Source organism: Populus trichocarpa, chromosome 1, assembly GCF_000002775.5.
Source record: "Populus trichocarpa isolate Nisqually-1 chromosome 1, P.trichocarpa_v4.1, whole genome shotgun sequence".
Taxonomy (NCBI): Eukaryota; Viridiplantae; Streptophyta; class Magnoliopsida; order Malpighiales; family Salicaceae; genus Populus; species Populus trichocarpa.
This window is the reverse complement of record NC_037285.2, coordinates 23,065,232-23,209,410: the sequence shown is the minus strand read 5'-3', so window position 1 is coordinate 23,209,410 and position 144,179 is coordinate 23,065,232. Positions and strand designations below refer to the sequence as shown.

The window sequence follows — 144,179 nt, the reverse complement described above, 5'->3', positions numbered from 1 at the left end:
CTTTGATGAGAAATGACCCCCACATGCCTCAGAATGACAAAATTTAATGACACTACTTACCTCATTGTCGGGAATGCATCTTCGAAATATTTGATCAGGACAATATTTGAACAAGTAAGGGTCATCCCAATAAAAGTTCTTCACTTCGTTCAAGAACTTTCTTTTGTCTTGGGTACTCCAATGAGCTGGCAAATGTCCTGAAACAAGAAAATTAACTATATTAGCAAACCAAGGCATCGGACTACGAGAAAGTAAGGATTGACCAGGAAAGTATTTCTCAATTAGTGTGATGTCAGATGTCGAATCTATTGTCAATTTTGACAAATGATCCGCGACAACATTTTCGGTGCCTTTTTCATCCTCGATTTCTTCTTGTTTGAAAGTTTCAAAAATTTCAGAATCGTGATTGACTTCTCTTTGCTTGGTCATGGCGTGAGGAAATGGAAGTACTGGTGGGGAATCAGTCTTTTCTTTGAAATATTCAGGTTTAACCCCTTCCTTACCCTCAGAGATTGACTCATCATCTTTCTCACAAGGTTCAAGAATTGGTTTTTCAATAACCTTACCACCGTGGAGAGTAATGACTGATTTGACTTGATCCATGTGTTGGCTTCCAGAACTACTTGCATTTGAATTGTATTGCCCTTTGGGATTTTGCTGTGGTTGAGATGAGAACTTACCTTTCTCATGAAAATTGAGAGCAGATGTGAATTTTGCAAGAGTATCTTTAAAATCTGTCATGCTTTGAGCAAGTTGAGTGTTGATTGTCTCTTGCTTTTCAATGAATGCATATAAAGTGTCCTCAAGATTTCTTCCAGGAGGGGGAACACAAGGAGATGCATACCCATGAGAACTTTGAAAATTATGATGTGCTTGAAATGGTGGTTGTGAAGTTTGTGCATTATTGTTACCACTCTTCCAATTGAAATTTGGGTGTTCTCTCCAACCAGGGTTGTACGTTTGTGAGTATGGATCATGATTTTGCCATTGAAAATTGTTTAAAGCATTGGCATGTTCATGGAAACATTCCTTAAAAGAAGGCAAAGTTGGACAATCATTGGTTGAGTGTTCATTAGTTTCACAAATTTGACACACAATTTCTTGAACAGATTTTATTTGACCACTCTTTTTTAATTCTAGTGCCTCAACTTTTCTAGCTAAAGATGCAAATTTGGCTTGGAGGTCATGATCTTCCCTAAGGTTGTACATGCCTCCATTAGATGTATGAGGTTGAGTTTTACCTGGTGCCTCACACGTACCTGTGGTGTCCCAATTTTGAGCATTTTCAGCTAGCAAGTCTAGGTACTCCATTGCTTCATCAGGGTCTTTATCTTCAAAAGTTCCATTGCACATCAATTCCACCATTTGTCTATCTTTAGGTGTTAACCCTTCATAAAATTGTGAGACCAATCTCCATGTTTCAAAACCATGATGAGGACAGGTATTAAGCAAGTCTTTATATCTATCCCAACACTTGTAAAATGTTTCTCCTGGTTTTTGAGTGAAAGTGGTGATTTGTCTTTTGAAAGAGTTTGTTCTGTGAGACGGAAAAAACTTCTTTAAAAATTGTTGTTGCATTTCATCCCAAGCACGAATGGATCCTGACCTAATATTTTGTAGCCATGTTTTAGCTTTATCTTTTAATGAAAAAGGAAAAAGCTTTAATCTGATGGTGTTCATGCTACAATTTAAGTCATTATAGGTGTTACAAACTTCTTCAAATTCTCTTAAATGCAAATATGGATTTTCTAATTCTAAGCCATGAAAAGTGGGTAAAAGTTGAATAATACCTGGCTTAAAATTAAAATGAGAAGCATCAGGAGGAAAAACTATACATGATGGTGCACTTGTTCTTGTTGGATTCATGTGATCTCTAAGTGTTCTCACATGATTATTCTCATTATTCTCATTATGAATTGACTGGTTATCTTCTTCGGCCATGTTTTGTAAAGAAAATGAGGATTTCCTAGAAAGTCTACCACTTAATGTACGTGTCCAAACTCTCATGCAAGTGCAAAAGAAAAGAAAAGAAAAATAAAAAGAAAAAGAAAAGGAACAAAATTAGAAAAACAAATAAAAGTAAAAAACAAAAGAAAATAAAAGAAATATAAAATTGATACAATACTTACCTCCCCGGCAACGGCGCCAAAAACTTGACACGACCAAAAGATTGATGTCTTCTCCCAAGTGCAGGAGTGTCGAAGTAATAAATAACCCGGCAAGACCGGGGTCGAACCACAGAGAGGTTAATTGTATAAATTATAAATAACAATGCAACAACAACAACAACAACAACAATAATAATAATAATAATAATAATAATAATAATAATACTCAGTACGTGGCGTTGTTATACCTGAGAATGATCTAAAAGATCGGGTCACAGGTTTCCAGCCTATATACTGATTTTATGAAAAGATCAAAGAGATATATTATATAATATAAACAGATTTCTGATGCGAATGAATAAGGCAAGACCAACAATGTCAGGATCCTTGATCAAACACAGAGCATACTTAACGTACATAACATATAACAAGAATGTAAATAATAATAATAATAATAATAATAATAATAATAGTAGTAGTAGTAGTAGTAGTAATAATAATAATAAAAAGAAGAAGAGGAAGAAATTAATGAGAACTTTGAGATGGAAGATTAATGTAAGGATTAAACAATGATAAAAACAAATGTCAAGGTTAGAGGATTCACTAATGGTATTTCAAATAAATATAATATAAACTCTTTTTATTACTCAACTAGAAACCACACACAAAGGAGGTTCTAATCGGATGATTTATCATTAATGGCTCATTATAAAGTATTAACATGATCATATTAATTATCTTGTCTAAGTAACACCATACTTATAAATATCATCAGGCATTCATGTTGCTAGCTTATGTTAACAACAAATCAAGTTCCTATCATAACAACGATGTCGGCCGAAAACTATGAAGGATCAAGCATTTGATGTACCAAGTGTTATACAACACAAATCTAGATTAACCATTTAACAAGCAAGGTATTAAGGATTATTAAGATAAAAAGATAAGACATGCTAATAACAATTTTTCTTGAATATAAACATTAAAGTCCATGTTGAGTTTATATTATACATATTCTAACACCATTAGTAAAACCTTTTCACCTTGACATAATTAACTTAGCTAAACATAATGAAGAAGAAAAACATAAATAAACAACATAAGAACATAAACATGATATAAGTTAACTAATTATAGGAAAGGAAATGGAAAAGCATAAACAAGAGATTAATATAACATGAAAGAAAACTTGAACATTACAAAGATATAAAGAAAGAAAGCAAGAACATGATCTTGATCTGAAAATCAAGATGACTAAATACATGGCAAATGTCTCCTTTTATAGGCTAAGATGTGGAACTATTGCTTGGTGGACTAAGGAAATAGTTGGTGGCCAACCATTGATTTGGTGGCTGGTTTTTGACATTATTGGCTGCTGGTTCTTGAAATTGTTGGCAGATTTTTGATATTGTTGGCTGGCCAAAACGTCATTGCTAACATCAGAATTTGAGCCCTTTGTTCCATGAAAGCTGTGGGCAATTGTCTCAGCTTTCCAACAAAAAAAACCAGAGCTCATTTGGACTTCTAGAACTCAAGATATGAGCTGAAAACCGAACAGTGTTTGAGCTGCAGGACAGGTTCCGACTTCTCCGTTGTTGCTAATATTTGAACTTGAAAATGGCAGAATTGAGTTTTGGACCCTTCATGAAAGTTTTAGGTCTATGTCTTATCTTTCCATCCATATAAAGTGGACCTAAATCCGAGTTCTACAACTCCAGTTATGATCAAATAACCGAATAGTGTTCCAGTTTGGAATTGAACCAGCATCTCTTCTCTTAGCCTAATCCTCTTTTTGTCTCTTCACTTTCAATTGTTAATCACAGCAATCAATCCTTTGAATTGTGAGATATACCTGCATTCAAAACAAGCATTTACCATAAATTAAAGATATATTATATTATTAGACTTGTTATTATAAAACATGCTTTAGTTAGGGAATTTAACGATACTTTAGTGCAATACGATGATATAAAGCCTTAATGAGAATGCACTTTTAAGTACTAATCACTCTCCTATGGCCAGCCACTTCCCTTGTTAATAACTTATAAATTGTAACAATTTAATTAATTTCATTCGTGTCCCTCAATAGTAAATTTTCATGTTTTTGGGATAAACTTCATAAGTACCGATACAGGTTAGACCACCTTTTTACCCGAGTTATTTTGATTTTCATTAATTTACATCCCAGTAGATTTATTTCATCATAATCCATTTCCATCCGGTCTTTATTCGCATTTCTGTATTTTCTATTTTTCAGCTATTTTCAAAAATATTTTTTTTATTCATTTATTTCCATTAAAGTAATCATTCAAGATAGCTCCTTATCTTAACATTTATTTTAGTGTCCTGTAAAATTTTGTTTTATCTTGTGCACAGCAGTGTTCACATCTTGTGCATCATGGGAATCAAGCTTCGGCCAACTCCTTTAGTGATGCTTCAACAACAAATTTTGTCACTTGGTTTCCTGACGTAGGTGTGAATCAGCATGTTACTCTAGACATTGTCGGTATGACACATGTAGAACCCTATCTCGATAATGATCAATTACGTGTTGGTGATGGTAAGGGACTTGTTATATCTAATACAACCTATAATATCTTACATACTCCAAAATGAGCCTTTACTTTGTCTAACATATTACATGTTCCGCAAATTAAAAAACGATTCCTATCTTTTCATCAATTTTATCGTGAAACTGTCTTTTTTAATTTCACTCCTCTATTTTCTATGTCAAGGATCTCATAACCAATGAAGTTCTTTTTTCCGATCAGAGTAGAGATGGTCTTTATGTCCTTTCAGAGTCTTCTACCATATTTATGCCCCGGGCTTTTCTATCTCCTAGCTTGCCTACTTCTGCTGATGTTTGGCATCGTCAACTCGATCACTCAAGCTCACGTGTTTTGAGTCTCTTAGCGTAAAATAAAAAATTTATTTGTACTTCTCGTCATTTAAACTTTCAGTGTCCAGCATGTCCGTTAGGAAAATCATATCGTCTGTCATTAGGGCCTACCCCTATGTCACAAAACATCTGCTCCTCTTGAACTTATTTTTAGTGATGTTTGGGGCCCTGCCCCTATGTTATCTTCTAATGGTTTTTGATATTTCATCATTTTTTTGGATGCATATACAAAATTTATTTGGTTTTATCCTACTGTCATCAAATCTGATGTATTCAATGTGTTTCATCAATTTCAAGTCTTTGTTGAACGACAATTCTCTCGAAAAATCAAATATGTTCAAACTAATTGGGGTGGTGAATATCACAAATTAAATTCATTTTTCAAAACCATTGGTATTCATCATCACTTAATATGCCCGTATATACATGAACAAAATGATATTGTTGAGCGTCATCACCGTCATATTGTCAAAACTAGTCTTACACTTCTTGGTCATTGTAAGACACCTCTAAAATTATGGAATTATGCGTTTGAAACCTCTATTTATCTCATTAATTGCATGTCGACACCTGTTTTGCGAAACAAATCTCCCTTTGAATGTTTGTTTCATCAACCACCTAATTACGCTTTCTTATGTGTTTTCGGATGTCTATGCTTTCCTTTTCTTCGACCTTATAATGTTCATAAGTTAGACTATCGCTCCACTCCATGCATGTTTCTAGGCTATAGTTCATCTCATCTAGGCTATCGTTATCTTGATTTGTCTTCTAATTGTATCTACATCTCCCATCATGTTCAATTTCATGAACAGTCTTTTCCTTTTCTTGACTCTGCCTATAATGTTGCATCCACTAGAACTACCTCTCTGGTTATCCTTTTCTCCCACCTCCCATCCCTCACTACCTTTCCAGCACCAAACTCATTAGCCCCACAAACTTTCCCCACTGACCCCTCTGTCCCCTTACCACCATTGGCATCTATGTCTCTTGATCATTTTGCAGATTCAGGTTCTACAGCACCGGACTTGTCTACGTCTGATTCCCCTTCTATTGTTGTCTCTCCAACCTCACCATCAGGGTCTACCTGTCCACCTCAGCTCTCTACTCTGTCTCCACCAAGCCTGGATCTATGTGTTGATCTCTTCAGCTATTCTTTTTCACAGCAAACCTGATGTGATCCAAGCACCAAAGGATCCATTGGAGGTTCCAGTTGGTCCAGTTACAAGGCTTAGAGTTAAGAGATTTAAAAAGGCTTTCAATAGACTTCTTCAAGACATGTGGGCTAAGGTGGACTTCAAAAGGATATTAAATAATGAGGAGCAAGCCATGATTAATCTTATTCATGTTCAAGAGGGGCTTGTTGGTGGAACCAAAACCATTACACAAGGATTGGGAGAAGAAGACTAGAATCAGATAGTTTGACCTTTCTTTACCTTTTTAGCGTAACTGGAGCTACAGGTTGAATTTTGAGGTGATTTCAGCTGGGTTGGAAACTATACTTCCATACCTTTCCAACGGTATATGGCACACCTTCTAATTCTTTAAGACGAGATAGAACCATTCGTTTGAAGTTGGGTTTTGTTGCTGCCAGACAAAATGCGGAAATAACCGAACTTGTCTTATTAAATTAGTTGGGCTATTAAAATTTCTTTATTTTGTGAGGAAACACTTGTTTGGGTTTCAGACTTGTTTATTTTATTTATTTTAATTAGTTTGAGCTAGTTTTAGCTTGGATTGATTTTTATTTAAATTGGATTTATATGTGACCTCTTAGGAAAATTAGAGTTTTTGGCTTGTGGTATAAATACTCATGAGAATAATTTTCAACACACTTTCTTTTGGCTAATAATATTCTGATTTTCTCAACTTTTGGTTGTCAATCTTGGTTATTGATTGAACTTTCAACTCTTCAAAGAATTGACCAATCTTTGTTGTGAATTTATACTCCTTTTGCTCGTCTCCAGGTGTAGGCGTTGTGATTGGGTTGGTTTATAGTCTTGTTGCCATGGAGCATGTCTTCTATTGTGATAAGCTCATCCTAATTTCAGAAAACTTGGATTAGATAGATCTTGGGTTCGTGAATTCCATTCAATTCCGCTAGAGTTCGCATCAGTTGGTATCAGAGCAAATCTAATCACAGGTTATATACTTTAATTTGTGTCTTTCGTTTCTTGATTTTTTTTCTTGATTAGTTCGGTCATATATATTAAAAAAATATTAGAGTTCTTGCATCCTCATGAATTGTTGAACAAAAAATCATAAGGTAGTTGATTAGTACTTAAAAGTGCATTTTTATCAAGGTTTTATATCATCATTTTGCACTTGAAGTATCAATAACTCCTTAACTAAAGCATTTTTTATAATACCATATCTAATAATATAAGATACCTTTAATTTATGGTAAATGTTCATCTTAAATGCAGGCCTATCATATAAATGAAAGAATTGATTGATGAGTTGAAGTACTGAAATTGAAAGGACAAAGAGATGGCCAAACTTAGAAAAGAGATGTTTGTGCAGTCCAAACTAGAACATTATTCGGTAATCGGGTCATATCTGGAGCTGTAGATCTTGGATTTAGGTATACTTTATATGGATGGAAAGGTAAGACATAGCCCTACAACTTTCATGAGGAGTCCAAGATTTAACAAGGCCGTTTTCAAGTCCAAATTGTAGCAACAACGAAGAAGTCTGAATCTATCCTGCAGCCCAAACACTATTCAGTGTTCAGCCATATCTCGAGTTCTAGAAGTCCAAATGATCTCAATTTGTTACCCTGGAAAGCTAAGACAATTTCCTAGAACTTTCATGATTTAAGTCTGTTCAAATTATGACGTTATCAATGACGTTTTTGGCAGACAAGAAAATAAGAATTGTCACCATTTCAAGATGTGGCCACTCACTCATCAATTAGTCAACAAATCAATAGTTCTGAATTTTGGCCTATAAAAGGAGGCATTTGCCATGTATTTAGGCATCTTGGTGTTCAGATCAAGATCATGCTCTTGCTCTCTCTTTATATTTTGTAATGCTTAAGTTTTGCTTATATTAAATTTTGAGATTTGCCAGCTCACTAGAGTACCGAAGACAAAGGAAAGTTTTTGAACGAAGTGAAGAACGTTTATTGGGATGACCCTAACTTATTCAAATGTTGTCCTGATCAAATATTTCAAAGATGCATTCCTGACAATGAGCTAAGTAGTGTCATTAAACTTTGTCATTCTGAAGCATGTGGGAATCATTTCTCGTCACAAAAGACAGTTGCGGAAATCTTTCAAAATGGATTTTATTGGCCCACCATGTTTAAAGACACGCATGCATTCTGCAAAACTTGTAGAAATTGTCAAAAAATTGATACTGGTCAAAAAGTTTTGCTTTATAATTCTCGACTCCATTTATTTCCTGGAAAGCTAAGATCAAGATGGAGCGGTCCATTTATTGAGAAACATGTGTATCCTTATGGGGCCTTTGATATTGGGAATCCAAAGAATGACAATGTTTCTAAGGTAAATGGACATCGTTTGAAAGCTTACTTTGATAATTTTCTTAGTGAAAATGAATCCATTGGTTTGAATGATCCTGTAGATAAAGGTTGATCATTTTGTTTTTCTCACATTGTTTTTGTGTTTCTTTTTGGTGTGATTCTTGTTTTGCTAGTCTCTCTCACCCCGGTCAAATGGCGGATAACGGTACTCCATGACTTAAATCGGTTCTTTCAGTTTCCCATAATAACTGATATCTGTATATATTTGTGCAATTCTTTGCTCTTTCTCCCTTCTTTGAATCTCTTCTCCAACTCTCATTTGAAAATGGACACCACTCTTGAAAAACTGAAAAAGTAATTTCCCGCTCTGCCTTAGAATGCAATTACAAAAATTTACCATGCTAAGTGTGCAAGATTGAGGTTGCTAATGAATCATGGAATTCCTGAAGATATTCGCTGACTGATTGAAGCAAAGGTCTGATTATCAGGTGAGTCCTCCAATTCTTTCATTTCATACATGCTTGGAACAGGTAAAAGCACTTTTGCAAAGAAACGTCGTGCAAAACGACTAAAAGTCTGTCATCGATGTGCCAGATGGATTTGTAATGCAACATGTTGTTCTTTAGGAATGGTATCTATAAACTGTGAAGATAAAATACAATTCATTAAGGATGGCCTGAGTAAGGGGTCTTTAGATAATCTTCTATTGACTCTTGAGACGCATCCTAGTGGAGATGTGCATCGTGCAATTCATGATTTATGACCCCATTTTCATAAAGAACATGATCGACTTGGTTTTGGGAATCTGACTAAAAAAGACCCTGTTTGCCAGTTTTTAAGAAAACTGGATGGGAAGCATATCCCCGACCCATAGAAGGCGTTTAAGCCATTCTTGGACGTAAAACCAAGGGAAGATGTGAGCCACAATCACAACTACGATTTGAGTCTTAGTTTGTAAAAATTTGTGTCTTTTGGTTTTATTAATAGCATAATATTTTTTCTGTTTTGTTATCTCTTATATTTGTTTAAGTGTGTTTCAGGATTGTCAGTGTTCGCTGCTTCAGGTGATGACTTCTATACTCTATCTTTCTACCTTAGGACATTTAGGACAATATCTCGTTCTGGTTGGGGGGAGAGGGTAGTAGTTGACATTAAAAAAAAACTAATTTACTAACTATTTTTGCTATTATTAAAACCATTTGACAAAACTGTTATTAGGATGACAGAGTAAGGAGGAATTTTATTGACTCTTGAGACGCATCTTAGTAAATAGTCTTATCAAGGTCTATCAGAATACTTCTTGAAATATTCAGGTTTACAAACTCTCGCATTGTTATCACTTGATTCTGCTCATATACTCATTTAACAAGTATTCTTAAACCTTCATTTTCACACACACACTTTAACGTATGATTATGGGTTGCGCATTGGATTATTACATTATTTATGTTCTTTTGTTAAAGGTAACAACTAAGGGAAAGGGATAGTATATAATTTTTAAAAAAATGATAATATTGATGATAATAAAAACATAGATAAGTTTGGTTTTATAGCCTCCCTAACCTAAGCAATTAAGCCCGAAGGGGTGTTTTAACACCTAATACCCTAAAGTCAACTAACTTGGGAGCTATTGGCACAAAGCTTGTTACATGGGTTAAGGAGAAAAGCTTAAGGGAATCAAACATTGCACTATCTACATATCAGTATCTGTAACTAAGCTCGTAGGGGTGTCTCAACACCTAATGCCCTAAGACCAACTGGTCTGGGAGTCATTAGCTGAAAGCTCGTTACATGGATTAAAGATGCATTGTGTTTTAAGTATATGTATATATATTGAAAAAAAAAGAGGATAATAATCCCAACCCAAGGAAGTTAACCTTAAACATTAGAACAGAATATTGTTTCTTCCAATAAAAGCCCCATCATCTATGTTTTCATACATTGACCACATAAAAAGGAAGGTTTATTAATATTTTGTTTAAGATGTATTGAACATATATATAAATTTAATGAGAGTTTGTTTATCTGGATAGATTAATGGAAGTTGAATGATGAATGCCTTGCTTTGTGGAATTTGCAAATTCTTTTTCTATTTTAACGCTTTGATTACTAGGGACTAGTAATAAGCTGGTTGGGGGTGTGATTAGTACTTAAAAGTGCATTTTTATCAAGGTTTTATATCATCATTTTGCACTTGAAGTATCAAAAACTCCCTAACTAAAGCATGTTTTATAATAACATATCTAATAATATAAGATACCTTTAATTTATGGTAAATGTTCATCTTAAATGCAGGCCTATCATATAAATGAAAGAATTGATTGATGAGTTGAAGTACTTTAATTGAAAGGACAAAGAGATGGCCAAACTTAGAAAAGAGATGTTTGTGCAGTCCAAACTAGAACATTATTCGGTAATCGGGTCAAATATGGAGTTGTAGATCTTGGATTTAAGTCTACTTTATATGGATGGAAAGGTAAGACATAGGCCTACAACTTTCATGTGGAGTCCAAGATTTAACAAGGCCGTTTTCAAGTCCAAATTGTAGCAACAATGAAGAAGTCTGAATCTATCCTGCAGCCCAGACACTGTTCAGTGTTCAGCCATATCTCGAGTTCTAGAAGTCCAAATGATCTCAATTTGTTACCCTGGAAAGCTGAGACAATTTCCTAGAACTTTCATGATTTAAGTCTGTTCAAATTATGACGTTATCAATGACGTTTTTGGCAGACAAGAAGATAAGAATTGTCACCAAGTCAAGATGTGGCCACTCACTCATCAATTAGTCAACAAATCAATAGTTCTGAATTTTGGCCTATAAAAGGAGGCATTTGCCATGTATTTAGGCATCTTGGTGTTCAGATCAAGATCATGCTCTTGCTCTTTTGTAATACTTAAGTTTTGTTTTTATTAATCTCTTGTTTATACCTTTCATTTCCTTTTCTTTACTTAGTTAACTTCTTTCTCATTTATGTTCTTATCTTGTTTATTTATGTTTCTTTCTTTCATTATGTTTAGCTAAGTTAATTATGTCAAGGTGAAAAGGGTACACTAATGGTGTAAGAATAAGTATAATATAAACTTAACATGGACCTTAATGTTGGATACTAACATGCTTTATATTTGTTATCTTGTTCACTTTTAATACTTTGCTTGTTAAATGGTTAATCTAGATTTATGTTGTATAACACTTGGTACAACAAATACTTGACACTTTCATAGGACATAATTGTGTGCTTGTCTGAACTCTATTTCAGACAAATATCTTCCCTTCACGGCATTTTTAGGTATGGGTCGTCTAGGATTGAAGAATATTGACAAGTTCCCACTTGAAGGCACTTCACCACCATCATCATGCCGTGGAACACGGTTGATCCTCATTCTCAAATGAGGTTCGAAATAGTATGAGATAAATGTTGAGATCTCCTCAACAATATATGCCTCACATATTGACGCCTCAACATGCGCCTTGTTCTTAACCTTTTTTTTAAGATTGAACAAGTACCTGCATATATAGAATTAATAAAAAATTATCAATTAAAAAAAATTAAGAAACGTTTAATTATGAATTACATAGCAACTATAATATCTAACCTCTCGAATGGATACATCCATCTGTACTGGACCAGTCCTCCAACTTTTACCTCAAACGGTAAATGTACGGGTAAATGCTCCATTGAGTCAAAAAATGATGGAGGAAATATCATCTCGAGTTTGCATATTGTCTCCACGATATTCGTTTCAAGCCTTTCAATGTGATCAACATTCAACTTGCTGGAGCATATATCTCTGAAGAAATGACTGATCTCCATAAGTGCATCCAATATCTCCTTTGGCAACAAATCATGAAAAGCTAATGGGATGAGTGTTTGCATAAACACATGGCAGTCATGACTCTTCATTCCAAATAATCTGCATTCATCCGTATTAACCAGCCTTGATATGTTCAAGGCATGTCCATTAGGGAAACACAGACTCTTAAGCCATTTGTAGACTAGTAGTTGTGCGTTTTTTCTCTAACACGAAGCTTACTCTTGGTTTTGTGACCCGTGACCCGTCACAAACCAACTCCATATTTTTACGGTTATAGAACAACGCTACATCCAATCTAGCCTTGATGTTGTCCTTTGTCTTCCCCTTCACATCCATGACGGTGTTGAAAATGTTCTCAAACACGTTCTTTTCAATGTGCATGACGTCAAGGTTATGGCGGAGAAGATTGGTCTTCCAATAAGGAAGCTCCTAAAAGATACTTCGCTTCACCCAATTATGGGTTAAACCAAAACCAGGAAACTTCTGCTTACCTGATTGGAGACTAAACACAATGTCACCGTACTCTGACACAACATCATGCAATTCTTCACCAGAAAGACGCGGGGGTGCAACATCCTTTTCAACTCTGGCAATAAAGAAATCCTTTCTGTTCTTTCTGTACCTGTGATTCGATGGCAAGAAACGACGGTGACAATAAAAAAAAAGCTTTACCCCCGTTTGTTAGTGTGAATGCCTTGTTGTTCTCCATACAGTATGGACATGCTAGTTTTCCATGTGTGCTCCAACCAGAAACCATTCCATAAGCTGGGAAATCATTGATAGTCCACATCAAAGCCGCTCTCATAACAAAATTATGTTTCCTTGAGATATCATAAGTCAAAGCTCTGGAGGACCACAACTGCGTCAACTCATCAATCAACGCTTAAAGACAAACATCTATATTCCGACCCAGACTGCTCGGACCTGGTATGACCATAGATAAAAACATGAACTCCAGCCTCATACACATCCCTGGTGGCAAGTTATAAACCGTCAGTATGACCGGCCAACAAGAATAAGGAGCAGCAAATGACCCGAATGGGTTGAATCCATCTGTACACAACCCAAGACGCACGTTCCTTGATTCAGCGGAAGAGTGAGGATGCACACTGTTAAAGTGTTTCCATGCTTCGCCGTCAGAAGGATGCACCATCACTCCATCAACTGCATGATGTGATTGGTGCCATGTCATGTGCTCAGCGGTCCTTGGTGACATGAATAACCTTTGCAGTCTAGGTGTGATTGGGAAGTATCTAAGTTTTTTATATGCCACGAGAGTCTTTCCTCTGCCAGTTTTGAGTTTGTAACGGGAATGCCCACATGTCATGAACTCGGCCAACTCAGCATTTTCAAGGTAGTATAACATGCAGAAGTTAGGGCACATGTCAATTTTTTGGTATCCTAAACCGAGGGGTTTCATCATGGACTTTGCAGTATAGAAGTTCTCTTTCAGCCTGTTCCCTTCAAGTAAAATGCTTCTCGCCCATTCGATAATCTTGTCATAACCGGCCTCACTCAACCCGTGATCTGACTTGATGGTGAACACATGTGCTACGGCCGATAATTTACTGTGGTTCGTGCAACCATCCCATGATGGTTCGTCAGAATCTTTCAATAAATCAAAAAACCTTGTTGCATCTGTATTAGGTTCTTCTTCTACGATTGGACATTCACTGACATTACCTTCACTCATTCTCATTGCATCCATAACCATATTCCTGTAAGGATTACTATTGTCATTTCCAACTTCATGCATGTTGCTAGCACTAGAAGTTGACCCAACCACCCTTTCTACCATGCTCTTATTAGGAACAAATAGCTCTCTGTGTGCATACCAACACAAGTAATCCTCCATGAACCCTTTGGTTAGAAGATGCATCGTTACAACATCTTGATGCAGAAACTTTTTATTTTTACACTTCCTGCATGGACACCTAATACCGTCATCAGTAAAATTCCTCGGGATAGATGTTGTGAAATTAATAAAACCCTAAACCCCGTTACAATAATCCATCCTCCGCAATCCTTGGGGTGAGTCCTGATACATCCATGAACGATCATCCATGACTTCTATCGAACCTCTATAAAATTATGACGACAACATGTATTAATTAACTACGTTACATAAATAAACATAACAAAAATATTGGTTTGCCCCGACATTATCCAACAAACTAAAAAAACACTTATGTTAAATATTCATTTTCAATTATCAACTATCAATGTCCATACAAATTTATACATTTATAAATTTACGGAAATCACAACTTCGCAATAGAATTGATAACAATTAAAACGGACCTGTTAAACAAGCTATTATTTATTTCATCACAACACATCTAATTCAGTGTAATTCAAACAAAGTTTCAACAATTTACAAACAAATATAATTTGACAAAATCTAAAACAAACTATACCAACTACAAAATTATACATTCATACTACAAGTTTCTTTGACAAATAACAATCAAACAAGTACATACGTTAACAAAATACATATACTAGAAAAACAATGAAATTCACATTTAAATGTTAAAACTAAAAAGGATAGATTTACTTACAAAAAATGATAAAATCCACAAAAACAGATGTTGTGACCACGTACAAAAGTATAAGAAACTTGAGTGCTTGTGTTGAGAAGAGGGGGAGAGTTGGGATGGGTGGTTGGTTGCAGTTTGGGAGGGGAGAGGTGGGATGGGGAAGAAGAAGGGGAAGAAGAAGGAGAAATAGAGGAAGAGAGTGTCGGCAGAGTGAGTATGTATTGACTTTTACCGATGGAATCATCGACGGAAAGTTTCCGTCGGTATACCCATTGGTGATGCTGTTGGTGAATATGCCACGTCACTGTACGGATATCCCGGTTTGAATTCCTCGGTCATTCCTTCGGTATAAGCGTCTGAAAAAAAATCCACATCATCACATCATTGCAACATTCTAAAAAAACTATATAATCCGCCGGTGATATGGTTGGTATATACCAACGAACGTATTCCGTTGGTATAGACCGACCGTATCACCGACGGATGGTTTCTGTCGGTATATACCGACAGATGTTGAGACAGAATTATTGTCGTCGATAATTTTTACCGACGAAAACATTTTGTCAGTAATTCTGTTAGTTTTCACTGATTTTCTGGTAGTGAAATAAATCTTGTGCAGCTTGCACCCATGCAGGAGCTCAATATGTAGATTTTCTCTTTACAAAAATTTGTTCATTCACAGTTAAATTTTCCGTATAATTTGATCTTTCTTGACAGTATTTGACATAAATAGTTTATCAGTCTATTTATTAATATTTAAATTACTAATTGAATTACCGATAGATTCATTGATCTGTAACAAGATATTTATTGACAACATATTCCATGAAAAAATCTATCGGTGATATTTACACTTAGAAAATACTAATTATGTCTGGTGTAAATCAATTTTCTTGTGAGTATGGCCCTCTTCCTGCATTCAATTGCTTTCATTTGATGTTAGAAGCAATTGGATGAGGCGGCGCGTGTGGCAGATTGTTGTTAGTCACTTGTGGTTTCTCATCACTTGAGATATCTAGTTAGTCTCTTGTGGTTCAAACAAGGGACCAGAGTTGCATTCGTTAGTCAATTGGATGAGGCGGCGCGTGTGGCAGATTGTTGTTTGGTTTGGTGCCGACAACTTTTTTTCTTCTTCTTCTCTCTTCTAATTGGCTGTTTACTACTCTGCTTTTCTTTTTCTTCTTCTTTCCTCTAATTGGCTGTTTACTACTCTGCTTTGGCTGTTTACTACTCTGCTTTTCGTTTTCTTCTTCTTTCTTCTAATTGGCTGTTTACTACTCTGCTTTTCTTTTTCTTCTTCTTTCCTCTAATTGGTTTCTCATAGAAAATTTAACACTATTTATATATTAAGCGGCACACACAATCTTTTTAAAATATAGAGTGTTTCTTGCTTACCTCAAATCTCTTAAAAGACACCGAAAAAGTCTTAAATCGACGCATCTCGGCAATGGGGAGTCGTATGCCCTTTGCTATAATTACCTTCACCCTCGTCATCTTCCTCTGTGGCAAGTACTTTTACAATATTACATATATTAGATTCTTGCATGCAAAACTCTATTTATTATGCATATTATTCACTTTGATTATTCTGCTTGCTCTTACATATATATTTTCTGTTTGCATATGCAATATTAATTACTTTTCATTATTCAATGGATTTCGTGAATCCAATAAACATATCCAGAAGGGAGTGGCCGGTTATGTTATCTTTTCAAAAGAAAAATAAGTGAATTAATGCAAGATTTTAAATATTGAACTATGTACGGACGTTTAGTCCCATAGAGAAAATGAAAGCCAAGTCTTAGATTCTAGTCCTATTCTTTTTATATGAAGAAAAAAAAAAAACAGATTCACGTAAATTAGCATGAAACAAGACTTTGATGTATTTGAAACTTGTTTATGTTTTTATTTGATAATAAAAATATTTTCGAATTAGTTTACTCGTGAACCATGACTGTTTAGAATTTTCTTTGAATCGAACAAGATTTATTTATTGATATCAACAAAAATAAATGTTGCGCAGCTTGCACGCATGCAGGAGCTCAATCTGTGACTTTCGTCGTCAAAAACAACTGTCCATACACAGTCTGGCCAGGAACTCTAACGGCTTCTGGCCGTCCGCCTATATCTTCAACTGGCTTCACATTGGCAACAGGTGCTTCATCTTCGCTAAGTGCCCCTGCAACATGGTCTGGTCGCTTGTGGGCCAGAACGCAATGCTCTGCAGATTCCTCAGGAAAGTTTGTTTGTGCTACTGCTGACTGTGCCTCTGGTGTCATAGAATGCAATGGAGCCGGTGCGATCCCACCAGCATCCTTGGCAGAATTCACTCTAAGAGGTGATGGTGGGAAAGATTTTTACGATATAAGCCTTGTTGATGGCTTTAACATCCCAATTTCGGTAGCCCCGCAAGGAGGTTCTACTGGCTGCCGTTCTACAAGCTGTGCATCTGACGTGAATGCTGTTTGTGATCCTAGTTTAGCAGTGAGAAGGCCAGATGGGACTGTGATTGCCTGCAAGAGTGCGTGTTTGGCATTTAACCAGCCGCAGTACTGCTGCTCAGGAGAGTATAATACACCTGACAAATGTCCTGCTAACCAATATTCGACGACTTTCAAGAAGCAGTGTCCTCAAGCTTATAGTTATGCTTATGATGATAAAACGAGCACGTTTACTTGTCCTAGTGGAGGCAACTATTTGATTACCTTTTGTCCATGATCAAATGTGGTGGTTCACAACTCTTTCTTTTTATGGAAAGAGTTGGAGGACAACACATTTAATAAATGTTTTTATGATAATTAATAAAGAAATGGAATAATATCCCTAAAGGATCGATTATCAATTTTTATGCTGTTGATACGGTAAAACTGTACTTGAAGGTGCTTTTTTTTTTTTTGCTATCAAGGATTTTTTATCCTCTTTGAATTTCGTTTTTACTCGTACCTGAGGTGTCAGGAATTAAAATTGTGCCCATATTGCATGGGAAAGTTTTAAGCTCTTCAAATTTTGAAGACAGATAAAACTTTTGGGTAACCGAATTATGGCCAGCAAAAACTTTAATTTTAGTGTCCATATATCTATTCTCAGGAGAGGGACTTGGTGGCGGTGGTTTTCATCTGTAAGGTTGCAGTAACTTTAAGGTTGCAGTAAAAAGTAGATCACAACTTGAAAAGTTTTTCTATTTAATTTGATTTTGAGGTTTTAGGTTAGTGATGATATCAGTGTGTTTTGTTGTTAGAAATGAGGATATAGAGGTTTGTGGGGTTTTTTTTCATGATTTTAAATAAAAAAAAAAAATAGGTTGAAATCTATATTCCTAAGATTCATGAACTTATACCTTGATTTTCTAATCATGAAAAACACCATTGATGATTGGAAAAGACGACAGGTGAGCGATGTGTCAATTGCTAATTTTTTTTTAAAAAAAAACAATTGATGTAGATGACATCCACCCCATTAAAAAAAACAAGTGTGTGGGCTTGGGTTTCCAAGCCCATTGTGCTCATATTTCATATAGATCAGACAGATAACATGTTACACGTGTTTCATGTAGGCTAGGGCCCTTCATATTCTTATCTCGTTGTTTTTTCTCTTTTCACATTTGTAATTGAATTATTTTAAAATAAATTAATTTAAATGATGCTTAAATAATTGATCAATTATGCCATTATTTTAAAATAATATTAGCATCTTTCATAGTAATATTAACAATTTCTTTCTTCATAGTTATTTATAAACTTAATATGCATAATTTTCTAAATATGGAAAAAATATTTATTTTTAAAAACTTTTATTGTGAGTTTTTAAATATTTTTTTCAAAATTATTATTGTTACATTATTTTTCTAATAAATTCGCGTCAAAATTATCAATTTATTATTTTATTATTTTATTTTATTAAAAATTTCTTTTAAGATTTTGATAAGAATTTAAATAAAACAAATAAAGCTTATGATAAGCAAATATTCTTTTAAACAAAAAGGAACTCCTTAATAAGAGAAAGAAGTTTTGATTAATGAGATACCTTTTAAAAACTTATTTCATATCATTAAAATTTTATATTGATTTTAATTGCTTATAATCTTTATGCAATTATTGTTATCCATTTTTGGGATCCCATATAAACAAAAAAAAGGTAAAGAGAATACGAAAAAAAATATAAGAAAATAAAAAAGATATATCAATGAAAAGAGTATACCAGAACGCCTAGGAAATTGTTGAAGATTGATTGAGGAAGATCAAATATACAAGATTAAAAAACAATTACAATGTATTTTCGATTGATGAAAACCCTATTAACAAAGAAAATTCAATTTAAGGAGGAAAATTCAAAATTGGATGTTTAAAGACTTAATTAAAAATTTTCAAGGTTTATTTGAATTTATTGAGGGCTTAATTGCAAGCAATAAAATTTTAGAAGTCAATTAAGGTTTTAATTGGAAGAAATTAAAGTTTGGGAGTTGAATTGCAATTTTTAGGAGTTAATTTGGTCTAATCAGGGGCTTAATTGCTTAAATATTAAAGTTTAATGGACAAATAGAGACTTGATTGAAAAAATCCAAAACCAAGAATCAAACTAGAAAAGTTGTGTCAATATAGAGCTGAAAGTGACCAAATTAGGGGCCAAATTGAATAAATTGAAAGTTTATTGGTCAATTGAGGGTCAAAATGCACAAATTAAGAACCAAGGATCAAAATAAAAAAGACGGCCAACTTAAAGGCTGATATTTTAGTTTGGTGGGGGTTAAATCGCATGCAATTAGAAGAACAAGGACAAAATTGAAACTTTGTCAAATCCCAAATTAAAAACCATAATTTCTAGGGTTTTAACCTAGACGACATGTTGTTCAGCCTTTGTTCATTTTCTTCCTTGAAAGTTCACGATGATCATATTGGCACCTTCCAAAAGCTCATTCTAGAGTTCTAGACCTCCAAATGGCATGAGATTTTTTGCAAATGAAAGAGGAACATCTCCTCTACAACCCTGTGACACGATCAAAAGATTGATTTCTTATCCCAAATGCAGGAGTGTCGAAGTAATAAATAACCCGGCAAGACCGGGGTCGAACCACAGGGAGGTGAACTATATAAAATTATAAACAACAAATGAAGAGTTGAAGAGAACTTTTGAGATGTGATATTGATGTGAGTATTAATCAAAGATAAAAGCAATTGTCAATATTAGAGAATCCACTAATAGTATTAGAAATAAGTATAGTATAAACTTTTTTTATTAATCAACTAGAAACCACACACAAAGGAGGTTCCAATAGGATGATTTATCCTTAATAGTTCATTATAAATTTTTAACATGATCATATTAATTATCTTATTTTAGTAACACCATACTTTTAAATATTGTCAGGAATTCATGATGTTAACTTATGTTAACAACAAATCAAGTTCCTTTCATAGCACAGGTGTCGGTTATACCATACAGTAGTAGGCTAAAATTCAGAACTATTGATTGGATGACTAATTATTGAGTGGGTGGCCACCTCTTGACTTGGTGACAACCATTATCTTCTTGTCTGAACCAAACGACATTGCTAACGTCAAAATTTGAATAGATAGTCTTCATGAAAGTTCTGGGAATTTGTCTCCGCTTTCCAATAAAACAAGAATGAGCTTATTTGGACTTCTAGAACTCGAGATATAGGCTGAACACTGAATAGTGTCTAGGCTGCAGGACAGATTTCGACTTCTCTTTTGTTGCTACAATTTGAACTTGAAAACGGCTGTTTTGAATCTTAGACTCTCATGAAAGTTTTAGGTCTATGTCTTAGCTTTCTATCCATATAAACCAGACCTAAATCCATGTTCTACAGTTCTAGTTATGATCCAATAACCAAATGATGTTCCAGTTTGAATTGAAAAAGCATCTCTTCTTTAAGCTTAGCCCTCTCTTTGTCTTTTCACTTTCAATTGTTAAACACATCAATCAATCCTTTAAATTGTGATATATGCCTGCATTCAAAATGAGCATTTACCATAAATTAAAGATATCTTATGTTATCAAACTTGTTATTATAAAACATGCTCAAGTTAGAGAATTTAATGATATTTTAAGTGCAATATGATGATATAAAACCTTGATAAAAATACACTTTTAAGTACTAATCACCCTATTTCCATGAAATTAGATGTTTTGCATCCCAATTTTTCCATGAAAGTCCCTAACATTTTGTCCACGATCAACCATCACTCAATTTTCAGATTTGAGGCTGATCAGGTTAGAACCTTTGAACGAATGAATGTGAAGTTATAAACCTCCAAATTAAGTAAGAATGAATCCAAATAAAAGGTGTGCACCCCCTCTACCAGATTCAGGTGATCTCAAGCGACGATGATGTCAAAATTACTCCAACGAAGCCTTGAAAGTGGGCAACTCAGCCAACCTTAACACATAACTATCTTACAAAAATGATTTGGTTTTCATGTGTTCACACAAAAAGACTTCTCAATGGGTCCTTATCAAGGGTTCACAACACTCCTCTCAAAATCAAGAGGTCAAGAATGGATTTAAGACTTCTTACAACCTTATATATACCCCCTCAAACATGCTTAAGGCTGAAAGAGAAAAGAGGGAAAGAAAAAAAAGGATAAGAAAAGATAAGAAAAAAGAGAGTAATAACAGTAAAAAAATATAAGGTTAGAGGTCCAAGAGTAAAAACCAAGTTTTTCTTAAGCTTTGTAAGCTTGTGAGAGGCAAAACTTTTCAAAGAAAAGCCAAGAGAGAATAGATTGTTCTAGGTATACATTGCAGACTTAAAAGTAGGTCTTTTGTGGCCTATTTTTGTTGTTTTTATTATTTATTTTGCTTATGTTTATGTGTAGAAGCATAAAAAGAGGTTTGAATGCTTAACAAGTAATGTTGCATTCACCTCATTGTTATTTTGATTTTTGTTTAATGTGGTTATTTTAAAGTTTTTTTTATGTTTTAATGTATTAAAGTTTCTGTTTAAGTTTTTCTTTTGATATGTAAATGTTGTTTTAAGCTTTGGTTTAGTTTAACTTATGCATATTAATGCAAGGGTGTTTATCCTTAGCTTGTGACTTGTTTCAATAAATAAAAAGGCATGTTTTAGAAGTCCAAAATGTTTAGGCTTGGTAGAGGCTAGCTTTGCTGGAAAATTTATGGACTTTCTAGGCATGTTTTTCATGTTCTTAGGAAGAACATTGTCTTAGCTTCTAGATTCGGACCATGTTTGGTGCATTTCTTAGCACATAATCTTTTTTTATGCATGAATAACCAATAATATAGTGTTTATTTGCACCAATAATATGTTTATAATGATTTTTAATCTTAGAGTTTTGGTTTTGAACTGAAACCTATTTTAACCAAATCGTGATGATTTAACGAAAATCGAAGTGAATGAACCATTAATTCTTGATCCTTGAATGATTTTCAACCTTTATATACTTTTGATTTCATGAAATCTAGTTTGAATTTGAGTTCACATTGCTAGGTTCATTCGGGTGTTCTTCATATTCTTCTTGTTCTTTATTTTTTATTTTTTATCTGTTTTGTTTAAAACATTTTGAGTTTTTGTGTTTATCTCTCTCTCTCTCTCTCTCTCTCTCTCACACACACACACACACACACACACACATATATATATAATATTTTTTCTTGCATATGGCTAAAAATCCTAAAGTTATTTAAGTATTTAAAAAAAACTAAAATACTTTGACATTTTTTTAAAGAAAAAATATTGCATGCACTTTACAACAAGTTTGTGAATTCTCAAAGGATTTGGCCTACATTTCAAAAATACCAAAATTATATTTTTGTTTCTTTTAATATACAGGATTATGAACTTATACGTAAGACATATTCCTAGCATTAAATGAAAAGATAGTTTATTTTTGTTGGCATTAGAATAGTTAGGTTTTTTTTAATTTGATAAGATAAGGATCTCGTTATTAAGAAAAACTTTTCTTAAACTTTAAACAAACCAATGGTTAGAAAACACATTTTTTTTCTTAGTTTATATGAGATAAATAACACATTTTTTTTCTTAGTTTATATGAGATAAATAAATAGTGCAGCTTACCTTAGGTAAGGCGTATTAGGGGTGTTAACACCTTTGCTTTACACAATTAATCCATTTTCCAAACTCTGAGACCAGTTAGGAAGGCACTTAATACGCCTAATAATTTCTTGTCCTTTCCTCCTACACCTTTCCTGGTTATCACGACCCAGAAGGATGATCGTCACGACACCGCACACGTGCAACAATAATAAACAATAGAGATAAATAAAGATATTATTTTTTTAATAAATACATTAATAAAATAAAAGGGGATTTATATAAATGATTACATTTTTTAAACAAAATTTTAATATTTATATTTGTGATGAAAATTTATTTTTATTTTCATATAATTAAATAAAAGAAAGATTTGAAAGTGTCACACATCACGAGATCAAATATTATTATATGCATCTATCTTTCAACTTTTTAGTTTAGCATTTAATTGTCATTAACAACTATTTTTACTAATTAATAGTTCATGTAATTTTTGCTTTATTTCATTAAACACACATTAATTTTTCAATTCTCAATTAAAATTTTTCATGATGCAAGAAAATACTTTCACAATACCAACACATTTTTTTATATTAAAAGATAACTTGGAATTAGGTAATTGGCTCTAAATATGTACACATTGGCCAAAATTCAAATTTCCATTCGTAAAGTTATCAAAAAAGAAGAAAATAAAAGAAAATCCTTGAGCAATGGTGTGTCGTTGCCAAACCTTTGAAGAGTATATGACAAGTTTGTAAAGAAAATAGAATAGAAATCTTCTCTCTATTATTTTGTATTACAGTAGGAGACATTTACTTTATATAAGGGAGTTGCTATAATTACACTATTTTATTCTAAGTAGTCTGAGTGTAAAAGGAAACTAAATACAATTACATTAAATGTGATATATTTTCTTTGAATGACTATATATTTCTTAACACTCCCTCTCAAGTTGGAGAGTGAAAGTCAAGAACGCCCAACTTGTATATCATAGTTGAGAATGCTTCATTTCCTAATAGTTTTGTAAATACATTTGCAAGCTGATCTACTAAATAAACATGTTGTATTTTAAATGAGCCATCTTGTATCTTGTCATGAGTAAAATAGCAGTTCATTTCTATATGTCTAGTTCTTTCATGAAAAATCATTTTGGTTTTATGTTTAAAGTTGTTGTGTGATCACAATACAATAATACTAGCTTCGGATGTAATATTCTCAAGTCCAACAGCAACGATCGTAGCCAAGATAATTCACAGCATGTACTTGTCATGGCTCTGTGTTTGGTTTCTACTAAAGAGAGGGACATAGTTTTCTACCCCTTTTCCGCCAAGAAATAAGGGTAGATCCCAAGAAAATACAATAGCCTGTAATGGATCTACATGATGTCAGACATCCACCCCAATTTGAATCAGAAAAAGCTCGCAAAGACAAGTTATTTTGAGTAGGAAAAAATAAACCTTGTCTTGGACTGCTTTACAAGTAACGCATCACACGCAAAAAAACTTTCATGTGTAGTTTGCATGGAGCATGCATGAATCTGCTTAATACATGAACCAAAAAGGTAATGTTTGGCAAGGTCATAGTCAAGTAAATTAGGCAACCAACAAGTCATTTATATTAAAAAGGATCTTTAAGTAGATCACTTGATTATAAGAGCTTCAAGTTTTGCTCCATTGAAAAATTTACCGGCTTGACACCTAGAAAACCACAATCCTTTAGAATTTCTAAAGTATATTTTTGTTGTGAAATGGAAATACCTGTTTTGGACCGAAACTTTGATGCCCAGAAAGTACCTCAAATTTCCCGAATCTTTAATCAGAAAATGAGTATTCAAAAACTATTTGAGAGCTAGTATAGCAGTAACATTGTTCTCGGTAATAAGGATATCATTAACGTATATCAATAATGTTGTAAATGTTTTGGCCTTGTGACATGTGAATAAAGAGTAGTTTGTCTTGGATTGAACAAAACCAGCTACTTAAATAGTTGTAGAGAATTTGGAAAACTATTATCATAAAGCTTGTTTTAAATCATACAACGACTTGTAAAGGGAACACACCAAGTTCTCCCCCTTTCGCTGAAGACCGGGAGGTAGGGATATATAAATTTCTTCATGGAGATCACCATGAAAAAAAGCGTTGTGAACATTAAGCTGATAAAGAGACCAATCTTGTGCAGCTGCTAAAGCTAGTAAACAATGAACAATAGTCATTTTAGCAATGGGAGAAAAAGTATCATGGTAATCAATATCTTCCAATTAAGTGTAGTCTTTTGCTACCAAACAATCTTTATAATGCTCAATAGTGCCATTGAAGTGTCGTTTTACTTTGTAAACCCAACGAAAACCAATAGGTTGCTTACCAGGTGAAAAAAAGTGAGGGAACAAATATTATTGGCCTCCAAAACAACCAATTTAGATTGCATTGCCTCCTGCCAATAGGGATGAGTGGCTGCTTCAGTATAAGATGTTGGCTCAACATCTTGATGGACCATAGTAGTGAAGGAGTAATGTTGTGGTGAGTAACGATGATAAGAGACAAAATTGTTAAGAGGAGAACTTGTACCATTTTGGGGACTGCATGATGTAGACGGTAAATAGTTGGGAGATGTAACTTAGTTGCAGATATAATCACATAAAGCAACTAGAAGGTCATAGTGACATTGTGAATGACGCAAAGGTGGTAGAGAAGTAGCATCAAAAATTAAATATGGATGTCTAGAATGTTGGTCTAGAGGTTATGGAACACTAGGGGTATGTTCGGTCAAAAAGGAGTAGTGACAACATAAGGGGGTACATGATTGTTATTTGTGGAAGTAGGTAGGTGGACTCATAAGGAAAAATGGTTTTATAGAAAACAACATCACGGATGGTGAATATTTTATGAGCACGAATGTCATAAAGCTTGTAAGCTTTCTAACCAGCCAGATAACCGAGAAAAACACAACATTTAACACGAGGAGCAAGTTTATGGGTAACATGCATATTGTCAAAAAACCATCTCAATCCAATAGTTTAAGCTGTTATGTGAGTTCCTAGGATATGATTTATATTATTCTCCAACACACCCCCTCAAGTGAAAGCCCTTTAGGCTTGAAACTTGCACAGGCCCACATTACTTTGTGCTTAATTTTTATCAAATAAATAGGGGATAGTGAGATTCAAACTCGTGACCTCTTAGTCATCAAGGCTACGATACCATATCTCGTGACCGCTTAGTCATCAAGGCTATGATGTCATGTCAAAGAACTATCTCAACCCAAAAACTTAAGCTGTTAGGTGAGGTCTTAGGATATGAATTGTTTTTTATATATATAATTATCCAGAGTATATTAAAAAGGTGTTAACATCCAAGATAAAATATAGAAACATAACAAAAAAAGGAACAAATTTAGGAAAAATAATAAAATTAATCTACTACAACAAAAACAAAAGGATTACCTAAGATTTATTATTACATCATAATTTGATGTCATCAGAAGATCTTAAAAGGTCATTTCCTGTATAAGTGAAGTTTGAATCCAGAGTATGCAACTAAATAGTAACCCAATAAAGGATAGTGGAGAAACAATCAAACAAGCTTATAGTTCCCTCTTCAAAAACAATTTTGTTCCTCAATAACCAAATACTCCAAGCAGTAAATACTACTGGAGATTAGTCTCCAAGCTAATCTTTGAAATTTGTTTGGCACCAATATTTCGGACCATTGTAGAAGCAGCAAGTCTAGTGTGTTCAGTAAACAACATTGGATACCCCATCAATTCAAAACTTTCATCCAAACACTTCTACAAAAGTTATAGTGTATATAAATATGTTATGAAGTTTTCAAATCTAAGCTGTAAAAAACACACGAAGCTTAGATGACAAACAAAACATTCCAATGATAGAAAAAAGCTTTGTACTAACTTTATCCTTCAAGTTTGTTCCTCCATGATGATGATGATGAGCAGCAGTATCAGCAAAAAAGGAAAGGAATATAAAAGCTAGGGTATTGTTCCGTGATACCATGTAAAGAAAATAGAATAGAAATCTTTTCTTTATTGAGTTGTATTGCAACAGGAGACATTTACTTTATACGAAGGAGTTGTTATAATTACACTATTCTATTTCAAGTAGTTGAAGTGTAAAAGAAAACTAAAAACAATAACATTAAATAAGATATATTCTCTTTGAAAGACCATATATTTCTTAACAAAGTTGACAACAAATAATTAAGCAGCACAACTTGGAGTTTTTTCAAAGAGAACGTTCCAAAACAGAAGTTTTAAAAACTAGCATATCCTTAAAATGTCTCAAAGAAATAACAAAATTTGATGGGTAGCGTTGTTCCCCAATGCAACCTATAAGATTATGCAGATGATAACAACACAATCTCTAGCTTGCACCAGTTAGGTGCTGCGCTCTTCATCACGAGTTAATGTTTTATATATATAAAAAATATTAAAAAAATCTAAAATTTAAAAGCGTTGAATCTGACTATAACGCTAGACCTAACAATAATATTTATAATATAAATAATAATATTTCACTTATTTGTCCAAATTCTTATTTTTTTAATCTTTTAAAAACAATTATGGTTTTTGTTCAATAGTAATAATAGTATTTTTTAAATTTATTAATAATAACAATAACAATAATAATTTTTAATTTTACCCTTCAAATCAAATCTATGGTTGTTTTTCAATATTGATAATAATTTTTTTCAAATTTATTAATTATTTTATTAATTATATTAATTATAATAAAAATAATAATATTTATAATACAAATAATAATATTTTTAATAATAATATTTATAAGACAAATAATAATATTTTTTATATTAATACTATTAATTATAATAAAAATAATAATATTTGTAACACAAATAATACTATTTTTAATATTAATAGTTTTAATTATAATGAAAATAATAATATTTTTTATATTAATACTTTTAATTATAATAAAAAATAACAATATTTATAATACAAATAATAATATTTAGAAACTTAAGACCCTAGAACATTGGGTCCTCATGTCGGACCCAACAGAATTGGGTCTTGACGCAGGACTCATGAGAATTGGGTCCTCTGCAGGACCCATTAGCCTTAGGTTCTGATGCAGGACCCATTACCCTTGGGTCCTGACACTGGACCTAAGAGAATTGGGACTCGACGCAGGACCCATTAGCGTTGGGTCCTGACGCCAGACCCAAGAGAATTCAATCTTTATGCCGGACCCAAGAGCATTGGGTGCTAATGCAAGACCCATTAGCCTTGGGTCCTGATGCCGGACCCAGGAGAATTGGGTCTTGACACAGGACCCGTGGGAATTAGGTCCTCCGCAGGACCCATTAGCCTTGGGTTCTGACGCAGGACCCAAGAGAATTGGGTCCTGAAGTATTTTTTAAAATTTATTAATGGTAATAATAACAATAACAATAAAAATAACAATAACAATAATAATAATAATTTTTAATTTTACCCTTCAAATCAAATCTATGGTTTCTTTCAATATTGATAATAATTTTTTTCAAATTTATTAATTATTTTATTAATAATATTAATTATAATAAAAATAATAATATTTGTAACACAAATAATACTATTTTTAATATTAATAGTTTTAATTATAATAAAAATAACAATATTTATAATACAAATAATAATATTTAGAAAACCGGACCTAAGAGAATTGGGTTCTGACGCAGGACCCATGAGAATCGGGTCCTCCGCAGGACCTATTATCCTTGGGTTCTGATGCGGGACCCAAGAGAATTGGGACTTGACATGGGACCCAAGAGAATTGGGTCCGGACACGGATACATTACCAATGGGTTCGGACCCAGGGGAGCTGGTCTGTGCCCTAAGCTAAAGACACCGAGTGTTGGGGCTGTCATGCCCTGGGTGTCAGGGCCAGACTGATTAGAACTTAAAAGTATATTTTTATCAAGGTTTTATATCATCATTTTGCACTTGAAGTATCAATAACTCCTTAACTAGAGCATGTTTTATAATAACAAGTATGATAATATAAGATACCTTCAATTTATGGTAAATGTTCATTTTAAATGCAGGCCTATCACATAAATCAAAGGATTGATTGATGAGTTTAACTACTAAAATTGAGAAGACAAAGAGAGGGCTAAGCTTAGAAAAGAGATGCTGGTTGAATTCAAACAAGAACACTATTCGGTTATTGGATCAGAACTGGAGCTGTAGAACTTGGATTTAAGTCTGGTTTATATGGATAGAAAGCTAAGACATAGGCCTAAAACTTTCAAGAGAGTCCAAGATTCAAAAGGACCATTTTCAAGTTCAAATTGTAGCAACAATAGAGAAGTCGGAATCTGTCCTGCAGCCTAGACATTGTTTAGTGTTCAACCCATATCTCGAGTTCTAGTTATCCAAATGACCTCATTCTTGTTTTGTTGGAAAGCTGAGACAATTCCCCAGAACTTTCATGAAGACTATCTGTTCAAAGTCTGATGTTAAAAATGATGTTTTCTCCAGACAAGAAGATAAGGATGGTTACCAAGTCAAGAGGTGGCCACCCACTCAACAATTAGTCATCAAATCAATAGTTCCGAATTTTGGCCTATAAAAGGAGACATTTGCCATGCATTTAGGCATCTTGGTTTTCAGATCAAAATCATGTTCTTGCTCTCTCTCTCTTTATATTTTTGCAATGCTTAAGTTTTGCTTTCATTAATCTCTTATTTATGCATTTCATTTCCTTTATTATACTTATATAATCATATTCTCCTCTTGTTTATTATCTATGTTTCTCTTATTCTTAATGTTCAGCTAAGTTTATTATGTCAAGGTGAAAAGGTTACACTAATGGTGTAAGAATAAGTATAGTATAAACTCAACATGAACTTTAATGTTTGATACTAACATGTTTTATATTTATTATCTTACTCACTCTTAATACCTCGCTTGTTAAATGGTTAATCTAGATTTGTGTTGAACAAACCTTGGTAAAATAAATACTTGGCACTTTCATAGCCCAACTGTATGGTATAACCGACACCTGTGCTATAAAAAGAACTTGAGTTGTTGTTAGCATAAGTTATCACCATGAATACCTGATAATATTTAAAAGTATTGGCATTACTCGAATAAGATAATTAATGTAATCATGTTAACAATTTATAATCCGAGTGGAACCTCCTTTGTGTGTGGTTTCCAGTCAAGTAATAAAAAGAGTTTATATTATACTTATTTGAAATACCATTAGTGGATCCTCTAACCTTGACAATTGTTTTATCTTTGTTTAAATCCTTACATCATTATCACATCTCAAAGCTCTCTTCAAATCTTTTCTTTTATTTATAATTTTATATAGTTCACCTTCTTGTAGTTCGACCCCGGTCTTGCCGGGTTATTTATTACTTCGACACTCCTGCACTTGGGATAAGACATCAACTCTTTAATCATGTCACAGACCCACGAGCTTGGGGTCTGCAGACTCGCGTGCTGGTCTGCACCCAGCCAGGCGCATGGTTCTGCAGATCCAGTGCGCGGGTCTGGCCCTAGCACCTAGGACATGGCAGCCCTAGCACCAAGTGTCTTCAGCTTGGGGCAAAACCACACCCACCCCCTACAGCCTTTAGAACTCTCTGTGGCAAGGCATGGCAGCCCCAACGTCAGGTGTCTATAGCCTGGGACTTACAGCCCCGCTTGCCTGAGTGTGCAGTCAGGCGCGCGGGTCTGGCCTTAGCACCTAGGGCATGGCAGCCCCAACGCCAAGTGTCTGCAGCCTGGGGTACAACCCCACCCCCTACATGAACTCTCTGTGGCAGGGCGTGGCAGCCCCAACGCCAGGTGTCTGCAGCCCCACCATGCCCCACTAAAATTTGCACTGACCGTTTTCTCTCAAACTATCTCTTCAATGCCAAATGCATCCCAATAAAAAGACAACCCCACCCTTCTCCTACAGTTTTTGCAACTCTCTGTGGCAAGGACAGCTCTGCCATTACACTGCTCCAATTTTACTAGCACTGCTCCAATCCACAGTGTAATGAGTCTTGATGAATAGGACTTTCCTCACATAATTTAGCTTTAAGTATAATAATTGTTCCCAACAATACAACCAAAAAAAGTTAAATATGCAAGTTTTGTTGTTGGCAACAGTGCAATCTCAAGAAATTACATAGGTTATGTTGTTCGCAACCTAAACATTTTAATAAAAAAAGATTTGAGTTATGTTAGTGGAAACACTACAACATTATCCAGTTTTACCGACGGACTCATTCCATTGGTGACAGCAATGAAATCCGTCGGTGAAAATCATACCGACGGACTCACCGACGGAACACGTTCGTCGGTATAACAGTCGTCGGTAAATCCCATTTCCGTCGCTAATTCTGTCGCAAATAAAAAAAATCACCCACCTACGGAAACACCGACGGTAATACAGACGGATACGCGCGCGCCAAAAAAAAGTTTCCCGCCGGAACATTACCGACGGAATAAATCCGTCGGTAATTTCAAGGCTAATTACCGACGGCATTGCCGACGGAAAATCCGTCGGTAATTATGGCATGGCTTGTAATTTTGTTGCAACTCTCTGTGTAATACCGACGTATATTATCCGTCGGTAATGCCGTCGGCATTTAATCACCAACGGATAATATTCGTCGGTGATGCCGTCGGTAAAGATGGCATGGATGGTAATTGTTCGGCAACTCTCTGTTAAATACCGACGGATACTATCCGTCGGTAGATATTTAAAATATATATAAAAAATAATTTATTAATTGTAAAAAACCTTAATAAACAAATAAAAATGCATTAAACATTAAAAATGTAAAAGTAATAATATTCATTACAAATTTAATGTGTTTAAAAAACAAAATTAAACTAGAATAGCAGCGGAGCTGGAGGAGGAGGCGGAGGAGGAGGAGGCTGGTTGTTCCCGGGACCATACGGCCAAAAAGAAGCTGCACAAGTATCGTCACCCATCTTTGATCTCATCTCCATGACTATTTGACGGAGCTCATCATAATTCGTCGAGAGTTGTTGATATTGTTGTTTCAACGCAATGAACTCCTCAGACTGGGTGTTCGATACTGATGGAGAGCTTCCAACAGTTGAGACACTACGAGTCGAATGCAAGTTTTCAGCCGTAGTGTTGGAGAGCCCGTAGACCCTATTTTTATCGGGTCCACCAGACGATCCCGCCTCCATCCACAAATCTGGATCGAAATCTGGATGGGTCGACAGATTGTCCCCATATCTCTCCCTCAACCGGCTATTATAGGTCTCCTGAAAATTCCATCGGTAAAAAAATCATCAAATGCAATTCAAGATGCAATTCAAGAAAATAATAACTTACAAAATAAAATGAATGAACGAACATACCACGAAGTGCTGAGCACGGTTGTCCACGAACTGCTGCACCCCCTTTTGGCGCTCTTGACTCCGCACATGCGTCTCTAGAAATAGCTCCATTGGACTCGGTTCACGTCCAAGAGACGCAGCCTGTAAGGAAAAAATAGGTTGAAAGTTAAATATATTATAAGGAACAACAAATTAATTAACGATATATTTCAATAAAATTAATCTTACCATCCGCTTTGCGTGTGCGCTGAATGGGACGGATCCGCCAGTGTGTGTGCTCACCGAACCATAAATTTGCCGGTTCCGGTTGTCGGCGCCAGACTGTGAGCGCCGTGAGAACCGCTCTGAGGTCACGTGCTCAATATATGCCGTCCATATTTCCCCCGAGATGAATGGCGGTTTGAATTCCTGCCAAACCGCCACCTCATTCCATCCTTCAAGACCGTTATCCCTCGCATGTCTTTTTGATTTTTTTTGGGTGTCATACCAAAAATCACGCAACCTACTTCCATAGTAACAAATTAGAATTTAAAACATAAAATTATAAAACAAGAATAAATATTATTTTCGATGTTACCTAGTTTCCGCGTGATTCTCCCATACCCTCCTCACAACATTGTTGTCCGCCCTATCCCACTCAAATTTGTTCTGTGTATATAAATAATTCATATAAAATAAAAATAGTACAAGATATAAAATTATAAAAATCATTTATTAAAAATAAGCTGGAAATTAAAAATTAACACCGACCTGAAATCGCTTAAACCATGCATCGATATTAGGTTTCCACTCAGGATGTTTGGAAACCTGACTCTATTGAAACAATGAAATCTCCATCGATGATTTAAACGCCAATGTTATAGTCCTTGCAGCCTCAATGTTTGTGAACCTGAAATTAAATAAAAGTGGTAATTAATATTAATTAGTTGTTCATAAATTATGTTATAAGTATATAAAAAAAAAACTAAAACCTAAACAAACTTACATTGAGAGGTCATCCTTCCATTGTGCCTGGTACCTGCGGGTGAATTGACCCCGCTGTGAAGGCACACCGCTTCTACGCTGTGAAACCGCGCTAGAAGAGGCAGCATCACAAGTTGGCGTAGATTCCTCGCCGTGATCAACACCTAAGGATACGTCCTCCTCGCTGCTAGAAGAACTAGTTGCAACCGTCTTCTGACGACGTGCTGTAGATTTCATTCTACACATCTACACAAAATGTATACGAATAATTACATAATTAACTTCGATTATTTAAAAAAAAATTCGACAGAGTCTCCCCTGTACTGGGGGGTCCCAAGTTGTCGACAAAATCATATTACACTTCCAATTTTATTTCACATCCCGATCCAATCATCCTGGATCTCAACCCAACTCATCATCATCAACACAACATTTTATTCAATAACATCATATAGAATTACAACTATGAACATTCATTGTTAAATTGATACTTAGAGTTACAAACATTAGATTAAAGTCATACATTCAAATTTACGGATTAATATTACATTTTTAACATAAATTCAACAATAACAATTATAGCAATACAAACAATAATATCCTAAATTAAGATAAACTAATTAAATGCAATTCTATATATATAAATTAACATTTTTAACATAAATCAACAATAACAATTATATTTATAAACTAACATTTTTAACATAAATTCAACAATAACAATTATAGCAATACAAACAATAATATCCTAAATTAAGATAAACTAATTAAATGCAATTCTATATATATAAATTAACATTTTTAAAATAAATCAACAATAACAATTATATTTATAAACTAACATTTTTAACATAAATTCAACAATAACAATTATAGCAATACAAACAATAATATCCTAAATTAAGATAAACTAATTAAATGCAATTCTATATATATAAATTAACATTTTTAAAATAAATCAACAATAACAATTATATTTATAAATTAACATTTTTAACATAAATTCAACAATAACAATTATAGCAATACAAACAATAATATCAAAACTAAAAAACTAAAATTAATAAATAAAATTAAAAAACTAAAAAACACTACACAACACACAACATAAACACAAAACAAACAATACTCAAAACTAAAAAACATTATATCAATTCAAAATAAATTTGGGAATAAAAAATGCTTACCTTAATAATGTGTTGAATTTAAGATTTTATCTACAAACAATATACAAAACAAAGAACACCAAAAAAATAATCATAATTAAAATAAAAAAAATACAAAGATAAAGAAAAAAAAATACATACCTTTTAAAACTACCACCAAAACAATAAAATCCTTCTAAAAGCTAAATATAAATGAGAGAAGAAGAGAAAGGGAGAAGAGGAGAGAAAGGGAGAAAGGGAGAAAGGGAGAAGAGGAGAAGAGGAGAAGAGAAAGGGAGAAGAGGAGAAGAGGAGAAGAGAAGAAAGTGCGGGGGGGGTGGCGGTATATAAAGCAATATTTCCGACGGAATTTCCGACGGAAATTAATTGCTGTCGGTGCAATTAATTTCCGTCGGTAATTCTGTCGGAAATTAATTGAAATGCGCACCAAAAAAGTTCGAAAATCCCGCCAAACTTTTCGATCCGTCGGCCATTCCGTCGGTAATGGTGCAGACGGACACGTGTCAAAAATGCGTGATCCGTCGGTAATTCCGTCGGTATATTACGTCGAAAATGCCGTCGGTATTCGTGCAGACAGACACGTGTCAGACATGCGTGGTCCGTCGGTAATGCCGTCGGTATTTGACGTCGGTAATTCCGTCGGTAATAGTGCAGACGGACACGTGTCAGACATGCGTGCGACAACCCGTCGGTATTAGCGTCGGAAACGCCGTCGGAAATCCGTCGGTGAATGTGGCAAAATCCCGTAATTTTTTTGCAACTCTCTGTGAAATACCGACGGGTTATATTCCGTCGGTATATCCGTCGGTGAAAAGGTAAATATTTCTTATTTTTTTATGTAACCCTTTCAAAAAATCTTAAATTGCAATCTTACAGCACACACAACACAATAACAAAGGCTGACCCTTAAAGAAGAATAAATATTTCATGTTTCAAATTATTACATTATAAAAATAAGGCTTTCTAACATGTTTAGTTAGTCGGAATTTTCATCTTCGTCCTCTATTGAATTGTTATCATCAGCTTCAACGTACTCTTCAATTTCGTTATCATCTTCTTCAACAACATTCTTTTTTCCACTAGTAGAGCTAAGAACAACATTCAACTCCTCTGCGTCAACATCAACAAGACTATCGTTGAAAACACGAAAATTCGAATTTTCTTCTAAGTCAATCGACGGAGCAACTCGGTATGGTTCAACCAACTCACTAGCTTGAAAGACTTCATCTATCACACTTGTGTCTTTATTCTCATCCTGAACAACCTCGACATGACCCTTGGGTTTTGTTTTTAAAACGGATAACCAATCAACTCTTGATCGGTCCTTTCTAAAGGAAGGGGTGTATGTGTAATAAACTTGTTGGCATTGCTTTGCGAAAACAAAGATGTCGTTTACGTTGCGGTGTCTAGCTTTTGAGTTGATTTCAACGAGACCATAGTGAGGATCTACTCTGATTCCTCTGTCAGTTGTGTCATACCAATAGCATTTGAATAAAAACACTCTATTTTGCTCGCTATGATATTGCAGTTCGATTACCTCTTCCAATCTACCGTAGTAGTCAACTTCAAACTCATTAGAAGTCGATCCCTTAATACAAACACCGCTGTTGTATGTCTTTCTTCCATGCCCGTATTCTTCAGTATGAAAGACATATCCATTGACAAAATATCCATTATAGCACTTGACTTTTCTTTCAGGGCCCAAACATAGTAAAGACAGTGAAATAGCAGCACTACCTCCCATTTGATAAACCTAGCTTGTAAATTAAATACAACAATAATCAATAAACGGATATTATGTAACATTGACTATAATTAATTACATTGCAAGAGATAATGAGTTTGTGATAGGACTTACATGTGTTCTAAACCATGTGGCAAATTGTTCATCTTGTAATTGAAAGATCTGGGATTCGGTCAGCTGTGAGTTATTAGACAGTAAGTATCGTCGATGTTGCCTGCAAGGTTGTTCCAAAGTATATGAGTGTATGGTATCACAAAACATAAATAGTACACTCTTGACAAAGTTTAAGTCGAACATCTACTTACTTAATAAAAGGTCTCAGCTCATCACAGTTAAATAGGACATAATTGTGTGCTTGTCTGAACTCTATTTCAGATAAATATCTTCCCCTCACGGTATTTTTAGGTGTGGGTCGTCCAGGATTGGAGAATATTGACAAGTTCCCACTTGAATGCACTTCACCACCATCATCATGCCGTGGAACACGGTTTATCCTCGTTCTCAAATGAGGTTCGAAATAGTATGAGATAAATGTTGAGATCTCCTCAACAATATACGCTTCACATATTGACGCCTCAACATGCGCCTTATTCTTAACCTTTTTTTTAAGATTGAACAAGTACCTGCATATATATATATATTAATAAAAAATTATCAATTAAAAACATTAAAATAAAAATAAAAACATTTAATTATAAATGTCATAGCAACTGTAATATCTAACCTCTCGAATGGATACATCCATCTGTACTGGACCGGTCCTCCAACTTTTACCTCAAATGGTAAATGTACGGGTAGATGCTCCATTGAGTCAAAAAATGATGGAGGGAATATCATCTCAAGTTTGCATATTGTTTCGACGATATTCTTTTCAAGCCTTTCAATGTGATCAACATTCAACTTGCTGGAGCATATGTCTCTGAAGAAATGACTAATCTCCGTTAGTGCATCCCATATCCCCTTTGGCAACAAATCACGAAAAGCTAATGGGATGAGTGTTTGCATAAACACATGGCAGTCATGACTCTTCATTCCATATAATCTGCATTCCTCCGTATTAACCAGCCTTGATATGTTCGAGGCATGTCCATCGGGGAAACGCAAACTCTTAAGCCATTTGTAAACTAGTAGTTGTGCGTTTTTCTCTAGCACGAAGCTTGCTCTTGGTTTTGCGACCCGTGACCCATCACAAACCAACTCCATATTTTTACGGTTATAGAACAGCGCTACATCTAATCTAGCCTTGATGTTGTCCTTTGTCTTCCCCTTCACATCCATGACGGTGTTGAAAATGTTCTCAAACACGTTCTTTTCAATGTGCATGACGTCAAGGTTATGGCGGAGAAGATTGGTCTTCCAATAAGGAAGCTCCCAAAATATATTTCGCTTCACCCAATTATGGGTCAAACCAAAACCAGGAAACTTCTGCTTACCTGATTGGAGACCAAACACAATTTCACCGTACTCTGACACAACATCAAACAATTCTTCACCGGAAAGACGCGGGGGTGCAACATCATTTTCAACTCTGCCAACAAAGAAATCCTTTCTGTTCTTTCTGTACCTGTGGTTATGAGGCAAGAAACGACGGTGACAGTAAAAAAAAGAAGCTTTACCCCCGTTTGTTAGCGTGAATGCCTTGTTGTTCTCCATACAATATGGACATGCTAGCTTTCCATGCGTGCTCCAACCAGAAACCATTCCATAAGCTGGGAAATCATTGATAGTCAACATCAAAGCCGCTCTCATAACAAAATTTTGTTTCCTCGAGATGTCATAAGTCAAAGCTCCAGAGGACCACAACTGCGTCAACTCATCAATCAACGGACGAAGACAAACATCTATATTCCGCCCCGGACTGCTCGGACCTGGTATGACCATAGATAAAAACATGAACTCCGGCCTCATACACATCCCCGGTGGCAAGTTATAAACCGTCAGTATGACCGGCCAACAAGAATAAGGAGCAACAAATGACCCGAATGGGTTGAATCCGTCTGTACACAACCCAAGACGCACGTTCCTTGATTCAGCTGAAAAGGGAGGATGCATACTGTTAAAGTGTTTCCAGGCTTCACCGTTAGAAGGATGAACCATCACTCCATCAACCGCATGGTGTGATTGGTGCCATGTCATGTGCTCAACAGTCCTTGGTGACATGAATAACCTCTGCAGTCTAGGTGTGATTGGGAAGTATCTAAGTTTTTTATATGCCATGAGAGTCTTCCCTCTACCAGTTCTGGGTTTGTAACGGGAATGCCCGCATGTCATGCACTCGGTCATCTCAGCATTTTCAAGGTAGTATAACATGCAGAAGTTAGGGCATATATCAATTTTCTGGTATCCTAAACCGAGGGGTTTCATCATGGACTTGGCAGCATAAAAGTTCTCTTTCAGCCTGTTCCCTTCAGGTAAAATGCTTCTCGCCCATTCAATAATCTTGTCATAACCGACCTCACTCAACCCGTGATCTGACTTGATGGTGAACACCTGTGCTACGGCTGATAATTTACTGTGGTTCGTGCAGCCATCCCATAATGGTTCGTCAGAATCTCTCAACAGATCAAAAAACCTTGCTGCATCTGCATTAGGTTTTTCTTCTACGATTGGACATTCCCTGACATTATCTTCACTCATTCTCATTGCATCCATAACCATATTCCTGTAAGGATTACTGTTCTCATTTCCAATTTCATGCATGTTACTAGCACTAGAAGTTGACCCAACCACCTGTTCTTCCATGCTCTCATCAGGAACAAATAGTTCTCCGTGAGCATACCAACACAGGTAATCTTCCATGAACCCTTTGGTTAGAAGATGCATCGTTAGAACATCTTGATGCAGAAACTTTAAATTTTTACACTTCCTGCATGGACACCTAATACCGCCATCAGTAAAATTCCTCGGAATAGATGTTGCGAAATTAATAAAACCCTGGACACCGTTACAATAATCCATCCTCCGCAATCCTTGGGGTGAGTCCCGATACATCCATGAACGATCATCCATGACTTCTATTGAACCTCTATAAAACATAACAAAAATATTGGTTTTCCCCGACATTATCCAACAAACTAAAACAACACTTATGTTAAATATTCATTATCAATTATCAACTATCAACTATCAACTATCAACGTTCATACATACAAATTTATACATATATAAATTTACAGAATTAATCACAACTTCGAAATATAATTGATAACAATTAAACAAGACACTTAAACAAGCTATTAATTATTTATTTCATCACAACGACACATTTAATTCGGTGTAATTCAAACAAAATTTCAACAATTTACAAACAAATATAATTTGACAAAATCTAAAACAAACTATAACAACTACAAAATTATACATTCATACTACAAGTTTCTTTGACAAATAACAATTAAACAAGTACAAACGTTAACAAAATACATATACTAAAACAATAAAATTCACAATTAAATATTAAAACTAAAAAGGATAGATTTACTTACAAAAAAATGATAAAATCTACAAGAAATGGATATTGTGACCACGTACAAGATATAAGAAACTTGAGTGCTCGTGTTGAGAATAGTGGAGAGTTTGGGATGGGTGTTTGGCTGTAGTTTGGGAGGGGGAGAGGTGGGATGGGAAAGAAGAAGAAGGAGAAACAGAGGAAGAGAGTGTCGGCAGATGGGTGCATATAATGGTTTTTTCCGACGGAATCACCGACGGATTACTTTCGTTGGTGATTCCGTCGGTGAAAGCGCCACATCACTGTACGGCTATCTCAGTTTGAATCCCTCGGTAATTTCCGTCGGTAAAATCGCCTGACGTCACCATGCCGTTGCGTATTTCCAGACGAACTGTATACTCCGTCGGCGAAACCGTTGGTATATACCGACGGAAATATTCCGTCGGTATATACCGACGGATTTATTCCGTCGGTATATACCGACAGATTTGGAGACGGAATTATTTCTGTCGGTATAAATTACCGACGGAAAGATTCCGTCGGTAATTCCGTTGCTTTTCTCTGGTTTTCTGGTAGTGAAATAACATAACTTTATTGATTTTTATTTTAAAAAAAGTTAGGGTTTAGATGGATCCCTTTTTTTTTTCCTTTTTTTTATTTTTTTTTCAATTTCACCTTCTTCTTTTTTTTATCTTTTTAATTTCACTTTCATCATTTTACTGTTTCTGAAATAGTTTGGTTGTAATTTTATTTTTATTCACTTTCTATAATGTTATTGCAATCTCAAACAAATATTTTAACATTTGATTGATGAGTTAAGTCGTGAAATCTATATTAAAAAATTGTTCATTCACTGTTAAATTTGCCGTATAATTTGATCTTTCTTGACAGAATTTGATATAAATATTTTATCAGTCTATTTATTGATATTTAAATTATTAATTGAATTCGATTTATTGATTTCTAACAAGATATTTATTGACAACATATTTCCATGAAAAAATCTATCGGTGATATTTACACTTAGAAAATATTAATTATGTCTGGTGTAAATCAATTTTCTTGTGAGTATGGCCCTCTTCCTGCATTCAATTGCTTTCAATTTTCATTTGATGTTAGATTTAATTGTGATATCAACAAAAATAAATCTTGCGCAGCTTGCACGCATGCAGGAGCTTAACTTTCGTCGTCAAAAACAACTGTCCATACACAGTCTGGCCAGGAACTCTAACGGCTGCTGGCCGTCCGACTATATCTTCAACTGGCTTCACATTGGCAACAGGTGCTTCACCTTCGCTAAGTGTCCCTGCAACATGGTCTGGCGCTTGTGGGCAAGAACACAATGCTCTACACATTCCTCAGGAAAGTTTGTTTGTGCTACTGCTGACTGTGCCTCTGGTGTCATAGAATGCAATGGAGCCGGTGCGATCCCACCAGCATCCTTGGCAGAATTCACTCTAAGAGGTGATGGTGGGCAAGATTATTACGATATAAGCCTTGTTGATGGCTTTAACATCCCAATTTTGGTAACCCCGCAAGGACGTTCTACTGGCTGCCGTTCTACAAGCTGTGCACCTGACGTGAATGCTGTTTGTGATCCTAGTTTAGCAGTGAGAAGGCCAGATGGGACTGTGATTGCCTGCAAGAGTGCGAATTTGGCATTTAACCAGCCGCAGTTCTGCTGCTCAGGAGAGTATAATACACCTGACATATAGAATAAAACAATGTTTTGAATTTTGCACACTTTATTCATTCTGCAGAACTTATTATATACAAAATACAGAGTGCTGAGTATGGAAAGCTTGTAAAGGAAAGGATACAAAAACAAATCCCTGATTCTAGCTGATCCTTGATTCTAGCTATAGTAATAAGGAAAATACAAGATACTGATCCTAGCTTTACAGTAACTAATCCTTGATTGTAGCTTGCAGTGATTTGCACTGTTATGAATCCTGCCGTTGCATGAGTTGATCATGCAATAATAATTCACGTGAGTTGGCAGTGTGATTTTCCTTGATACTGTCATGAATCCTGCAATTATAACTTACATGAGGTGGCAGTGTGGTTTTCCTTGGTATGACAAATGCCCTGCTAACCAATATTCGACGACTTTCAAGAAGCAGTGTCCTCAAGCTTATAGTTATGCTTATGATGATAAAACGAGCACGTTTACTTGTCCTAGTGGAGGCAACTATTTGATTGCCTTTTGTCCATGATCAAATGTGGTGGTTCACAACTGTTTCTCTTTATGGAAAGAGAGTTGGAGGACAACACATTTAATAAATGTTCTTATGATAATTAATAAAGAAATGGAATAATATCCCTAAAGGATCGATTATCAATTTTTACATAGGTACGTAGCAATCCTTCAACTTATATGTACTGAGTAGATGTAGTGTCGAATTCAATTTCAAAACATTGTTATTACCTTTCTTTTCGGGAGTTAACTTGTCATCAGGTGATAATCTTTTTATAGGGTTTTTCACTAGTTTTAAAAATAATTTGGGTTCTCTCAAAATGAGAGAATGGTGACTTGAAACTATTATTTGTTTAAGTCGTTGATAGAGCACACCTAGGAGCAATAGCCAGTATAAAGGGACAACATTGTGTTTAGAAGGAAAATTGATCCCTTCTATAAAAAAAGAATAGGAAAAGAGAGGAACATTTCCTAAAACAACATAATAGGGCAATTTGGTTTACAAAAAGGCAGCTTGATCCTTTCAACAAGTGACACCGTGTTTTTAGTAGTAGGACGAGGAGTAATGAATAATCCTCTCAAATTATCCAACGAGACAGAAAATATCTAGCAAGCAAGTGGGGCACGATGGGCACCATGAAGGCTGAGTTGTAACAAATCTGGGGAGAGACTCACATGGGCCAACTCGAGTGGGCTAGAAACCAAATGACAAAGATGACCCAAGTCAGAAATAGCAAGTTATCATCAATCATGTAACAAGAAGATTAAGAAGAAAGGGGACCTATGTTTCAAATCAAGTAAAGGTGCATACATATCATCTAGACTTTGAAACATTGAAGAATGTCTTATGCTAATTTCACAAGAGAAATCATGGGATCCCTCAAAAGGAAGGCCACCTCGAAAATGGCCAAAAACTAAAAATGCTTGTGAAAATTGCTCACTTTTGAGAAATATTTTGACCTAGGTAGACCGCCCACAAGAATTAGGCCACACGAAAAATCACTGTATTTTTCCACATGGGTGTCACTCGTTACAACGAGACCACTTCTAAAACAAAAATCTTTGTATTTTTTCACCTTTTCATTTTTTCACCTGGGTAGGTCATCTATCATAATGAGACCATCTATGAAAAATCCTTGTATTTTTCAAAAAAAAGAGAAGAAAAATCTCTCTTTGTATTTTTCACCATCGGAAAGGTCGCTTGGAACAATGAGACCAATTGCGAGATTCCTCGCATTTTATCATCGGGCAAGTCTCTTATGACAATGAGACCACTTGCGAGCTTCCTCGTATTTTATCATCAGGTAGGTCGCCTAGAACAATGAGACCACTCGTGAAATCCTTTTCGCGTATTATTCTTCCCATCGGACAGGTCACGAAGAACAATTAGGTCACTCATGAAATCCTTCACATTTTTTTCTTCATAGGGCAGGTCGCTTGGAACAATTAGACCACTCATTAAATCCTTTCCGTGTTTTATTCTTCATCGGACAGGTCGCCTATAACAATTAGACCACTTGCAAAATCCTTTTCGCGTTTTACTCTTCCTATTGGGCAGGTCGCCTGGAACAATGAGAGCACTCACGAAATCATTTTTGCATTTTACTCTTCATCGAGCAGGTCGCCTAGAACAATTAGACCACTCGTGAAAACCTTTTTGCATTTTATTCTTCCTATCGGGCAGGTCGCCTAGAACAATGAGACCACTCGTGAAATCCTTTACGCGTTTTATTCTTCATCAGGCAGGGCGCCTGGAACAATTAGACCACTCACAGAAAACCTTTGCATTTCTTCTTCCTATTAGGCATGTCGCTTGAAACAATGAGACCACTCGCGAAATCCTTTTCACGTTTTATTCTTCATTGGGCAGGTCGTCTGAAACAATTAGACCACTCGCAAAATCCTTCGCATTTCTTCTTCCTATCAAGCAGGTCACCTGGAACAATTAGACCACTCGTGAATCCTTTTCGCATTTTCTTCTTTCCATCGGGCAAGTCGCCTGAAACAATTAGACCACTTGCGAGTTTGCTATCATTTTATCATCGGGTAGGTCACCTGGAACAATTAGATCATTTTTTTCAAAAAAAACGGAAACAAAAAAAAAATCAATCAAAAGAAAAGAGGAAGGGTTTTCATGCTTATTTTTCTTTACAAAACTTACTATGTAAAGTCAAAAGAAAATGAATTTTTCGATGCCTTTGCACCGTAAGCATTGTAAAGAGGAGGTAATTGTTATAATCCAATTTTGGTCTGTTGACTTTTGATTTAATTTTACAGGGTTTAAAACGTAAAATTAAAAGATCAGAGATTTATTTTGATGAAAAATGTGATTTGTCAGCTTGCACGAAAACTAGGGACTATAATGTGCTTTTGTCATTTCATCCTTATCTTCAAGATAAGGATAGTTATCCATTTTTGAATTTGATTCTTAATCAAATTCAAACTTTAAAGAAGAGAATGAGTTTGATTGAAACTTTATTTCTTACACGCGATGAGACTCTTGCACTATAAATATACATCTTAGTGCATGCAAAAAAGGGGGATACAATTACAAGAAACCCTAGAGGGAGGCCATAATCAGAAACCCTATAAGAGAGAAACATAAAAAAATAAAAGAAGAGGGGGTGACAAACCCTATACTACCCCCCCTCAGCCCTTTCCTTTTCTTCTTCCCCGGCCTCCAGAAATGACTCTCAACTTATCCCTTTTCCCCCTCAGTTCATCCCCGTAACCTAGACTGAGCAGAACACAAAAAGAAAAGACCACCTTTCATCTCCCTCATCTCACAGATCTAGCAGAATAGAGGACCCCCTTCAACCTCCAAAAGCCACCATATAAGCTTTTGTTCGGTGTTACAGGAGAGGCCTTCATCTCCTCTTCCCCTCCAGTCCAGCACGAACTTCTTCTCTACGCCACAACAACAGCATCATCCCTGTTCCTCATGGTTGCCTCCCTTTTATGAGAAATACGGCAGCAAAGCTAGTTCATGTTGACAACAGTAGGACTCCATCCTCAGCCATCAATAGCGTTGCCTCCAATTGTGAGCTCCATCCCAAACGTTGGTTGCAGTCAAGATTAGCAGCAACGTCATCAACAACTCCAGCAACCGGGAGAAAATGCAAGCCAGCAGCAGTAGCAGAGGGGACCCTTGTTTTCTTTCCTCCCGGTTTGCAGGTCTTATTAGAGCTTCAAATAAGATCGGATTTATTTCCATAATACCTTCTTGAAAAGCTGGATATGTGTAGTTTAACCTTTATTAAGCCACGTTTCCATTCTATAACTCCAACTTGGTGAAAAACCTGTCAGAAAAACCAAGGTTCAAAACATTAAATGCAGAATTTCTTATCTTTTAGCAATTAATTCACCAAGTCTCTTAGGCATGCTAAACTCATAAAATTACTTTCAGTGAGCTCAAATAAGCTTAAAACACATTAAAAGCATAATGTAAAAGGAATAAAAACATATGAATATTCTATATTTATCATCATTTTATCATTGTAAAAGAAAAATAAATGTATTAATGCATTGATTTTATATATTGAAATTATGTATAGGGATCACAATGGATATCTACGGGATAGTATTTTTTATATTTATACCCTGCCAAGTATTCATCGAGTAAAAAATTCATATATTCATACTTTATTCATTGGATTTCGAGTATATCTATATTGGTATCCATTGTTCTACTGTTATTTAATATTCAACAAAAAAATAAAATAGTAATAGATATATTTGAAATATGTATACATGTATTAAATGATAAAATTAATACTATATATATATATATATATATATATATATATATATATATATGTTATGTGTGCGCGCGCGTGCGCGCTATATCAATATTGAGATATGTATATATTGTATTGGATTCAAAAAAATATAAATGTTAATTTTTTTTTTCTAAATCAATGAAATCTCCTATTTTTAAGGATTAATATCATATTTTTTAAAAATTGATGAAATTATCTATTTTAGGGACTGATGTCCAATTTTTCCTAAATCGATGAAAACACATATTTTTAAAGATTAATGCCAATTTTTTTTTCTAAATTGATGAAATATCCTGTTTTTAAAGATTAACGTCAAAATTTTTTAAACCAATGAAATCTCTAGTTTTAGAGATTAAAATTATTTTTTTTTCTAAATCGATAAAATTATCTATTTTTAGGGATTGACATCAAGATTTTTCTTTATCGACGAGTCTTCTTTTTTTAGGGACCGACACCATTTTTTTATTAAAATAAATCACAAATAAGATTAGAAATAAATTTAGATAATTAATATCATGCATGGAATAAATTTTTTAAAATGCATTGTGGAGGTAACCTTTCATTTCAAAGGATGCAGTAAGGGTAACATCGATCTTCCTTCGACTTAACTAACTCATTGTCTAAATCTCTAACCAATGTTTATTTTTTTATTTCTATTTTTTAATTATTAGATGGTGAATTTATTATTTTTTTCGTTCAATTTTAAAGAGTCTCCCATTGTGATAATTTTGAAGAGTGTTGCATTCGTCACGGCTCGTCTGTTGCTGGTGCTGGAGGAGAACTGCCACTGTTGGCTATTTAGTAGTCTGCTTTCTTATTAATTGATATTACGGGACATAAATATTCCTACCAATGGAGGCACGACGACTAGTCATCCAGCTCTCCCATCACAAGCACAAGATGATAGATAACACATGCTTTATTGTATTCTCCTTTTCTGTTACTAGAATTTTTCGCTTTTAGCATGAGCTGGACAACACTCTCTTTTTCCTTTTCTTTTCATAGTCAGTTAAACGATACTAACAGAATAGAATATACAATATATATATCACTCCCTTCTGTAAAAGTAACAAAAGAAGTGTGGGAGAAATAAATTCAATACAGGTAGAAAACTTCTTCATCTCTTCCATGAGTCGGTTGTTCTTCTTTTCCAGGTTTTGATAATTCTTACAATTGAGATATCTAGTTAGTCACTTGTGGTTCAAACAAGGGACCGGAGTTACATTCATTAGCCATTAAGAATTAATTGTTCATTTCAGTGATTATGTAGATCTTAGCTTAACAGCACAATTAACATGAACTTAAACACTTCACTCAAAATCTAGTATTTAAGTTGATCCGGTCAACCATTTGGTAAGACCAAGTGAACTGGTTGTTTGGTTTGGTGCAGACAACCTTTTCTTTCTCTTCTTTTTTTCTCCCTCCTTGATTTTCACAGGTGTCCCTTCAAAATTTCAAAACACGCCTTCAATTTGTTATTCCTTTGGATTTGGTGATGTTTTTTTTATCATTGTTTGTTTTGTTTGGAATAATTTATTAAATTGGAATTCTTTGACAATTTCATCCCCTTTCAGTTTTTTTAACTTTCAAATTTTGTACCTATTCTTTTGATTGTTATTTTTTTATTTGAGATAATTTTTCAATTTGATTTTTTTTACAATATCATCCTTCATAAGTTTTTTTTCCTATCAGATTTAATCCTCATTCTTTTGATTGCTATGTTTTTTCACTTTGACATTTTTTTTATATTGATTTTTTTTCTTGTTTTCATTATTCAACATTAAATTAGTTGAGAATTGTGCTTCTTAACCAAGCTCGAGTCTAGGATTTCATGAGTTGCAAGTTTTAGATCAGATTAACCCAAGTTTAGGAGGTTTGCCCAAGTTTGATTGGTTTTTTTTTCTTTTTTTAAGATCATGTTTATTTCAGTTTCATCCTTTAACATTTATTTAATTGGATATCGAGCTCCATTGATTTGTTTTTATTTTCTTTCTACAGGATTTGTCACTTATTTTGAAAATGACTCGGGATATCTCGAGTATTTTTATTTGTTGTTGTTTTTTTTTAATTTCTCTTTTTTGTAGAAATGTTTTTCATTTAATTTAATTTAATTAATTAATTAAATATATGCATGTGATGCTGATTTCATAACATTTTGAAATACAAAATAAATAAATAAATTGTATTGGGTAGACAACGTATTATTGGCATTAAAATTTTAAAACACGCTTTCAATTTGTTATTTATTTGTATTCTTCTGATTATTACTTGTTTTATTTGGAATAATTTGTAAAATTAGAATTCTTTAACAATTTTTCCCCTTCAGTTTTTAAAATAATGTCTCACAATCAACACAACACTATCAAACTTGTGGATTTGGAATAATTCCAGAGTTACATTCATTCGACAATTGGCTTTGAAGAGTCTCGCACTCATCACGGTGTGATAATTTTGAAGAGTGAAAACGTAAACGCTCTACTAATCAATCCCTTGTTTTATTTTTTTATTTTTTTCATGGAACCTGGTAATGGATGGTATCGATAGCCCGTGGGACATAATTAATTAGCTAACCACTAATTTATACACCGACAAAAAAGAAAAGAGCATCAGTCAATCGATTCAAGATTTATTTTGAAGAGTGTCGCCTTCGTCACGGCTCCTCAGTTGCACATGCTGGAGGAGAACTGCCACTGTTGGCTGTTTACTAGCCTGGCCCTCTTCCTGCATTCAATTGCTTTCATTCAATTCCTCTAATAGGCTGTTGACTAGTCTGCTAGTTAGTCACTTGTGGTTCAAACCAAGGGACCAGAGTTACATTCGTTACTCAATTGGGTGTTGCTTTCATTTGACGTGAGAAGCAGGGCGTTCCTCTAATTTCCTGTTTACTATTCTGCTTTCTCATTAATTGAGATATCTAGTTAATTAGTCGCTTAAGGTTGAAACCAAGGGCATTTGTATATTTCATTGGGTTTTCTTTATTTTTTATCATGGTGGTTTATTTTCAATTTTGTAATTTAATAAATATAAATAATATTAAAAAAATGGTTGATGAGTACAGGTCAGTGCATGGGTGGTCTCCGTGCACTTCAGGTGGCAGGTGTAGGGTCGTTCGTTAACCAAAGACCGTCGTGGATGAGGCAGTGCGTGTGATAGATAGTTGTTCGGTTTAGTGCCGACAACCTTTTCTTTTTCTTTTTCTTCTTTCTCTCTCCTTGATTTTCGCGTGTGCCCCTTCAAAATTTCAAAGCACGCCTTCAATTTGTTATTCTTTTGGATTTGGTCCCTATTCTTTTTATTATTGTTTGTTTTGTTTGAAATAATTTATAAAATTGGAATTCCTTGACAATTTCATTCCCCTTCTGTTATTTCATCTTTCAAATTTTATCCATGTTCTTTTAATTGCTATTTTTTTATTTGAAATAATTTTTAATTTGATTTTTTTTACAATATGATCCTCTATAAATTTTTTTTCTTTCTGTAGGATTTTTCACTTATTTTAAAAATGACTCTGGATATCTTGAGTATTTTTTATTTGTTGTTTTTTTATAGATATTTATTTTTTTCATTTAATATAATATAATTAATTAATTAAATATAATCATGTGATGCTCATTTCATAATATTTTGAAATACAGAATAAATAAAAAATTGTATTGGGTAGACATCCTTTTATTGGCACAGATAATCCTTTGATTAAATACAAATTTATTCAAATAAAAAAATTATTAAACACAACTAGGTACATGCTCCGTGTTGCGATATCAAATATTTTGTTTTACATTTATCTCTTGATTTTTCTTGTTTAGTCTTTACTTATTATTAACGAGTTTCTTTTATATTTATTAGCACAGATAATTCTTGATTATTATAGAATGTATAGCACGTATATATATGTATATGAATTAATGTAGGATTATTCCAATATTGTGATTCCTACAGTTACTATCGTGTACTACCGCATATATATAAATAGGAAATGTTGGCTAAGACACAACTTAAGTCATTATATTATTCTCAATTTGATATCAAAGCCCTAAATAAATTAAAAAACTCTCTCTCCCCTCTACAATGGACTCTTCATCCCAGTCGCCTGCTTTTGGATTGAATTGGTTCTTTGACAAGGTATCAGAGCCTTGATGACCAAGCGGTTACGAGTTCAAATCTCATCATCCTCATTTATTTAATAAAAATTAAGCACAAGGTAATGTGGATCTGTGCAAGTTTCAAACTCAAATGGCTTTCACTTGAAGGGGTGTGTTAGAGAATAATATAAATCATATCTGGGAGTCTTACCTAACAATTTAGGTTGAATTAGTTCTTTGACAATTTTCAATTTAATAATTTAATAAATATAAATAATATTATAATAATGGTTAATAAGTGTAGGGTCATTCATTGTCAAATGTCACACCGTGTGGCAGATGGTTGCTTGGTTTGGCAGTGACAAACTTCTTTTTTTTCTCTCTCTCTTCTTGATTTCCACGTGTTCCTCTATTTGACTACTATTTATAAGTGGCAAACACAGTCTTTTTAAAATATAGAGTGTGTTTTGTATTGCGGTAGCTGTTGTGGTTGTGGTTTGAAAAAAGTTGTTTTATAAAAAGTACTTTTAGTTGAGGTTGATTTGAAAAAATAGGTGTTTGGTTAAAACTGTGGTTGAAATTGAGGTTGAAGAAAAAGTAGTTTAATGTGTTTGGTTAAAAGTGCTTTTGAAATTGAGGTTATAAAATAATTTTACAAAATATATATTAATATTGATGGTTTTTAATTTAAATATTATGGAGTTAACTATTGTTATTACATCGTGAAATAAATCATACTTTATATATAAAAAAAAATTATTGTTTCATTAAACTATCTACAATTCCATTACGTACAAAATTCATCCGACAAAAACTACAAAATTAGGTAAAATATTATCATAAATAAAATTGAGATTATAGTACAAGTAAATGTAATGCACCTTAAACTAATTTTTAAAAAAAAACAAAAAAAAAAAATTGTTGTTCACGTTCAGTACGAGTGAAATTAATTAACTGAACTGATTAAAAAAAAAAAATTGTTCAGTGAACAGTGGAGCCATGCATCCACTGTTCACTGAACAGTGAAGCATGGTTCTTTTCTTGCAACGTGCAGGAAGCAGCTCCTAGCTGCTTCCTTTGTTCCTGCGTTTCAAACGCTGTATTGCATGGGCCCCATGTATAGTAATAAGCAGTTGTTACTTAACCAAACAGCTTGCACAATTTAGCTGCAGGAAACGTGGACGCCACCACGTAGCTAAACGGGTTCATAGAGTGTTTCTTGCTTACCTCAAATCTCGGCAATGGGGAGTCGTATGCCCTTTGCTATAATTACCTTCACCCTCGTCATCTTCCTCTATGGCAAGTACTTTTACAATATTACATATATTAGATTCTTGCATGCAAAACTCTATTGTGCATGTTATTCACTTTGATTAGTCTGCTTGCTCTTACATATATATTTTCTGTGTGCATATGCAATATTGCGCAGCTTGCATATATATTTTCTGTTTGCATATGCAATATTAATTACTTTTTCATTATTCAATGGATTTCGTGAATCCAATAAACATATCCAGGAGGGAGTTTCCGGATAAAAAACAAAAAAGAAAAAAATATATTAAAAAATAAACCTGGGTTATGTTATCTTTTTAAAAGAAAAATAAGTGAATTAATGCAAGATTTTAAATATTGAATTATGTACGGACGTTTAGTCCCGTAGAGAAAACGAAGGCCAAGTCTTAGATTCAAGTCCTATTCTTTTTATATGAAAAAAAAAATAGATTCACATAAATTAGCATGAAACAAGAGTTTGTGTTTTTATTTGATAATAAAAATATTTTCGAGTCAGTTTACTCGTGAACCATGACTTACTCGTGAACCATGACTGTTTAAAATTTTCTTTGAATGGACCAAGATTTAATTATTGATATCAACAAAAATAAATCTTGCGCAGCTTGCACGCATGCAGGAGCTCAATCTGTGACTTTCGTCGTCAAAAACAACTGTCCATACACAGTCTGGCCAGGAACTCTAACGGCTGCTGGCCGTCCGCCTATATCTTCAACTGGCCTCACATTGGCAACAGGTGCTTCATCTTCGCTAAGTGTCCCTGCAACATGGTCTGGTCGCTTGTGGGCCAGAACTCAATGCTCTACAGATGCCTCCGGAAAGTTTGTTTGTGCTACTGCTGACTGTGCCTCTGGTGTCATAGAATGCAATGGAGCCGGTGCGATCCCACCAGCATCCTTCGCAGAATTTACTCTAAGAGGTGATGGTGGGAAAGATTTTTACGATATAAGCCTTGTTGATGGCTTTAACACCCCAATTTCGGTAACCCCGCAAGGAGGTTCTACTGGCTGCCCTACTACAAGCTGTGCAGCTAACGTGAATGCTGTTTGTGATCCTAGATTAGCAGTGAAGGGGGCAGATGGGACTGTGATTGCCTGCAAGAGCGCGTGTTTGGAATTTCACCAGCCGCAGTTCTGCTGCACAGGAGAGTACAGTACACCTGACAAATGTCCTCCTACCCAATATTCGATGACTTTCAAGCAGCAGTGTCCTCAAGCTTATAGTTATGCTTATGATGATAAATCGAGCACGTTTACTTGTCCTAGTGGAGGCAACTATTTGATTACCTTTTGTCCATGATCAAATTTGGTGGTTCACAACTCTTTCTTTTTATGGAAAGAGTTGGACGACAACACATTTAATAAATGTTTTTATGATAATTAATAAAGAAATGGAATAATATCCCTAAAGGATCGATTATCAATTTTCATGCTGTTGATATGGTAAAACTGTATGGTGTATGCCATTCATTATAAATTAACGATATTTTCAGTTCATTGGTCAAGGTAGCAGTCCTTCAACTTATATGTACTAAGTAGACCTAGTGTCGAATTCAATTTCAAAACATTGTTGTTACCTTAATTTGTTTCCCGAGTTAACTTGTCAGGTGCTAATCTTTCTATGAGATTTTTTACTGATTTTAAATCTAAGCATGCAATGCTAATTTTATAAATAAATTTAGCTCATTTTTTTTTAGTTATCACGATCATATAACTTGGATTCACTTAAAAATTTGAAAATATAAAATTCATTGAGAAACTAAGAATTCACTAAGCAATCAATCCATGCATGAGGTGCTTGTTTTAAACCATAAAAAAAAATGTTTTAATTTGCAAATATAGTTTGGGAATTGATAATTAGTAAAGTCAAGAGGCTGGGTAATAAACACATCTGAATCAAGAAAATTAAGAAAAGTAGTATGTATGTATGTATATAGATATCAATCTAATAAGCCGACCAACCTCAAGTATCACTAATATCAAGCATTGTCTGAATAGTGCAAGGCTTTCCCACTAGACTAAATGTCTCTTGAAAATCAAACCTTTTTTTGTTGATAGTAGCCATTGGCCACCAAACATGTTTTGTAGTCCTTAAAAGTCCCATCTTCCATACGTTTAATCTTGTATACTCATTTACATCACACCACATTCATAGTTAGATCAATTAGTAAAAGTACATGTTAACTTTTAAGAATGTTGAGAGGGTAACACATTATTTGGATCAAAGTAATTGAAAAATAGAAAGGATAACTCATGAAAAGTACAATGTTGAATGTAGCACAGATGTGGTATCATTGTGATCATCCTCCTAGTTCAGGACTTTGGTGTGGTGTGGAAAGAACATGGACTTCTTGTCCTTTATAAATAAAAAATATTTAAAGTCGTCATCTTGTATTTTGATCACTAAAAATCATAACTAGTCTTCAAAGTTTGGATAAGGGACAAGTTGTGTATAGGATGGACATTATCATCACCTCTAGTTATCATACCTAAGATAAGTTGCATTGTTTATTTTCTGATTATTACTAGGGCACTATTTTCTTTTTCTAATCATTGATTTGTCTATTGGTTAAAAAAGGTCTATCCGAGTAGAGAAAACCATGGCTTTATGGGATAATTCTGATTATTCTAGAGCCAAAACATGTTTTGCATTTGTTTTTTTTAATATTGAGAATATATTTTACGTATAAACTCATAATTCATTGTATTAAAATAAATAAATTAATATTTTTAGTTTTTTCAAACTAAGACCAGATACATGTGGTTTTAATAAACTTGTTTTTAAATATAAAAGGGTAAAGAATGAAAAATTAATTGCAAAAACGCTCTTCAAAACATGAAAAATAATTAAAATTATTTTTTTTTAGCTTCTTTTCTTTTCTTTTCTTTTCTTTGATATTCTTAAACCCGTGATAAACCTATTTCTAGATATCAACCTACTTAACTTTAGAAAAGAGAAATATAGCTGTACTAGCATTAACGAAAAGCCATGGGACAGTAAGAAGAAATGAACCAGAAACCCTTCCACATACCGATTCTTCTTCAACCAAAAATCATTTTATTTACGGCTTGGCCAATAATTATGCACAGCTAGAGGACTGGATCTTTTGAACATAAAAATCATGCACGATAGTCATTGAAGATTTCCATGCCTGGTTCATGCATCATCGTTAACAAGGGATCTAAAGCAAGGTAGCAATCATCTCATGTCAAGGAAACATACATCCAAAGCCCAAGCATGGTATGGAAAAACTCCCTGACAGTCCTATGTATTTTTATTTTCTAAAGACAAAAAAAAAAAAAAAAAAAAAAAAGAAGGGAAACCTATGACCCCTATAGTTATCAACATCTTTTTCCACCTTCTCATACCGTTCTTGAACTTTAACCTTGGGTAAGAGCATTCTTAATTAACTAGGCAAGGTCTTAACATGACCTTAGGACATGCAATCAAGTTTTCAAGACCATATGCGTTTGAAGCAAAAATCACACCCCGTCCCCTTCAGTATCCGTAGCAAGTGAAAGAACACCCGTGACCAGGTTAGGACTTAAAAGATCCACACACCTTACAACACTATATGTTAACTTCATAGCACATAAAGGAAAAACTGGAGCTTGCCTTTGCAGTAGCATGCACATGTAAAAGATTACAACTAAATGAGAATAGGTAGAAGCTTTATACCTTGAGTGATTATGACGGAGATAGCTCCACTGGATATCCCGTACCTCTTCTTCACTCTTTTTTTGAGTGGCTAGTGCTTGAATAAAGCTAAGTCCAGAGAGGTAAGAGGCAAGAAAGTAGAACGACCACGCTGAAGATGCACATGGACGATGTGAGTGGGCTCCTGGCCTGCCTTGGGTTATGATTCCGGTAATGAACACCTCAGGTTAATGGTACTGTGGAAGCAGCGTGATGTGCATCATGGGAATTATAATCCATCTTGTAAAGCTAAAACTAATGTACAAGAGGATTCAGATGGTCCAATGACAAGAGCGAGAGCGAAACAACTACAAAGGGCCTTGACGAGTCAAATTGGAATGATTGAAGCTGCGTCAGAGTTAAAAATTAGCAATCAGTTTGAAATTGGTTCAAGGATGTTTATTTGCCTACAATTGGAACTTGGAGATGAGAAAAGCCCTTAATTGTTCTTTTGATGCTGGGCTACTCGAAATTGGGTTGATATGCAAATAAGTGAAGGAATTTATGCTGTTTATGGTCAGAACAGCAAATGAATTTGAACCCGAATTTGAAGTCATCCATTGCATGTGAAAACAAGACTAATCTAGGTGGATTTCAAGTTCAGAACGTGTTCTTTCTAGATTGTCCAACCATGATTGCATTGGACTTTTGTATAAGAAGATATGGTTGTTTTAAATTTGGTCTGTTTATGTTAGAAAGGTCAAAAAACGTGTGCTAGTTAATTTGTCTAGGTTAGTTTGTCAAAGTCTGTTTTTTGGGCTTGACTTCTGCCATGTTGAATTATTCCTAACTTTGGAGGGATGTTCCAATTATAAATATAGTATCAAAATATGTAATAAAGAACTTTTGGCCAAGATTTGAAACTTAATTCACAGAATTAAGAGTTGTTCTTCCAAATTGATTTTGTGAAGAACCCTACCTGACTTATCACTCTTCAATCACAAAGAGTGTGGCGTCGAAATCCTAGATTGATCTTTGTGGCGTCCAGATCGACTTATCAAAGTATCATTCTAGTATATCCTCCATCTTATTTACCTTGAAATCACTATAATCCAGCCTAAACACCAAAAGAAAGACAACACAACCAGACCCATCCTTCATCCATTTTCGTCAGATTCATTGTTGCCGATTTTCGAATCATTCACGGCACGTCATCTGGTATCAGAGTATCAGTTGCGATCTAAGGCAGGAGCCAAAAACAGAAGAAAGGCTTGCTGGAATTAAGGTTGATAAACTTAATTATGGCTGGAGATAAAGAAGATTTGCCAAAAGGGTTAAGTTTGGAACAGGCACAGGTTATGGGCTTACAACGATCTCATGCTGAGATTCGGGATGAAATGACTGGAATTCGTGAACAGTTGAATACCCTTATGCAAATGATGCAAAGACATAATTTGCAACCCCAACAAAGGCAAGCACTTAGGGTGCCACGAAATGATATTATAGAAGCTGACGAAGATCCAAATGGGGATGATGAGGCCAACAATAGGGGCAGACCAAGAAGGCAGAATTATAATCCTCCTAATGGTCTCAAACTTAAGATTCCACCGTTTAGAGGAAGTAGTTCACCTGAGGAATACTTGGAGTGGATTCAGAAGGTTGAAAAGGTGTTTGAATGGTATGAATATTCTAAAGAAAGGAAGTGCAAGGTGGCAGCACTTGAGTTTACAGATTATGCTCTTTTATGGTGAGAAAACTTGAAGATTCAGAGGAGAAGGGATGGAGAAGAGGAGATTATAACGTGGGCAACTATGAAAAGAGTGATGAAGAAGAGATTTGTTCCTGATTACTATAAACAGGAGCTATACATCAGACTTCAAACTTTGCGACAAGGATCTTTGAGCGTGGAAGAGTATGTGAAAGAGTTTGAGTTGCTGCTGATTCGATGTGAATTGATGGAACCCCAAGAGCAAACAATAGCTAGATTTCTTGGAGGGTTGAGGAAGGACATAGCTAATGTTGTTGAATTACAGCCGTACATCTTCCTTGAGGAAGTTATAAAGCTTGCAACTCGAGTAGAGAGGCAGCAGAAACGAGGAGGTGTCCGAACTGGTGTAACTACGTCAAGCACAACAAGGGCTATTTCTACACCTACACGAACATGGAGCACACTTAAACGAGATGAGAAGGTGGAGTTTACTAAGGGGAATACCAGTTCTGATTCTTTGAAGGGAAAGGAGAAGGTGACAGAACCTCAACATCCTAGGAGGTCTCGGGACATCAAGTGCTTCAAGTGCTTAGGACATGGGCACATTGCTTCAGAATGTCCAAATAAAAGGGTGATGATTTTGCATGGGGATCATGGAGAGCTGATCAGTGGAGATGAGGTTGAAACTGAAGATGAAGATGAGGTACAAGTGGCTGAACAAGAAGAGGATTTTGAACCAGTGAAGGGAGATTTATTGGTTGTGCAACGGGTTCTGAATGCACAAATTGACGTTAGTGATGAGCAACGCGAGAACATCTTTCATACTCGATGTCAGATTCAAGATAAGGTGTGTGGGATGATCATTGACAATGGAAGTTGCACTAATATTGCGTCAACTACCTTGGTGGAGAAATTGGGTTTAACTACCCTTCCACATCCCAGGCCGTACAGTTTGCGATGGCTGAATGAGAATGGGGAGATTCGGGTGACATAGCAAGTTCGTGTACCTTTTTCCATTAAAACCTATCATGACGAGGTTTTGTGTGACGTTGCGCCGATGTCAGCTAGCCATTTGTTGTTGGGTCGTCCATGGCAATTTGATAAGGATGTGACCTACAATGGACGAAAGAACACTTATTCTTTTATGTTGAATGGAAAGAAGGTGAACTTGTTACCATTGAGTTCTCAACAGGTTAGAGAGGATCAAATACGAAGCCAACAAAAGGAGGTGAAATCACGTAAGGGGCTGTTGTTAGCCAAAAAAGGAGACATCAAACAAGCATTAGCTTCAGCAGGGGCCGTTTTCATGATCTGGGCAAAGCAATTACTACAAGTAGAAGGATTGGACTTACCAATACAGATTAAAGAATTGCTTGAAGAATTTAAAGATGTGTTTCCAGATGAATTACCTAAAGGGTTACCACATATTCGTGGAATTGAGCATCAAATTGATTTGGTGCCGGGAGCTTCACTTCCTAACAGACCAGCATACATATGTAATCCAGAGGAAGCAAAAGAGATTCAAAGGCAGGTTGGTGAGCTCTTAGAGAAGGGCTATGAGCGAGAATCACTTAGTCCATGTTCCGTACCTACTTTGCTTGTACCGAAGAAAGATGGTACCATGAGGATGTGTATGGACAGCCGCGCTATCAACAAAATAACAGTTAAGTATCGATTTCCTATACCCAGACTTGATGATTTGCTTGATGAGTTGCATGGAGCTGCATTGTTTTCTAAAGTCGATTTGATGAGTGGTTATCACCAAATTAGAATGAAAGAAGGAGATGAATGGAAAACAACATTTAAAACTAAACAGGGGTTATATGAATGGATGGTAATGCCGTTTGGGTTATCTAATGCGCCTAGTACATTTATGAGGCTTATGAATCATGTTTTGAGGAAGTATATTGGGCTGTTTGTTGTAGTATATTTTGATGATATCCTGGTGTATAGCAAGACCTTTGATGATCATATGAAGCATCTTAGAGTTGTGTTTGAAACTTTGCGAGATTCTAAGTTGTATGGGAAACTCACAAAGTGTTACTTCTGTAAAGAAAGTGTCGTGTTTCTTGGGTATATTATCTCTAGCAGGGGAGTTAAGGTTGATGAGGAGAAAATTGAGGAAATTCGGGACTGGCCAAAACCTGCTAGTATCGCTGATGTGAGGAGTTTCCATGGTTTAGCTTCTTTCTACAGGCGATTTGTGAAAGACTTCAGCTCTATTGTTGCTCCTATGACAGAATGCTTGAAAAAAGGGAACGACTTTAGATGGAGTGAAGATGCGCAGAAAGCTTTTGAGATAATTAAGGAGAAGTTGTGTACTGCTCCAGTTTTAGCACTTCCAGACTTTGCTAAAACATTCGAAATAGAGTGCGATGCTTCCGGAGTTGGAATTGGGGCTGTCTTGCTGCAAGAAAAGAGGCCGATTGCATTCTTCAGTGAAAAGTTAAATGGAGCACGTTTGAACTACTCTATTTACGACAAGGAGTTCTATGCTTTGATTCGGGCTCTAGAGGTATGGCAACACTACTTGTTGCCTAAAGAATTTGTTATACATACTGATCATGAATCCTTGAAGTATCTTAAGGGGCAAAGCAAGCTGAATCGCAGACATGCTAAATGGGTGGAGTTTATGGAGTCATTTCCTTATGTCATAAAGTACAAGAAAGGGCAAGTTAATATGGTTGCTGATGCTCTTTCTAGGAGGTTTGCACTGATCTCTATGTTGAATGCAAAGCTGATGGGTTTTGAACAAGTGAAGGAACAGTATGCTAATGATTCCTACTTTGCTAATGTGGTTGTTGAATGTGCAAAGGGAGCTTGTGATGGGTTCTTTATGCATGAAGGTTACTTGTTCAAAATGGGCAGAATGTGTATTCCTTCAGGATCGTTACGGGAGTTGCTTGTGCGAGAGGCTCATGGTGGTGGTCTTAGTGGTCATTTTGGGGAGAAGAAGACTTATGAGCTGCTGAAAGAACATTTCTTTTGGCCTAGCATGTTACGGGATGTGCACAAGGTGATTGAGAGATGTGCTATTTGCAAGAAAGCTAAGGGTAAAGAGAATGCATATGGACTGTATATGCCATTGCCTATTCCAGAGCAACCATGGATGGATGTTAGCATGGACTTTGTACTTGGGTTACCAAGAACACAGCGTGGAAAGGATTCAATAATGGTCGTGGTTGATCGATTCTCCAAAATGTCTCATTTCATTCCTTGCAACAAAACTGATGATGCAGTACATGTTGCTGATTTGTTCTTTCAAGAGATTGTTCGTTTGCATGGAGTTCCTAAAAGCATTGTCTCTGATCGTGATACAAAGTTCTTAAGCCACTTTTAGAAGACTCTTTGGAGGAAGCTTGGAACGAAGTTACTTTTCAGTACGGCATGTCATCCACAAACTGATGGACAAACTGAGGTAGTAAACCGAACTTTATCTTCTTTGTTACGAGCTGTTATACATAAGAATTTGAAGAGTTGGGATACTTGTTTGCCTATTGTGGAGTTTGCATATAATCGTAGTGTGCATGGGGCTACAAAATTTTCACCATTTGAGGTTGTGTATGGCTTTAATCCTTGTGTTCCTATTGATCTTATTCATATTCCAATTGATGAGAGGACATCTATGGATGGAATTAGAAAGGTAGAATTGATGAAGAAACTACATGAGCATGTTCGATTACATATTGAGGAGAAAACGATAAAGTATGCTAAACAGGCTAACAAGGGGCGGAAAATGGTTAGGTTTGAACCTGGAGATCTTGTTTGGATTCATATTAGCAAGGGCAGATTCCCAAGCAAACGTAAGTCCAAGTTGATGCCAAGAGCTGATGGTCCATTTTGGATTATAGAGAAGGTGAATGACAATGCGTATAAAGTAGATCTTCCTGGTAATTACAACGTATCAGCTACTTTTAATGTGAAAGACTTGACTCCATACTTGGATGACGATGACGATTCTGATTTGAGGACAAATCATTTTCAACCCGGGGCTGATGATGTGCATCATGAGAATTATAATCCATCTTGTAAAGCTAAAACTAATGTACAAGAGGATTCAGATGGTCCAATGACAAGAGCGAGAGCGAAACAACTACAAAGGGCCTTGACGAGTCAAATTGGAATGATTGAAGTTGCGTCAGAGTTAAAAATTAGCAATCAGTTTGAAATTGGTTCAAGGATGTTTATTTGCCTACAATTGGAACTTGGAGATGAGAAAAGCCCTTAATTGTTCTTTTGATGCTGGGCTACTCGAAATTGGGTTGATATGCAAATAAGTGAAGGAATTTATGCTGTTTATGGTCAGAACAGCAAATGAATTTGAACCCGAATTTGAAGTCATCCATTGCATGTGAAAACAAGACTAATCTAGGTGGATTTCAAGTTCAGAACGTGTTCTTTCTAGATTGTCCAACCATGATTGCATTGGACTTTTGTATAAGAAGATATGGTTGTTTTAAATTTGGTCTGTTTATGTTAGAAAGGTCAAAAAACGTGTGCTAGTTAATTTGTCTAGGTTAGTTTGTCAAAGTCTGTTTTTTAGGCTTGACTTCTGCCATGTTGAATTATTCCTAACTTTGGAGGGATGTTCCAATTATAAATATAGTATCAGAATATGTAATAAAGAACTTTTGGCCAAGATTTGAAACTTAATTCACAGAATTAAGAGTTGTTCTTCCAAATTGATTTTGTGAAGAACCCTACCTGACTTATCACTCTTCAATCACAAAGAGTGTGGCGTCGAAATCCTAGATTGATCTTTGTGGCGTCCAGATCGACTTATCAAAGTATCATTCTAGTATATCCTCCATCTTATTTACCTTGAAATCACTATAATCCAGCCTAAACACCAAAAGAAAGACAACACAACCAGACCCATCCTTCATCCATTTTCGTCAGATTCATTGTTGCCGATTTTCGAATCATTCACGGCACATCACAGCGGCTATGGTTCCTTGAGTCAACGTGGGGCATGATAGTAACTCGAGGGTGGCGAAAGAGGCAGCGCTGATGAGAGAGGCTGTATTGTTTTTTTGTTTCCAGTTATATCTAGAAGGTGGTTTGAAAATGATGATCTAATTATTTTAGGTTTTTGTTTTGGTAAAGAAGAAGCTCGCTAATGGGTGTGTATGGGAACTTTTTGGCTAACCTTTGAAAGGAAACGGGTCGTCTGATTTTGAAAAGTGGCAGTGAAGTTTTTCAGCCCCGTTTTCTTCTTCTTCTTCTTCTTTTCTCTCTCTCTCATCCCCACTCTTTATGATTAAGATTTGGTGTGAGCTTTATAGAAGACGAGCATTTTGTCCCAAATATACAACAACAATGAAGGGTCAAAATCGACCCAAAGAAATCAAAGGATATGATTGTTAAAAAAAACTCTAGCCTCCATAGAAAAATTAGAAGGAAAAGAAAAGGAGTGGGTAAGAAACCCTAGCAACCCTTGAAGAAAAATTTAAGATAGAGAAAGAAAAAAAAAATGGAGTGAAAGTGTAGAAATAAAAAATAGCCTTCTTCTTCTCTAAAACCTAGCCACCGAAGCAAATGAAGATCAAATTAGAATCTAAGAATTAACTGATTATTTTAGTAATTGTGTAAATATTTATATTTTAATTTAGTAGCATAATTAAAATGAACTCAAACACTTCACTCTGTATATATATAGGATTAGTATCGATTCAAGATTCAGTAAGTTCAAACTGTCAAAAAAAAATATCTTCAAGTAGTGTAAAATCTTGGTGTGGATTCATCAAGTGACAATTGTAATCTTCAATTTGGACTAGTGAAAGAACAAAATACACAAGACCAATTTGGGTGCTTGAGATGTGGATATAGACTTGTCAAACCATGTTAAAAATAGAGTTTACAATTCCTATCTCTTTGCTCTCTACTTTACGCAATTTAATTATATTGTTCGTTAATTGTGTTTAATTGAATTAATTTCAATATTTGTTATTATTAGTGGAACACTTAATTCACCTCTCTTTTTAGGTGTATTGTTGCTTGAATCCTAGGCCAACAACAACTACTCCCTTCGACTACTAAGAGCAGCTGCCAATGACATACACTAATAATGACAGGAATTGTAAACTCTGTTTTTAACATGGTTTGATTGTCTAATATAACTAGAGTATTGTTGTGTTTTCTAATTGTTGGTCTATCAAAGGTTTAAAAAATATTCTCCTCAGTAAGAAGATCATAATCTTATCGAGTAAAAACCTAACCGTTCTAATATCTATATATAAAAGAACTATATTTTTAATATCGGTAAAAACCTAATCATTCTAATGTCTATAAATAAAAGTTTGTAATCTCAGATACTAAAAGAAAACAAAATATTTTTTTTTTTGTATTTTTAAAATATAGGCCTAGTTGTCATGGCTTTAATAAACTGGTTATTAAAGCTCAAAATGTATGCTAACACTTTTTTTTTTAATTTTATTTTTCATGAAAATACGATATGAAATTTATATATATATATATATATATATATATATATATATATATATATATATATATATATATGCAACATTTCAAAGAAAATTATATATTTTAATACCAGATTTGTATTTTTACAATATAAAAATACAAACCAATATTAATCAAAATTGATAGAAAAATACGTGAAAAAATCACAAATTTTTTAAAAGGTTTTTTTGAAAAAATTTGGAACTTTTTGTTTAATATATAATATTATTATTATATTATAAAAATATATTGGGTTGGGCCCAGCCTAATGATGTGGGTTGAACCCACCCTGGTTGGGCCGAGAATCTAATAATTAATTGTTCATTTTAATTATTAATTGTTCATTTCTTAGTCTTCTTTTTCTTTGAAACCTAGCCACCGAAGCAAGTGAAGAACATTTGAGAATCCAATAATTAATTGTTCATTTTAGTGATTATATAAATCTTTATATCTTAACTTAATAGCACAATTAAAATGAACTTAAACACATCACTCTGCATATATATAGGATTAGTATCGGTTCAAAATTCAGCAGGTTCAAATTGTCAAAATCTAGTATTTAAGTTGAACCAGTCGACCACTTGGTAATACCAAGTGAACTGGTGTACCACTTGTTCATTCGTGATGAACATCTAAGAATCTATAGGAACCAGACGACCAATTGGCTTGACCAATCTAAATCAGTCGATCGCTTTAGCAATCAATGGGCTTACAATGGCTAGAAATGGCTAGTTTGTTTTGGAAACTTTTAAATAACTCTCATTCTAGATAAAGTAAAAGAGGATTCCAAATATACATATTATAAAAGTTGTTTTAAGAAAAAACCAACAAAAAATCATCAATCCTATCATACTCCAAGGTTGTGTTAAATTGATCCTTCATATTCTAGCACTAGAGTATTTGTTCTTATACTCACTACACTTAAACACTTTCAAATCATCTATCTATTAAGTGAGCTATGGAGATACTAGAGTTTAAATTGTATTATCTACTCTTTGAGAGAGTTTTGTTGTGAGTAAAATCATTCTTGTAATCCTTTGAGAATTAGGATAAAACTCTTGGTATTTGTGAGGGAACATCACTAAGAAAAAAATTATGGAGGATAATTTTTTTAGGGAACGTCAATTTTTTATTAATATAAATCACAAATAGAAATAGAAATAGATTTAGATAATTAATAGCATGCATAGAATAAATTTGGAAAAAAACATTATGGAGGTAACCTTTTATTTGAAAGGATACGGTAAGGGTGACATCGATCTTTCCTTAGGCATAACTAACTCAATATCTAAATCTCTTACCAGTGTCTATTTTAGAATTCCTAGTTTTTTTTATTACTAGGTGGTGACTTCATTATTGTTTTCCTTTAATTTTGAAGAGTCTCGCATTCATCACGGTGTGATAATTATGATTATTATTAATTAACCAAGTTAAGAAAATTTATATCAACTACAACTAATTATTTTCATTGATAATTATTAATTAACCTACAAAGTTAAAGAATTCTTTTGAAATTTAATTTGACTACAACTAACCTATTAAGAAATCTTGTTGAAATTTAAATTGACCACAACCGATGATTTTCATTGATAATTATCATAATTATTAATTAATTATAAGTTAAGGAATCCTATTGAAATATAGATTGATTATAACCAATCATTTTCATTAATAATTATCATAATTATTGAGAATAAAATGACATCAATAAATTAGTTATTTTGATTTGCAGAGGAAAAAAATTATTTAAAATTCTAAATAAAAATAAAAATATATATATTTCAATAGGTTTATGATATTCTTAATAGTGTAACATATTGAATTGTATTGTTGAGAGTAATGTAATTTATATGGTTGAGTTGTTACTAACAATGCAACTAATTAATTGTGCTATTTTTATAAAAAAATTTACCTCAAAAAACTTAGATCCAAGTGCAATTTCTATGAGAGGTTATGTAAGTGATAGTCATTAAACTTGGTCTAGTCCAACAGGATGCGTTCGTGATTTGCTAACCCAAAACCTTGTTTTGGTTTGATTTTCTTCTAAACAGAAGTGGACAATGATCCAGTCAAACCCGAGTGACTTAAAAGGTCAACTTGCAACCCGGTTCACTTGGTCAAACTTGTATTGCATGTGGACATCGGGGCGAGCTATGTGAAAAAAAGGTAAAACAAGAAAAATGAGTCACTACCTAGATTTATGGTAACTAGAAACCCTAACAGGTCTTTAAAGGTTTTGGTAAGGAGTTGGTTATGTAATAGGTAAGATAGACATAACTCTATACATCATAATTAAGGTAGGCTGCATTGTTGTTTGTTTTCAATGATAAATGTGTTTTTTTATGGCTCACCTAAACTGTTATATATGTTATTCGATGTATTGTTCTTATTATTTATTAAACAAGATTTAAAGAACAAGTTATACTATTGACCTTTCAATCCTCGGTTATTTGGAAATGATGAGCACATCTATATATGAGGCTTATTGCGGGTTGAAAAATTCATATTATTCATTACATAGCATCCAAAGAACAGGGCCACTATTGAACCATTCCATCTTGGGCTACTTAATTTTATTGGTTAATATCCTAGAGATCATGTATTAATCGGTACTATTATTCACTTATCGACACCAAGAGAACATAGCCCAATATTAGATCATATCATCATGAGTCAATTAGTAATTGATAGAAACAATTAATTCATCGATCAAATATTAATTGATCCCGTTACTTGATAAACGACACCTGAAAGACAGGACCTGGTATAAGACCATTCTATCTTGGATTAATTAATCAATTGATAGGAACAATTAATACAAGGACAATTTTATTTTTATTTTTATTTTTCTTTATTAATCAATATCCAAAAGACAAAGCCTAAGGTTAGAATCTTGGGTTTATTAGTCAATTGTTATTTTTATAAAAATGATCGGTACATATAATATTCATTGCAAGATTTTTCACAATGATCTAAAAATTCTCAAATTTCAAATTTTATGGTTATATTCAACCATCTTATAATATTCATCCAACTAACTTCCGAAAACAAATATCTCACACACTTTGCATGTTTTTATTTGGAAAATTTTGTTTAATCTTCCTACAAGAAACTAAAATAAATAAAATGAGGGGATTTGAATAATTAAAGAAATGAAATTCTAGAAATAAAATTGAAAAATTGATATGTTGTTAACTCAATTCAAAAGGTCCATACATTCGTTCTTATAAATTTGTTGATCATCAAAATAAAAGTAAATGTTCTTTCAAGTCATGCAAATAAATTTGATATCTCTTAAAGCTAAGTGGAATCGAGGAGACTATTAGTAAATTAATTAGACAAAGCTTTCTAATCAATTTCTTACCATCAAAAAAATTTAATATTGAAAATCAATTCTTATTATTTCAAAAGTAACCTTAAGAGCGAAGTCTATCAAATTTATACTAAGCAACCGTTTAAAAGCTTGACAATTTAACTTAACTTATTCTTCCCTGATAAATTAAGATGAGAGCTGCAACAATCAAATTAATTCTTTTGCTTCTAAATCCAGTCTCTAACAACAATTACGGATCGAAAGAAACTAGAAAGCATACATGTCATCTCAAAACAATTCAATTGTGTTGAGCGGAAATCAATAGCATAATTCTGAAATAAGAAAAAATAAGTACTTGTGTCTCAAAGAATTACAATGATAATGTTACTTCTCACAACTTGATAATGAAGAAGGTGTTTATTCCCCTTGAATCGAAATTGACAATTAGTTGCTCATGGTCTTTGAAAATTCCAACAGCAAAGATGAACTCTCTGAAAATTTCAGTGGAAAAGAACATTTTTTTCCTCTATGCTTTGTCACGTTGATCTCCTTATTTTTTTTAATCTTAAGTGGCAGCCTTCATGATAAGATATCAAGGCTAAATACTAGAAGGTTACAGGCTATAGACAATATCTATATGATCCTATTAGATTTTCTTTAAATGACAGGATTCCCATCTTGTTAGTTTCCCATTAGATTAGGAGACAAAACTCGTCATCCGGCTTGCATCAAGATTTTCATCTTGAAAACAATTTTATCTGACTTGGAGCCCTTTATAAAAGTTATATCCCTGGATGTTTAGATGAATCTGGGCTTTTGAATTTCTTGATATCGATATCTGAAACTCAAGATATGCCCGTTTAAATATCTAGTGTGAAAGTAGAGAATTTTGCTGCAAGTAAGATACTGGCTTGATTTTGCAGACCTGATTAACGGTTCCAATGAGATTAGATTTCTGCCCATAATACCTTCCTGAAAAGCTGGATATGTGTAGTTCAACTTTGATTAAGCCACGTTCTTATTCTGTAACTCCAACTTGGTGAAAAACCTATAAAAAAAACCAAGGGTCGAAACATAAAATATAGAATTTCTTATCTTTTAGCAATTAATTCACCAAGTCTCTTACGCATGCCAAACTCATACAATTATTTTCAATGAGCTCAAATAAGCTTAAAACACATTAAAAGCATAATGTAAAATGAATAAAAACATATGTATATTTTGCACTTATCATCATTTTATCTTTGTAAAATAAAAATAAGTGAATTAATGCATTGATTTTATATATTGAAATTATGTATAAGGATCGCAATGGATATCTACGAGTTTGGTTTTTCTATATCTATACCCTACTCATTATTATTCGAGTAAAAAATTCAGATATTCATACTTTATTCATTGGATTTCGAGTATATATCCATATTGGTATCCATTGTTCTACTGTTATTTAATATTCAACAAAAAATAAAATAGTAATAGATATATTTGAAATATGTATACATGTATTAAATGATAAAATGAATAATACTATACATGTGTGTGTGTGTATTATATTTGTAAACCCCAGTTGAAAATTAGGCAGAAAAGCAATCTAAATGCTTATAGAATAGATTTATCAGAAGTACCAAATAAGTATTAGAACAAACCAAGTACAAAAAAAAATACAGAAAAGTGAATAAAATATTACTAAGAGTGAGTTACCTGGAAATAAAATTATCAGTATGTAACTAAATGAAATTCGAATTCACCCGGATAAAAAGTTTATATAGACAAATACCAGGATCCAGGAATTTTATCTCGGGAACAAGAAATTTACTATTTGGGATATAAAGGAAATTTGGTAAAAAGTTAATATATATAAGTGTGCATGTGTGTGTGCACGAGCAAGAAGAAAAAAGAGAGAAAAAAAGAAAAAGGGGAAACTACCATTTACATGTGAGAGAGAAAAAAGTGGTAAAGGAAACATAAAATCTTAAGAGGAGATCTTGAGGGAACATTAACCAAGCTTAGTGAGCATTAATTGGAAGGAAGAAAAATCTAGTGAAGGTGAATAGAAAAGGAGAAGGGAAGTTCGACCAAGATTAAATAAGAAGAGGAGTTGGAAGCTTGAATTGGGTTGTGTTTAGAGTTTAATTACTTGCTTGGTAAGGCATTCTAAAGACTTTTGATCTGATTTTTAATGGCTTAAAGTCCTTAATTGATTGAATTTTTGAAATTTGGAAAGTTAGGGTTCTTGAATGAATTTGAGGGAAATAAAAATTTAACTTAAGCATAATGGAATTAACGCGATTATGCAGTATGCTTTTGTGTAAACCTTGATGTTTATATAAAAGTCTTAGCTCAGCATATAGTATATTAGTTATCCTGTAATTAACCCTTTTGGAATGTTTAAGAATACTTATTATGTTTTAAATTCTCTCTTTACATGTTAGTATCCCTTTTTCTTTTAAATTTTATAATATGATTTGTGGGCTATGTTCATATTGAACTTATTCGTAGGGTATATATATATTGTGTGGATTGTATTGGGTGTTGAATATTGATGATTGAAATAAGGTCTAGAATTATGGGAGCTTGTGATGATGGGTTGATTGAGTAAATTGATAGTAGTCGATAACTTGGGATGTCCTAAATACAAATGAAACTCTACTGAAATTTTGGTAGAATTCTTTACAAAAAAAAAATTACCCTCAAATTAAGAGCATAAGTTGGGATCTTTTAGCGTTGATCAAATCGTACAATTGAGTCTGTTACAGTTGGTATCAGAGCCCTAGTATGGATTCCAGGAAGAATTCAAAAGGGGTTGTTGATGTTTGTTAATTTATTGCAGGATGGTACGTACCCGTCAAGAGATTAGAACAGATATATCCTCTACAGGGAGGGGGGACAAAGATATAGACTTTTATGAGGGGCAAGAAGAGAGCCCTTTGGAAGATACTGCTTCACATGCACCAGCAATATCGACTTAAGCAGGGCATGAAGAATCAACAGGGCCTCAAGTCAGACAGGCACCAGGGAAAACTGGGGATGTCCGACCGACCGTGTCAACCCCACGGGAACAAGCAGAGGAGCCCCTTCAGACTACACCTGCAGGGCCATCTGTTTCTTATGTTGATTCGATGCTCTTGGCCCAACTAGTCAAAGCAGTAATGGAAGGTATGGCTAATGTTGCCATTCCTATGCCAGCACCCCCACCTGCACACATCATACAAACTGTTTCAGAAGCAGCTAGAGCTACTGATAATATGGTACATCTAGTTCGATTGGTGAAAAGTATGAGAGAAATGGGTTGTGAACAGGATGCTAAAGTGGCAGGAAGGTGGATTAGAAAGGTAGAGGAAACGATGATTCAAATTAAGATACCAAATGATCTACAAGTAGATTGTGGTACACAATTACTCTGAGACGGTGCTATGACTTGGTGGGAGACAGTTTAGTTGAGGAGGGCTACAGAAACCCTATCCTGGGATGATTTCAAGACGGAGTTTGAGGATCAATATTACTCCAAATATCATCGAAAGATGAATGAACATGAATTCCTAGCCTTGAGACAATAGGGGTTGTCAGTACTTGAGTACGAGAGGTGATTTCATGACCTCTCACTATTCGCACCACATTATGTCCCATCAGAACAACACATGATAGAAAAGTTAAGGGATGGCTTCAGACAAGAATTGAAGCAGGGGTTGATTGCTTTACAATTCAAGACAGTAAGGGAACTTATTGAAGCAGCACAGGCCTTGGAGGCTTGTATAGAAGAAGGCCAACAAAGTCACGGGGGTGTACGAAAACGAAATGATATGGAATTTTCAGGCAAGCCACCACTTCCAAAGAAGGGTAAAGGCAGACAGTTCTTTCAATTCAAGAAAAGAAGAGGGACATCAGCTAGTTCTCGACAGAATATCAATGGGAAGTCAGGAGGTGGTCAGGCCCGCCCCGCTCCAGGACTGTTGCTTCGGAGGGGTCTAATTATCATAATTGTCTACCCTTTTTGTGCATAGTGCGAACAAAAACACCCTGGGAGTTGCTTGGTTTCTCCTGGCCGATGCTATATATGCTGAGGAGAAGGTCATAGGTGGAGAGTCTGCCAGTACTTGGTAAGAGGATGTCATCATTGTAGTGAGAAGGGTCACTTTAAAAGAGAATGCCCCCGGTTAAATACTAAACAACCTCAGAATCAAAGGCAGCCAAGTTAGAGTCACCAGCAGTCCATCACGGTGAACAGACCAGGAAAGGCGACTCAGTCAGGAGTCAACTCTAATAGAGGACGACCTAGAATGCAAAATGAAAGAGGTCAGGGAAGAGTTTTTCATACAACCCAGGAGGATGTCAGAGCAGCATCAGATGTGGTGGCAGGTATGCTGCAAATGAATACCTATCAAATGCATGTTTTGTTCGATTCTAGTGCCACCCATTCCTTTATAGCAAATAAAAAAGTAGCCAAACTGAATAAAGGAACAAAAATGGTAGAAAAAGGATTTATTATTGGGACACCTTTGGGTGAAACTGTGGAAACATAAATTGTATTCAAAGGGGTGGGAATTAACAGTAATGGGTGTGAACTAGAAGCAGATTTAATACCCCTAGAATTAAGTGATTTTGATATAACCCTAGGCATGAATTGGTTGGGTAAAAAATAAGGCTCGTCTAGACTGCTTTACAAAAACAGTAACCTTCCAAGGGGCTAAGGGTGAAACAATGGTCTTTAAAGGGGAGAGAATTTCCAACCTTAGAAATATAATCTCGGTTATGGCTGTGAGAAAACTACTAAAGAAAGGTTGTATAGCATACCTTGCCTATGTGATAAATTCAGAAAAGGGTAAAATAGGATTGTCTGGCATTCCAATTGTGAGGGAATTTCCGGATGTATTTCCGGAAGAACTGTTGGGACTACCCCTAGAAAGAGAAGTTGAAGTCACCATCGACATATTGCCTGGGGTGTCTCATATAGCCCAACCGTCGTATAGAATGGCCCCTAAGGAATTGGATAAGTTGAAAATTCAATTGCAGGAGCTCTTAGACAAAGGGTTCATACGACCAAGCAACTCACCTTGGGGGGCACCTGTATTATTTGTGATGAAGAAGATGGAACGTTGAGGCTTTGTATAGATTACCATTAGTTGAATAAAGTGACAGTAAAGAACAGATATCTGCTTCTGCGGATAGATGATTTATTTGATCAGTTGAAGGGTGCTAAAGTGTTCTTAAAGATTGATTTAAGATTAGGATACTACCATATGCGAATCAAAGGGCAAGATGTGCTGAAAACTGCCTTCAGAACCCGCTACGAACACTTTGAGTTCTTAGTGCTACCATTTGGATTAACTAATGCTCTAGCACTTTTTATGGATTTAATGAACCGAGTATTCCAACCGTACCTTAATAAGTTTATTGTCGTATTCATCGATGATATTTTGGTTTACTCCAAATCCTATGAAGAGCATGAACAGCACTTGAGACATACACTACAGACTCTAGGGAGCCGCCAGTTGTATGTCAAGTTGGATAAATATGACTTATGGTAAAAAGAAGTTACCTTTTAGGGTATGTAATGTCTTCAGAAGGCATTTTTATGGACCCTCAAAAGGTGGAAGCAGTTCTGAGATGGGAAAAGCCTACTATGGTAATTGAAATCCGTAGTTTTCTTGGATTGACAGGGTATTGTAAAAGGTTTATCAAAGAGTTTTCAATAATAGCAACTCCATTGACATGACTCACTAGGAAGAATATAAGATGGGAGTGGTCAAAGGAGTGCGATGAGAGCAATCAAAGGAGTGCGATGAGAGCTTTCATGAATTGAAGAGAAGGCTTACTACTGCCCCTCTACTAATCCTTCCATCCAGAATAGAAGGTTTTGTAATCTGCAGCGATGCCTCAAAAAAAGGACTAGGTTGTGTCCTAATGCAGCATGGAAGAGTAGTTGCCTATGCATCGAGACAACTGAAGACTCATGAAATCAACTACCCATTTCATGACTTAGAATTGGCAGCAGTAGTTTTTGCCTTACGAGTATTGAGGCACTACTTATACGGAACCCGGGTTCAAATTTCACATATCATAAGAGCCTTAAATATCTGATGTCACAGAAGGAGTTGAACATGCAACAACGAAGATGGGTAGAATTAATTAAAGACTACGACTGTATTATAGATTATCATCCAGGAAAAGCGAATGTAGTCACGGATGCTCTCAGCCGTAAAGACAAGGCAATTATGGGTGAACCCAACAACTTAGGATGAGAAAACCATGCTTGAGCTAAAGAGATTGGGGGCAGTATTAAATGTGAGTCCAGAAGGATCCTTAATGGCTTAACTAAGGGTGAAGTCAGGATATCGAGAGCAAATATTAGAGGCACAATAGCTTGATGATGAAGTGTCAAAAGTAAGAAACAAACTGGAATCGGGGGGTGAAACTCTTTTTTGAATGGGAGATGATGGAATAGTGATGTTAGGGCGACGCATGTATGTGCCTGACAACAAAGTTCTTAAACAAAAGTTACTGTGATAGGCCTACGAGTCTAAGTTCACTATACATCCAGGTAGTACTAAGATGTACCAGGATCTGAAACAGTACTACTGGTAGCCAAATATGAGAAAATAAGTCTAAGTTCACTGTACATCCAGGTAATACTAAGATGTACCAAGATCTAAAACAGTACTTCTGGTAGCCAAATATGAGAAAAGAAATGGCTAACTACGTGGCAAAATGTAGTATTTGCCAACAAGTAAAAGTGGAGCACCGAAAGCCGGCAAGGCTGTTACAACCATTACTAATCCCTGAATGGAAGTGGGAGATGATCACAATGGACTTTGTGTCGGGACTACCCAGGGGGAAGAGGGGAAATGATGCAATTTGGGTCATTGTGGATCGACTAACTAAGTCTGCCCTTTTCCTACCAGTAAAAAAGACTGATCCAGTTGACATGTTGGCTAAGATTTATATGAAAAAAGTTGTGAGGCTTCATGAAGTCCCAGTATCAATTGTTTCAGACCGAGACCCAAGGTTTTCTTAACATCTCTGGCCAAGCATACAACGTGCCTTAGGAATAAATTTGAATTTCAGTATTGTCTTTCATCCACAGACTGATGGTCAATGAGAGAGTTATTCAGATTTTAGAGGATTTACTAAGGGGATGTGATTTGGAATTTAGTGGAAATTGGGAGGAGCACCTGTCACTAGTAGAATTCACGTATAACAACAGTTATCAGACAACAATTGGAATGGCCCCATTTAAAGCTCTTTAGGGCAGAAAGTATAGGACACCCTTGTGTTTGGAAGAAGTTGGGGACGGAGAGTTGTATGGGGCAGAATTAGTACAAATCACTACTGAAAAAGAGAGGATCATTAAGGATCGAATGAAGGTGGCTCAGGATAGATAGAAAAAGTATGTAGATATTCAAAGAAGACCCCTTGAATTTTGTCCTAGAGATAAAGTATTTCCGAAGGTAGCTCTGTAAACCCCCGGTTATAATTTTCTAGGTTATTAAAATATAAGAAATTTAACCAATAGTAAAATGAGTTAAATTAAATTAAAGAAACCTAAATCAAGATAAAAATAGTGAAATTAATGAAATGAAAAGTGAATATAGTACTAAATTGTTGAAAAGAAAAATAGTTGTGGGGATAAAATGAATACGTAAGACCAAGAGAGGTCAATATTCAAATAACAGAAGGTTAGGAATTTATGTACAAATGATAAAAAGGGGTGGGGATAAATGTGCAATTAACAAGATGATAGCATTATAAATATCATTCTATTTTTTCTCTTGGAGTACTTGTAAGAGCAAGAGAGAGTTGAGAGAGAGGCTGGAGAGAAGATGTATTGATGGCAGAAAATCCAACAGCTATAACTCCACCTTCTATCGTAGGATTAGAAAAATATTTAGATATATTGTTCTCCTCCATGTCGTGTACAGTTTTACCGGAGGGATCTTCTTTATCTGTCCCCGTTTGGGAGATATTGCAGGAGTAAAAGTTTTGGGAAAATAAACTTCTGGATAGTCTTTGTCGCTGACTGTTTTCTCCTTCGGACACCGTCGGATCAGGCTATAATTTGGATATGTTGTTCTTCCTGATGCTTTCTAGATTTTGAACGATGGAGATCAGAAACTAACACTCGGTATAGAAGTTGTGCTTCTCGCACAGTAGGTCTGCAAGTTTGAGGTCAGTTTGGTTAAACCCATATTTCTGGAAATTTCACCATTTGATGAAGTTGATATTTGGATATGTTATACTCATAATAATGCATTATAACTTGACCGTATGGATTGTGTATAATATTATTCATTTGTTATTTATGGTTGATTGAAACTGTTGTCAAAATTGGTTTTGTGTGAATTTAATGAAATTAGCATGAAAAGAGTGAAGGAACTCTTGCTTCCTTAAGGCCATGCTTTCAGTCAATTATGCATCAAAGAGGGAAGATTGAAATAAATAAGATAAATTGGCTCTTAAAAAGATATTTTTGACACTCTTAAACGGTATGTGATATGGTTAGGGGTTGAGATAGAAGAGAAAAAGTTAAATTGTGAATGTTATGTGTAAATGGAAAGGATGATGAATCTGGATAGATTCATCTCCTGACTTTTAGAGAGAATTTGAGTAGGATGATAAGGGAGTTAGGATCAAGTTTCTTCATAGTAATTGTAGTCTTGGATGTTAGCTAACTAAGAAAGTTGGTCTTGCTCAAATTGGAGCTGTAGAACTCCAGTTATGGGTCACCAACCGAGACTGGGTCATGACTGACTCTATAAGGCAGTAGGACTGATCAACTGATGAGCAATTTTGATTGTCTTAGAGGCAGAACTGGGTTCTCCTTCCTTCAAAGAACTTGTAGCCTCATGTCTTAGCTTTCTAAAGAGACCAATCTCACTTGAAATGGAGTTCTATAACTCTAGATATAGTTAACAATCTGAGGAGAGGTCGAACAGTAACAGTTCGATATCAAGACAGTAACAGTCCAATGTTTGTTGATGAGCAATTTTGACTATCTTAGAGGCAGAACTGGGTTCTCTTTCCTTCAGAGAACTTGTAGCCTCATGTCTTAGCTTTCCAATGAAAACAATCTCGCTTGAAATAGAGTTCTATAACTTTAGATATAGTTAAAAATATGAGGAGAGGTCAGACAGTAACAGTTCGATATCAAGACAGTAACAGTTGGACAGTAATAGTTCAATGTTTGTTGATGAGCAATTTTGACTGTCTTAGAGGTAAAACTGGGTTCTCTTTCCTTCAGAGAACTTGTAGCCTCATGTCTTAGCTTTCCAACGAGACCAATCTCGCTTGAAATAGATTTCTATAACTCTAGATATAGTTAATAATCTGAGGAGAGGTCGGACAGTAACAGTTCGATATCAAGACGGTAACAGTTGAACAGTAACAGTCCAATGTTTGTTGATGTGTAATTTTGACTGTCTTAGAGGCAGAACTGGGTTCTCTTTCCTTTAAAGAACTTGTAGCCTCATGTCTTAACTTTCCAACGAGACCAATCTCGCTTGAAATGGAGTTCTATAACTCTAGATATAGTTAAAAATCTGAGGAGAGGTCGGACATTAACAGTTCAATGTCAAGACAGTAACGGTTAGACAGTAACAGTTCAAATATAAAGAAAGGAATGATAACTATGGTTAGATAAAAGATGACAACATTAATGGATGTAATGAGAAAAATGTAAAATATAAAGAAAGAAATGATTGAAAGAAAGATCTATTAGTTGTTGATATGATTAGATAAAACATATCCTTGAATGAGAAAAATTTATGAGATGAGCCTGTGACTGCAAGAGGGACCACCGGTGTGGTGCAACAGCAGCAACAGGGGAGCACAAGTAGAGCTTCTACTGCAGGTAGGTGACTTTCACCTTCCTTTTTAATAACGTTGAATAATGAAATACTTTATCATGAATTTTATCGTATTGTGTTAATTCAGATATCAGATTGCCAAATGCTTAAATGTTGACAAATGGTTGATTAGCTTCGGCTAATGGCATCCGAATGGATGACCGAGACAAATGAATAATTAGCTTCAACTAATGGCATCCAAAGGGATGATCAGGACAAACGATTGATTAGCTTCGCCTAATGGCATCCGAAGGGATGACCAGGACAAACGATTGATTAACTTTGGCTAATGGCATCTGAAGGGATGACCGGGACAAACGATTGATTAGCTTTGGCTAATGGCATCCGAATGGATGACCGGGACAAATGAATGATTAGCTTCGGCTGATAGCATCCAAATGGACAACCGGGACAAACGGTTGATTAGCTTTGGCTAATGGCATCCGAATGGATGACCGGAACAAATGAATGATTAGCTTCGGCTGATGGCATCCGAATAGACGACCGGGACAAATGGTTGATTAGCTTTGGCTGATGGCATTCGAAGTGGATGGTCGGGGTGAGTGAACGATTAACCTCGGCAAATGATGCCTTAAGAGGATGGCCAGATTTAAGATTATGGTTGATTGCAAGAATTAGTGCATCTATATGTACTACAAGTTATTTACATGAAGGAACTACAAATGTCACGCTTCAAACATGAGATAATGTTAATGCTTCATTAAACTGCCAGACCGTTTCTTATCATTATTATTATTAAGTAATTGCATTATTGTAAATGTTTTGTACTACAGCAGGAACGTCACACCAACAAGGTGCCTAGAAAACCCAATACACGGGAACCTACTTTTGCAAGGAATCATGTAGTTGCATTCTAAATTATGATGTATTTTGTATGAATCAATGTATTGAATGTATGACTATTATTAGATCCTTTTTGTTTAAATTCGTGATGACTATTTGTAGGATAGAATACAAACTCATGTCTATGCATGTATATTTTTAATGTGAACTTCTAATCATGCAAACACAATATTATATGTTTATGTAATATTCACTTTTAAATGAAATGTTGATTATTGTTGATGTATGGATTGTATCTTGATGATGTGAGGGAACAGGTTCGTCGATTACCAACACGATATGTTTCAAATACAAAAAAAAAAATTAATGTTGTTTTGGGCTTGAAAAGCCGGGTTGTTACAAGCTCCATGGAAGCACATGCTGAGATTCGGCATGAAGGGGAAGTTAGCTCCGAGGTTCATTGGACCATTTAAAATCCTGAAATGTATCGGACCCGTAACATATGAAATAAACTTGCCCTCATATTTGGCCAAGGTTCACAATGTATTCCATGTTTCTTTTCTACGAAAAGCCGATGTAGACCCTTTGAGAGTGTTACCTCAAGTGCCAGTGGAGGTGAAAGAAGACTTAACACTTGAGGTAAGACCGATAAAGATACTCAATTAGGGCAAGAAAGAACTTTGTAATAAGAAAGTTCCCATCATCAAAGTCTTATGGCGAAGCTCACAAATAAAGGAAGAAACATGGGAGAGAGAATCAGAAATAAGACGAAAATTTCCCAACATGTTTATAAACTCAGGTACATCACTCAAATTCCGAGGATGAAATTTCTTATAAGAAGGGAAGAATGTAAACCCAGGTTGAAAATTAGGCAGAAAAGCAATCTAAATGCTTATAGAATAGATTTATCAGAAGTACCAAATAAGCATTAGAATAAACAAAGTACGAAAAAAATACAGAAAAGTGAATAAAATATTATTAGGAGTGAGTTACCTAGAAATAAAATTATCAATATGTAACTAAATGAAATTCGAATTCACCCGGGTAAAAAGTCTATATAGACAAATACCAGGATCTAGGAATTTTATCTCGGGAACAAGAAATTTACTATTAAGGATATAGAGGGAATTTGGTAAAAAGTTTATATGTGTGTGTGTGTGTGTGTGTGTGTGTGTGTGTGGGCGCACGCGCGCGCAAGAAGAAAAAAGAGAGAAAAAAAAAGGAAAGAGGGGAAACTACCATTTACATGTGAGAGAGAAAAAATGGTAAAGGAAACATAAAATCTTAAGAGAAGATCTTGAGGAAACATTAATCAAGCTTAGTGAGCATTAATTGGAAGGAAGAAAAATCTAGTGAAGGTGAATAGAAAAGGAGAAAGGAAGTTCGACCAAGATTAAATAAGAAGAGGAGTTGGAAGCTTGAATTGGGTAGTGTTTAGAGTTTAATTACTTGCTTGGTAAGGCATTCTAAAGACTTTTGATCTGATTTTTAATGGCTTAAAGTCCTTAATTGATTGAATTTTTGAAATTTGAAAAGTTAGGGTTCTTGAATGAATTTGGGGGAAATAAAAATTTACTGTAAATTGTCATGGGGAATAATGTGAAAGTTAGAGTAAAGTGATTAAATTATTGTAGCTGAAGTAAAAAAAAATTGATAATTAAATAGAGCTAGTGGTCAGCCAATGATGAGAGTCTTTCAATCTTGTTTTATGCTACTTTGTTAATGCTTTATACTCCATGATGTGAATTGATGAATAATGTAGGCAGTAGAATGATTAGTACTTAAAAGTGCATTTTTATCAAGGTTTTATATCATCATTTTGCACTTGAAGTATCAATAACTCCTTAATTAGAGCATGTTTTATAATAACATGTCTAATAATATAAAATACCTTTAATTTATGGTAAATGTTCATCTTAAATGCAGGCCTATCACATAAATCAAAGGATTGATTGATGAGTTTAACTACTGAAATTGAGAAGACAAAGAGAGGATTAAGCTTAGAAAAGAGATGTTGGTTCAGTCCAAACTGAAACACCATTCGGTTATTAGATCATAACTAGAGCTGTAGAACTTGGATTTAGGTCTAGTTTATATGTATGGAAAGCTAAGACATAAGCCTAAAACTTTCATAAAGAGTTCAAGATTTAAAAGTTCCATTTTCGAGTTCAAATGGTAGTAACAACAGAGAAGTCGGAATCTGTCCTGCAGCCTAGACACTGTTCAGTGTTCAGCCCCTATCTCGAGTTCTAGAAGTCCAACTATACCAATTCTTGTTTTGTTGGAAAGCTGAGACAATTTACCAGAACTTTCATGAGACTATCTGTTCAAATTCTGATGTTAGCAATGACGTTTTGTTCAGACAAGAAGATAAGGATTGTCACCAAGTCAAGATGTGGTCACCCACTCAACAATTAGTCATCAAATCAATAGTTCTGAATTTTGGCCTATAAAAGGAGGCATTTGTCATGCATTTAGACATCTTGGTTTTTCATATCAAGATCATTTCCTTACTTGCTTTCTTTCTTTGTAGTTTTAATGTTCTAGTTTTATTTCATGTTATAGTTTCATTAATATCTTGTTTATGCCTTTCATTTCATTTACTATACTTATATAATTATGTTCTCATCTTGTTTATTTATATTTCTCTTCTTCATAATGTTTAGCTAAGTTTAATATGTCAAGGTGAAAAGGTTTCACTAATGGTGTTAGGATATGTATAATATAAACTCAATATGGACTTCAATGCTTACATCCAAGAAAGTTTGATATTAACATGTCTTATCATTTTTATCTTATTAATTCTTAATACCTTACTTGTTAAATGGTTAATCTAGATTTGTGTTGTATAACACTTGGTACAATAAATGTGTGATCCTTCATAGCCAACTGTATGGTATAACCGACACCTGTGCTATGAAAGGAGCTTCATTTGTTGTTAACATAAGTTAGCATCATGAATTCCTGACAATATTTAAAAGTATTGGTGTTACTTAAATAAGATAACTAATATGATCATGTTAATAATTTATAATGAGCTATTAATGACAAATCATCCGATTGGAACCTCTTTTGTGTGTAGTTTTCAGTTGAGTAATAAAAGGAGTTTATATTATACTTATTTGAAATACCATTAGTGGATCATCTAACCTTGACATTTGTTTTTATTATTGTTTAATCCTCACATTAATCTCACATTTCAAAATTCTCTTCAACTAATTATTATTATTATTATTATTATTTATAATTTATATAGTTAAACTCTATGTGGTTTGACCCCGGTCTTGCAAGATTATTTATTACTTCGACATTCCTGCACTTGGGATAAGACATCAATCTTTTGATCGTGTCAAGTTAGGTTGCATTGTGCCCTTCCCCTATATGATATATGATGGATAGTATTTGCTGAATATGCAAATCTGAAAATCCAGTCATAACTGAAGATGCCTCATGCATGAGCTAACCCTTTTTAACATTGTTAGTAGAAAACTGAGTGCCATTATTGCGCTTGAACTGAGCCTGCCTGGAGCAAACTTGTTGGATGGATTTTTAGGGTGTTATGGTGAATATCCATTCAGTTTCCAACAGGTTTCTCGCATATGATGACCACAATCATAGTAAGAGCAATGCAAGGGTTAGCAGATAAAGAACGAGAATGAGCACATTGTCCACGTCTAGCAGCCAGGGCCACTGATTCTGCCTTCCGCACAGCCATGGCAGAATTATCTAATATTTCATGAATACTCCTCAGGCTACGCTGCTTCTCTTCCTGCATAACAGAAGCATAGGCCTTAGCAGCGTCAGGTAATGGGTTCATCAACATAATCTGACCCTGAATGGCAGTATGGCACTATAGGTGTCATTGAGTCCCATGAGGAACTGCATCAATCGGTGTCTTCTATGGTCTGCCCCATAAGAACAAATGGTATTATTATAGGATCCCAATTCATCCTATAATTTTTTTAAGTTTTGTGTAGTAAACCGCAACAGTCATCTGATCTTGAGTAAGACAAGAAATATCTCGTTCAATCTGAAAAATGATAAGGAGCATTGCTTTGTGAAAAATGATCCCGAGAGTCTTTCCATACCACTTGTGATGTGGCTGAAAAAATGACATTGCCCGCAATGTCTTATGTGAGCGAATTAAGAATCCAAGAGAGAGAATCATATCTTTGCACTTTTTCCATGAAGCATACTCATCTGGCTTATGTAAAAAGCCTAAATCCCCTTATTTCACAAGAGACAGATTCATTTCTTATTATTATTATTATTATTATTATTATTCACTATAGGTAAAAAACATCAATATCTATTTCTTTCTCTTCTTTTCTCTCCTCATCTCCTTCCCTTTTCCTCCATGCTCGAGTATGTCTTCTTCTTCTTTCTTCTTTTATCCTCTTAGTTTTTTTTTAATAAATATTCTTTACGAAATTTTTTTCTCTCTCCTTAGCTTCACTTACAACTACATTAAGGTAAAATTTTTCTTTTTTCTTCTTTTTTCATGATTTTATTTTATTTTTAATTGTTTTTGTTCTTAATAATTGTATAAATGTTGTTGTGAGATTTTTTTTTCATATGAGATCAATTTTTAGTTGATTTATTTATAGGATTTTTAAATTTTTAGCAATTGCAACTTCATTTTTTTCATATGAATTTTTTTAGTTGAATTTATTTTTTCGTTTTATTTATTTGTTGCAAATTTGTTTGAGTTGATTTTCTTATTCTTTTTTCCAAGCATTTTGAGTATATATTATAGAGTGTTGATTTATGTTAATTTAATTATTTTATAATTTTATAAAATGAATTTTTTAAAAAATGTTTTTAAATAATTACCGACGGATTTACTGACGGAAATTCCGTCGGTAAATCCGTTGGTAATAAAAAAAATATTATTACCGACGCGTTTGTTCCGTCAGTAAATCCGTCAGTAATAATATTTTTTTATTACCAACGAATTTACCGACGGACAAAAAATTACCGATGAAAGATTCACCGACGGAGCATTTCCGTCGGTGATTTTGTTGGTAAATTAATTACCGACGGAATATGTGTCTTACGCCGACGGAAAAATTACGTCGGTAAAACTATTAAATCTTGTAGTGAAGCTTGTAAGCTTTCTAACCAGCCAGATAACCGAGAAAAACACAACGTTTAACACGAGGAGCAAGTTTATGGGTAACATGCATATTGTCAAAAAAATCATCTCAATCCAATAGCTTAAGCTGTTAGGTGAGTTCCTAGGATATGATTTATATTATTCTCCAACACACCCTCTCAAGTGAAAGCCCTTTGGGCTTGAAACTTGCACAGGCCCACATTACTTTGTGCTTAATTTTTATCAAATAAATAGAGGATGGTGAGATTCAAACTCGTGACCGCTTAATCATCAAGGCTCTGATACCATGTCTCGTGACCGCTTAGTCATCAAGGCTCTGATGCCATGTCAAAGAACTATCTCAACCCAAAAACTTATGTTGTTAGGTGAGGTCTTAGAATATGATTTATATTATTCTCTAACACATATTAGTAGCATATGCAAGACACCCAAAAACTCCAAGATGATGGTGCGAGGGTGGTTGGTTATAAAGGCGTTCAAAAGGAGTTTTGTTGCTAAGAAGTGATATGGAAAAACGATTAATTAAATGAACAGTTGTACAAACACAATCTACCTAGAAATGTAAAGGGAGATGAGCTTGAAAATGAAGGGCTTGTGTAGACTCAAGAATATAATGATGTTTGTGCTCTCAACCCTATTTTGTTTAGGAGTTTAAATACAAGAATGTTGATAAGTGGTCCCTGTGTTTAAAAAAAAATACATATAGATTATCAACCTGGATATTGGCTATAGAAATATGGAGTTGTGTTTGGACAAATGAGGAAAAAATTCATGAATAAATGTCGTGTTTCACTTTTTTAATTCACAAGTAATACCCATATAAACCAAGAGTAATAATCCATTATAGTAAAAAAAAAATTATTTTGAACTAGAAAGCAATCTTATAAGGCCCAAATATCACAATAAATTAATTTAAAAAGTCTAATAAACGAAATTGCACTAATAGAGAATGAAAGTTGACTTTGGTTTGCAAGTGAACAAACATCACAAGCATTTTTGAACTGGTTAAATAATACCATAAAGCCTAATCTAGAGGAGGACAAATACCTTAGAAAATAATACCATAAAGTTGTAGAAAAGGAGACTTGAGAGTTGGAAGTAGGGGTGAGCAAAAAAATCGAAAAACCGATTAAACCGAGAAAACCGAGAAAAAAATAACCGAAAAAACCGAACCGAAAAAAAAAACCGATTAAACCGATTAAAATTTTTGTAAAAATTTTCGGTTCGGTTCGGTTTCGGTTTTAGAAACCTGAAACCGGAAAAACCCCAACCGAACCGAACCGGTTCGGTTTAAGGGGTACTATAAATACAAAAAAAAAATGCGTTATCTTTCTTAACCCTAGCCGTCCTTCTCCTTGCTCCTGAGCCGCTCCCTCAACTCACAATTCACAATTTCACATCTGTAACGAAATCAATCCATCTTCATCTACAGGACCACAGCCAGCCACATCCCTCTCTCACCATCTTCATCTTCAAACGCCAGTCAGCCACATCCCTCTCATCCCTCTCTCACACGGTCACACCCAACCTTGAATCGTAGGACACATAGTCACACACCACACCGGCACACCGAACCTCCAGAGTCCAACTCCAGATTTAGCAAAAAAGACACAAAAAGAAAAAGCAGGAAGGCATTCGTCATTTGTTGTGGGGGGTTTGTAAAGCACTCCACTCCATGTTTTTGAAACGCTGCAGCTGCAATTCCTTCACTAGCTAGATCTACTTGTTTGGCTTTGAACATTCCTTCCACTTGAATCCACAGAGAGGAGAGGAAGCTTGGAGTTTTGCTAAGGAAGTTGCATTTGTTTCTGGGTCCAAGCGCCATCATTTGAATCCAAGGATACATGTTTCGCTTTATCTTCTTCTTCGCTTTTAGCATGGAAGTTTCTATTTTGTCTTTGAGTTCTCTTTGTCGGTGTATTTTTTTTTGTGTGGGAATATTGCGTTATTATTTTAAAGAGGAGTGAAAATGACTCCCTAACCGAAACAAATAATGGCATGAAAGCAGGTTTTGCCTGAAATTTGTGATTTTCTCTTAACGTTGTTGTTTCTTTTTTAATTTGCTTACTTACTTTTTGACATTTTCTCAACAACCCAACAAAACCAATCAATAATTCATTGCATTTTGTTTTCCTTTCCTTTCCTTTCCGGGGTCTTAATAGTAGTTTCTTAATCCATGTTGTGTGTTTTTTTTATATATAAATTAAATTCGATCATTCTTACAGTAGGATGTCTTGTTGTTGTGGTGGTTAATTGAGAAGCAAGCTTGTTTAGCTTAAAAATGGAGGAACCATTAGGTGACGAGGGGGCTAGAAAGGCCCCGACTTCAGAGAGACAGGTTTTCTGGTTTTTCTATTGAAAAAACCAAACTGAACCGAACCGAAACCGGTCGGTTTGACCAGGTTCCGGTTCGGGTCCGGTTTGAATTTTTGAGTTTTTCAAATTTTGATTTTGGTTAGTTTTTTAGCTAAAAACCGAACCGAACCGAATTTGCTCACCCCTAGTTGGAAGGACAGTAAGAAGTGGTTGTTACTACTGATGGATGTCATTGTTTGTTTGATATCAAAGAAACCAAGTAATAAAGACCATCTTGTTGTTTATCCGAACCAATCTTCATCTTCATCATCAAGTCCTGTAAAATACACCAATAAAAAAAAAGTTACTGAGCAATTCAATTTTTTGATAAATATGCTAACAGATATTAAGTCTACCTTAAAAAAGATGCACTACAATTATTTTTTAAAACAATTGCAAAATTCAAAGGTAAAGAGTCAATGGAAGTAATAGAGGCTTGTTCTCCACTTGGTATGTGACTGATGGTAAAGCTCCATTGTTGCTGTTGTTGATAAGCAAATTTGGAGAGGAAATAATATGGTCTGTCGCTTCACTATCAATAATCAGCTATAATCAGCTGGTGGAGCATGGATGTTGTTGGTAACAAACCTGTAGAGGTGTCAGCTGCGTTAGCTTTTGGAGTGGTCATAGCATTGTTAGGTTGTATTGTGCCCTTCCCCTGTATGATGGATAGTATTTGCTGAATATGCAAATCTGAAAATCCAGTCATAACTGAAGATGCCTCATGCAAGAGCTAACCCTTTTTAACATTGTTAGTAGAAAACTGAGTGCCATTATTGCGCTTGAACTGAGCCTGCCTGGAGCAAACTTGTTGGATGGATTTTTAGGGTGTTATGGTGAATATCCATTCAGTTTCCAACAGGTTTCTCGCATATGATGACCACAATCATAGTAAGAGCAATGCAAGGGTTAGCAGATAAAGAACGAGAATGAGCACATTGTCCACGTCTAGCAGCCAGGGCCACTGATTCTGCCTTCCGCACAGCCATGGCAGAATTATCTAATATTTCATGAATACTCCTCAGGCTACGCTGCTTCTCTTCCTGCATAACAGAAGCATAGGCCTTAGCAGCGTCAGGTAATGGGTTCATCAACATAATCTGACCCTGTATGGCACTATAGGTGTCATTGAGTCCCATGAGGAACTGCATCAGTCGGTGTCTTCTATGGTCTGCCCCACAAGAACAAATGGTATTATTATAGGATCCTTTAAGTTTTGTGTAGTAAACCGCAACAGTCATCTGATCTTGAGTAAGACAAGAAATATCTCGTTCAATCTGAAAAATGATAAGGAGCATTGCTTTGTGAAAAATGATCCCGAGAGTCTTCCCATACCACTTGTGATGTGGCTGAAAAAATGACATTGTCCGCAATGTCTTATGTGAGCGAATTAAGAATCCAAGAGATAATCATATCATTGCACCTTTTCCATGAAGCATACTCATCTGGCTTGTTTGTTTTAAACAGCATGGTAGTGGTTCCATCTTAAAACCTAGCTTGGATTTGGCATTCAAAGAAATCATCATGGCCCTACTCCGTGTCAGGTAATTATTGCCGTTAAGAGGCTTTGAAACGAGCATCATACCTGGATGATGTTAATGGTGCAGGAAATATGAATTGTTTTTTTATATATATAATTATCCAGAGTATATTAAAAAGGTGTTAACATCCAAGATAAAATATAGAAACATAACAAAAAACAAGGAACAAATTTAGGAAAAATAATAAAATTAATCTACTACAACAAAAACAAAAAAATTACCTAAGATTTATTATTACATCATAATTTGATGTCATCAGAAGATCTTAAAAGATCATTTCCTGTATAAGTGAAGTTTGAATCCAGAGTATGCAACTAAATAGTAACCTGATAAAGGATAATGGAGAAACAATCAAACAAGCTTATAGTTCCCTCCTCAAAAACAATTTTGTTCTTCAATAACCAAATACTTCAAGTAGTAAATACTACTGGAGATTAGTCTCCAAGCTAATCTTTGAAATTTGTGTGGCACCAATATTTCAGACCATTGCAGAAGTAACAAGTCTAGTGTGTTCAGTAAACAACATTGGATACTCCACTAATTCAAAACTTTCATCCAAACACTTCTAGAAAAGTTATAGTGTATATAAATATGTTATGAAGTTTTCAAATTTAAGCTGCAAAAGACATGCGAAGCTTATATGACAAATAAAACATTCCAATGATAGAGAAAAGCTTTGTACTAACTTTATCCTTCAAGTTTGCTCCTTCATGATGATATGATGATGATGAGCAGCACTAGCAGGAAAAATGTAAAGGAATATAAAAGCTAGGGTATTGTTCCGTGATACCATGTAAAGAAAATAGAATAGAAATCTTTTCTTTATTGAGTTGTATTGCAACAGGAGACATTTACTTTATACGAAGGAGTTGTTATAATTACACTATTCTATTTCAAGTAGTTGAAGTGTAAAAGAAAACTAAAAACAATAACATTAAGTAAGATATATTCTCTTTGAAAGACCATATATTTCTTAACAAAGTTGACAACAAATAATTAAGTAGCACAACTTGGAGTTTCTTCAAAGAGAACGTTCCAAAACATAAGTTTTAAAAACTAGCATATCCTATAAGATTATGCAGATGATAACAACACAATCTCTAGCTTGCACAAGTTAGGTGTGCTGCGCTTCATCACGAGTCAATTTTTTATTTTCATAAAACATATTAAAAAAATCTAAAATTTAAAAGTATTGAGTCTGACTGTAATGCTAGACCTAACAATAATATTTATAATATAAATAATAATATTTCACTTGTCTGTACAAATTCTTATATTTTTTAATCTTTTAAAAACAATTATGGTTTTTCTTCAATAGTAATAATAGTATTTTTTAAATTTATTAATAATAACAATAACAATAATAATTTTTAATTTTACCATTCAAATCAAATCTATGGTTGTTTTTCAATATTGATAATAATTTTTTTCAAATTTATTAATTATTTTATTAATGCTATTAATTATAATAAAAATAAAAATATCTGTAATACAAATAATACTATTTTTAATATTAATAGTTTTAATTATAATAAAAATAATAATATTTTTTTATATTAATACTTTTAATTATAATAAAAATAACAATATTTATAATACAAATAATAATATTTAGAAACCTAAAACCCTAGAACCTTGGGTCCTGACGCCAGACCCAAGAGAATTGAGTCTTGACGCAGGACCCATGAGAATTAGGTCCTCTGCAGGACCCATTACCCTTGGGTCCTGACGCAAGACCCAAGAGAATTGGGACTCGACGCAAGACCCAAGAGAATTGGGTCCTCCGCAATACTCATTAGCCTTGGGTCCTAACGCGGGACCCAAGAGAATTGGGTCCTAACACAGGACTCATTACCCTTGGGTCTTGACGCTGGACCCCAAAGAATTCAATCTTGATACCGAACCCAAGAGCATTGGGTGCTAATGCAAGATTCATTAGTCTTGGGTCCTAACGCCGGACCCAAGAGAATTGGGTCCTGACACAGGACCCGTGAGAATTGGTTCCTCCGCAGGACCCATTAGCCTTGGGTTCTGACGCAGGACCCAAGAGAATTGGGTCCTGAAGTATTTTTAAAATTTTATTAATGATAATAATAACAAAAACATTAATAATAATAATAATAATAATTTTTAATTTTACCCTTCAAATCAAATCTATGTTTGTTTTTCAATATTGATAATGATTTTTTTCAAATTTATTAATTATTTTATTAATGCTATTAATTATAATAAAAATAAAAATATCTGTAATACAAATAATACTATTTTTAATATTAATAGTTTTAATTATAATAAAAATAATAATATTTTTTTATATTAATACTTTTAATTATAATAAAAATAACAATATTTATAATACAAATAATAATATTTAGAAACCTAAAACCCTAGAACCTTGGGTCCTGACGCCAGACCCAAGAGAATTGAGTCTTGACGCAGGACCCATGAGAATTAGGTCCTCTGCAGGACCCATTACCCTTGGGTCCTGACGCAAGACCCAAGAGAATTGGGACTCGACGCAAGACCCAAGAGAATTGGGTCCTCCGCAATACTCATTAGCCTTGGGTCCTAACGCGGGACCCAAGAGAATTGGGTCCTAACACAGGACTCATTACCCTTGGGTCTTGACGCTGGACCCCAAAGAATTCAATCTTGATACCGAACCCAAGAGCATTGGGTGCTAATGCAAGATTCATTAGTCTTGGGTCCTAACGCCGGACCCAAGAGAATTGGGTCCTGACACAGGACCCGTGAGAATTGGTTCCTCCGCAGGACCCATTAGCCTTGGGTTCTGACGCAGGACCCAAGAGAATTGGGTCCTGAAGTATTTTTAAAATTTTATTAATGATAATAATAACAAAAACATTAATAATAATAATAATAATAATTTTTAATTTTACCCTTCAAATCAAATCTATGTTTGTTTTTCAATATTGATAATGATTTTTTTCAAATTTATTAATTATTTTATTAATAATATTAATTATAATAAAAATAATAATAATTGTAACACAAATAATACTATTTTTAATATTAATAGTTTTAATTATAATAAAAATAATAATATTTATAATACAAATAATAATATTTAGAAACCTAAGACCCTAGAACCTTGGGTCCTAACGCGGGACCCAAGAGAATCGGGTCCTCCGCAGGACCCATTATCCTTGGGTTCTGACGCGGGACCCAAGAGAATTGGGACTCGACGCAGGACCCAAGAGAATTGGGTTCGGACGCAAATACATTACCAATGGGTTCGGACCCGGGGGCGGGTCTGCAGACCCCAGGCATGCTGGTCTGTGCCCCAAGCTGAAGACACCTAGCACTGGGGCTGCCATGCCCTGGGTGCTAGGGCCAGACCCGCGCGCTTGAGGTCTGCAGACCTGCGTGCTAGTCAGCACCTAGCTAGGTGCACGGTTCTGCAGATCCAATGCGCGGGTCTGGCCCTAGCACCGAGGGCATGGCAGCCGCAGCGCCAGGTGTCTTCAGCTTGGGGCACAACCTCACACACCCCCCTGCAGCCTTTGGAACTCTCTGTGGCAGGGCATGGCAGCCCAAGTGCCAGGTGTCTGCAGCCTGGGACCTGCAGCCATACCGTGCTCCACTAAAATTTGCATTGATCGTTTTCTCCCAAACTATCCCTTCAATGTCAAATGCTATATCGCAATGAAAAGACAACCCCACCCTCCTCCTGCAGTTTTTGCAACTCTCTAGCAATGACAGCTTTGTCACTACACTGCTTTTCAATCCACAGTGCCAGGAATCTTGATGAACAGGACTTTTGCTAACACTGCTCCATTCTATAGTGCAATAAGTCTTGATGAATAGGACTTACATAATTCTATAGTGCAATAAGTCTTTATGTATAATAATTGTCCCAACAATACAACCAAAAAAAGTTAAATATGCAAGTTTTGTTGTTGGAAACAGTGCAATCTCAAGAAATTACATAGGTTATGTTGTTCGCAACCTAAACATTTTAATAAAAAAAGATTTGAGTTATGTCAGTGGAAATAACAAAACAGAGCTGTTCATGGAAGGGAATTGAACAGGTGTTTTTGGATTGATTTTGCAGTGATGATCTTACACTAAAAATATGGGAAACAGATGTTGGAGGGATGCAATCAGGCAAGACCTTGTTTCTTGGTGAGAAACATGTTCTCTATGCATAATGGATCTTCTACTTTTCATTTTATTACAGCATATTGAAATGTTCCTTGGATGAATTTTAATCAGTTATAGAATTTGTTCTTGTTAATGTTAGAATTCAAGTAAAGAAAAGGCTTTGAATCAAGTGTCGATGAAACTCATGACAGAAATATTTGAAATTCGTGATGGAAATTATGGTGGTGCTAAGTAGTAGGCTGCATGATAACAGTTATTAGTATTTTGGCACCTGATGATAGATTATTGGTTATGGTGCTCTTAGGATCCATTTACCATGTGAAATGATGTGAGATTTATGCAATGTGAGAGAATTGTACCATATGATCTCCATCCCAAATTAGAGTTGCACCTTATTTTAGGATGTCTAGAATGTCTTTCCATGTTCATCAACATATCCTATTTATTGGTTTTATTAAAGTTTATTTAGTTATGTTGGTTACAAAAAAGAATGGAGTAATAGATTTAATCCCTGAGGGATCGATAATTCATTTTCATGCTCTGTTTGTTATGGTGAAACTATAGGCCTTTCTTTTTGGATTGCGCAGCATACATGCCCAAACACAAAGCAACACTTATTGATAACTTGGTTTGTTTTTCAGGAATCACCTTTGCACTCTCTCGGGTTATCATGATAGAACAATCTTTTCAGTTCATTGGTCAAGGTAGCAGCCCTGCAAATTAAGTTTACTAATTATCATGTCCAACTCATGGTTTTACTTGGTTTTTGGCTGCTGTTGTGCTCTTCAATTTCAAACCACCGTTACCTTCCTTTCTTGTGTTTTGTTGTCATTGGGTGCTCTTCTAGACTTTTTCTGGGCTATCCTTTCTTTTTGCACAGTTTTTTTCCCCCTAAATTCTCAATTTTTACACCTCTTCACACTTGAATAGGGAAGGTATTATAGCAAGTGGAGCAGCTGATGATGCACTGCGGTTTTTCGTGGAGAGCAAAGATGGTTTGGTATTCAATATTTATATCCTCATATTTATTATATCTACTGATTCAATTTAACATAGAAAGTGCAACGATCCTTCATGTAATGAAAAATCAAATGAGACAATTGCGTGTTTGTTACAGGTTGATGGTCCTTCATATAAACTGTTGTTGAAAAGGGAAAAGGCTCATGAAATGGACATAAACTCAGTGCAATGGGGCCCTGGGGTAAGATTTGTTCTGGATATGTGTTATTAAATTTATGCATATAGCTATCTTTGTATAATGGATATGATGAGAGGAATGAGAAGCAGGGTTGTTTGTAGATTCTTGGATTATGTGGCAATCTAGTAGTGGCGCTACTGTACTGACTGTCGAGTTAGATGTATAATAACAAAAATGAAGTGTACCGACTTTAGAGTGATAAATTAATAGTATATTATGATTAAATTATTGATGCTCGATTTATATATGTATACTGATGATGTGTATGTTTTTAAATAATTTATGTGAAGGAAGCAGGTGTATCGCACCTTGTCTTTTTAAGTTGTGTAAACTTATTGGTAAATTTCAGAATTTATTGTTTTATTGCTTCGATGATATTGAAATGAGTAAGAGTACCTTATGTGCAACAGTATACCTCTATTAGTTAGGATAATGTTTGAACGAATGGGAGTAACTTGCATGTGTTGTTATGTATCGAATTAATTATGTTATTATGGTCGTAGTGTCGATAACTAAGTTTGAGTGGGAATGATGCTTAGCAACAATTGTTATAATGCATATGATGTTAAAAAAAAAAAGAGGAAGAAGAAAAGAATGAAAGGGGATCAATACTGTAATAGTCCCGACATAATCAATGTTAAAAGATTCCAACATATCCTCTTTATTTGAGGGTAAATTTTTTTTTTTTTTCAAAATTTTGGCAGAGTTTCGTTTGCATTTAGGATATCCCAAGTTATCGACTACTATCAGTTTACTCAAACGACCCATCATCACAAGGTCCCTTAATTCCGGACCTCATATCAAACCTCATAATTCCACACCTCATACAATCCACACAATATATATATATATATATATATATATATATATATATATATATATATATATATATATCCTACGAGTAAGTGCAATATGAACATAGTCCAACACAATTATATCATAAAATTTAAAGGAAAAGGAATACTAACATGCAAAGAAAGTATTTACAATATAAGAAGTATTCTTAGATATTTCAAAAGGGTTAATTACAAGATAACTAAAATACTACATGTTAAGCTGAACCTTTATAAATATATCAAGGCTTGCACAAAAGTATACTACATAAACACGTTAATTCCCTTTTGTTTTAAGTTAAATATTTACATAAATTTTGCAAGGTAGAGTCCTAAACTAATGATTTTCCTGGATGTTTGATGGACCTGTTACATAAATAAACATACCATTATGTTGATAAAGAATATATGTATGCTCATGTAATGAATACGAATGAAGTATTAACTTTCTATCGAATCCATGAGAATTCTAACAAAGAACTTATATTTTGCTTGTAAATCTTTTAAATCCAATTAACACCCATTTGTATATTCTTAATTGAATAATCTTATTTACTTGCATAAACTGGGTGACCTTGCAAGCTAATCGTGTAAATCATATCCCGGCAATCCCATCACGGATGCCATTAGCCGAAGCTAATCGTGTAAATCATATCCCGGCAATCCCATCACGGATGCCATTAGTCGAAGCTAATCGTGTAAATCATATCCCGGCAATCCCATCACGGATGCCATTAGCCAAAGCTAATCTTGTAAATACACTAGGCTTTATTTACATTGAACATGATATTTATTATAATTGCATTCACCAGAAGGATTCTAAATTGTATAAGTGCAAATAGGAGGGAAAATCACGCACCTGCTTCACCTGTCTCGCGACCTCCCCTAACAGAAGATCCGATCCTGGTTGCTCCTCCTGAATCACAAGGAAGTTTTTTTTTTTTGTTATGATTCTTTCAAGCCGATATTATAGAGAATTCATATTCATCCATTACTCATATGTTACTTTCTATGCATGTTCATTTCCTCATAATAACATACATACATATATCATGTATATTTTCAGAGTTAATATCTCAATACACAAGTGTTCGTATGACTCAATTCTTTTATATTCTTATTTATAGTATTAACATGAAAGTCTACTGTTACTGTTTGACTTTGAACTGTTACTGTTTGACTTTGAATTGTTGCTGTTTGACTTTTCCAATCGTTGCTGTTTGACTTTTCCAACTGTTACTGTCTGACTTTTCCAACCGTTAGTGTCTGACTTTTCCAACTGTTACTGTTTGACTTTGAACTGCTACTGTTTGACTTCCAACTGTTACTGTCTAACTTTGAACTGTTACTGTCCAATTTCCAACTGTTACTGTCTGAACACTCATCAGATTTTTAACTATATCTAAAGTTCTAAAACTCCATTTTAACTGAGATTGATCTCGTTGGAAAGTTAAGACACGAGGCTACTAGTTCTCTGAGGGAGGAGAACCCAGTTTTGCCTCCAAGATAGTCAAAATTGTTCATTTACTAATTAGTCCTACTGCCCTACATAATTAGTCACGACTGAGTCTCAGATGGTAACCCATAACTGGAGTTCTACATTTCCAAATTGAGCATGATCAGTTTCCTTAGTTAGCTAACATTCAAATCTACAATTTCTATGAGGAACCCGATCCTAATCCCCTCATCCTCCTACCCGACATCTCATCGAAAGTTAGGAGACAAGTCTGTCCAGACTCGTCTCCCCCTTCCCTTCACACAATACTTTCATAAACTACATACCACACACATGAATTAACTTAATCTCAATAATAAGTATTTTTTTCCCCAATTTATGTCTAAGAACCCTAACCTGTGATTCAATATCAAGGCATCAATTCTTTATCGAATTTAAAAAAATGATTTTTTTTTAGATCAAGTTTAGAATACCTTACCCAGTACAAATTAAGATTTTGATCTTCAACCAGTTGAAGATTCTCAACTCCCTCTTTTCTTTTCTTCTTGTTCAATTCCCCTCCTGTCTTTTCTGATTTTTTACTTTTTAAAGACAATACAGTAATTGAATTGTTATTAAAAAATTAACAAATTAGTCAAATTATACCTCTTAAATAAAGCTTTAAAAATTGAAGGATGAAGGATAAAAAGTTAATTTCACAATATCCTTCAACGCATTTCATTATAGATTGACAATGAATAGGCTAAATACGCGCCGTTTAATATTTTCTATAATAACCATCTAGGTGGTGGCCCAATGGTAAGAGCTTAAGATTAAAAGGTTTGCTCTTTCTGTGGTCTCAGGTTCAAACCCTGTGGTTGCTCATATGATGGCCACTAGAGGCTTACATGGTCGTTAACTTCAGGACCCGTAGAATTAGTCGAAGTGCGCGTAACCTGTCCGGACACCGACGTTAAACTAAAAAAATTATTTTCCCTAATTGTTTTATCTCTTCCAAAATCACAACCCTGAATATTTATTGTTTAAAGATTTCTCCCAACAACAACAACAATCCACGACACCTGGTGGCCTAAATGAAGACCTCACAATCGATGTTCTTATTTATTATTTTTTTTCCCGGGGTTTACATTCTCCCCTCCTAATAGAAATTTCGTCCTCGAAATTTAAGTGATGTACCTGAGTTTATAAACAAGTCGGGGAATTTTCGTCTCATTTTTTATTCTCTCTCCCATGTTTCTTCCTCAATTTGTGAGCTTCGCCATAAGACTCTGATGATGGGAACTTTCTTATTACGAAGTTCTTTCTCGCCCCAATCGAGTATCTTTATCGGTCTCACCTCAAGTGTTAAGTCTTCTTTTACCTCTACTGGCACTTGAGGTAACACTCTCGAAGGGTCTACATTGGCTTTTCGCCGCAAAGAAACATGGAATACATTGTGAACCTTGGCCAACTGTGAGGGCAAGTTTATTTCATAAGCTACAGGTCCGATACGTTTTCGGATTTCGAATGGTCCAATGAACCTCGGAGCTAACTTCCCCTTCATGCCGAATCTCAGCATGTGCTTCCATGGAGCTACCTTCAAAAATACTTTATCTCCAGGATAAAATTCAAGTGGTCTTCTTCGAATATCTACATACTTCTTCTGTCTATCCTGAGCCACTTTCATTCGATCCTTAATGATCCTCACTTTTTCAGTAGTGATTTGTATTAATTCCGCTCCGTACAGCTTTCTGTCCCCAACTTCTTCCCAACACAAGGGTGTCCTACACTTTCTGCCATAAAGAGCTTCAAAAGGGGCCATTCCAATTGTTGTCTGATAACTGTTGTTATACGTGAATTCTACTAGTGACAAGTGCTCCTCCCAGTTTCCACCAAATTCCAAAGCACATGCTCTAAGTAAATCTTCTAAGATCTGAATAACTCTCTAAGATTGGCCATCAGTCTGCGGATGAAAGGCAGTACTGATACTCAAATTTGTCCCTAAGACACGTTGTATGCTCGGCCAGAGACGTGAAGTAAATCTTGGGTCTCGGTCTGAAACAATTGATATTGGGACTCCATAAAGCCTTACAACTTCGTTCACATAAATCTTAGCCAACTTGTCGACTGGATCTGTCATCTTTACTGGTAGGAAAAGGGCAGACTTAGTTAGTCGATCCACAATGACCCAGATTGCATCATTTCCCCTCTTTCCTCTCGGTAGTCCCGACACAAAGTCCATTGTGATCATCTCCCACTTCCACTCAGGGATTGGTAATGGTTGTAACAGCCCTGCCGGTTTTCGGTGTTCTACTTTTACTTGTTGGCAAATACTACACTTTGCCACATAACCAGCCACTTCTTTTCTCATATTTGGCCACCAGTAGTACTGCTTCATATCCTGGTACATCTTAGTACTACCTGGATGTACAGTGAACTTAGACTCGTGAGCTTCTCGTAGTAACTTTTGTTTAAGGGCTTGGTTGTCAGGCACATACATACGTCGCCCCAACATCACTATTCCATCATCACCCATTCGAAAAAGAGTTTCACCCCCCGATTCTAGTTTGATTCTCACTTTTGACACCTCATCATCATGTTGTTGTGCCTCTAATATTTGCTCTCGATATCCTGACTTCACCCTTAGTTGAGCCATTAAGGATCCTTCCGGACTCACACCTAATATTGCCTCCAATCTCTTTAGCTCAATCATGGTTTCCTCATTCCAAGTCGTTGGTCCACTCCTAATCACTTTGTCTTTACGACTGAGAGCATCCGCGATGACATTCGCTTTTCCTGGATGATAATCTATAATACAGTCGTAGTCTTTAATTAATTCTACCCATCTCCGTTGTCGCATATTCAACTCCTTCTGCGACATCAGATATTTAAGGCTCTTATGATCCGTGAAATTTTGGACCTGGGATCCGTATAGGTAGTGCCTCCATACTCGTAAAGCAAAAACTACTGCTGCCAATTCTAAGTCGTGAACTGGATAGTTGACTTCATGAGTCTTTAGTTGTCTCAATGCATATGCAACTACTTTTCCATGCTGCATTAGAACACAACCCAGTCCTTTTCTTGAGGCATCATTGTAGACTACAAAGCCTTCTATTCCGGATGGAAGGATTAGTACGGGGGCAGTAGTAAGCCTTCTCTTCAATTCTTGAAAGCTCTCATCGCACTCCTTTGACCACTCCCATCTTATGTTCTTCCTGGTGAGTTGTGTTAATGGAGTTGCTATCGTTGAAAACCCTTCGATAAATCTTCTATAATACCCTGCCAATCCGAGAAAACTACATATTTCAGTTACCGTAGTAGGCCTTTCCCATCTCAAAACTTCTTCCACCTTCTGAGGGTCCACAAAAATGCCTTTTGAAGACACTACATGCCCCAAAAAGATAACTTCTTTTAACCAGAAGTCACATTTATCCAACTTGGCATACAACTGGCGACTCCTCAGAGTCTGTAGTGTCTGTCTCAGGTGTTGTTCATGCTCCTCATAGGATTTGGAATAAACCAAGATGTCATCAATGAATACGACAACAAACTTATCAAGGTATGGTTGGAATACTCGGTTCATTAAATCCATAAAAAGTGCTGGAGCATTAGTTAATCCAAAGGGTAGAACTAAGAACTCAAAGTGTCCGTAGCGAGTTCTGAAGGCAGTTTTTGGCACATCTTGCCCCTTGATTCGCATTTGGTAGTATCTTGATCTTAAATCAATCTTTGAGAATACTTTGGCAATTCTTCCGGAAATACATCCGGAAATTCCCTCACAATTGGAATGTTGGATAGTCCTATTTTACCCTTTTCTAAATTTATCACATAGGCAAGGTATGTTGTACAACCTTTCTTTAGTAGTTTTCTCGCAACCATACCCAAGATCATATTTGGAAAGTTGGAAGTTCTCTCCCCCTTAAAGACCATTGTTTCACCCTTAGCCCCTTGGAAGGTTACTGTTTTTGTAAAGCAGTCTAAACGAGCCTTATTTTTGCCCAACCAATTCATACCTAGAATTATATCAAAATCACTTAATTCTAGGGGTATTAAATGTGCTTTTAGTTCACACCCATTAATGTTAATTCCCACCCCTTCAAATACAACATTTGTTTCCACAGTTTCACCCAAAGGTGTCCCAATAACAAATCCTTTTTCTACCCTTTTTGTTTCATTACTCAATTTGGTTACATTTTTATTTGCTATAAAGGAGTGAGTGGCACCAGAATCAAACAAAACATGCATTTGATAGTCATTCATTTGCAGCATACCTGCCACCACATCTGATGCTGCTCTGACATCCTCCTGGGTCATATGGAAAACCCTTCCTTGATCCCTTTCATTTTGCACTCTAGGGTCGTCCCCTATTTGAGTTAGCTCCTGACTGAGTTGACCTTCCCGGTCTATTTATTGTGATAGACTGCTGATGACTCTGACTTTGCTGCCTATGTCTCTAAGGCTGTTCAGTGTTTAACTGGGGGCATTCTCATTTTAAAGTGACCCTTCTCACCACAGTGATGACATCCTCTTCCCAAGTACTGACAGGTTTTCCACTTATGACCTTCTCCTCGACATATATAGCATCGTCCAGGAGAAACCATACAACTCCCAGGGTGTCTTTGTTCACACTGAGCACATCGAGGGTAGCCAATTTCCTTCTGATCATTATGCCCCCTTGCAGCTATAACCCTGGAGCGGGTCTGACCACTTCCCGACCTCCCACTGATATCCTGTCGGAAGCTAGTTGACGTCCCCCCTTTCTTTCTTTTTGAATTGAAGGAACTGTTCGCCTCTACCTTTCTTTGGAAGTGGTGGCCTGCCTAAAAATTCCATATCCTTTCGTTTTCCTGCACCCCCATGACTCTGTTGGCCTTCTTGCATACAAGCCTCCAAGGCTTGTGCTGCTTCAATCAGTTCCCTTACTGTCTTGAATTGCAAAGCAATCAACCCCTGCTTCAATTCTTGTCTGAAGCCATCCCTTAACTTTTCTATCATGTGTTGTTCTGATGGGACATAATGTGGTGCGAATAGTGAGAGATCATGAAATCGTCTCTCATACTCGAGTACTGACATTCCCTCATGTCTCAAAGCTAGGAATTCTTGTTCCTTCATCTTCCGATGATATTTGGAGTAATATTGATTCTCAAACTCTATCTTGAAGTCATCCCAGGATAGGGTTTCTATAGCCCTCCTCAACTGAACTGTCTCCCGCCAAGTCATAGCACCATCTGATAGTAATTGAGTAGCACAATCTACCCACAGATCATGTGGTATCTTAATTTGAATCATGGTTTTCTCCACCTTTCTAATCCACCTTCCTGCCACTTCAGCATTCTGTTCACCTGAGTAGGGTTCACAACCCATTTCTCTCATACTTTTCACCAAACAAACTAGTTGTACCACGTCATTAGTAGCTGTAGCTGCTTCTGAAACGGTTGGTATGATGGGTGCAGGTGGGGTTGCTGGCATAGGAGTGGCAGCATTAGCCATACCTTCCATTACTGCTTTGACTAGCTGGGCCAAGAGCATCGGATCAACATAAGAAACAGATGGCCCTGCAGGTGTAGTCTGAGGGGGCTCCTCTACTCGTTCCCGCGGGGCTGACGTGGTCGGCCGAACATCCCCAGTTTGCCTTGGTGCCTGTCTAATTTGAGGCCCCGACGATTCTTCATGCCCTGCTTGAGTCGATACTACCGGTGCATGTGAAGCAGTATCTTCCAAAGGGCTCTCTTCTTGCCCCTCGGAAAAGTCTATATTTCTATCCCCCCTCCCTGCAGTGGATAGATCTGTTCTAATCTCTTGACGGGTACGTACCATCCTGCAATAAATTAATGAACATCAACAACCCTTTTTGATTTCTTCCCAGAACCTATACCAGGGCTCTGATACCAACTGTAATAGTCCCGACATAATCAATGTTAAAAGATTCCAACATATCCTTTTTATTTGAGGGTAAATTTTTTTATTTTTTTTTCAAAATTTTGGCAGAGTTTCGTTTGCATTTAGGACATCCCAAGTTATCGACTACTATCAGTTTACTCAAACGACCCATCATCACAAGGTCCCTTAATTCCGGACCTCATATCAAACCTCATAATTCCACATCTCATACAATCCACACAATATATATATATATATATATATATATATATATATATATATATATATATATATATATATATATCCTACGAGTAAGTGCAATATGAACATAGTCCAACACAATTATATCATAAAATTTAAAGGAAAAGGAATACTAACATGCAAAGAAAGTATTTACAATATAAGAAGTGTTCTTAGATATTTCAAAAGGGTTAATTACAAGATAACTAAAATACTACATGTTAAGCTGAACCTTTATAAATACATCAAGGCTTGCACAAAAGTATACTACATAAACACGTTAATTCCCTTTTGTTTTAAGTTAAATATTTACATAAATTTTGCAAGGTAGAGTCCTAAACTAATGATCTTCCTGGATGTTTGATGGACCTGTTACATAAATAAACATACCATTATGTTGATAAAGAATATATGTATGCTCATGTAATGAATAAGAATGAAGTATTAACTTTCTATCGAATCCATGAGAATTCTAACAAAGAACTTATATTTTGCTTGTAAATCTTTTAAATCCAATTAACACCCATTTGTATATTCTTAATTGAATAATCTTATTTACTTGCATAAACTGGGTGACCTTGCAAGCTAATCGTGTAAATCATATCCCGGCAATCCCATCACGGATGCCATTAGCCGAAGCTAATCGTGTAAATCATATCCCGGCAATCCCATCACGGATGCCATTAGCCGAAGCTAATCTTGTAAATACACTAGGCTTTATTTACATTGAACATGATATTTATTATAATTGCATTCACCAGAAGGATTCTAAATTGTATAAGTGCAAATAGAAGGGAAAATCACGCACCTGCTTCGCCTGTCTCGCGACCTCCCCTAACAGAAGATCCGATCCTGGTTGCTCCTCCTGAATCACAAGGAAGTTTTTTTTTTTTGTTATGATTCTTTCAAGCCGATATTATAGAGAATTCATATTCATCCATTACTCATATATTACTTTCTATGCATGTTCATTTCCTCATAATAACATACATACATATATCATGTATATTTTCAGAGTTAATATCTCAATACACAAGTGTTCGTATGACTCAATTCTTTTATATTCTTATTTATAGTATTAACATGAAAGTCTATTGTTACTGTCCACTTTCCAACTGTTGCTGTTTGACTTTTCCAACTGTTACTGTCTGACTTTTCCAACCGTTACTGTCTGACTTTTCCAACTGTTACTGTCTGACTTTGAACTGCTACTGTTTGACTTCCAACTGTTACTGTCTAACTTTGAACTGTTACTGTCCAATTTCCAACTGTTACTGTCTGAACACTCATCAGATTTTTAACTATATCTAAAGTTCTAAAACTCCATTTTAACTGAGATTGATCTCGTTGGAAAGCTAAGACACGAGGCTACTAGTTCTTTGAGGGAGGAGAACCCAGTTTTGCCTCCAAGATAGTCAAAATTGTTCATTTACTAATTAGTCCTACTGCCCTACATAATTAGTCACGACTCAGTCTCAGTTGGTAACCCATAACTGGAGTTCTACATTTCCAAATTGAGCAAGACCAGTTTCCTTAGTTAGCTAACATTCAAATCTACAATTTCTATGAGGAACCCGATCCTAATCCCCTCATCCTCCTACCCGACATCTCATCGAAAGTTAGGAGACAAGTCTGTCCAGACTCGTCTCCCCCTTCCCTTCACACAATACTTCCATAAACTACATACCACACACATGAATTAACTTAATCTCAACAATAAGTATTTTTTCCCCAATTTATGTCTAAGAACCCTAACCTGTGATTCAATATCAAGGCATCAATTCTTTATCGAATTTAAAAAAATGATTTTTTTTTAGATCAAGTTTAGAATACCTTACCCGGTATAAATTAAGATTTTGATCTTCAACCAGTTGAAGATTCTCAACTCCCTCTTTTATTTTCTTCTTGTTCAATTCCCCTCCTGTCTTTTCTTCTTGTTCAATTTCTTGGTAATCCTTTGCTCTCAAGTGTTTATCCCATCTTTAAGCTCTTAATCTTGGATGGGTTCTTAAAATTTTAGTGTTTCTCTCTTGATTTCTCGAGAATGGGTATAAAACTCCCTATTTTCTCTCCTTATGGTTCCTACAGATTTTTTTTTTTGAGGAGAGAGTATTTATACTCTATATTTTCCCTTATTTACATTTAGACCCCTTTTTTTTCCTTTAAGTGCATTATTCTCTTCAATTAAATCTAACCCTCAACAGTACCAGGTTTATTATAATGTCTCGAATTATTTCGCCCAAAAATTTATATTCAAAAATTTCTGAATTTCTGTTTTTATTTAATCATATACATGAATTTCTTCACTTTTATTTATTTATTATTTTTTTTCCCGGGGTTTTCAGATACGAATGGAAATTTCAAATGACATTGATTAGCTATCCGGGTTTGGATTGCTAATGGTATCAATGAGGTTTCATTGGTACCGGCATTTAGGGTGACATTGATTAGCTATCCGGGTTTGGATTGCTAATGGTATCAATGAGGTTTCATTGGTATCGGCATTTCAGACGACATTGATTAGCAATTCGGGTTTGGATTGCTAATGGTATCAATGAGGTTTCATTGGTGCCGACATTTCTTAAATTGATTAGTCGATCCCGAGCAATTGGGTGACTAATGATGTTAGTAAAGATTACTAACATCGGCATGGTCACTCCTGGTTCAGTGAAAAAGATAGGTTTATTAACTATTCTGGGTCGAGAATAGTTAATGATATCAATCGGTCACATTGGTATCGGCAACCATTTCTGGTGTGATTAGCTACTCTAGGTAAGGAGGCTGATAATGTCAAGGGTTCTTGACATCGACAGCTTTGATAGTAAATCAGATATGAATAAGATTTGATACTCCAGATAAGAATAGTTAATGATACTAATCGGCTGTGTAAATATCGGTACGTGAATGTAAGTGATTAGTCTATCCCAATATTAAAAGACTAATGATACTAATGAGATTTATTAGTGTCGACGATTACTTTCTAGAAAATAAAAGGGAAAATATTAATTAGTTATTCCAAAGGAATGAGATAAGCTAATGGTATCAAGAGAGAAATGTCTTGGTATAAAGAAAGAATTGATTTATAAGGAGATGGTGTTCGAAAATCATTGAGTTGTGTTGAGATTTCCAAGATGAAATTATTCTCAACAAATGGGAAAGGATATTAGAAAGATATTGGTAATAGATTGAAAATGCATGTTGTAAAAGAGGTTTATACCTATTTTTATGTCTCAAAAGAAATTCTATGAAGATTATTACCTATCATTGTTATTGTTTGTTACTACCTTTTTATATTTATATGTACACGTTAATTTCTATTTTCAGGTCCATCAGGGTCGCATCTGGAATGATATTGGTTTAGTTACCTTTTGCTTTTGACCATGTAATTATTTGTAAATTAAGAGTCTTATATCCTAAAACTTGAAATGTAATATTAATCCATAAATTTGAATGTATGACTTTAATCTAATGTTTGTAACTTTAAGTACCTATTTAACCATGCATGTTTAGAGTTGAAAACAAATCTTTCACTTGAATTACATTATATGACGTTATTGAATAACATGTGTTGTGTTGATGATGATGAGTTGGGTTGAGATCCAGGATCATTGGATCAAGATGTGAATTAAAATTGGAAGTGTAATATGATTTTGTCGATAACTTAGGACCTCTTAGCATAGGGGAGACTCTGCCGAAATTTTGGTAGAAATTTGGTGTAACCGGTATATCAAAAAAAAAAATTACTTAAAAATTTTCAATGTATTGCGGAAAGGATGTTGGAAATTGGGGTTGTTACAAGCAAGCTCTGAGATCCAAGTCGGGAGAAGGGACATCCTCCCAACCAACATTTACAACCCATATTCCGTCGACGCTTGCAGCTCTCTCCAATCTCTCAAGTAGAACCTAGCTTGAGCCCCAATACGCTGCACATTTCCTAGCTTAGCTTGTATACCCAATAAGGATCCCTCATGCTATTAAACCAACCTTTGCGGAGTCTCACAATGACAAAATGGTAAGAGATGAGGGTCTGGAAAAATGGATTGCCCTAGAAGAGAGGGTGAGGGTAGGGGTGATCATTTTCAGTTCGGTTTGGTTTTTATCAAAAAAAAGTAACCAATCCAAAATATTTTTTTTAAAAAAAACCGAAACTGGCTCAAACCGACTGGTTTCGGTTCGATTCTTTAGGCCAAAAACCGGTTCAAACTGGTTTGGCTCGGTTTTTCAGTTTGACTCAGTTTTGGCTCGGTTTTTTTCCGATCTCAGTTTGGGTTCGTTTCGGTTTGATTTTTTTGCTTTCAGGCTTATGAAACCGAAACCGAACTGAACCGATTGATTTTGTCAAAATTTTAATTGGTTTAATCGGTTTTTTTTCACAGTTCAGTTTTTTTTGTTATTTTTTTCTGGTTTTCTCGGTTTAATCGGTTTTTTTGCTCACTCCTAGTTAAGGGAAACCATTTGTATGACCCAGTGAAAACCATCGAGATGTGTTTGGTACCTAACGTAGTCATTCCTAAATAAGTTTAGGGTACCAGAATTCATCAAATATACAGGAACGCAATGCCTGTAACTCATCTAAAGGCATACTACAACAAAATGGTTGAGGTGGTCTATGACGAGAAACTTTTGATTCACTTCTTTCAAGATAGTTTGAGTGATGTTGCCCTTACTGGGTATATACAGTTGGACAATACCAAGATAAAAAAAAGTGGAAGGACTTAGTTGATGCCTTCATTAGGCAATATTAGTTCAATATGGATGTGGGCCCTGATAGGTCAAGCTTGCAAGCTATGGAAAAGGACAACAAGGAGTCCATAAGAGAATACACTCAAAGGTGGCGTGAGACAGCCACATGGGTTGATCCTCCTTTATCGAAAAAGGAGATGATCAATTTGTTTGTCAACACTTTTAAAACACCATACTTTGAATACCTTGTGAGAAGCTATGCACAATATTTTTCTGACTTGGTTGCTATAGCTGAGAGGATTAAACAAGCCATCCATTTAGGAAATATTGCTGACTCGACTTAGGAGAAAAGTTTCACTTGAGAAAGGGAAGAAATCGAGGTTCACAAATATCGAAGGTGATTACAAAGACGAGAGAAAGAGCTACCAAAACAAAGACATCTAGAGATCACTCATCCTGAAGACGAAGCTACAGTGTCACTAGGCCAAGATTGGTCTATGTGAGACCTTAACTGACTATTGGAAAGGTGCCCCTTGTCGAAGAATTCATAGGAGAGGGACGGTTGGAAGATTCCAAAAATTCCAATCGATGATTGCTAAGTGTTTAGCCTTTTTATGTGTCACCTTGCTAGTATAAGGTCTTTGTTGCTTTTTAGGATTTCAATGAAATAATGAGTTTGTCCTTCAATTGTGTCTCTTCCTTTGATTTGCAACCAAAATATCTTGAAAGGGGTTCCCTCTAAGAACTCACAAATACACTTTTGAAGCCTCGCGTGATCTTATAGACTCAATTCATCTCTTTTACCAAAATCAGTTTCCCCATTGGAATTTTGAAAATTAAACTTGCATTTTGATTTCAAAAATAATTTGATGTTTATTTAAAACAATATTTTTGACATGTACTTGTAGAATGACACATGAATCAAGCAAAGTGCACAAATAAAAAATGAACTTTCACCCTCACACCATGACCCTTGAGCCATGTGCTTTAAATGTATACATAATGGTATGTAGTGGACTTGTTGTTCATAGACTCATGAAATACATTTCTTTGCAAAATTCCAAATCATCACACTGGACAAGGTCAAAGTTTATTGATCTTAAATGCTTGCGCTTGAAATGAGGAAAGGCCATCTTTGTTATTCCTTTCACATTCTAAAAGAGTATATCCTTTGCTGTCCTTTTTTGAGCCTGAATAATGTTTCTTTCATGAAAAATCCCAACTAGGATCACACTCCACACTTGGGGCAAGTGAAAATTTCAATAAGAAAAGATGTAAAAGCCGTGAGAAAGCTGAAAAGGCAAAGAAGCCCAAGAAACTCAAATGTTAGGGGGCATGCCCAAATCACAAGAAAAAGTGATAACCAAGATAAAGTGAGTAGGCCCTAAAAAAGCAATGAAAAAAAAAGGGCAAATCAAAACAAGCGGCAAAAGAAAAGATGAAAGACATAAAGAGTCGAACTGCTGATAGTGATCCTCAGTCTTTGAAACCCTGAAACACTCTTTGAGCCTTATGAATCTTTTTATTTCATAGCCAAAAACCATAGCCTACATTACGTACCTGTAGAAGTCCTTTCTAATCAAGCAAGCAAGCAACCTGGAACAATAAACAATGCTCTCAAAATGCAAAGAGTACTTTTTCATATGAGTCATGACATCGAGAACAAGCTATTTATTATTATTCATGCTGATAAAAAAAAAGGGTTCAAAAAGAGAATTTTTTTCTCAAACAAAACCTCGAGCTTTTTCTCGAGCCTTTCACTTTGAAACCCATAAAAACAGAAAGTCACCTCATGACATACTTTCACTAAAGACAATATTGCCAAACACAAGAGCAAATAATCTCTTTTCCAAGGAAAAAAACCGAGTTGCAAGAATTCAAGAGCAAATTGTTTCAAACTTACATCAAAACAATTTTTGTTTTCAAAATGCGAGATCAAGATTTCAAGATTCATTTTGAACATATATTCTTTCACCAAACTGAAAAGGAGAGAAATGAGAGAATGATCATTTAAAACCATTATTTGTCTGAGTCGTTGACAGAACACACTTAGAGGCAATGACCAGTACAAGGGGGCAACGTTATGTTTAGAAGGAAAAATCAATCCCTTCTAGAAAAAGAGATGAACATTTCCTACAACAAAACAAGGGGGCATCTTGGTTTATAAAAGACAGCTTGATCCTTTCAGCAAGTGTTAAGGAATGTTTTTAAAAGTGAGACGGGGATTAATGAATGATCCTCTCAAATTATTTGACGAGATGAAATATCTCTAGCAAGCAAGTGGGTCACGATGGACACCATAAAGGCTAAGCTGTGTAAACAAATCTGGGAACAGACTTACATGGGCCAACTCCAGTAGGCTAGAAGATAAACGACGAAGATGACCCAAATCAGAGATAGCAAGTCCTCATCAATCAAGCAAACAAGAAGATTAAGAAGAAATGGGGGCCTATATTTCAAATCAGGTAAAGATGCATGCATATCATCTAAACTTTGAGACATTGGACAACAAGTTTTGCAAACTTAGCAAGATAAATCTCTAACGAGATCCATCAAATGGAAGGCCACCTTGAAATGGCCAAGTTTGAAATTGCTTTTGGAAATTTTTCACATTTGAGAAATTTTAACCTGGGCAGGCCGCCTATGAGAATCAGGCCGTAGAAAAAACAATCTTTGTATTTTTCCACCACCTTTCATTTCTCATCCCTAAGGTAGTGCATTTCCTAACCCTACCTCCTTTTGAGTGCGCCTTCGAGCCCTCACATTCTTCGAGCGCGCCTTTGAGCCCTCGCTTCTTTTCGAGTGTGCCTTCGAGCCCTCAACCATCAAAGGTAGTGCGTTTCCTAACCCTACCTCCTTTCGAGCGCACCTTTGAGCCCTCAACCATCCAAGGTAGTACGTTTCCTAACCCTACCTCCTTTCGAGCGCGCCTTCGAGCCCTCAACCATCCAAGGTAGTGCGTTTCCTAACCCTACCTCTTTTCGAGCGCGCTTTTGAGCCCTCGCTTCTTTTCCAGCGTGCCTTTGAGCCCTCGCTTCTTTTTTAGTGCGCTTTCGAGCCCTTAACCATCAAAGGTAGTGTGTTTCCTAACCCTACCCCCTTTCGAGCGCGCCTTCGAGTCCTCAACCATCGAAGGTAGTGTGTTTCCTAACCCTACCTCCTTTTCGAGCGTGCCTTCGAGCCCCGACCATCCAAGGTAGTGCATTTCCTAACCCTACCTCCTTTCGAGCGCGCCTTCGAGCCCTCGACCATTTAAGGTAGTGTGTTTCCTAACCTTATCCCCTTTCGAACGCGCCTTCGAGCCCTTGACCATCGAAGGTAGTGCGTTTTCTAATCCTACCCCCTTTCGAGGGCGCCTTCGAGCCCTCGACCATCCAAGGTAGTGCGTTTCCTAACCCTACCTCCTTTCGAGCGCGCCTTCGAGCCCTCGATTCTTTTCGAGTGCACCTTTGAGCCCTTGCTACCTTTTGAGTGCGCCTTTGAGCCTCGCTTCATGTCGAGTGCACCTTTGAGCCCTCGCTTCTTTTCAAGTGTGCCTTTGAGCCCTCCCTTCTTTTTAAGTGCGCCTTCGAGCCCTCATTTTCTTTTCGAGCGCGCCTTTGATCCCTCATTTTCTTTTCAAGTGCGCCTTTGAGCCCTCGCTTCCTTTCGAGCGCGCCTTTGAGCCCTCGCTTCCCGTTCAGATTGTGGGGGCGTGTTGAAGATATTATCAAATGTACTGAAGATAATATTGATACTGAAGATAATCATGATCAGGGATTACTATCATGATCAGGGATCACCGATACTGAAGATAATCGTGATCAGTGATCATATCTACACAAGAGATTACTGATACTGAAGATAATCATGATTAGTGATTATTGATACTGAAGATAATATCATATTTGCACAAGAGATTACTAATACTGAAGATAATTGTGATCATATCTGCAACAGATATTCTAGGAATTAAGTGTATATCTTATCATTCATTGCATCCTTAATTATAGCATTTTTTAACCAAAGAATTGTAATATATATAGGACCATGATGTAACAGTATTTAATCAAGTAATAAAATACCATTATGTAATTCTTCTTCCACACAACTCTCACTTTATTCTTTTATTTTGCAGCCCTCCATCACCGTCATCTTCATTTTCTAGTGCAACAACAATTTGGAAGATCTCCTTCGCGATAGCACCCCAACTCCACTGTGAGCAGCAGGTTGGACTGACAACCATGAGCAGCGCCCAGCCGTCTCCCTCGACTTCGCCTCCAGCAACAGCACACCCAGGTAAGTTTCCTTCCTTGCTTGCTAAAATAATTAACTGGTTACTGTTGCATGCATGTATGCATGAAACATTCACGCATGCGTGCAACAGTGGCTAGCCGGGTCGTTGATTTGGACCAGTGACCCGACCCTTTTTTGTTTTAAGTTTTGAGACCGGGCTACATAAATAACAAAAAAAATGATTAAAAAAATAGTTTTTGTTTTTTTTAATTCAAAATTTTGTGGATTTATTTACTGACGTCAAAGTTAGGAATATCGTACTTTTTGGGTTGCACAATATTTATCAATCGCTAGAGTTGGAAAAATATTCATAGGTGAATATTCACTAACGCCAAAGTTAGGAATATTATAGGAAGACCATAAGAACAGAAAAAAAACAAACCTTTAGCAATTTAAGACAAAACCCGCAATGCAGCCTAACTTAGGTAGGATGCTTAAGGGGTGATAATATCTTCTCTTTCGCGTAACCAGTCCGTACCAAAGAATCTATGTTGACCAGTTAGGGTTTCTAGTGACCATAATACCAGGTGGCGACTCCTTAAACTAGACCCTTTTCTCCCAAAGAACAAGATGTCAGATATCTGTTCTTTTTTTTTTCCATGAGAAAATATTTTTGATCGGTCACCATGATGTCCAGGTGTGACAGAATGGCAACTCCACTTGGGAAATTATGACTAAGCTTTGTTTTTTTCTTTTTTATTGCTAAACAATATTTGTCGTACTATTTTTTTTCTTTATTGTTGCTATGTTGTGTTTATCAAGTTTTTTTTTGTTTTTCTCTTTTTACTGTTTTAGCATGCATAGTTATTTATGCTTATCATGCATATACATTGGATATGGATCTAAGGCCTTCACACATCACTCATCTCATTTTTTACGTATGGTATCAACTTTAAGATAAGTGGAGGAGTAACGACACCTCAATGGCTTTAGCCTGGGTCAGGCTCGCTAAACTATCTAACTCTCGCATGATTGTTTGCTCGATAGTGGTCGATATGCCAAACTGATATTACTCAAGACCTTTATCTTCACGCTGCTTGTAAACCTCATATCAACCTTTTGAGGACGATCATTGAGCATGCAGAAGACCTTTGAGACTAGATAACAAAATTACCTTAATCCATTTAATGACTAGAACCTACCATTAGGTTGATCCCTGTGTAATTTCACTAAGATAAGCTTAAACATGTAAGCATCCTTATTACAGGGCTTTCGAGTGACATAATGGTTGTTATTCCTAAGATAACAACTATCGAGTATGGACTCGAGTCTGAATCCTTGCAAATGACCGAGGGAGACTGCCCTAAATTGGATGTTAGTGAGATACCGCTACTCAAAGACATTAGATGCATAATAAAAGACACCAAACATATATCGCTGAAAGCTCAGATGACAAAAGGCTAAGCAGATATACTCTCCGCATTGCAATAATGATATTGGATTCGGATTTGACCACACATCCAGAGAATAACGATCGTTATGTCACCCCTTGAAGAGCGAATCCATACCCAATATGTTGTATTTCATACTCATGCATGTTGAACATACACTTATGAATTGTCATAATATTGCACAAACTGGTAAAATATAGCCCCCCATTAAAACACACTCTTATAACACGCGGTTGCGAAAAAAATTGGAAAACAAAGAAAAAGCTCAACTGGATGCCCAACATCAAAAGGAGTTGGACAGTTTGAAAGAAGATGTTGCTAGACTTACTAGCCTACTTGAGCAGGCTCTGAGATCCAAGTCGGGAGAAGAGACATCCTCCCAACCAACATTTATAGCCCAGCTTCCGCCAACGTTTACAGCTCCTTTCAATCCGCCAAACTTGGGGGCATGTATAACCTCACTTGAGCCCCAATACGCTGTGCATTTCCCAGCTCAGCTTGTATATCCAATAAGGATCCCTGAGCTAACCTTAGAGGAGTCTCACAAGGACAAAATGGTAGAAGATAGGGGTCTGGAAAAATGGGTTGCCCTAGAACAGAGGATGATGGCAGCTGAGGGAAACAATTTGTATGATGGTAGTTGAGGGAAACATTTTGTGTTTGGTACCTAACGTTGTCATTCCTAAGAAGTTTAGGGTGCTAGAATTCATTAAGTACATTAGAACTCAATGCCCGATAATCCACCTTAAGGCATGCTGCAATAAGATGGTTGAAGTAGTACATGACGAGAAGTTGTTGATCCACTTCTTCTAAGACAGTTTAAGTGATGACGCTCTCAACTGGTACATGCGTCTGGACAACACCAAGGTGAAAGGATGGAAGGACCTAGTCGATGCCTTTGTTAGGCAATACAAATTAAACATGGATGTGGCTCCTGATAGGTCAAGCTTACAAGCCATGGAAAAGGGCAATAAAGAGTGCATGAGGGAACACGCCCAAAGATGGCGTGAGAGAGCTACACAGGTTAATCCCCCACTATTGGAGAAAGAGATGATAAGTTTATTCTGCAACACTTTCAAAGCACCATACTTTGAATACCTGGTGGGAAGCTTTGCACAACGTTTTTCTGACTTGGTTGATATAGCTGAGAGGATTGAACAAGCCATCCGTTTGGAAAGGATTGTTGACTCGAATGAGGAGAAAAGTTTCACTGGAAAAAGGAAAGAAACCGAGCTTCACAAAATTAAAAGTGGTTACAAAGGCGAGAGAAAGAACTACCAAAACAAAGACACCTAGAGATCAATCGTCCTGAAGATGAAGCCATAATGTCATTAGGCTAAGACTGGTTTATGCGTAACCTCAACGGACTATTAGAAAGGTGCCCCTGTCGAGGAATTCATGGGAGAGGGACAATTGGAAGATTCTAGAAATTCCAATCAATAAATGCTAAGTGTTTAGCCCTTTTATGTGTCACCTTCCTCGTAACTCAAGATGTTAGTATAAGGTCTTTGTGTTAAGCCTTTTTTTCTAGAATTTCAATGAAATAATGAGTTTGTCCTTTAATTGCGTCTCTTCCTTTGATTTATAGCCAAATATCCTGAAAGGGGTTTCCCCCTAAAGAACTCACAAATACACTTTTGAAGCCTCACGTGATCTTATAGATGCGATTCATTTCTTTTACCAAAATCTTTTCCCCTAGTGGAATTTTGAAAAATTGAACTTGCATTTTGATTTCAAAAAATGATTTGATGTTTATTTAAAATGATATTTTTGACATTCTACTAGTAGAATGACACATGAATCAAGCAACTCCTTCATTGAGGTGACTAAACTCTAAACCAAGGCATGAATAGAAAATGAACCGTCACCCTCACACCATGACTCTTGAACTAGGTATTTTAAATGTATGCATAACGATATGTGGTGAACCCGTTGCTCATGGACTCATGAAATGTATTTCTTTACAAAAGTCTAAACTATCATATTGAACGAGGTCAAAGTTTATTGATCTTAACTGCTTGTGCTTAGAATGAGGAAAGACCATCTTTGTTATTCCTTTCACATTCTAAAAAATATATATATCCCTTACGGTCCCATTTTGAGCCTGAATAAATTTTCTAATCTCGACTAGGATCACACCCCCACACTGGGGGCAAGTGAAAATTTCAATAATCAAAAAAGCAGAAAAAGTCGTGAGAAAGCCAAAGAGGCAAAAGAGCCCAAACAACTCAAATGCTAGGGGGTATGCCTAAATCACAAGAAAGAGTTATAACCAAGATAAAGTGAGTCTGCCCTAGCAAAGCAATGAAAAAAGAAAAAGGGCAAATCAAATAGAACGGCAAAAAAAGAAAGATGAAAGACACAAAGAGTCAAACTACTGATAGTGATCCTCAGTCTTTGAAACCCTGAAACACTTTTTGAGCCTTATGAATCCTTTTCTTTCAAAGCCAAGAACCACGGCCTACGTTACGTGTCTATAGAAGTCCTTTCTAATCAAGCAAACAAGCAATTTGGAACAATAAACAATGCTCTCAAAATGCAAAGAGTACTTTTTCATTAAAGTCATGACATCGAGAACAAGCTACTCATTCTTATTCATGCTGATAAAATGTGTTCAAAAAGAGACAAATTTTTCTCAAACACAACCTCAAGCTTTTTCTTGAGTCGTTCACTTGGAAACCCACAAGAAACAAAAGGTCACCTCATGACGTACCTTCACTAATGACAATATCATCAAACACAAGAGAAAATCCTCTCTTTTCCAAGAAAGAAAATAACCAAGGAGTTGCAAGATTTCAAAAGCAAATTGTTTTAAAACTCACATCGAAATAATTTTTGTTTTCAAAATGCAAGATCAAAATTTCAAAATTCATTCTAGACACATATTCCTTCACCTAGTTGAAAAGGAGAAAAATGAAAGAATGGTGACTTGAAACCATTATTTGTCTAAGTCGTTGACAGAGCACACCTAGGAGCAATAGCTAGTATAAGGGGGCAACATTGTGTTTAGAAGGAAAATCGATCCCTTTTAGAAAAAAAGAAAAGGAAAAGAGAGGAACATTTCCTATAACAACATAAGGGGGCAATTTGGTTTACAAAAAGGCAGCTTGATCCTTTCAACAAGTGACACCGAGTGTTTTTAGTAGGGCGACGAGGAGTAATGAATAATCCACTCAAATTATCCGACGAGACAGAAATCTCTAGTAAGCAAGTGGGGCACGATGGACACCATGAAGGCTGAGTTGTAACAAATCTGGGGAGAGACTCACATGGGCCAACTCGAGTGGGCTAGAAGCCAAATGACAAAGATGACCCAAGTCAGAAATAACAAGTCCTCATCAATCAAGTAACAAGAAGATTAAGAAGAAAGGGGACCTATGTTTCAAATCAAGTAAAGGTGCACACATATCATCTAGACTTTGAAACATTGAAGAATGTGTTATGCAAATTTCACAAGAGAAATCCCTAATGGGATCCCTCAAAAGGAAGGCTACCTCGAAATGGCCAAAAACTAAAAATGCTTGTGAAAATTGCTCACTTTTGAGAAATATTTTGACCTAGGTAGACCGCCTACAAGAATTAGGCCACCCGAAAAATCTCCGTATTTTTCCACCTGGGTGTCACCCGTTACAACGAGACCACTTCTAAAAAAAACTTTGTATTTTTCCACCTTTTTATTTTTTCACCTGGGAAGGTCATCTATCACAATGAGACCATTTATGAAAAATCCTTGTATTTTTCAAAACAAAGGAGAAATCTCTCTTTGTATTTTTCACCATCGGGAAGGTTCTCCTGGAACAATGAGACCACTTGCAAGATTCCTCGCATTTTATCATTGGGTAGATCGCCCAGAACAATGAGACCACTCGCGAAATCCTTTTCGTGTTTTATTCTTCCCATCGGGCAGGTCACGAAGAATAATTAGGTCACTCATGAAATCCTTCACCTTTTTTTCTTCATCGGGCAGGTCGCTTGGAACAATTAGACCACTCACGAAATCCTTTTCACGTTTTATTCTTCATCGGACAGGTCGCCTATAACAATTAGACCACTAGCAAAATCCTTTTCGCGTTTTACTCTTCCTATTGTGCAGGTCACCTGGAACAATGAGACCACTCACAAAATCATTTTCACATTTTATTCTTCATCGGGCAGATTGCCTGGAACAATTAGACCACTCGTGAAAACCTTTTTGCGTTTTATTCTTCCTATCGGGCAGGTCGCCTGGAACAATGAGACCACTCGCGAAATCCCTTACGCGTTTTATTCTTAATCGGGCAGGGTGCCTGGAACAATTAGACCACTCACAGAAAACTTTTGCATTTCCTCTTCCTATTAGGCAGGTCGCTTGGAACAATGAGACCACTCGCGAAATTCTTTTCACGTTTTATTCTTCATCGGGCAGGTCGTCTGGAACAATTAGACCACTCGCAAAATCCTTCGCATTTCTTCTTCCTATTGGGCAGGTCACCTGGAACAATTAGACTACTCGTAAATCCTTTTCGCATTTTATTCTTTCCACGGGGCAAGTTGCCTGGAACAATTAGACCACTTGCGAGTTTGCTATCATTTTATCATCGGGTAGGTCGCCTGGAACAATTAGACCATTTTTTTAAAAAAAACAAACAAAAAAATCAATCAAAAGAAAAGAGGAAGGGTTTTCATGCTTATTTTTCTTTACAAAACTTACTATTCAGAGTCAAAAGAAAATGAATTTTTTGATGCCTTTGCACCGCAAGCATTGTAAAAAGGAGGCAACTGTTATAATCTAATTTTGGCCCGTTGGCTTTTGATTTAATTTTACGGGGTTTAAAACGTAAAATTAAAAGATCAGAGATTTATTTCGATGAAAAATGTGATTTGTCAGCTTGCACGAAAACTAGGGACTACAATGTGCTTTTTTCGTTCTATCCTTATCTTCAAGATAAGAATAGTTATCCGCTTTCGAATTTGATTCTTAATCAAATTCAAACTTTAAAGAAGAGAATGAGTTTGATTGAAACTTTATTTCTTACACGCGATGAGACTCTTGCACTATAAATACAAATTTTAGTGTATGTAAAAAGGGGGGGGAGACAATTACAAGAAACCCTAGAGGGAGGCAATAATCAGAAACCCTATAAGAGAGAAACATAAAAAAATAAGAGAGGAGGGGGCGATGAACCCTATACTAGCCCCCCCCAGCCCTTTCCTTTTCTTCTTCCCCGGCCTCCATAAATGGCTCTCAACTCATCCCTTTTCCCCCTCAGTTCATCCTCAAAACCTAGACTGAGCAGAACACAAAAAGAAAAGACCACCTTTCATCTCCCTCATCTCACAGACCCAGCAGAATAGAGGACCCCCTTCAACCTCTAAAAGCCACCATATAGATTTTCATCCGGTGTTGCAAGAGAGGCCTTCGTCTCCTCTTTCCCCCAATCCAGCAGGAACTTCTTCTCTGCGCCACAGCAACAACATCATCCCTGTCCCTCACCAATTGTTTATTAAAATAAATCATGAATAAGATTAGAAATAAATTTAGATAATTAATATCATGCATGGAATAAATTTTTTAAAATGCATTGTGGAGATAACCTTTCATTTCAAAGGATGCAGTCTTCCTTGGACTTAAGTAACTCAATGTCTAAATCTCTAACCAATGTTTATTTTTGGATTTTTATTTTTTAATTATTAGGTGGTGAATTTATTATTTTTTTCTTTCAATTTTAAAGAGTCTCGCATTGTGATAATTTTGAAGAGTGGTGCATTCGTCACGGCTCGTCTGTTGCTGGTGCTGGAGGAGAACTGCCACTGTTGGCTGTTTAGTAGTCTGCTTTCTCATTAATTGAGATATCTAGTGAGTCACTTGTGGTTCAAACAAGGGACCGGAGTTACATTCATTAGTCATTAAGAATTAATTTGTTATTCCTTCCGATTTGGTGATGTTTTTTTTATCATTGTTTGTTTTGTTTTGAATAATTTATTAAATTCAAATTCTTTGACAATTTCATCCCTTTTTAGTTTTTTTATGTTTCAAATTTTATCCCTATTTTTTTTATTGCTATTTTTTTTATTTTAGATAATTTTTTAATTTGATTTTTTTTACAATATCATCCTTCATAAGTTTTTTTTTCCTATCAGATTTAATCATCATTCTTTTGATTGCTATGTTTTTTCACTTTGATATTTTTTTTTAAATTGATTTTTTCATGTTTTCATTATTCAATATTAAATTAGTTGAGAATTGTGCTTCGTAATCAAGCTCGAGTCTAGGATTTCATGAGTTGCAAGTTTTAGAAATTAACCAAGGTTTAGGAGGTTTGCCCGAGTTTGCTTGGTTTTTTTCCTTTTTTAAACTCATGTTTATTTCAGTTTCATCCTTTAACTTTTATTTAATTGGATATCGGGCTCCATTGATTTTTTTTTATATGTTTTTTCTATAGGATTTTTCACTTATTTTGAAAATGACGCGGGATATCTCGAGTATTTTTATTTGTTGTTGTTTTTTTTTAATTTCTCTTTTTTGTAGATATTTTTTTCATTTGATTAATTAATTAAATATAAGCATGTGATGCTGATTTCATAATATTTTGAAATACAAAATAAATAAAAAAACATTATATTGGGTAAACATCGTTTTATTGGCATGGATAATCATATGATTAAATACAAAATTTATTCAAATGAAAACATTATTAAACACGATAAGATATATGCTTCGTGTTGCGATACCAAATATTTTAATATTTATTGACAAGATATTTCCATAAAAACATCTATCTGATATTTATAGACACAGAAATATAGCTTTTACACTAATTGAGATATCTATTCGGGCGCCCATTTGTATATTTTCATTGGGTCTTTTTTTTTTATCTATTGGTGGTTTATTTCCAATTTTGTAATTTAATAAATATAACTAATATTAAAAAAAGTAGTTGGTGAGTGCTTTTTTGGTTTGGTGCTGATAATTTTTCTTTTTATTTTTCTTATTATTTTTTCATCCCTTTAAAATTTTAAAACAACACTATCAAACTTGTGGATTTGGAATAATTCCAGAGTTACATTCATTCGACAATTGGATTTGAAGAGTCTCGCACTCATCCTGGTAATGGATGGTATCGATAGCCTGGCCGTGGGACATTAATTAGCTAACCACTAATTTATACACCGACAAAGAAGAAAAGAGCATCAGTCAATCGATTCAAGATTTATTTTGAAGAGTGTCGCCTTCATCACGGCTCCTCAGTTGCACATGCTGGAGGAGAACTGCCGCTGTTGGCTGTTTACTAGTCTGGCCCTCTTCCTGCATTCAATTGCTTTCATTCAATTCCTCTAATAGGCTGTTGACTAGTCTGCTAGTTAGTCACTTGTGGTTCAAACCAAGGGACCAGAGTTACATTCATTACTCAATTGGGTAGAGTTTTAAAACCCGGACCGGCCCGGCGGGTCGACCCAGGACCCGGCCGACCCGGGCCTGGGACCGGTCCGGGTTGAGGCAAAAACCCGCTCGGGAATCACTACCAGAAAATTGATAAATACAAACATATATACCGAGGGAATTACCGTGGGAAAAAAAATTAAAACAAAGCAAAAAAAAAAATGATGACGTGTCATTTTTACCAACAAATTTACCGACGGAATTTATTCCGTCGGTAATTCCGTTGGTAATTCCACCGGTAAATCCGTCGGTAAAGCGTCCCAATAAAAAGCCTGAATGCCCTTATTTCATAAGAGACAGACCCGTTTCTTATTATTATTATTCTTCTTCTTGTTCTTCTACTTCTTCTTCTTCTTCTTCTTCACTATATGTAAAAAACATCATTAAGGTATGTCTTCTTCTTCTTCTTCACTTTATGTAAAAAACATCATTTCTTATCTATTTCTTTCTCTTCTTTTCTCTCCTCATCTCCTTCTCTTTTCTTCCATGCTTGGGTATGTCTTCTTCTTCTTTCTTCTTTTATCCTCTTAGTTTTTTTTTTAATTAATATGCTTAATGAAATTTTTTTTCTCTCCTTAGCTTCACTTGCAACTACATTAAGGTAAGATTTTTCTTTTTTCTTCTTTTTTCATGATTTTTTTCACTATTTTTGTTCTTTATTTTATTTTTAATTGTTTTTGTTCTTAATAATTGTATAAATGTTGTTGTGAGATTTTTTTTTCATATGAGATCAATTTTTAGTAGATTTATTTATAGGATTTTTAAATTTTTAGCAATTGCAACTTCATTTTTTTCATATGAATTTTTTTAGTTGAATTTATTTTTTTATTTTATTTATTTGTTGCAAATTTGTTTGAATTGATTTTCTTTTTCTTTTTTCCAAGCATTTTGAGTATATATTATACAGTGTTAATTTATGTTAATTTAATTATTTTATAATTTTATAAAATGAATTTTTTTTTAAATGTTTTTCAATAATTACCGACGGAATTACCGACGGAACTTCTGTCGGTACTTCCGTCGGTAATTCCTTCGGTAAATCCCTCGGTAATTCCGTTGGTAATAAAAAAATTATTACCGACGCGTCTGTTCCGTCAGTAAATCCATCGGTAATTCTATTACCAACGGATTTGCCGACGGACAAAACATTACCGACGAACGATTCACCGACGGATCATTTCCGTCTTTGATTCCGTCGGTAATATAATTACCGATGGAATATGTGTCTTACACCGACGGAAAAATTCCGTCGGTAAAACTGTTAAATCTTGTAGTGAATTGGCCCGGGAAAACCCGGTCCACCCGGCCAAACCCGGGTGAGACCCGGTCAATTTTTTTTTTATTTTCACTGTCATTAAACGACGTCGTTTTTTTCCATCTAAAATGCCAAAACGCTAAAGACTAAAGACAGAAGAAGATCGAAGCAATAAACCTAATTAATGTTACTCTATCTTTGAAACTCAACTGAGGAGCAGATGAGCAGCGAACGTCTGACCATTGATCTCTGCGAAAAAGGTTTGAATCTCCTTCTTTCACTCTCTGTTTTCTTTATTCTTGGCCGTTTTCTCATTTCTGGCATCAATTTTAATTTCAGCCCAGCACCTCAATTTCTGCGATAATCCTTCTTTCACTCGCTGCCATCGATTTCAATTTCGCCACCGTAACCATTTCTTACATACTGTTATATATATATATATATATCATGACAATAGGCCTTTCATTTGCTGTTCCTTATGATCCACAATCCATGTTTGTTATTATTATTACAATTATTATTAAGAATTGAAAGCGGGGGAAATAGAAAGAAAGACTTACCTGGAGCTGCTACTTAAAGACGAAGGCGATGGTGATGGAGGGCTGGCTAACCAATGTTACTTTCTTCCCCTTTACTTCTGTTTTTCGTTCACTTCACCTCTGTTCTTGCTTTTCTCTGCTTGTCATCTCTTTATTTATTTTTTTATTTCTCTTGTTCCCTCTGTCTCTCTCTATTCTTGTTCCTCTTGGTCTCTCTCTGTATTATCTGTGTTAGTTCATTTTTCATCTGTGTTTTTTTGTATTATCTGTTTGTGGTTCTCCCCTTCTTTGTGGCTTTTGTTTTTTGTCCTGGTTTCTCTGGGTTTGTATTTGTTGGTTGGATCAACAACCTACGGTGAGGGGAAGTTGAAGTTCCCTTTTGCTGGAGGAAGGTCACAAGTCTCTATGTCTTCTCTATGTCTTTGTTTTTTTTTGGGTTGACCCGGGTCAACCCGGATCAACCCATCTGACCCGTGACCCGATCACTTGACCGGGTCGATGACCAGGTTGGGTTTCAAAACTATGCAATTGGGTGTTGCTTTCATTTGACGTGAGAAGCAGGGAGTTCCTCTAATTTCCTATTTACTATTATGCTTTCTCATTAATTGAGATATCTAGTTAGTCACTTAAGGTTGAAACCTCATTCTTTCGATTTCTTTTACAATATCATCCTTCATAAGTTTTTTTTTCCTATTAGATTTAATTTTTATTCTTTTAATTACTAAGTTTTTTCACTTTAACATTTTTTTTAAATTGATTTTTTTCTGTTTTCATTATTCAATATTAAATTAGTTGAGAATTGTGCTTCTTAATCAAGCTCGAGTCTAGGATTTCATGAGTTGCAAGTTTTAGAGATTAACCCAGGTTTAGAAGGTTTGCCTGAGTTTGCTTGGTTTTTTTTCTTTTTTTAAGCTCATGTTTATTTCAGTTTCATCCTTTAACATTTATTTAATTGGATATCGGGCTCCATTGATTTTTTTATTTTATTCCTATAGGATTTTTTATTTATTTTGAAAATGACTCGGGATATCTTGAGTATTTTTATTTGTTGTTTTTTCATAGATATTTTTTTCATTTAATTTAATTTAATTAATTAAATAAATATAAGCAAGTGATGCTCATTTCATAATATTTTAAAATACAAAATAAAAAATATATATATTGGGTAGACATTGTTTTATTGGCACGGATAATCTTTTGGTTAAATACATATTTATTCAAATAAAAAATTATTAAACACAATTAAATATACGATCTGTATTGTGAAATTAAATATTTTAATATTTATTGACAAAATATTTCAATAAAAAAATCTACCTGATATTTATAGACACAGAAATATAGCTTTTACACTTACAAAGTACTATGTCGGGTGTAAATCAATTTTCTTGTGAGTATGGCCCTCTTCCTGCATTCAATTGCTTTCATTTGGCGTGAGAAGCAGGGCGTTCCTCTAATTGGCTGTTTACTAGTCTGCTTTCTCATTAATTGAGATATCTAGTTAGTCGCTTGTGGTTCAAACCAAGGGCATTTGTATATCTTCATTGGGTCTTTTTTTTTTTTTTTTTTATCAGGTGGTTTATTTTCAATTTTATAATTTAATAAATATAAATAATATTAAAAAAAAGTAGTTCATGAAAACAGGTTAGTTCGTGGGCAGTTCCACACACATCAGGTGGTGCGTGCTGGGATGTTCATTGACCAATTGCTGCCGTGGATAAGGGGATGCTTGTGGTAAATAGTTTTTGATTTGTTGCCGACATCTTCTTCTTCTTTTTTTCCTCTTTTCTTAAATATTTTCGTGTATAGCTCTTTAAAATTTCAAAGCATGCCTTCAATTTATTATTCATTTGAATTTAGTTTTTATTATTTTAATTATTAGGTTTTTTATTTTAAATAATTTATAAAATTAGAATTCTTTACAATTTTATCCCCCTTCAGTTTTTGAAATAATGTCTCACAATCAACACAACATTATGAAACTTGTGGATTTGGAATAATTCCAGAGTAACATTCATTAGACAAATGGATTTGGAATAATTCCAGAGTTACATTCATTCCAGAAGCAGGGACTACTATGCTTTCTCATCAATTTTGAAGAGTCTCGCACTCATCACGGTGTGATAATTTTGAAGAGTCTCGCACTCATCACGGTGTAATGCCTGAGGAGAACTGCCACTGTTGGCTGTTTACTAGTCTGCTTTCTCATCAATTGAATTTGAGATATCTAGTTAGTCACTTGTGGTTCAAACAAGGGACCGGTACTGTTACATTCAATATTCAATTGGGTGTTGGTTTCATTTGACGTTTCTCTAATTGCCTGTTTTCTAGTCTGCTTTCTCGTTAATTGAGATATCTAGTTAGTCACTTGTGGTTCAAACTAAGGGCATTTGTATATTTCATTGGTTTTTTTTTTTGTTATCAGGGTGGTTTATTTCTAATTTTATAATTTAATAAATATAAATAATATTAAAAATAGTTGATGAGTGCAGGTCATTGCATGGACGGTCTACGCGCACTTCGAGTGATATACCAATTTTATAATTTATTTTTTTATAAATATAAATAAATTATAATTTTATAATTTGATATTCATTGTCAAATGTCATCGTGTGGAAGATGATTATTAGTAAGGGCGGAGCCAAGAAGTTTTCCTGTCCTGAGTTATTAAATAAATATATAATTTTTTTTTAATATCAATTATTAAGTCATCACGTTGTGTTAATTTTGAAGAGTCTCGCACTCATCACGGTGTAATGCTGGAGGAGAACTGCCACTGTTGGCTGTTTACTAGTCTGCTTTCTCATCAATTGAGATATCTAGTTGGTCACTTGTGGTTCAAACCAAGGGCATTTGTATATTTCATTGGGTTTCTTTTTTATCAGGGTGGTTTATTTCCAATTTTATAATTTAATAAATATAAATAATATTAAAAAAAAATAGTTAATGAGTGCAGGTCAGTGCATGTACGGTATTCGCGCATTTCAAGCGACAGACCCAATTTTATAATTTATTTTTTATAAATATAAATAAATTATAATTCTATAATTTGACGTTCATTGGATGACACGGTGCGTGTGGAAGATGGTTGTTACAAACTTTTCTTTTTCTTTTTTCTCTTCTAGATTTTCACGTTTGGCTGTTTACTAGTCTGCAAATTTAACACTATATATTAAGCGGCACACACAGTCTTTTTAAAATATAGAGTGTTTCTTGCTTACCTCAAATCTCTTAAAAGATACTGAAAAAGTGTTAATTCGACGCATCTCAGCAATGGGGAGTCGTATGCCCATTGCTATAATTACCTTCACCCTCGTCATCTTCCTCTATGGCAAGTAGTTTTACAATATTACATATATTAGATTCTTGCTTGGAAAACTCTATTATGCATATTATTCACTTTGATTATTCTCCTTGCTCTTACATATATATCTTCTGTTTGCATATGCAATATAAATTACTTCTCATTATTCAATGGATTTCGTGAATCCAATAAACATATCCAGGAGGGAGTTTCCGGATAAAAAACAAAAAAGAAAATAATATATTAAAAAATATATCCGGTTATGTTATCTTTTTAAAAGAAAAATAAGTGAATTAATGCAAGATTTTAAATATTGAATTATGTACGGACGTTTAGTCCCGTAGAGAAAACGAAGGCCAAGTCTTAGATTCAAGTCCTATTCTTTTTATATGAAAAAAAAATATAAAAATAGATTCACATAAATTAGAGTTTGATGTATTTAAAACTTGTTTGTGTTTTTATTTGATAATAAAAATATTTTCGAGTCAGTTTACTCGTGAACCATGACTGTTTAAAATTTTCTTTGAATCGACCAAGATTTAATTATTGATATCAACAAAAATAAATCTTGCGCAGCTTGCACGCATGCAGGAGCTCAATCTGTGACTTTTGTCGTCAAAAACAACTGTCCATACACAGTCTGGCCAGGAACTCTAACGGCTGCTGGCCGTCCGACTATATCTTCAACTGGCTTCACATTGGCAACAGGTGCTTCATCTTCGCTAAGTGTCCCTGCAACATGGTCTGGTCGCTTGTGGGCCAGAACACAATGCTCTACAGATTCCTCAGGAAAGTTTGTTTGTGCTACTGCTGACTGTGCCTCCGGTGTCATAGAATGCAATGGAGCCGGTGCGATCCCACCAGCATCCTTAGCAGAATTCACTCTAAGAGGTGATGGTGGGAAAGATTTTTACGATATAAGCCTTGTTGACGGCTTTAACATCCCAATTTCGATAACCCCGCAAGGAGGTTCTACTGGCTGCCCTTCTACAAGCTGTGCAGCTAACGTGAATGCTGTTTGTGATCCTAGTTTGGCAGTGAAGGGGGCAGATGGGACTGTGATTGCCTGCAAGAGTGCGTGTTTGGCATTTAACCAGCCGCAGTACTGCTGCACAGGAGACCATAATACAGCTGACACATGTCCTCCTACCCAATATTCGATGACTTTCAAGCAGCAGTGTCCTCAAGCTTATAGTTATGCTTATGATGATAAATCGAGCACGTTTACTTGTCCTAGTGGAGGCAACTATTTGATTACCTTTTGTCCATGATCAAATGTGGTGGTTCACAACTCTTTCTTTTTATGGAAAGAGTTGGACGACAACACATTTAATAAATGTTCTTATGACAATTAATAAATAAATGGAATAACAGATTTGGGATTGACATATCCCAAAAGGATCGATTATCAATTTTCATGCTGTTGATATGGTAAAACTGTATGCCATTCATTATAAATTAACGATATTTAATTTCAGTTCATTGGTCAAGGTAGCAATCCTTCAACTTATACGTACTAAGTAGACCTAGTGTCGAATTCAATTTCAAAACATTGTTGTTACCTTAATTTGTTTCCCGAGTTAACTTGTCATCAGTTTGCTTAGCTTTCTATGGGATTTTTTACTGGTTTTAAATCTAAGCATGCGATGCTAATTTTATAAATAAATTTATCTTACATTTTTTAGTTATCACGGTCATATAACCTGGATTGATTTAAAATTTTAAAAATATAAAATTCATTTTCCTAAGCAATCAATCAATGCACAAGGTGTTTGTTTTAAACCATAAAGAAAATGTTTTAGTTTGCAAATATGGTTTGGGGATTGATAATTAGTAAAGTCAAGATCGAGGCTGGGTAATAAACACATCTGAATCAAGAAATCCATTGAGAAAAGTAGTATGTATGTATGTATATGTATGTATGTATATAGTTATCAATCTAATAAGCCGACCAACCTCAAGTATCACCAATATCGAGCATTGTCTGAATAGTGCAAGGCTTCCCCACTAGACTAAATGTCTCTTGAAAATCAAACCTTTTTTTGTTGATAGTAGCCTTTGGCCACCAAACATGTTTTGTAGTCCTCAAAAGTCCTATCTTCCATACGTTTAATCTTGTATACTCATTTACATCGCACCACATTCATAGTTAGATCAATTAATAAAAGTACATGTTAACTTTGAAGAATATTGAGAGGGTAACACATTATTTGGATCAAAGTAATTGAAAAATAGAAAGGATAACTCATGAAAAGTACAATGTTGAATGTAGCACGGATGTGGTATCATTGCAATCATCCTCCTAGTTCAGGACTTTGGTGTGGTGTGGAAAGAACATGGACTTCTTGTCCTTTATAAATAAAAAATACTTGAAGTCGTCATCTTGTATTTTGATCACTAAAAACCATAACTAGTCTTCAGAGTTTGGACAAGGAACAAGTTGTGTATAGGATGGACATTATCATCACCTCTAGTACATCATACCTAAGATAAGTTATATTGTTTATTTTTCTGATTATTACTAAGGCATTGTTTTCTTTTTCTAATCATTGATTTGTCTATTGGTTAAAAAAGGTCTATCCGAGTCGAGAGAACCATGGCTTTATGGGACAATCATGATCATTCTAGAGCCAAAACATATTTTGCATTTGTTTCTTTTAATATTGAGAATACATCTTAGATATAAACTCATAATTCATTGTATTAAAATAAACAAATTAATATTTTTAGTGTTTTTCAAACTAAGACCAGATTCATGTGGCTTTAATAAACTTGTTTTTAAATATAAAAGGGTAAAGAATGAAAAATTAATTGCAAAAACGCTCTTCAAAACATGAAAAATAATTAAAATTAATTTATTTTTTTTAGCTTCTTTTCTTTTCTTTTCGTTGATACTCTTAAACCCGTGATAAACCTATTTCTAGATATCAACCTACTTAACTTTAGAAAAGAGAAATATAGTTGTACTAGCATTAACGAAAAGCCATGGGACCATAGTTTTGAAACCCGACCCGGTTATCGACCCGGTCAAGTGATCGGGTCACGGGTCAGATGGGTTGACCCGGGTCAACCAAAAAAAAAAGATTATGCTTCCCAGTAAATTTTGTCAAAGCTATTTTCATATCCTGAACTAATAACAAGCAATAAGATGTGGAAAATCAGCCAACAGTCAACATGAGAAAGCATTGAGAAAGGAAAGTTTGATGCCACGGTAACTCTAGCAAAAGTTGATAACATCAACTAACTAATCAATGTCACAGTAACTCCATGAAACACAGTTAACTAAGCACAACCAGCTTAAATAAAAATCTAGGGAAGAATCGATGCCACAGTAACTGCAGCAAAAATTTACAGAAGCAAAAGTAGAACAAACACACCAACTTGCAGGCCAGCATATCAAAATCTCTACAACTTATGTTTGCTTAAATTTACAGTCAACTGTAAAACCAAACAAACATTACTAGCCGAAATATTTTAACCATAATCAATAATTCTTACAACAGTTTCAATCTCTGGCTATAACAGTTCTTAGAACAAAATAGTTTCAATCTCTGGCTATAACAGTTCCAAAAGCAAATGCATCGAACAAAACTAGTTTCCTCATCCATTTTCGACACTTCCTAATAGCAGAGGATTTATTACGCTGCAGAAAAAAAAGAACAGAGAAACATACCTGAGGTTGAGATGACTGGGCTGCGAATGAATCAATGCGACTGAATCAACGAACAGCAAAATGATGTTAGAATTGCAAGTTCAAAACACGGCCAAGAATAAAGAAAAGAGAGAGTGAAAGAAGAAGATTCGTGAACAGAAACAAGAGTCTAACCTTTTTCGCAATGAAACAACAATGATCAAGACGTCTTCTGCTCTCCTCTACTCCTCAGCTCCTCATCGATTGAAATTGATTTTTTTGTTAATTAGGTTTGCTCTGTGATCAATATGCCCAATTCTGCTTCATTGTTCTTCGTCGTTTTGGCCTTTAAAACAAAGGCCAAAACGACGTCATTTAACATCTATCAGTATAAAAAAAATAGACCGGGTCTCAGCCGGATTTGACCGGGTGGCCCGGGTCGACCCGGCGGGTCGACCGGGTTTCACCAGGCCAACTCCCGAGCGGGTTTTTGCCTCCACCCGGACCGGTCCCAGGCCCGGGTCGGCTGGGTCCCGGGTCGACCCGCCGGGCCGGTCCGGGTTTTAAAACACTGCATGGGACAGTAAGAAGAAATGAACATACAGATTCTTCTTCAACCAAAAATCATTTTATTTACGGCTTGGCCAATAATTATGCACAGCTAGAGGACTGGATCTTTTGAACATAAAAATCATGCACGATAGTCATAAATCATGCACGATAGTCATTGAAGATTTCCATGCCTGGTTCATGCATCATCGTTAACAAGGGATCTAAAGCAAGGTAGCCATCATCTCATGTCAAGGAAACATACATCCAAAGCCCAAGCATGGTATGGAAAAAATCCCTGACAGTCCTATGTATTTTTATTTTCTAAAGACAAAAAAAAAAAAAAGGAAAACCTATGACCCCTATAGGCTATAGTTATCAACATCTTTTTCCACCTTCTCATACCGTTCTTGAACTTTAACCTTGGGTAAGAGCATTCTTAATTAACTAGGCAAGGTGTTAACATGACCTTAGGACATGCAATCAAGTTTTCAAGACCATATGCGTTTGAAGCAAAAATCACACCCCATCCCCTTCAGTACCCGTAGCAAGTGAAAGAACACCCGTGACCAGGTTAGGACTTAAAAGATCCACACACCTTACAACACTATATGTTAACTTCATAGCACATAAAGGAAAAACTGGAGCTTGCCTTTGCAGTAGCATGCACATGTAAAAGATTACAACTAAATGAGAATAGGTAGAAGCTTTATACCTTGAGTGATTATGACGGAGATAGCTCCACTGGATATCCCGTACCTCTTCTTCACTCTTTTTTTGAGTGGCTAGTGCTTGAATAAAGCTAAGTCCGGAGAGGTCAGAGGCAAGAAAGTAGAACGACCACGCTGAAGATGCACATGGACGTTGTGAGTGGGCTCCTGGCCTGCCTTGGGTTATGATTCCGGTAATGAACACCTCAGGTTAATGGTACTGTGGAAGCAGCGGCTATGGTTCCTGGAGTCAACGTGGGGCAAGATAGTAACTCGAGGGTGGCGAAAGAGGCAGCGCTGATGAGAGAGGCTGTATTGTTTTTTTGTTTCCAGTTATAGCTAGAAGGTGGTTTGAAAATGATGATCTAATTATTTTAGGTTTTTTTTTTGGTAAAGAAGAAGCTCGCTAATGGGTGTGTATGGGAACTTTTTGGCTAACCTTTGAAAGGAAACGGGTCGTCTGATTTTGAAAAATGGCAGTGAAGTTTTTCAGCCCCGTTTTCTTCTTCTTCTTCTTCTTTTCTCTCTCTCTCATCCCCACTCTTTATGATTAAGATTTGGTGTGAGCTTTATAGAAGACGAGCATTTTGTCCCAAATATACAACAATGATGAAGGGTCAAAATCGACCCAAAGAAATCAAAGGATATGATTGTTTCCCTATTAAAATTCTAGAACCTACCCCATTGCCTATAAATAGAAAGTCAAGGTAAGAAAAAGGAGGAGGTGTTAAAAAAAAACTGTAGCCTCCATAGAAAAATTAGAAGGAAAAGAAGAGGAGTGGGTAAGGAACCCTAGCAACACTTGAAGAAAAATTTAAGATAGAGAAAGAAAAAAAAATGGAGTGAAAGTGTAGAAATAAAAAATAGCCTTCTTCTTCTCTAAAACCTAGCCACCGAAGCAAATGAAGATCAAATTAGAATCTAAGAATTAATTGATTATTTTAGTAATTGTGTAAATATTTATATTTTAATTTAATGGCACAATTAAAATGAACTCAAATACTTCACTCTGTATATATATAGGATTAGTATCGATTCAAGATTCAATAGGTTCAAACTGTCAAAAAAAAATATCTTCAAGCGGTGTAAAATCTTGGTGTGGATTCATCAAGTGACAATTGTAATCTTCAACTTGGACTAGTGAAAGAACAAAATACACAAGACCAATTTGGGTGCTTGAGATGTGGATATAGACTTGTCAAACCATGTTAAAAACAGAGTTTACAATTCCTATCTCTTTACTCTCTACTTTACGCAATTTAATTATATTGTTCGTCAATTGTGTTTAATTGAATTTATTTCAATATTTGTTATTATTAGTGGAACATTTAATTCACCTCTCTTTTTAGGTGTATTGTTGCTTGAATCCTAGGACAACAACAACTACTCCCTCCGACTACTAATAGCAGCTGCCAATGACATACACTAATAATGATAGGAATTGTAAACTATGTTTTTAACATGGTTTGATTGTCTGATATAACTAGAGTATTGTTGTGTTTTCTAATTGTTGGTCTATCAAAAGTTTAAAAAATATCCTCCTCAGTAAGAAGATCATAATCTTATCGAGTAAAAACATAACCGTTCTAATATCTATATATAAAAGAACTATATTTTTAATATCGATAAAAACCTAATCATTCTAATGTCTATAAATAAAAGTTTGTAATCTCAGATACTAAAAGAAAACAAAATATATTTTTAAAATATAGGTCTAGTTCTCATGGCTTTAATAAACTGGTTATTAAAGCTCAAAATGCATGCTAACACTTTTTTTTAATTTTTTTTTTCATGAAAATACAATATGAAATTTATATGTATATATGCAACATTTCAAAGAAAATTGTGTATTTTTACAATATAAAAATACAAACCAATATTAATCAAAATTGATATAAAATTACGTGAGAAAATCACAAATTTTTTAAAAGGTTTTTTTAAAAAAATTTGGAACTTTTTGTTTAATATATAATATTATTATTATATTATAAAAATATATTGGGTTGGGCCCAGCCTAATGATGTGGGTTGAACCCACCCTGGTTGGGCCGAGAATCTAATAATTAATTGTTCATTTTAATTATTAATTGTTCATTTCTTAGTCTTCTTTTTCTTTGAAACCTAGCCACCAAAGCAAGTGAAGAACATTTGAGAATCCAATAATTAATTGTTCATTTTAGTGATTATATAAATCTTTATATCTTAGCTTAATAGCACAATTAAAATTAACTTAAACACATCACTCTGCATATATATAGGATTAGTATCGGTTCAAAATTCATCAGGTTCAAATTGTCAAAATCTAGTATTTAAGTTGAACCAGTCGACCACTTGGTAATACCAAGTGAACTGGTGTACCACTTGTTTATTCGTGATGAACATCTAAGAATCTATAGGAACTAGACGACCAATTGGCTTGACCAATCTAAATCAGTCGATCGCTTTAGCTGTCAATGGAGTTACAATGGCTAGAAATGGCTAGTTTGTTTTGGAAACTTTTAAATAACTCTCATTCTAGTTAAAGTAAAAGAGGATTCCAAATATACATATTATAAAAGTTGTTTTAAGAAAAAACCAACAAAAAATCATCAATCCTATCATACTCCAAGGTTGTGTTAAATTGAGCCTTCATATTCTAGCACTAGAGTATTTGTTCTTATACTCACTACATTAAACACTTTCAAATCATCTATCTATTAAGTGAGCTATGGAGATACTAGAGTTTAAATTGTATTATCTACTCTTTGAGAGAGTTTTGTTGCGAGTAAAATCATTCTTGTAATCTTTTGAGAATTAGGATAAAACTCTTGGTATTTGTGAGGGAACATCACCAAGAAAAAAATTATGGAGGTTAATTTTTTGAGGGAACGTCAATTTTTTATTAATATAAATCACAAATAGAAATAGATTTAGATAATTAATAGCATGCATAGAATAAATTTGGAAAAAAACATTATGGAGGTAACCTTTTGTTTGAAAGGATACGGTAAGGGTGACATCGATCTTTCCTTAGGCATAACTAACTCAATATCTAAATCTTTGACCAGTGTCTATTTTAGGATTCCTAGTTTTTTTTATTACTAGGTGGTGACTTCATTATTGTTTTCCTTTAATTTTGAAGAGTCTCGCATTCGTCACGGTGTGATAATTATGATTATTATTAATTAACCAAGTTAAGAAAATTTATATCAACTACAACTAATTATTTTCATTGATAATTATTAATTAACCTACAAAGTTAAAGAATTCTATTGAAATTTAATTTGACTACAACTAACCTATTAAGAAATCTTGTTGAAATTTAAATTGACCACAACCGATCATTTTCATTGATAATTATGATAATTATTAATTAATTATAAGTTAAGGAATCCTATTGAAATATAAATTGATTATAACCAATCATTTTCATTAATAATTATCATAATTATTGAGAATAAAATGACATCAATAAATTAGTTATTTTGATTTGCAGAGGAAAAAATTATTTAAATTCTAAATTAAAATAAAAAATATATATTTCAATAGGTTTATGATATTCTTAACAGTGTAACATACTGAATTGTATTGTTGAGAATAACGTAATTTATATGGTTGAGTCGTTACTAACAATGCAACTAATTAATTGTGCTATTTTTATAAAAAACAATTACCTCAAAAAACTCAGATCCAAGTGCAATTTCTATGAGAGGTTATGTAAGTCATAGTCATTAAACTTGGTCTAGTCCAACAGGATGCGTTCGTGATTTGCTAACCCAAAACCTTGTTTTGGTTTGATTTTCTTTTGAACAGAAGTGGACAATGATCCAGTCAAACCCGAGTGACTTAAAAGGTCAACTTGCAACCCGGTTCACTTGGTCAAACTTGTATTGCATGTGGACATCGGGGCGAGCTATGTGAAAAAAAGGTAAAACAAGAAAAATGAATCGCTACCTAGATTTATGGTAACTAGAAACCCTAACAAGTCTTTAGAGGTTTTGGTAAGGAGTTGGTTATGTAATAGATAAGATAGACATAACTCTATACATCATACTTAAGGTAGGCTGCATTGTTGTTTGTTTTCAATGATAAATGTGTTTTTTTGTGGTTCACCTAAAATGTTATATATGTTATTCGATGTATTGTTCTTATTATTTATTAAACAAGATTTAAAGAACAAGTTATACTATTGACCTTTCAATCCGCGATTATTTGGAAATGATTAGCACATCTATATAGGAGGCTTATTGCAGGTTGAAAATTAAATTCATATTATTCATTACATAGCATCCAAAGAATAGGGCCCCTATTGAACCATTCCATCTTGGGCTACTTAATTTTATTGGTTAATATCCTAGAAATCATGTATTAATTGGTACTATTATTCACTTATCGACACCAAGAGAACATAGCCCAATATTAGATCATATCATCATGAGTCACTTAGTAATTGATAGAAACAATTAATTCATCAATCAAATATTAATTGATCGTGTTACTCGATAAACGACACCTGAAAGACAGGACCTGGTATAAGACCATTTTATCTTGGATTAATTAATCAATTGATAGGAACAATTAATACAAGGATAATTTTATTTTTATTTTTATTTTATTTTTCTTTATTAATCAATATCCGAAAGACAAAGCCTAAGGTTAGACTATACAATCTCGGGTTTATTAGTCAATCGTTATTTTTATAAAAATGATTGGTACATATAATATTCATTGCAAGATTTTTCACAATGATCTAAAAATTCTCAAATTTCAAATTTTATGTTCTATTCAACCATCTTATAATATTCATTCAACTAACTTCCGAAAACAAATATCTCACACACTTTGCATGTTTTTATTTGGAAAATTTTGTTTAATCTTCCTACAAGAAACTAAAATAAATAAAATGAGGGGATTTGAATAATTAAAGAAATGAAATTCTAGAAATAAAATTGAAAAATTGATATGTTGTTAACTCAATTCAAAAGGTCCATACATTCGTTCTTATAAATTTGTTGATCATCAAAATAAAAGTAAATGTTCTTTCAAGTCATGCAAATAAATTTGATATCTCTTAAAGCTAAGTGGAATCGAGGAGACTATTAGTAAATTAATTAGACAAAGCTTTCTAATCAATTTCTTACCATAAAAAAAATTTAATATTGAAAATCAATTCTTATTATTTCAAAAGTAACCTTAAGAGTGAAGTCTATCAAATTTATACTAAGCAACCGTTTAAAAGCTTGACAATTTAACTTAACTTATTCTTCCCTGATAAATTAAGATGAGAGCTGCAACAATCAAATTAATTCTTTTGCTTCTAAATCCAGTCTCTAACAACAATTATAGATTGAAAGAAATAGAAAGCATACATGTCATCTCAAAACAATTCAATTATGTTGAGCAGAAATCAATAGCATAATTCTAAAATAAGAAAAAATAAGTACTTGTGTCTCAAAGAATTACAATGATAATGTTACTTCTCACAACTTGATAATGGAGAAGGTGTTTATTCCCCTTGAATCGAAATTGACAATTAGTTGCTCGTGATCTTTGAAAATTCCAATAGCAAAGATGAACTCTCTGAAAATTTCAGTGGAAAAGAACATTTTTTTCCTCTATGCTTTGTCACGTTGATCTCCTTATTTTTTTTAATCTTAAGTGGCAGCCTTCATGATAAGATATCAAAGCTAAATACTAGAAGGTTACAGGCTATAGACAATATCTATATGATCCTATTAGATTTTCTTTAAACGATAGGATTCCCATCTTGTTAGTTTCCCATTAGATTAGGAGACAAAACCTGTCATTCGGCTTGCATCAAGATTTTCATCTTGAAAACAATTTTATCTGACCTGGAGCCCTTTATAAAAGTTATATCCCTAGATGTTTAGATGAATATGGGCTTTTGAATTTCTTGATATCAATATCTGAAACTCAAGATATGCCCGTTTGAATATCTAATGTGAAAGTAGAGAATTTTGCTGCAAGTAAGATTCTGGCCTGATTTTGCAGACCTGATTAACATTTCCAATGAGATTAGATTTCTGCCCATAATACCTTTCTGAAAAGCTGGATATGTGTAGTTCAACTTTGATTAAGCCACGTTCTTATTCTGTAACTCCAACTTGGTGAAAAACCTATCAAAAAAACCAAGGTTCGAAACATAAAATGTAGAATTTCTTATCTTTTAGCAATTAATTCACCAAGTCTCTTACGCATGCCAAACTCATACAATTATTTTCAATGAGCTCAAATAAGCTTAAAACACATTAAAAGCATAATGTAAAATGAATAAAAACATATGTATATTTTGCACTTATCATCATTTTATCTTTGTAAAATAAAAATAAGTGAATTAATGCATTGATTTTATATATTGAAATTATGTATAAGGATCGCAATGGATATCTACGAGTTTGGTTTTTCTATATCTATACCCTACTCATTATTATTCGAGTAAAAAATTCAGATATTCATACTTTATTCATTGGATTTCGAGTATATATCCATATTGGTATCCATTGTTCTACTGTTATTTAATATTCAACAAAAAATAAAATAGTAATAGATATATTTGAAATATGTATACATGTATTAAATGATAAAATGAATAATACTATACATGTGTGTGTGTGTATTATATTTGTAAACCCCAGTTGAAAATTAGGCAGAAAAGCAATCTAAATGCTTATAGAATAGATTTATCAGAAGTACCAAATAAGTATTAGAACAAACCAAGTACAAAAAAAAAATACAGAAAAGTGAATAAAATATTACTAAGAGTGAGTTACCTGGAAATAAAATTATCAATATGTAACTAAATGAAATTCGAATTCACCCTGATAAAAAGTTTATATAGACAAATACCAGGATCCAGGAATTTTATCTCGAGAACAAGAAATTTACTATTTGGGATATAGAGGAAATTTGGTAAAAAGTTAATAAATATAAGTGTGCATGTGTGTGTGCACGAGCAAGAAGAAAAAAGAGAGAAAAAAAGAAAAGAGGAAACCACCATTTACATGTGAGAGAGAAAAAAGTGATAAAGGAAACATAAAATCTTAAGAGGAGATCTTGAGGGAACATTAACCAAGCTTAGTGAGCATTAATTGGAAGGAAGAAAAATCTAGTGAAGGTGAATAGAAAAGGAGAAGGGAAGTTCGACCAAGATTAAATAAGAAGAGGAGTTGGAAGCTTGAATTGGGTAGTGTTTAGAGTTTAATTACTTGCTTGGTAAGGCATTCTAAAGACTTTTGATCTGATTTTTAATGGCTTAAAGTCCTTAATTGATTGAATTTTTGAAATTTGGAAAGTTAGGGTTCTTGAATGAATTTGAGGGAAATAAAAATTTAACTTAAGCATAATGGAATTAACGCGATTATGCAGTATGCTTTTGTGTAAACCTTGATGTTTATATAAAAGTCTTAGCTCAGCATATAATATATTAGTTATCCTGTAATTAACCCTTTTGAAATGTTTAAGAATACTTATTATGTTTTAAATTCTCTCTTTACATGTTAGTATCCCTTTTTCTTTTATATTTTATCATATGATTTGTGGGCTATGTTCATATTGAACTTATTCGTAGGGTATATATATATATATATATATATATATATATATATATATATATATATATATATGTTGTGTGGATTGTATTGGGTGTTGAATATTGATGATTGAAATAAGGTCTAGAATTATGAGACCTTCTGATGATGGGTTGATTGAGTAAATTGATAGTAGTCGATAACTTGGGATGTCCTAAATACAAATGAAACTCTACTGAAATTTTGGTAGAATTCTTTACAAAAAAAAATTACCCTCAAATTAAGAGCATATGTTGGGATCTTTTAGCGTTGATCAAATCATACAATCGGGTCTGTTACAGTTGGTATCAAAGCCCTGGTATGGATTCTGGGAAGAATTCAAAAGAGGTTGTTGATGTTTGTTAATTTATTGCAGGATGATACGTACCCGTCAAGAGATTAGAACAGATCTATCCTCTACAGGGAGGGGGGACAAAGATATAGACTTTTACGAGGGGCAAGAAGAGAGCCCTTTGGAAGATACTGCTTCACATGCACCAGCAATATCGACTCAAGCAGGGCATGAAGAATCAACAGGGCCTCAAGTCAGACAGGCACCAGGGAAAACTGGGGATGTCCGGCCGACCGTGTCAGCCCCACGGGAACAAGCAGAGGAGCCCCCTCAGACTACACCTGCAGGGCCATCTGTTTCTTATGTTGATTCGATGCTCTTGGCCCAACTAGTCAAAGCAGTAATGGAAGGTATGGCTAATGTTGCCACTCCTATGCCAGCACCCCCACCTGCACACATCATACAAACTGTTTCAGAAGCAGCTAGAGCTACTGATAATATGGTACATCTAGTTCGATTGGCGAAAAGTATGAGAGAAATGGGTTGTGAACAGGATGCTAAAGTGGCAGGAAGGTGGATTAGAAAGGTAGAGGAAACGGTGATTCAAATTAAGATACCAAATGATCTGCGAGTAGATTTTGGTACACAATTACTCTCAGACAGTGCTATGACTTGGTGGGACACAGTTTAGTTGAGGAGGGCTACAGAAACCCTATCCTGGGATGATTTCAAGACGGAGTTTGAGGATCAATATTACTCCAAATATCATCAAAAGATGAAGGAACATGAATTCCTAGCCTTGAGACAATAGGGGATGTCAGTACTTGAGTACGAGAGGTGATTTCATGACCTCTCACTATTCGCACCACATTATGTCCCATCAGAACAACACATGATAGAAAAGTTAAGGGATGGCTTCAGACAAGAATTGAAGCAGGGGTTGATTGCTTTACAATTCAAGACAGTAAGGGAACTTATTGAAGCAGCACAGGCCTTGGAGGCTTGTATGGAAGAAGGCTAACAAAGTCACGGGGGTGTACGAAAACGAAAGGATATGGAATTTTCAGGCAAGCCACCACTTCCAAAGAAGGGTAAAGGCAGACAGTTCTTTCAATTCAAGAAAAGAAAAGGGACATCAGCTAGTTCTCGACAGAATATCAGCTCCAGGACTGTTGCTTCAGAGGGGTCTAATTATCATAATTGTCTACCCTTTTTGTTCATAGTACGAAGAAAAACACCCTGGGAATTGCTTGGTTTCTCCTGGCCGATGCTATATATGCTGAGGAGAAGGTCATAGGTGGAGAGCCTGCCAGTACTTGGGAAGAGGATGTCATCATTGTGGTGAGAAGGGTCACTTTAAAAGAGAATGCCCCCGGTTAAATACTGAACAACCTCATAATCAAAGGCAGCCAAGTTAGAGTCATCAACAGTCCATCACGGTGAACAGACCAGGAAAGTCGACTCAGTCAGGAGTCAACTCTAATAAGGGACGACCTAGAATGCAAAATGAAAGAGGTCAGGGAAGAGTTTTTCATACAACCCAGGAGGATGTCAGAGCAGCATCAGATGTGGTGGCAGGTATGCTGCAAATGAATACCTATCAAATGCATGTTTTGTTCGATTCTGGTGCCACCCATTCCTTTATAGCAAATAAAAATGTAGCCAAACTGAATAAAGGAACAAAAATTGTAGAAAAAGGATTTATTATTGGGACACCTTTGGGTGAAACTGTGGAAACATAAATTGTATTCGAAGGGGTGGGAATTAACATTAATGGGTGTGAACTAGAAGCAGATTTAATACCCCTAGAATTAAGTGATTTTGATATAACCCTAGGCATGAATTGGTTGGGTAAAAAATAAGGCTCGTCTAGACTGTTTTACAAAAACAGTAACCTTCCAAGGGGCTAAGGGTGAAACAATGGTCTTTAAGGGGGAGAGAATTTCCAACCTTAGAAATATAATCTCGGTTATGGCTGCGAGAAAACTACTAAAGAAAGGTTGTATAGCATACCTTGCCTATGTGATAAATTCAGAAAAGGGTAAAATAGGATTGTCTGGCATTCCAATTGTGAGGGAATTTCCAGATGTATTTCCGGAAGAACTGTTGGGACTACCCCTAGAAAGAGAAGTTGAAGTCACCATCGACATATTGCCTGGGGTGTCTCATATAGCCCAACCACCGTATAGAATGGCCCCTAAGGAATTGGATAAGTTAAAAATTCAATTGCAGGAGCTCTTAAACAAAGGGTTCATACGACCAAGCAACTCACCTTGGGGGGCACCTGTATTATTTGTGATGAAGAAGATGGAACGTTGAGGCTTTGTATAGATTACCATTAGTTGAATAAAGTGACATTAAAGAACAGATATCTGCTTCCGCGGATAGATGATTTATTTGATCAGTTGAAGGGTCCTAAAGTGTTCTTAAAGATTGATTTAAGATTAGGATACTACCATATGCGAATCAAAGGGCAAGATGTGCTGAAAACTGCCTTCAAAACCCTTTGAGTTCTTAGTGCTACCATTTGGATTAACTAATGCTCTAGCACTTTTTATGGATTTAATGAACCGAGTATTCCAACCGTACCTTAATAAGTTTGTTGTCGTATTCATCGATGATATCTTGGTTTACTCCAAATCCTATGAAGAGCATGAACAGCACCTGAGACATACACTACAGACTCTAAGGAGCCGCCAGTTGTATGCCAAGTTGGATAAATATGACTTCTGGTAAAAAGAAGTTACCTTTTAGGGTATGTAATGTCTTCAGAAGGCATTTTTGTGGACCCTCAAAAGGTGGAAGCAGTTCTGAGATGGGAAAGGCCTACTACGGTAATTGAAATCCGTAGTTTTCTTGGATTGGCAGGGTATTATAGAAGGTTTATCGAAGGGTCTTCAATAATAGCAACTCCATTAACATGACTCACTAGGAAGAATATAAGATGGGAGTGGTCAAAGGAGTGTGATGAGAGTGATCAAAGGAGTGCGATGAGAGCTTTCATGAATTGAAGAGAAGGCTTACTACTGCCCCTCTACTAATCCTTCCATCCAGAATAGAAGGTTTTGTAGTCTACAGCGATGCCTCAAAAAAAGGACTAGGTTGTGACATAATGCAGCATGGAAGAGTAGTTGCCTATGCATCGAGATAACTGAAGACTCATGAAATCAACTACTCATTTCATGACTTAGAATTGGCAGCAGTAGTTTTTGCCTTACGAGTATTGAGGCACTACTTATACGAATCCCGGGTTCAAATTTCACATATCATAAGAGCCTTAAATATCTGATGTCACAGAAGGAGTTGAACATGCAACAACAGAGATGGGTAGAATTAATTAAAGACTACGACTGTATTATAGATTATCATCCAAGAAAAGCGAATGTAGTCACGGATGCTCTCAGCCGTAAAGACAAGGCAATTATGGGTGGACCCAGCAACTTAGGATGAGAAAACCATGCCTGAGCTAAAGAGATTGGGGGCAATATTAAATGTGAGTCTGGAAGGATCCTTAATGGCTCAACTAAGGGTGAAGTCAGGATATCGAGAGCAAATATTAGAGGCACAATAGCTTGATGATGAAGTGTCAAAAGTAAGAATCAAACTGGAATTGGGGGGTGAAACTCTTTTTCGAATGGGAGATGATGGAATAGTGATGTTAGGGCGACGCATGTATGTGCCTGATAAACAAAGTCCTTAAACAAAAGTTACCATGAAAGGCCTACGAGTCTAACTTCACTGTACATCCAGGTAGTACTAAGATGTACCAGGATCTGAAACAGTACTACTGGTAGCCAAATATGAGAAAATAAGTCTAAGTTCACTGTACATCCAGGTAATACTAAGATGTTCCAGGATCTAAAACAGTACTACTGGTGGCCAAATATGAGAAAAGAAATGGCTAACTACGTGGCAAAATGTAGTATTTGCCAACAAGTAAAAGTGGAGCACCGAAAGCCGGCAGGGCTGTTACAACCATTACTAATCCCTGAATGGAAGTGGGAGATGATCACAATGGACTTTGTGTGGGCACTACCCAGGGGGAAGAGGGGAAATGATGCAATTTGGGTCATTGTGGATCGACTAACTAAGTCTGCCCTTTTCCTACCAGTAAAAAAGACGGATCCAGTTGACAAGTTGGCTAAGATTTATATGAAAGAAGTTGTGAGGCTTCATGAAGTCCCAGTATCAATTGTTTCAGACCGAGACCCAAGGTTTTCTTCACATCTCTGGCCAAGCATACAACGTGCCTTATGAACAAATTTGAATATCAGTATTGTCTTTCATCCGCAGATTGATGGTCAATGAGAGAGTTATTCAGATTTTAGAGGATTTACTAAGGGGATGTGCTATGGAATTTAGTGGAAATTGGGAGGAGCACCTGTCGCTAGTAGAATTCATGTATAACAACAGTTATCAGACAACAATTGGAATGGCCCCATTTGAAGCTCTTTAGGGCATAAAGTATAGGACACCCTTGTGTTTGGAAGAAGTTGGGGATGAAAAGTTGTATGGGGCAGAATTAGTACAAATCACTACTGAAAAAGAGAGGATCATTAAGGATTGAATGAAGGTGGCTCAGGATAGATAGAAAAGGTATGTAGATATTCAAATAAGACCCCTTGAGTTTTTTCCTAGAGATAAAGTATTTCCGAAGGTAGCTCTGTAAACCCCCGGTTATAATTTTTCTAGGTTATTAAAATATGAGAAATTTAACCAATAGTAAAATGAGTTAAATTAAATTAAAGAAACCTAAATCAAGATAAAAATAGTGAAATTAATGAAATGAAAAGTGAATATAGTACTAAATTGTTGAAAAGAAAAATAGTTGTGGGGACAAAATGAATACGTAAGACCAAGAGAGGTCAATATTCAAATAACAGAAGGTTAGGAGTGTATGTACAAATGATAAAAAAGGGTGGGGATAAATGTACAATTAACAAGATGATAGCATTATAAATATCATTCTATTTTTTCTCTTGGAGTACTTGTAAGAGCAAGAGAGAGTTGAAAGAGAGGCTGGAGAGAAGACATATTGATGGCAGAAAATTCAACAGCTATAACTCCACCTTTTACTGTAGGATTAGAACAATATTTAGATATATTGTTCTCCTCCATGCCGTGTACAGTTTTACCGGAGGGATCTTCTATATCTGTCCCCGTTTGAGAGATATTGCAGGAGGAAAATTTCTAGGAAAATAAACTTTTGGACAGTCTTCGTCGCCGACTGTTTTCTCCTTCAGACACCGTCGGATCAGTCTATAATTTGGATATGTTGTTCTTCCTGATGCTGTCTAGATTTTGAACGGTGGAGTTCAGAAACTAACACTCGGTATAGAAGTTGTGCTTCTCACACAGTAGGTCTGCAAGTTTGAGGTCAGTTTGGTTAAACCCATATTTCTGGAAATTTCACCATTTGATGAAGTTGATATTTGGATATGTAATACTCATAATAATTCATTATAACTTGACCGTATGGATTGTGTAGAATATTATTTGTTTGTTATTTATGGTTGATTGAAATTGTTGTCAAAATTGGTTTTGTGTGAATTTAATGAAATTAGCATGAAAAGAGTGAAGGAACTCTTGGTTCCTTAAAGCCATGCTTTCGGTCAATTATGCATCAAAGAGAGAAGATTGGAATAAATAAGATAAATTGGCTCTTAAAAAGATATTTTTGACACTCTTAAACGGTTTGTGATATGGTTAGGGGTTGAGATAGAAGAGAAAAGGTTAAATTGTGAATGTTATGTGTGAATGGAAAGAATGATGAATCTGGATAGATTCATCTCCTGACTTTTAGAGAGAATTTGAGTAGGATGATAAGAGAGTTAGGATCAAGTTTCTTCATAGTAATTGTAGTCTTGGATGTTAGCTAACTAAGGAAGTTGGTCTTGCTCAAATTGGAGTTGTAGAACTCCAGTTATGGGTCACCAACCGAGACTGGATCATGACTGACTCTATAAGGCAGTAGGATTGATCAGCTGATGAGCAATTTTGATTATCTTAGAGGCAGAACTGGGTTCTCCTTCCTTCAAAGAACTTGTAGCCTCATGTCTTAGCTTTCCAAAGAGACCAATCTCACTTGAAATGGAGTTCTATAACTCTAGATATAGTTAACAATCTGAGGAGAGGTCGAACAGTAACAGTTCGATATCAAGACAATAACAGTCCAATATTTGTTGATAAGCAATTTTGACTATCTTAGAGGCAAAACTGGGTTCTCTTTCCTCAAAGAACTTGTAGCCTCATGTCTTAGCTTTCCAACGAGACCAATATCGCTTGAAATGGAGTTCTATAACTTTAGATATAGTTAAAAATATAAGGAGAGGTCGGACAGTAACAGTTCGATATCAAGACAGTAACAGTTGGACAGTAATAGTTCAATGTTTGTTGATGAGCAATTTTGACTGTCTTAGAGGCTGTACTAGGTTCTCTTTCCTTCAGAGAACTTGTAGCCTCATGTCTTAGCTTTCCAACGAGACCAATCTCGCTTGAAATAGAGTTCTATAACTCTAGATATAGTTAATAATCTGAGGAGAGGTCGGACAGTAATAGTTCGATATCAAGACGGTAACAGTTGAACAATAACAGTCCAATGTTTGTTGATGTGTAATTTTGACTGTCTTAGAGGCAGAACTGGGTTCTCTTTCCTTTAAAGAACTTGTAACCTCATGTCTTAGCTTTCCAAAGAGACCAATCTCGCTTGAAATGGAGTTCTATAACTCTAGATATAGTTAAAAATCTGAGGAGACGTCGGACAGTAACAGTTTAATGTCAAGATAGTAACGTTGGACAGTAACAGTTCAAATATAAAGAAAGGAATGATAACTATGGTTGGATAAAGGATGACAACATTAATGGATGTAATGAGAAAAACATAAAATATAAAGAAAGAAATGATTGAAAGAAAGATCTATTAGCTGTTGATATGATTAGATAAAACATATCCTTGAATGAGAAAAATTTATGAGATGAGCATGTGACTGCAAGAGGGACCACCGGTGTAGTGCAACAGCAACAACAGGGGAGCACGAGTAGAGCTTCTACTGCAGGTAGGTGACTTTCACCTTCCTTTTTAATAACGTTGAATAATGAAATACTTTATCATGAATTTTATCGTATTGTGTTAATTCAGATATCAGATTGCCAAATGCTTAAATGTTGACAAATGGTTGATTAGCTTCGGCTAATGGCGTCCAAATAGATGACCGGGACAAATGAATGATTAGCTTCAGCTAATGGCATCCGAATGGATGACCGGGACAAATGGATGATTAGCTTCGGCTAATGGCATCTAAAGGGATGATCAGGACAAACGATTGATTAGCTTCGCCTAATGGCATCCGAAAGAATGACCAGGACAAACGATTGATTAACTTTGACTAATGGAATCTAAAGGGATGATCGAGACAAACGGTTGATTAGCTTTGGCTAATGGCATCCGAATGGATGACCGGAACAAATGAATGATTAGCTTCGGCTAATGGCATCCGAATGGACGACCGGGACAAACGGTTGATTAGCTTTGGCTGATGGCATTCGAAGTGAATGGTCCGGGTGAGTGAACGATTAACCTCGGCAAATGATGCCATAAGAGGATGGCCAGATTTAAGATTATAGCTGATTGCAAGAATTGGTGCATTTATATGTACTACAAATGTCACGCTTCAAACATAAGATAATGTTAATGCTTCATTAAATTGCCAGACTGTTTCTTATCATTATTATTATTAAGTAATTGCATTATTGTAAATGCTTTGTACTACAGCAGGAACGTCACACCAACAAGGTGCCTAGAAAACCCAATACACGGGAACCTACTTTTGCAAGGAATCATGTAGTTGCATTCTAAATCATGATGTATTTTGTATGAATCAATGTATTGAATGTATAACTATTATTAGATCCTTTTTGTTTAAATTCGTGATGACTATTTGTAGGATAGAATACAAACTCATGTCTATGCATGTATATTTTAATGTGAACTTCTAATCATGCAAACACAATATTATATGTTTATGTAATATTCACTTTTAAATGAAATGTTGATTGTTATTGATGTATGGACTGTATCTTGATGATGTGAGGGAACAGGTTTGCCGATTACCAACACGATATGTTTCAAATACAAAAAAAAAATTAATGTTGTTTTGGGCTTGAAAAGCCGGATTGTTACAAGCTCCATGTAAGCACATGCTGAGATTTGGCATGAAGGGGAAGTTAGCTCCGAGGTTCATTGGACCATTTAAAATCCTGAAACGTATTGGACCCGTAACATATGAAATAAACTTGCCCTCATAATTGGCCAAGGTTCACAATGTATTCCATGTTTCTTTGCTATGAAAAGCCGATGTAGACCCTTTGAGAGTGTTACCTCAAGTGCCAGTGGAGGTGAAAGAAGACTTAACACTTGAGGTAAGACCGATAAAGATACTCAATTAGGGCAAGAAAGAACTTTGTAATAAGAAAGTTCCCATCATCAAAGTCTTATGGCGAAGCTCACAAATAGAGGAAGAAACATGGGAGAGAGAATCAGAAATAAGACGAAAATTTCCCAACTTGTTTATAAACTCAAGTACATCACTCAAATTTCGAGGATGAAATTTCTTATAAGAAGGGAAGAATGTAAACCCAGGTTGAAAATTAGGCAGAAAAGCAATCTAAATGCTTATAGAATAGATTTATCAGAAGTACCAAATAAGCATTAGAATAAACAAAGTACAAAAAAATTAAAGAAAAGTGAATAAAATATTATTAGGATTGAGTTTCCTAGAAATAAAATTATCAATATGTAACTAAATAAAATTCGAATTCACCCGGGTAAAACGTTTATATAGACAAATACCAGGATCTAGGAATTTTATCTCGGGAAAAAGAAATTTACTATTAAGGATATAGAGGGAATTTGGTAAAAAGTTAATATATATATATATATATATATATATATATATATGTGTGTGTGTGTGTGTGTGTGTGTGTGTGTGTGTGTGGGCGCGCGCGCGCGTGCGCAAGAAGAAAAAAGAGAGAAAAAAAAGGAAAGAGGGGAAACTACCATTTACATGTGAGAGAGAAAAAAAAATGGTAAAGGAAACATAAAATCTTAAGAGAAGATCTTGAGGAAACATTAATCAAGCTTTGTTGTTACCCATTTTTGGGTTCCCATAAAAAAATGAGAAAATACAAAAAATATCAAAAAAATATTTAAA

At 35.2% G+C, this 144,179-nt stretch overlaps 2 protein-coding genes, 1 long non-coding RNA gene and 1 pseudogene across 5 annotated transcripts in view; 2 read left to right on the top strand and 2 right to left on the bottom strand.

Moving 5' to 3' along the window:
* The window catches only part of LOC127904902 (uncharacterized), a 7,434-nt gene extending 3,324 nt beyond the window's left edge, over nt 1–4,110 (bottom strand). The window contains exons 1-2 of the mRNA XM_052450009.1: nt 1,791–4,110; nt 1–1,537 (exon numbers count right to left, since the gene is read on the bottom strand). The exon at nt 1–1,537 is cut by the window's left edge and continues 3,324 nt beyond it. Of these exons, the coding sequence (XP_052305969.1) occupies nt 1–1,365 (1,365 nt within the window). The 5' untranslated portion in view covers nt 1,366–1,537; nt 1,791–4,110. The remainder of the gene's footprint in view (nt 1,538–1,790) is intronic.
* On the top strand, nt 1,424–1,534 carry LOC127904930 (small nucleolar RNA R71; annotated as a pseudogene).
* A 46,685-nt stretch (nt 4,111–50,795) lies between the features above and the next one.
* LOC18094931 (thaumatin-like protein 1) lies at nt 50,796–123,636 on the top strand. Of its 3 annotated transcripts, none has more exons than XM_052450012.1 (2): nt 50,796–50,881; nt 51,492–52,368. In XM_052450012.1, exons 1-2 carry the CDS (start codon nt 50,824–50,826, stop codon nt 52,169–52,171), a joined length of 738 nt encoding a protein of 245 aa, XP_052305972.1. In that variant the 5' UTR covers nt 50,796–50,823; the 3' UTR covers nt 52,172–52,368. The 3 variants fall into 3 exon arrangements, with proteins under 3 accessions (XP_052305972.1, XP_052305971.1, XP_052305970.1); XM_052450011.1 differs by lacking the exons at nt 50,796–50,881; nt 51,492–52,368 and adding exons at nt 122,087–122,251; nt 122,816–123,636; XM_052450010.1 differs by lacking the exons at nt 50,796–50,881; nt 51,492–52,368 and adding exons at nt 122,092–122,251; nt 122,801–123,636.
* LOC127904903 (uncharacterized) lies at nt 53,907–127,740 on the bottom strand. Its single transcript, XR_008058333.1, has 2 exons — nt 126,874–127,740; nt 53,907–54,304 (listed from the first exon to the last, which is right to left on the bottom strand). It is a non-coding gene; the product is annotated as an uncharacterized LOC127904903 (long non-coding RNA).
* Nucleotides 127,741–144,179: the final 16,439 nt, after the last annotated feature.

Bases quoted from the DNA above. Each gene is read 5' to 3' on its own strand.
- LOC18094931 (XM_052450010.1), top strand. From the start codon at position 122,194: ATGGGGAGTCGTATGCCCATTGCTATAATTACCTTCACCCTCGTCATC. The intron at 122,252-122,800 runs GCAAGTAGTTTT...AATCTTGCGCAG, and splicing joins CCTCGTCATCTTCCTCTATG to CTTGCACGCATGCAGGAGCT.